This window comes from Coptis chinensis, chromosome 9, assembly GCF_015680905.1.
Source record: "Coptis chinensis isolate HL-2020 chromosome 9, ASM1568090v1, whole genome shotgun sequence".
Classification (NCBI taxonomy): domain Eukaryota; kingdom Viridiplantae; phylum Streptophyta; class Magnoliopsida; order Ranunculales; family Ranunculaceae; genus Coptis; species Coptis chinensis.
In genome coordinates this window covers 78,351,805-78,495,591 of record NC_141464.1, presented here as the reverse complement: position 1 = coordinate 78,495,591, position 143,787 = coordinate 78,351,805, and the positions used below count along the sequence as shown (strand labels likewise).

General features: G+C 38.0%; 12 protein-coding genes, 1 long non-coding RNA gene and 1 pseudogene across 15 annotated transcripts in view; 6 read left to right on the top strand and 8 right to left on the bottom strand.

The window, feature by feature from the left end:
- LOC147478345 (1-aminocyclopropane-1-carboxylate oxidase homolog 1-like) overlaps nucleotides 1–4,720 on the bottom strand; it is a 7,029-nt gene extending 2,309 nt beyond the window's left edge. Inside the window, exon 1 of the mRNA XM_086584815.1 lies at nucleotides 4,017–4,720. Within this exon, the coding sequence (XP_086440941.1) occupies nucleotides 4,017–4,549 (533 nt within the window). The 5' untranslated portion in view covers nucleotides 4,550–4,720. The remainder of the gene's footprint in view (nucleotides 1–4,016) is intronic.
- Nucleotides 4,721–14,423: 9,703 nt separating this feature from the next.
- Nucleotides 14,424–33,219, bottom strand: LOC147478343 (1-aminocyclopropane-1-carboxylate oxidase homolog 1-like). The gene is made up of 3 exons (XM_086584814.1): nucleotides 32,574–33,219; nucleotides 15,270–15,591; nucleotides 14,424–15,058 (listed from the first exon to the last, which is right to left on the bottom strand). The coding sequence occupies exons 1-3, from the start codon at nucleotides 33,107–33,109 to the stop codon at nucleotides 14,810–14,812; spliced, it is 1,107 nt and encodes a 368-aa protein (XP_086440940.1). The 5' UTR covers nucleotides 33,110–33,219; the 3' UTR covers nucleotides 14,424–14,809.
- Nucleotides 17,892–18,317, top strand: LOC147478344 (uncharacterized). The gene is made up of 2 exons (XR_015209377.1): nucleotides 17,892–18,017; nucleotides 18,254–18,317. It is a non-coding gene; the product is annotated as an uncharacterized LOC147478344 (long non-coding RNA).
- Nucleotides 33,220–57,334: 24,115 nt separating the features above from the next.
- LOC147478342 (1-aminocyclopropane-1-carboxylate oxidase homolog 1-like) lies at nucleotides 57,335–60,038 on the bottom strand. Its single transcript, XM_086584812.1, has 3 exons — nucleotides 59,387–60,038; nucleotides 57,943–58,264; nucleotides 57,335–57,736 (listed from the first exon to the last, which is right to left on the bottom strand). Exons 1-3 carry the CDS (start codon nucleotides 59,917–59,919, stop codon nucleotides 57,488–57,490), a joined length of 1,104 nt encoding a protein of 367 aa, XP_086440938.1. The 5' UTR covers nucleotides 59,920–60,038; the 3' UTR covers nucleotides 57,335–57,487.
- Nucleotides 60,039–60,813: 775 nt separating this feature from the next.
- On the bottom strand, nucleotides 60,814–70,191 carry LOC147478341 (1-aminocyclopropane-1-carboxylate oxidase homolog 1-like). The gene is made up of 3 exons (XM_086584813.1): nucleotides 69,411–70,191; nucleotides 61,611–61,932; nucleotides 60,814–61,399 (listed from the first exon to the last, which is right to left on the bottom strand). Exons 1-3 carry the CDS (start codon nucleotides 69,941–69,943, stop codon nucleotides 61,151–61,153), a joined length of 1,104 nt encoding a protein of 367 aa, XP_086440939.1. The 5' UTR covers nucleotides 69,944–70,191; the 3' UTR covers nucleotides 60,814–61,150.
- Nucleotides 70,192–71,299: 1,108 nt separating this feature from the next.
- Nucleotides 71,300–76,244, bottom strand: MEE12 (maternal effect embryo arrest 12). The gene is made up of 5 exons (XM_086582478.1): nucleotides 76,012–76,244; nucleotides 75,252–75,861; nucleotides 74,154–75,089; nucleotides 73,873–74,006; nucleotides 71,300–71,837 (listed from the first exon to the last, which is right to left on the bottom strand). The coding sequence occupies exons 2-5, from the start codon at nucleotides 75,799–75,801 to the stop codon at nucleotides 71,310–71,312; spliced, it is 2,148 nt and encodes a 715-aa protein (XP_086438604.1). The 5' UTR covers nucleotides 75,802–75,861; nucleotides 76,012–76,244; the 3' UTR covers nucleotides 71,300–71,309.
- A 1,078-nt stretch (nucleotides 76,245–77,322) lies between these two features.
- LOC147478339 (protein DETOXIFICATION 25-like) lies at nucleotides 77,323–81,991 on the top strand. The gene is made up of 9 exons (XM_086582666.1): nucleotides 77,323–77,482; nucleotides 78,689–78,964; nucleotides 79,133–79,674; nucleotides 79,849–79,935; nucleotides 80,009–80,065; nucleotides 80,188–80,426; nucleotides 80,699–80,817; nucleotides 81,486–81,572; nucleotides 81,747–81,991. Exons 2-9 carry the CDS (start codon nucleotides 78,719–78,721, stop codon nucleotides 81,825–81,827), a joined length of 1,458 nt encoding a protein of 485 aa, XP_086438792.1. The 5' UTR covers nucleotides 77,323–77,482; nucleotides 78,689–78,718; the 3' UTR covers nucleotides 81,828–81,991.
- Nucleotides 81,992–84,943: 2,952 nt separating this feature from the next.
- On the top strand, nucleotides 84,944–86,233 carry LOC147478338 (uncharacterized). The gene is made up of 3 exons (XM_086586221.1): nucleotides 84,944–85,392; nucleotides 85,444–85,777; nucleotides 85,880–86,233. The coding sequence occupies exons 1-3, from the start codon at nucleotides 84,944–84,946 to the stop codon at nucleotides 86,231–86,233; spliced, it is 1,137 nt and encodes a 378-aa protein (XP_086442347.1).
- An 8,818-nt stretch (nucleotides 86,234–95,051) lies between these two features.
- LOC147478337 (uncharacterized) lies at nucleotides 95,052–97,813 on the top strand. Its single transcript, XM_086583268.1, has 2 exons — nucleotides 95,052–97,093; nucleotides 97,696–97,813. Exon 1 carries the CDS (start codon nucleotides 95,126–95,128, stop codon nucleotides 97,055–97,057), a length of 1,932 nt encoding a protein of 643 aa, XP_086439394.1. The 5' UTR covers nucleotides 95,052–95,125; the 3' UTR covers nucleotides 97,058–97,093; nucleotides 97,696–97,813.
- LOC147478336 (cysteine desulfurase 1, chloroplastic-like) lies at nucleotides 97,596–102,698 on the top strand (annotated as a pseudogene). The gene is made up of 10 exons (XR_015209860.1): nucleotides 97,596–97,647; nucleotides 97,926–98,083; nucleotides 98,188–98,374; nucleotides 99,392–99,541; nucleotides 99,661–99,733; nucleotides 99,837–99,900; nucleotides 101,035–101,134; nucleotides 101,392–101,536; nucleotides 102,046–102,167; nucleotides 102,298–102,698. The product of XR_015209860.1 is annotated as a cysteine desulfurase 1, chloroplastic-like (transcript).
- Nucleotides 102,699–111,636: 8,938 nt separating this feature from the next.
- Nucleotides 111,637–113,937, top strand: LOC147478335 (uncharacterized). 2 transcript variants are annotated; one of them, XM_086583394.1, is made up of 5 exons: nucleotides 111,637–111,734; nucleotides 111,996–112,116; nucleotides 112,188–112,970; nucleotides 113,225–113,495; nucleotides 113,662–113,937. In XM_086583394.1, the coding sequence occupies exons 3-5, from the start codon at nucleotides 112,647–112,649 to the stop codon at nucleotides 113,679–113,681; spliced, it is 615 nt and encodes a 204-aa protein (XP_086439520.1). In that variant the 5' UTR covers nucleotides 111,637–111,734; nucleotides 111,996–112,116; nucleotides 112,188–112,646; the 3' UTR covers nucleotides 113,682–113,937. The 2 variants fall into 2 exon arrangements, with proteins under 2 accessions (XP_086439520.1, XP_086439519.1); XM_086583393.1 differs by having other exon boundaries at nucleotides 111,996–112,970.
- A 755-nt stretch (nucleotides 113,938–114,692) lies between these two features.
- Nucleotides 114,693–121,156, bottom strand: LOC147478334 (actin-related protein 2/3 complex subunit 1A-like). Its single transcript, XM_086584305.1, is given in 16 exon segments — nucleotides 114,693–115,019; nucleotides 115,122–115,135; nucleotides 115,137–115,175; nucleotides 115,264–115,370; nucleotides 116,643–116,706; nucleotides 117,052–117,137; nucleotides 117,261–117,349; nucleotides 117,618–117,699; nucleotides 117,863–117,905; nucleotides 117,988–118,061; nucleotides 118,852–118,921; nucleotides 120,319–120,388; nucleotides 120,486–120,580; nucleotides 120,667–120,743; nucleotides 120,820–120,908; nucleotides 120,989–121,156. Coding segments are annotated over 16 exon segments (1,128 nt in total). The 5' UTR covers nucleotides 121,059–121,156; the 3' UTR covers nucleotides 114,693–114,960.
- Nucleotides 121,157–121,642: 486 nt separating this feature from the next.
- On the bottom strand, nucleotides 121,643–123,345 carry LOC147478333 (protein trichome birefringence-like 37). Its single transcript, XM_086586220.1, has 5 exons — nucleotides 123,065–123,345; nucleotides 122,548–122,725; nucleotides 122,268–122,443; nucleotides 122,025–122,183; nucleotides 121,643–121,937 (listed from the first exon to the last, which is right to left on the bottom strand). The coding sequence occupies exons 1-5, from the start codon at nucleotides 123,343–123,345 to the stop codon at nucleotides 121,643–121,645; spliced, it is 1,089 nt and encodes a 362-aa protein (XP_086442346.1).
- Nucleotides 123,346–143,207: 19,862 nt separating this feature from the next.
- LOC147478332 (F-box protein At3g07870-like) overlaps nucleotides 143,208–143,787 on the bottom strand; it is a 1,137-nt gene continuing 557 nt past the window's right edge. Inside the window, exon 1 of the mRNA XM_086586217.1 lies at nucleotides 143,208–143,787. This exon is cut by the window's right edge and continues 557 nt beyond it. Coding sequence (XP_086442343.1) covers nucleotides 143,208–143,787 — 580 coding nt within the window.

Sequence of the window (143,787 nt, the reverse complement as noted above, 5' to 3'; positions counted from 1 at the left end):
TTTTTTTTTTTTTTTTTTTTTTTTTTAACCAATCACGAGATGCGATACGTGTTGATCTAAATCTTAGATCTGTTTATTATTTTTGAGATAATTATTTAATCGATATGACTAATAGTGATGAGTCTACTATCTCGACTGCTTCTTCGGTTAGAACGGGTGAAGATGTTCAGTCCTTCTACCCTGTTCATGATAATCCGAATTTGAAAGTTACCTCATAGCTACTAGATGGTTTGAACTATGTTCGATGGGCACAGTCTGTAAAATTGTTTGTTGGAGGCCGTGGAAAGATAGGATTTCTTCTGGGTGCAGAAAAGGCACCTACAGAAACTGATCCGAAGTACGCTAAGTGGTTCTCAGATGATTCTATGGTGAGGACTTGGTTGATTAATTCTATGCAACCAACGATTTCTGCTGGCTATTTGTTTACAGACACTGCATATCTTATTTGGGAATCTCTTCGTACAGTATATTCTTAATGACAAAATAATGCAAGGAGTTTCCAACTTTCCAATGAGATTGGAAATTTCAAACAAGGAACTCGATCTCTTGGGGCGTACTATGCCAGACTTCGATCTGGTTGGGAAGAACTATATCATTATGATAGTTTTATTGAATGGCTAGTTAATGCAGCAGAGATTTATGCAAAAATTGTGGAGAAGAATCGAGTATTTCAGTTTCTTGCTGGGCTCAATCCTGAGTTTGAGTATGTTGTTGTTCATCTGCTTGACAAGCATCCGTTCCCAACTCTCGAGGAAGCACATGCCTATTGTCTCTCTGATCGAGTCGCCGAAGCCAGTGCTCAGACTCTCGGCCTTCATGCGAGACTTACGCTTTGGCGATCCGTTATGCTTATCCGCCACCACCGTCAGTTCCTCCACAAACTTTCCGGGCACCATTACCTGGGCTTTTGCCATTGCCAACGGCCTTTGGTAGTTCTCGTCCTCCAAACAAGAAGTGTGATCATTGTGGTAGATTTGGGCATGTAAAGGCAACATGTTATTAATTACACGGTCGTCCTCCTGGTTTTCAACCACCACGATCAACATCTCAGTCCTCAGCACACCTATCTGCTGACTCTAGTACATTAGAGACTTATGCTTCTAGTGCTTTTTCTCCAAAAGAGATCAGCAGGTTCTGGCAATTTCTCTTTATGTCTTCTCAACCGGGACCTTCTCATGCAGGTAATTTTGCATCTGCCAATAATGCTTCTGCATCCCGGACTTCACCCTGGATTGTTGATTTGGGTGCCACTGATAATATGACTGGTATGTCTTCTCTTTTTCGGAATTATGCATCTAGTTCTTGGAAACGGACAGTTCGTCTTGCCAATGGGGCTGAAACACCTATTGTAGGGCAGGGTTGTATCCCAATTACTGATTCATTTTTGTTACCTGATGTTCTTCATGTCCCCAAGTTGATCACCATTCTTATTTCTGTTAGTAAACTTACCAAAGATGTAAACTGCAGTGTAACCTTTTATCCATCTTCTTGTGTTTTCCAAGATCCGGTGTCGCAGAAGGTGATTGGCGATGGACGTGAAGAGGGTGGCTTATATGTACGGGATAGACCTATTTCTTGATCTCTCCCATGCCCTCCGGTTAGAGTCTTCGATGCGGTGGTGAAAATGTAAAAGCGTGTTACGTTGGCATCACCGCTTAGGTTATATTTCTTTTGAGTATCTACGTTATTTGTTTCCATCTTTCTTTTCCAAAGTATCCATGTCAAGTCTATCTTGTGAGACATGTGAACTGGATAAACATCATTGTAGCCCTTATCCATTAAGTAGTAATAAAACTTCGTCTTTGTTTGATATTGTGCACTCTGATGTTTGGGGTCCCCCGGTCGGGGCTTGCTTTTAGGATTTCGTTATTTTGTGTTATTCATTGACGAATTCTCTAGGTGTACTTGGGTTTATTTAATGAAATCCAAAAATAAAGTCTCCTCCATTTTCCAGAGTTTTACTGCAATGGTTCGTACACAGTTTGGTACAACAGTTAAAGTCTTTCGTTCCAATCAGGGTGGGGAATTTCTATCTCATGGTCTTCGACAGTTCTATGAGGCCAATGGTATTTTGCATCAAACCTCTAGCACTCAGACTCCACAGCAAAATGGTAAGTCAGAAAGAAAAAACCGTCATATTCTTGATCTTGCTCGTGCTATGTCTATTGGCATGAATGTTCCTTCACGTTTATGGTCTGATGCTGTCCTTATGGCGGTGTATCTCATTAACCGTTCTCTATCTTGAGCTCTTGGCTTTCGCACTCCGTATTCCATTATTCATCCTGATCGTTCTGTTTTTCAAATCCCACCTCGTGTTTATAGGTGTGTTTGTTTCGTCCAAGTCACTAGGTCTATCTCTAAACTAGATCCACGTGCCTTGAAATGTGTGTTCCTTGGTTACTCTCATACTCATAAGGGTTATCGGTGTTATCACCCCTCATCGCGTCGTTGTTTCATCTCCATGGACGTTACTTTCTTCGAACATGCTCCATTCTTTTCAGGTGATGTTCTATCTCAGGAGGAGTGGTTTCCGGTATTCCCTTTTCCTCATGAGGATTCACATTCGGTTCCTATTTCTTTTCCACTTCCGATGAGTGTTCAGCCAGAGCCTATAGTCTCCCCTCCAGTTCCACATTTGGTTTCACCTCCTTTACAGCTCAATACTCGTCGATATCCAGGGGGCCAACCTTCTCCACCAGACTGCCCGACATCTTCTGCTTCTCCAAGTTCACCACTTGCCACTGATTCACTTTTATCAGGTATTGAGCCATCTCTTATCCCTCCTGTACTAGTTACTATTGATGTTGATTTACCGGTTGTTGATAGAACTGATACTCCACCTATTGTTTGTTGGAAAGAAAGCATACTTGCGCAGAATGCCGACTAGATATGCTAATATTGTAGCTTATTCTATCACCGATTATACTTCGGATCATCGTTTGTCTCCTAGTTACTGATCTTTTTTCGTGCTTCTCTCTCATTGGTTGATATACCACGTCACGATTAAGCGGAGGTGTTGGCCCAAAATTTCATTGGAAGGTCTTTGCAATGTTGGAGGAATTACATGCATTAGAGGTCAATAATACTTAGGTCTTGGTTTCTCTTCCGCCATATAGAGCGCCGGTGTAAATGGGTTTTCACGGTGAAACAAAACCGAGATGGAACAGTTAGTAGGTACAAGGCTCGGTTGGTTGCTAAGGGGTATGCACAGATTCATGGGGTTGATTATCAGGAGACCTTTGCTTTTGTGGCCAAGATGAATACGATTCGAGTTATTTTTTCTCTTGCTGCGTCCAAGTCATGGCCCCTTTTTCAGATGGATGTGAAAAATGCCTCTCTCAATGGGGCTTTACAAGAAGAGGTGTATATGTCTTCACCACCTGGTTTCCGTTTTTTCTTCTACTTCGGGCTTAGTGTGCCGGTTGAAAAAGTCTATCTATGGGCTTAAATAGTCTCCTCGCACTTGGACTGAAACATTTGCTGCAACCATGACTGCATATGGATATGTTCAGAGTCAAGCTGACCACACCTTGTTTCTTCGACACTCTGGTACGAAGATTGTTGTATTGCTTGTTTATGTGAACTTGAACTAATGGAGAAGTCAAGTTTGAATCTTGAGGAGGAACATTACTAGCTAGCAACGGTTGGAGATGTTGCTGGTAAGGGGGGAAAATCATTGACTGAAGCTAGTGGGTTTTCCATGGTAGTATATGTTAGATCAGTTCTTAGAGAAGAAAAATCTTCAAAAAGAGTCTGGTCAGAGAAGAAGAAGTTGTCAGTCAATGATGGTCATTCTCCTCTCAGGGAGATCATGCTCCACTCTTTTGAGGGAAAACGGAAAGATAAAAAATAACCAATTGATCTGAACGCTCATGTATTCTAAAAATTGAAAATTAATTTCTCTATCACTAGATATTACCAGTTTTTGCTACAATTCCTTATATCTAATCAAGCTGCTCTTAAACATAAGTTAATTAATAACATCAACCAACAAAACCAAGGGGGAACATATATACCTGCACACCAAAGGCAACTCTTCAGGACTGGGAGGTTCAGGAGCCATAGTACAACTCATTGAGTCCCTCCAATTAGCAGCAGGAGATTGGTACAACTCGAAGTTACTGCTATATCTCACTTTTACACTAAGATCACGAGTATAGTACTTGGACTTCACTTCCTTTGGTTGTTCATGAAACTTTCGTACACTTCCAATCATTTCATCCAATACACGTACGTCTATTCCATGGTTCACCAACTGAAAAAAGCCGCCTGTCTCAGATGCACGACGGACTTCTTCAACTATGCTACTACGTCGAGTAGTATCATTTTGGACACCTGTGAAGTCTATCACTGGAATCCTGTAGTTACCACCCAGAGATAATTTCATATCTGATGATGGTGGGTGGATGAATATTTGTGGGATTTTCGTGACACCTTCATCAACTAGTCCTTTCACACCGGCTTTAGTATCATCAAATGATTTTAGTTCTTGAATTCGATCATAATCTGATCCAGTTTTTATTGTATTATCAATCATGGCGGAGAACATTTTTTAGCTCTAGGGAGGTTTCTGGCTTAGATCACTGTGTCTGCATTGCATTTGATGACAACTAAGAAACAAGTGATAGGACAAACTTTTATGACCACACATGTCAATCAGCGAATTTCTTGACTCCTGGTGCGAAATGGTCCACCGTCCACATGATACAAATAGAAAAGTGTTGGAGTTATCTCCCACATGAGTAGAGAAACAGAGCTGGAGAGAAACGGAGCAAATTCGGCTTCGGATTCGTCAGAGCGCACCAAGCGCTCGAAGAGGCACTGCCAGCTCCGAGTTCCAAGATATTAGGCGACCGACAGCCAAAGGGGCAACCGGACTCCGCGACGTTGGTGCGACCAGCTCTCGAAGGCCGCGACCATCTCGGACTCGATTCGCGTTAAAGCGCGCGTTCGAAGAGCGACTCAAGATAGTTACCCCGCCAGCCAAGCCAGGTCTAATTTCGGCCTCACCACAAGAACTGAGATATAACCCTCAGAAAGAGATAAGAGTGATCTAGTAAGCTGGTAGACCGAAAAGAGAGATTGTAATCTTCCTTCCCACTTTATAAAGAACTGGCTCTTGTGGAAGTAGACATCATTGGCCGAACCACGGTAAATCTTTATGTTGTGGTTTGCTTTTACTGCTTTACATTATTATCTGTTGTTAATAGTTGCTTAGCGAGTTGGGCATGTTAATATAGGTTGTAGTTGATATTTAGATTTTGTCCAGAGTTGAATTGTGTTCAAATACAAGTTATCTGTGTAGTGGGGAATCGATTGGTATTGGTATAATCCCCAACGAGTGGTATAAGAGCCTTGGTTAGAATAGCCTAGGGTGTTATCCGAATCTTGGTCGGAAAGGTGTTTGTGAAAATTCCCCGAGAAAGATTTGAGGTTAAATAACTTGTAGAGATGGACCATTTCGTGAATACTCGCATGATGAGTCTGAATAGGAAGAACTACACCATCTGGAAAGCCAAGATGGAAGACTTGCTATTGTCACACCCCGAATTTCGACAGAATTCGGAAAAACATTATTTGTCCCCGACTCTTCGATCTCTGAGGTGTGACGCACTCTCCACTCCCAAAAACCCATAAACAGTTTTAAAATATGCGGATAATTAAAAACCAATAAAAATTTCAATTATACATAAGTCCTCTTCATTACAAAAATTCCTAATTAAGATTAGATTACAAATCTCTTTTCAATAACTCTTTAATTAAAATATACAAATGAGAATACAAAAACATTGTCTAGACCGAAAAGCTATATCACCTCGCGGAAAACAAAACGTGATCCGAGATGAACGCTTAACGCAAAACCACAAGCAAAGAACCAATCTTCTTCAACACTAAACCTCATCAAAACTTATCAACTATGTTCATTGAATGAACACACCCGATAAGCAAACATGCAAATCGGGTCGACAAGATTATAAAATGCCGGTGTGAGTAGCCCTAAAATACAACATATAATTATACATATACATACACAATCCATACTACGCAGCTTAGTTCCTCCATCGAGCCTTTAACTTTTAACGACTAATACAACATCCTTAAGTTCAATAATCTAGGCGGTGGAGTTCCTCCAATCGAGGCTTTTAACTTCCCACTAACCACACAACAAACTATACACATCATAAATAAGGCATGTAGTTCCTCCATCGAGGCGCTTTTAGGTTCTAACTAAACAAATAACCAACCAAACATATTACCATAATTAGATTATTTCGGGCTTTTCTTTGTGTATCCCTAAAATCACGCCAGATCTATGTCTTACCTAGTTTCCCTGGCTACCACAATCGCAACCCCACCACAACATGTACATCCACATGCCTCCCTTACATAATGAGCCACTCGGCGTAACTCCACTGAAATGGATGCCGCGACACCGTAAATCCTCACACCTGGAAGCCAAATCTATGTAAGACCGCCACTATTCTAAGATAAAATATATGCATCATCGTTTATTTTGCGAACTAATAATCAAGCCACTATTCTATTTCGCCAGGGAGGCCATTCGAAATTTTCTTGAACGCCGTAGGAAGAGGCCGAAGGCCATTCGGATTAATCAAACGCCGGAGGGCCAATCACACGAGTTGTGGTAGTCGTTCTTAGGATTTTCGTTTCGTAATTTATTCGTGTCATACATTAACGACTCATAAACATTTCTACTATATCACGCTAGGTGTCAATTACCTTATTGCACTAAGCCATAATATCTAAACATCTCAATTATATCTCATAGTCACTTTCATTCTTTCACGCGTCTTGCAATATATTATCAGACTACCCCACACTCCCGCAAACATTCACCAATACTATATTAGCATCTCACATATAAAATAATGGAGTGTATATACATTTCTCCAAGATATTGCATTAATATAAATATCCCAAAGATATTATATCACGTCACAATGCTTCAACGATCGTGATACATCTTTATTATAACGTATTAGGAATATAATGTCTCCTAACACCTCAATATCGCCACGCGTCAAAAATACACAACATCAATGTCCAAATCTTTCTTAGATAATGACAACCAAATATATACCAAAACTTCCACAAGATTTTATTACTATATGTGTCCATATAATATACACATAAAACGTAGCACAAATAAACGGTCCATCCACAATCAAAGCCCAATATATATATCTTTTACACACTACTCCACGCCAAATCTAAATTAGATAATGACAAACCAAGTTATACAATCTCAACAATATTTTATTATTATATTTATCCGTATAATCAAATATGTGAAAAATTAGAAAAGTCAACATTCCCAGTCAACGGTCAACAGTCAAAGTCAACGGTCAAAGTCAACGGTCAAAGGTCAACACATCATGGTCAAGGTCAAACTCAACATGTCATAGTCAAAGTCAAATTGTCCTGGTCAAAGTCAAACTGTCCTGGTCAAAGTCAATTCATCATTGTCAAAGTCAAACCGGTTTTTCCGTTCGACAGGTTCAGAAAGTAAGAATGGTTATACATTTAAGGTCAAAAGTCGTATTTCTCGTAGGCTCGACCAAGGTCATAGTCCGGACCCAACCAAACTAAACCAAAGTGGTCCAATCTTAATTGAACTGGTCCATACAAAACAAAGGCTAAAAAGAATTGGTCCACACAAAACTAAAAAGAGCTGGCCCAACCAAAACTGATGTGGTCCGGCCCAAACTAAAACTTAATCAAACTGATCCAAAATAGTTTAACCTAACATGGACCGGCCCAAGCAAACCACATAACCTCGGGCCCAAATACACCAACCCAGGCCCAAATTCGGATTACTGTTCATCTTCTTCCCTTCTCTCCTCCTCCAGCCACCAATCTCCGGCCACCACCATCTCCCATTCCATTAAATCGGTTAGACTCCCAAACAAAAACCCTCTAACATTAATGAATGCGAAAACCGAAAATCATACACTCAAAAATCTTCCTAAATCTAGATCTGAAAATCGCGACCCCATTGATGGAGCTTCGAGCTTCAATCGACAGCCCTTATCACTCAACCAACCTTCCCACATACCAACATACATCAACCACCCACAACCTCAACCAAAAACAGTTCAAACACGAAAATAAATACAAAAACCAAATCCTTCAGTAACACAGTAATGGCAGTAACGCCATTGACGCCGGATTCGAAGCTCCATTCCGCCCACTGTCAAGCCCCCACTCAACAGCCCCACACACACAACCAATACACCACAACAATTAAACCACCCATCCGAAACTGTATAACAGTTCAACCAATATCATAACCGGCGACGCCATTGATGAACAGTGCGAGCTTTACAGCCACACCCAATATCCATCCTAACATTCTAACCACCGATTTCAACCAACCCATCCCCATCACAGTTTAACAGACACGCAAACGGACAGAGGAGCCGCCATTGCCGCTCCTCGAAGCTTTGCTCTTCAAAGCTTTGACAGTTCGAATCAATAATATAAAAAACAACACTATGCTAACCTTAGCCCATTTAACACTTGGACATTATAGAGAATAACTACAGAAAATCAACGAAACCTTAGACAGTAAAAAATCTCGTTTGTATAGCCGAAAAATTATAAATCCGGTGAAATAGCAAAAATAGCTACTCACCTGTATGAACAGCTCCAACGAATTTCTCCGAACCCGAAATCGCCGCTCCCACCCTCTCCGTAAATCCAAACTTTAAGCTCGCCTCCATTTTCATTATTTTTTATTCTTTTTATGAACCCTATTTTCTAGAAAAAGTGTTTATATACTTGGTCCGAAACCAAGCCCAACAATCACTCGGCCCAAAACCAGGCCCACATATCTCGAAGTCCCATCCGATTTAATTTTGAAAATAAATAATTAAATTAATTAATTAAATAGAAAAATACGATTTTAAAAATACTCGGCGCTATAGCTTATATCGCAGGACTTGGCACTTCCCATTGAGAATGAGGAGTAAAACCGAAAAATCGATGAGGTTTGAGTAGAAAAAGCTCGACGTAAAAAGCGATTGGATACATTCGACAATGGATTGACGATGTAATGTTTTTCACCATGTGTCCCAAGAGACTACGCCCGATCACCGTGGGAAGAAACTTCGAAGACTGTGTGAGAGGAAGTCCGGTGGAAACAAAGTGCTAGTCGTTAAGAAGTTTGCAACCACGGCACCAAAAAGGTTCTTCAATGTCCGAAAGCATCTTAATGAAGTACGAAATATCATCAATCGATGCATTTGATGAAGATCAATTTGGGAGACGAAGTTGAAGCTTTGTTTCTATTAGGCTCTACCCGAAAGTTGGGAGACATTAGCGGTTTCCACATGGAGCGACCAAGGATGGAATTGTTACCATGGAAATGGCTACCATGTCTTTGTTGAATGAGGAGACTAGAAGGAGTGGAAGAAGCGGCTCCTCTCCTCGAGAGATCCTTTTCACGAGAAACGGGGAGAGGTCGAAACGTAAAACCATCTCGCTCTAGAGGTGATGATGTATAAATCTAGGGGTGAAGCTAGAACTCCTAAGGCGAGGGCAATGTTACTATTGTGCCACCAAAGGCCACTTCGGATATGAGTCTGAGAACACGAAGAGGGATGAGAAGAATAACCGCGGTACATGAAGACATGGTGCGGAGGGAACGGAAACACAAAGTGCGAGATACTACCGCGACTAGTCGGCGACTGAATGGGGAATCAGGTCGATTGTGGTGTGTCTTTGTCTTAGTACCTCATGTCGAGGATACGAGAGTGGGTGATAGATACGGGAGGAGCATCCTATCACGTCACACAAGACGCGGGATTCTTCACTACCTACGGCTATGGTGAATATGGTGAAGTAAGGATGGGTAACAAATGGAGTCTCAAGATTATAGGCATTGGAGATGTTCATGTAGAAACCAATGTCGGCTATACCTTGACACTCGAAGGATGTAAGACATGTCCCCGACATACGGTTAAGCCTAATTTCGGCCGGGAAATTAGATGACGATGGCTTTGTAAACTCGTTTGGTAACGGGTATGGAAACCGAAAGCGAGGTTCCATTGAGCGAGGAAAGAAAACTTGCTCTTTTACAAAACACAGCTAGTTTGTGTAAAGCGAAACGCGCGTAGTGAAGAAGCTTCATCCGAATCGTGGCACAAGAGACCGTGGTCACATGGGCATAAAAGGGATGGAAGTTCTTGCTAAGCAAAAGGTCGTGCGGACATTAAAGGTACACATTTAAATACATGTACTCATCGCTTTGGTAGGAAAGCAACACGGGTGTCTTTCCAAAGATTCCCGTCTCACGTAAAGGACACCGCCCTGAACTAGTGCAACAACTTATGTGGTCCTATGAGAGTGAAGTCCCACCAGGGGAGCCGTGACTTTTGACATTCATTGATGATCGTCAAGAAAGATATGGGCCTATAGTCCGAAGACCAAGGATGAAGTACTTGGCGTGTTTGAGAAATTCCACAAAGATGGTGGAAAGAGAGACCGGAAGTTGTTGAAGTGTATTAAGCGCCGGATAATGGGGGTGTGAGTACATTGGGCCATTTGAAGAGTATTGCCGAGTCATGGGATTCGTTATGAGCGCGCATCGCTCCCAAGACACACGCGCAAATGAATGGAATAACAGAGAGAAATGAACCGCACCATTGTAGAGGATGAGATGCATGCTATCTCACTCTAAGCTACCTATAAGCTACTTTGGGTAGAAGCAATGCGTCTGGTAGTGCATGTGATCAACTTGTCGCCGCAAAAGCCTCAATAGTGATCATCCGGAGAGAGTATGGTCAGCAGATATGTTGATTATAGATACTTGAGGGTATTTGGGTGCGGGGCATTTGTGCATATTCCGGGATGAGAGATCCAAGCTTGATGACAAAGCCAAGCAAAGGCATTTTTCCTGGGTTATGGAGATGAAAAGTTTGGTTACAAACTCTATGATCCAATTAACAAGAAGGTAATCCGGTCGAGATGTTGGTTCTTAGAAGACCAAACCATAGCAGGACTTTTGAGAGGAGGGTGAGAAGCTGCGGCTTTCACCAATGATCTTGTTGATTCGAACCGGAAGTTCCTACCGTGGAACGTCTGAGTAGGCATTGAGAATGCAGAGAACCATGAGTTTGAAGCTCATGACGAGAATCCTATTGCTCATGATGGGATAGAACCTATTGGTATAGAAGATGCGGATGAGATGCATGAACCACCACCGAGAGCAAGCGGTAGTGCAACCTCCCGAGGCACCGGCCAGATGGGGCAAGGAGGTCCGACAGAGGGAGACTAGCTTCAACTGTATCCACCACATACGTGACGTCGCTACTATCGGATGGTAGAGAACCTATGTACTATCAAGAGGCACTTGAAGGCGTACGCACAAAGAAAAGTGGTTGAAGGCCATGATGACGAGATGGATTCTTTGCATAAGAATCACACTTACGAAGTTAGTTGAGAAACCCACGGGAGAAAAGTTCTCAAGAATAAGTGAATATACAAAGTCAAGCATGAGGAGAACAATCCTCACCCAAGGCACAAAGCTCGCCTTGTTGTGAAGGGATTGGTCAAAGGAAAGGGATTGACTTTGATGAGATTTTCTCTCTGTAGTGAAGATGACTTCTCCCGGTGGTATTGGGTATGGCCGCAAAGTATGAACCTAGAGGTTGAAAGCAGCCTAGATGTTAAGACAGCCTTTTCTTCATGGAGACCTTGAAGAAGATGTCTACATGGACCACCCGTAGGGTTTGAGGTCAAAGGCAAGGAACACCTAGTATGCAAGGTGATAAAGAGCTTGTATGGGTTGAAGCAAGCAATCAAACAAAGGGTACATAAAGTTTGACTCCTTTATGGCGAAGCAAGGATACAAGAAGTCTGGTTCCGATCATTGTGCATTTGTTCAGAGATTTCCAGATGGGAATTTCATAGTGCTATTGCTGTATGTGGATGATATGTTGATAGTTGGCCCAAACATCAACAAAATATCCAAGCTGAAGAAAGACTTGAGTAAGTCCTTTGAGATGAAGGATTTGGGTCAAGCAAAGCAGATACTTGGGATGCGGATCACTCGTGACAGAAAGAGTGGAAAGTTATGGCTTTCTCAAGAAAGCTACATTGAGAAGGTGTTGAAGAGATTCAACATGGATCAAGCGAAGCCCGGTCGGTTAATCCGCTTGGTGGCGGCCCGCATGACCAAAGAGATGTGTCCTAAGGGTGAGCATGAGCAGAGTCAGATGGAAAAGATTCCTTATGCATCCGCAGTGGGCAGTTTGATGTATGCATGCCATGGTGTGTACTAGACCGGATATTGCTTTCGCCGTTAGTGTTGTAAATAGATTTCTGTCAAATCCGGGTCAGGAGCATTGGGAAGGTGTTAAGTGGATATTGAGATATCTCAAAGGCACTTCTAAATCATGTTTGTGCTTTGGTGGAAGTAAGCCCTTACTTGAAGCCTACACTGATGCAGACATGGCAGGTGATGTTGACTCGATGAAGTCCACCTCCGGTTATCCGGTTACTTTTGCGGGGGAGCGGTTTCTTGGCAATCTAAGTTGCAAAAGTGTGTTGCCCTCTCCACTACGAAGCCGAAAGTATATTGCGACCACCGAGTGTTGCAAAGAGATGCTATGGATGAAGAGGTTCTTCGACGAACTAGGGCTAAAGCGTAAACAGTTTGTAGTTCTATGTGGCGGGCGCCATCCACTCCAAAGAGCAAGAATCCGAAGTTTTCATTCTAGATCCAAGCACATATATCGTGCGTTATCATTGATTAGATAAGTACTTTCGAAGACAAGCATTTGTGTATCGAGAAGATCCATACCGACAAGAACGGGTTGGATATGATGACCAAAGTCTTACCGAAAAGGTAAGTTTGATATTTGTTGTGCTACCGCCCGGAATGGTAGCGGACTCCTCCTGCGATTTGGCAATTGCATGGAGGTATCCCCCTCACCGCTCGAGGGGGAGATTGTCGAGTTATCCCTCACATGAGGAGAGAAACAGAGTCGAGAGAAACGGAGCAAATTCGCCGGATTCGCCGAAGAGCTGGCCAAAAAGGGCACACCCGCTCCGAGTTCCAAGATATTGGCGCGACCAGCATCGAAGACTCGATCGTTAGAATCGCCAGACCAGCAAAGGAAAGCGACCAGCCCGGACTCGAGACGTTGGGCGACCCGCTTTCAAAGCGGCGCCAGCGCCAGTGTCTAATTTCGTGGGCCTCGCCACAAAGAATCACCATGAAATTTGGTTTTTGGAGATAAAAACCAAAAATCAAGGTTTTGGAAAACCTAACTAACCAAGTCAGAAGGATTGGAATCCAGACCAAAAACAAAGAGAGAGAGAAACCCAATCTTGAAAGCTATCAAGATTGAGAGATAACCTTTACAGAGATACAACCCTGTAAAGAGATAAGAGTGATCTAGTAAGGTGAGAGACTGAAAGGAGAGATTGTAATCTTTCTTCTCACTTTATAAAGAACTGGCTCTTGTGGAAGTAGGCATCATTGGCCGAACCACGGTAAATCTTTGTGTTTTGGTTTGCTTTTACTGCTTTACATTATTATCTGTTGTTAATAGTTGTTTAGCGAGTTGGGCATGTTAGTATAGGTTGTAGTTGATATTTAGATTTTGTCCGGAGTTGAATTGTGTTCAAATACAAGTTATCTGTGTAGTGGGGAATCGATTGGTATTGGTATAATCCCCATCAAAAAGTACATCACAAGGATCGACATAAAAAAAAAATATAGTAGAGAAATCAATGTTGACAGTGTAGTTTGAAAGTTGATTTAACGACGTACTTCTTCAACGATGCTACGACCGAGTTGTAACATTTTTGACACCTTTGAGTCTATCGCTGGAATTCTGTAGTTACCCAGAGATGTATTTTTGTTGAGATCAACTGATGATGGTGGGTGGATGAATATTTGAGGGGTTTTCGTGACACCTTCATCAACCAGTCCTTTCACATCGGCTTTAGTATCATCAAATGATTCCAGTTCTTGTTTTCGATCATAATCTGATTGAGTTTTGATTGGATTTTCAATCATGGTGGACAACATTTTTTGTCTAGGGAGATTTCCGGCTTTGATCTCTGTCTGTATTGTACTTAACTAATAAGAAACAAGGATAGGACAAGCTTGTATGAATCCCACAACAAAACAATCATGTGAGTTTGAACATGTCTATCACCGACAAAATCCCCACGTTAATCAGTTCTGCATTTTATAATAGATTCACTTCAGTATAGTCAAGCACTCAAGCATGCTTTTTCTAAAGAGATTAGGGGGAAGAGACTACTCTTCACTAGATTAAGTGGTTATGGAATTATGGATGCTCTCAGTCAAAGCAATAAAAGAAATGCAGAAATAGAGAGTGGTCCCTTGATTCCATCAAGAAGTTTTAGTCACGCATGCAACCTCATTAAAATTTAAATGCACACTATGAATTATGAACCAGAGACAGACAGATAGACACGTTCTAAAACAATATTAAAGATGACATTATCAATGTCATCGTTCATATATATCTGTTACGGATTCAATACCAACAGTGGACTGTGAAGAAGGTTTTTGGGACCTAAAATGCAAACTTTCATCTATACTTCGTTTTTAATCCAAGAAAGTCTCCTCTCTAACTTCAGTGCCCCTGCATGCATATATCTAGGCCCAACTTCGGCAACAGGAGCACAACCACCAAAATCACTACCATGACATGCATCTGTCTCTAAATACAAATGTAAACAAGGTACCCTTCCATGAAATAACCATTTGTAGTAGCTATAAAGTCTTCCAAGGACCAATCCAAAGTCACAAGAGAAAATGTGTAAGAGCAGACTCCCCATCCAATCCTTTGCTAGAGTAGTAAGCAAGGTAATCACGTACAGTAGTTTCCCTGAATAGGGGAAGATTTTGTTCTGACAGCAACTCTTTGATGGGACCATATACCTTGGTCGACTGCAAACCTGGCCTGAAGAAGCATGCCACAGAAATTCTTGGCCCTTCTCTTTTGGCAAGCACTCTGTGCTCACTGCTCTTAAGTTTATTATTCGAGACAAGCTGCATTAGGACAGGACGTCCACAACCAAAATTAAACGTACTCGAAATAAATTTAAAATCAAATAAACTTATATACTGTGGGAAATTGTAAGTGTGTCTTAATTCTTTCAAGGGGTTCCTTAGAGCAACATGTCTCAACACGCTAAATAATGGGAAAATGTGATTTTTGTAGAACAAGTTAGAGAAAAAAAACAATGCTTAATTAATTTACCTGAAGAATGTCACCTATATTTATTATTAAACCTCCACGCAGGGGAGAGACGTCAACCCATTGGTTTTCGTGATGAACTTGTAAACCTCCTAGGTGATCTTGTAGTAGGACAGTGAAGAAATCAGGATCAGAATGCTTGGTGGTTCCCATGGTCAGTTCTGGTTCTGGACATGCTGGATAATAGTGACATGCAGCAGAAAGACCCTCCACAAAACCCATGTCTTTAAGATGGTTCGAGTTGAGTCCGAGAGCCTCTGATATAACTTCAGACAAAGTATCCCCTAATACTTGAACATGCTTAGAAAACTCCAGCAGTATATCCCTTTAAATCAAAGAAAGCAAGATAAGACCCACTTATGTCTTTATTTAGAAATGGTCAATATTATATATTAGTGCTTGTTGCGAAGATGTTCAGCAAAACTACCGGTAAGTCATGGTAATAATTACATGTAGTTACCTGTTACAGTAAAAGAAGATCTTCATACTTAATCTAAGTTTGATACTTCACACTTTCACAGTTCACCCAGATGTTTGGATGCAGCAGTGTTTTTTTATCTTAATTAGGAGATAGATGGTTGTATATACTTGTACTAGTACCGAGTCCCAGAAATTTACCAGGCTTTGCAGCAAGAAACTTTTAGTTAGTTTGTACTACTGAAGTACTAAACACTGGTACTGCTATCTCCTTACTTGCACAAGTCCAAAAACTGAGCTCAGGGAGATCATTTAAAAAAAAAATTAAGTTGGGGTTACGGCAGACGGCCGTTTTATTGCCAAAGATAGAACCTTACAAAAACCCCCTTAGAATTAGATCATTAAAGGGAGTAACACAATAAACTTACAAGTTCAACGGGCATCAAGCCATACACAAGCTAATCGCTATTTCAATTCAAGCCTAACATAAAAGAGATGATACACTAGACATGCATCAATCTAACCTACGAAAGTAGGGATATCAAAATCCTACTTTCTCATCATGATTTCCTTCACTATCTTAGGTTGATCCTTCCTGAGATGAGTCTGCATTTTCTCCTAGCTACAAAAGAAACCTTCACAAGCACAACACACATAAGTGAGTCCAAGAATAAGGTCTTTGGTGTAGTCTTCAAGACATCTCATCTATTTTGTTTTTGATTAGTGACTTTACATTCTTCATCATTGCAAGTGTATGCTCTATTTCTCCTGAAGAATGCACTTGGATCCTCTTTCTTCCTTTGGTTTCACAGTAGTCCATTGATGTTGATTCACCGAAGGCATTGCATACCTTGATGTGCTCTTAGGCTATGCAAGTGTTGGGGCCACTCTGTTAGCAGGGCTATTATAGTATTTTTCCTATATTACCTCTGTAATTATTTTATTACCCTTTCTAGGGTTCTATTATGATTCTATAAATATAAATGATGAGCTCTCTCATTCACTTAACTTTTCCCTAAATTACTTTCTACATGATATCAGAACTATTAAAGCAAATTGTTCTGATTGCAACCTAAGCTTCTGCGTTTTTTTTTTTTTTTTTTTTAACCAATCGTGAGATGCGATAGGTGTTGATCTGAATCTCAGATCTGTTTATTATTTTTGAGGTAATTATTTAATCGATATGACTAATAGTGATGAGTCTACTATCTCGACGGTTTCTTCGGTTAGAACAGGTGAAGATGTTCAGTCCTTTTACCCTGTTCATGATAATTCGAATTTGAAAGTTACCTCATAGCTACTAGATGGTTTGAACTATGTTCGATGGGCACAGTCTGTAAAATTGTTTGTTGGAGGCCGTGGAAAGATAGGATTTCTTAAGGCACGAGAAAAGGCACCTACGTAAACCGATCCGGCATGCTAAGTGGTTCTCAGATGATTCTATGGTGAGGACTTGGTTGATTAATTCTATGCAACCAACGATTTCTGCTGGCTATTTTACAGACACTGCATATCTTATTTGTATATTCTCAAAGACAAAATAATGCAAGGAATTTCCAACTTTCCAATGAGATTGGAAATTTCAAACAGGGAACTCGATCTCTTGGGGCGTACTATGCGAGACTTTGATCTGGTTGGGAAAAACTATCTCATTATGATAGTTTTATTGAATGGCCCGACTAATCAAAGGCCGAGATTTATGCAAAATTGTGGAGAAAGAATCGAGTATTTCAATTTCTTGGCGGGCTCAATCCCGAAGTTTGAGTATGCTTTGTTCATCCGCTTGACAAGCATCCGCTCCCAACTCTCGAAGAAGCACATGCCTATTGTCTCTCGATCGAGTCGCCGTCGAGCGTCGCCCTCGTACTCGGCGCCTTCATGCGAGACTTACGCTATGGCGGCAAACCGTTATGCTTATCCGCCACCACCGTCAGTTCCTCCACAAACTTTCCGGGCACCATTACCTGGGCTTTTGCCATTGCCAACGGCCTCTAGTAGTTCTCGTCCTCCAAACAAGAAGTGTGATCATTGTGGTAGATTTGGGCATGTAAAGGCAACATGTTATCAATTACACGATCGTCCTCCTGGTTTTCAACCACCACAATCAACATCTCAGTCCTCAGCACACCTATCTGCTGACTCTAGTACATTAGATCGAGTCTTCTGCTTCTAGTGCTCTTTCTCCAAAAGAGATCAGCAGGTTCCGGCAATTTCTCTTTATGTCTTCTCAACCGGGACCTTCTCATGCAGGTAATTTTGCATCTGCCAATAGTGCTTCTGCATCCCGGACTTCACCCTGGATTGTTGATTTGGGTGCCACTGATAATATGACTGGTATGTCTTCTCTTTTTCGGAATTATGCATCTAGTTCTTGGAAACGGACAGTTTGTCTTGCCAATGGGGCTGAAACACCTATTGTAGGGCAGGGTTGTATCCCAATTACTGATTCATTTTTGTTACATGATGTTCTTCATGTCCCCAAGTTGATCACCATTCTTATTTCTGTTAGTAAACTTACCAAAGATGTAAACTACAGTGTAACCTTTTATCCATCTTACTGTGTTTTCCAGGATTTGGTGTCGCAGAAGGTGATTGGCAGTGGACGTGAAGAGGGTGGCTTATATGTACAGGATAGACCTATTTCTTCAATCTCTCCCCATGCCCTCCAGTTAGAGTCTTCGTCTGGTAGTGAAAATGTAAAGCGGGTGTTACGTTGGCATTACCGCTTAGGTTATATTTCTTTTGAGTATCTACGTTATTTGTTTCCATCTTTCTTTTCCAAAGTATCCATGTCAAGTCTATCTTGTGAGACATGTGAACTGGATAAACATCATTGTAGCCCTTATCCATTAAGTAGTAATAAAATTTCGTCTTTGTTTGATATTGTGCACTCGATGTTTGGGGTCCCGCCCCGTGGCCACTTCGCTTTTAGGATTTCGTTATTTTGTGTTATTCATTGACAATTTCTCTAGGTGTACTTGGGTTTATTTAATGAAATCCAAAGATGAAGTCTCCTCCATTTTCCGAGTTTTATCGCAATGGTTCGCATACCGCTTTGGTACAACAGCTTAAAATCTTTCGTCCGATCGAGGCGGGGAATTTACGTCTCATGGTCTTCGATTCTTCTATGAGGCCAATGGTATTTTGCATCAAACCTCTAACACTCGGACTCCACAAAAAATGGTAAGTCGAAAAGAAAAACCGTCATATTCTTGATCTTGCTTTCGTGCTATGTCTATTGGCATGAATGTTCCTTCACGCTTTACGGTGCGATCTTTGTCCTTATGGCGGTGTATCGCATTAACCGTTCTCCATCTTGAGCACTTGGCTTTCGCACTCCGTATTCCATTATTCATCCTGATCGTTCTGTTTTTCAAATCCCACCTCGTGTTTATAGGTGTGTTTGTTTCGTCCAAGTCACCAGGTCTATCTCTAAACTAGATCCACGTGCCTTGAAATGTGTGTTCCTTGGTTACTCTCATACTCAGAAGGGTTATCGGTGTTATCACCCCTCATCGCGTCATTGTTTCATCTCCATGGACGTTACTTTCTTCGAACATGCTCCATTCTTTTCAGGTGATGTTCTATCTCAGGGGGAGTGGTTTCCGATACTCCCTTTTCCTCATGAGGATTCACATTCGGTTCCTATTTATTTTCCACTTCCGATGAGTGTTCAGCCAGAGCCTATAGTCTCCCCTCCAGTTCCACATTTGGTTTCACCTCCTTTACAGGTCTATACTCGTCGATATCCAGGGCTCCAACCTTCTCCACCAAACTACCCGACATCTTCTGCTTCTCCAGGTTCACCACTTGCCACTGATTCACTTTTATCAGGTATTGAGCCATCTCCTATCCCTCCTGTACTAGTTACTATTGATGTTGATTTACCGGTTGTTGATAGAACTGATACTCCACCTATTAACCGTTCGAAAGAGAAGCATACCGCAGAATGCCGCCTAGATATGCTAATATCAGAGCTTATTCTATCATCGATTATGCTTCGATCATCGTTTGTCTCCTAGTTCTGATCTTTTCGTGCTTCTCTCTCATTGGTTGATATACCACGCATCTGATGAGCGCTGGCCCAAATTTCCTCATGGAAGGTCTGCAATGTTGGAGAATTACATGCATTAGAGGTCAATAATACTTGGGTCTTGGTTTTCTTCCGCCGGCAGTAGAAGCGGTCGGGTGTAAAATGGGTTTTCACGGTGAAATAAAACCCGATGGAAATGATTAGTAGGTACAAGGCTCGGTTGGTTGCTAAGGGGTATGCATGATTCATGGGGTTGATTATCGTGGAGACCTTTGCTTTTGTGGCCAAGATGAATCACGATTCGAGTTATTTTTTCTCTTCTTTGCGTCAAGTCATGGCCCCTTTTTCGGATGGATATGAAAAATGTCTCTCTAATGGGGCTTTACAAGAAGAGGTGTATATGTCTTCACCACCGGTTTCCGCTTCTTCTTCTACTTTGGGCTTGGTGTGCGGTTGAAAAAAGTCTATCTATGGGCTTAAATAGTCTCCTCGCGACTTGACTTCAAAACATTTGTTTTAACCATGACTGCATATGGATATGTTCGTGAGTCAAGTGACCACACCTTGTTTCTTCAACACTCGTACGAAGATTGTTGTATTGCTTGTTTATGTGGACGATATTGTTATTATTGGCGATGATGTTCGTGGTATTAGTGACCTGAAATTCTATCTCGATGCCGCCAGTGAAAGATCTCGCCCCACTAGCGTTACTTCCTTGGGATTGAGGTTGCTTCGTCTAGTTCTGGTATTTTTATCTCTCAGAGAAAGTATATTCTTGATCTTCTCTCTGCTTCAGGGCAACTTGCGTGTCGTCCTGTTGTTCATCACCTAGCCGACTATGATGGGGAGTTGTTGGACGATATTGGTCAGTATCAGCGGCTTCTTGGGAAGCTCCTCTATCTTTCTCTTACTCGTCCTGATATTACATATGTGGTTGGAGTTCTCAGTCAGTTTATGCACAAGCCGCGCCTTCCTCATCTTCAGGCAGCTATTTGTGTGCTTCGTTATCTCAAAGGATGTCCTGGACGTGGCATTTTGTTTCGAGATAATGGTCATTCTCAGGTCGAGGCGTGGACTGATGCTGACTATGCAGGTTGTAGATCTGATCGTCGATCTACTTCTGGGTATTGTACCACTATTGGTGGTAATTTGGTTACATGGCGGAGTAAGAAACAAGATGTTGTTCCTAGGTTCAGTGCCGAAGCAGAGTACAGGGCGATGGCTCAAGGTGTATGTGAGCTAATATGGCTAAAATGTCTTCTACGAGACCTTCATCTACATGTCTCTCTTCTTATTACGCTTTACTGTGACAACAAGTCTGCTCTTAGCATTTTGGCTAATCCTGTGCAACATGATCGTACCAGACATATAGAGGTTGATCGAGACTTTCTACGATGAAAGTGACTTACGGACGATTTGTGCTTTATATGCTCCGGACGCCCTCAAGAGTAACTGCGGGACTTTCTTACGAAGGCAATTAGTAGTAGACTATTTTCAGAGGTTTTGTCTAAGCTGGGTATGTGTGATATCTATAGTCCAGCTTGAGGGGGAGTGTTAGCAGGGCTATTATAGTATTTTTCCTATATTACCCCTGTAATTATTTTATTACCCTTTCTAGGGTTTCTATTATGATTCTATAAATATAAGTGATGAGCTCTCTCATTCACTAAATTTTTCTCTAAATTACTTTCTACACACTCTATCCCCAAACAACTCGAATTCATTCTCGGAGAGAACATCATCTACCTCCTCATTTCCGGCAACTAACCCTTCATACATGTTTATTTCTCTACTATTCGGCAGTTGGTTCAAGGGAGTATAGATTGGTGTATAACCATATTACTCGCTTCTCTTTGGTTACTAAGAGCACCACCTTGCACTAATGCAGTTACTGTTTCCACATGTGTATGGTGTAGTACACCAGATGAGATCAATTGAATGTTACTTGAAATTCATCTGTGCGAATGTGGAGGTGTACCTAATTCCTCCTCTCTTTCTTCTTGTTCAATTATTTGGAAGGGATTTACAGTTATCGGGGCAAAACGTTAACCCGACACTCCCGATGTGATGGTGCTTCCGTAGGCTCGAAAGAGATAAGGGATTGGGATTTTTGAGAAAGAGAGACTGCACCAACGTTCTGGTTGCCTACGTACCCAGTGAGGAATCCGGGATCAAGTCTCTTAAAAACGTAGTTCTTGAGGATGCATAAGCCTCCGTATATATAGCAATCTCCTGCCTTGGCGGCCAAGAAAGTGATTCTCGAAGATTGCATTCTTTCATGAATCCTATCATGACTCTATCTAAAATAGGATCATTCTCTAAGATTCCATTCTATCCTTGTGCAAGATCTTATCGGATTGCATTAGGATCTTATCGGGTGACTAGATCAGAATGATCCGGACGGATTGGGTCCACGAACTTGGGCCACCCGGATGGGCCCTAAACCCGTTGTGAACTCTAACGGATTAGAGGGACGGATTATCCAAAGTGTTTGCCCCAAACCGTCCGGCCATTGGTCTTACACCCGGTTCATAGTCCGAGTATACTTTGGACCGGAAATATGACGTAGGGTACACACATTGCCCCCTCTTCAACAAATGATCAAAACGAAGATGAAGATAATGTGTTGAATAATTAAAGTACCGAAAAAACCAAAATGAAGTAAGAAGGAACGTGTAATGGAGAGAGGCCAGAAAGTTTGAAAATCTTAAACACTTGAGTGGGTAAAATAAGTGGCCAATTAAATGATATGACCATGGAAGAGGATAATCTGGTCGAAAAAAGACTAATATTGGCTAGAAAACCGGTTGATCCGGCAAGCACACTGCTGACCCAGGAAGAAAAAATGATGACCCGGCTTGAAAATGTAGGAAATTCATCAGACCCAGAGTTAAGTAGGCCTGAACCGGCCTGGCAACTGTTGGAACCGGCATGTATACCGACTAAATCGGCTGGGAAGTGCTGGACCTAACAGAAAAACCGCCTAGACAAGTTGGAAAACGCCTGAACCGGCTGGAAAAAGAGTGAACCGGCTGAAAAAATGTCGAAACCGGATGGAAACCACCTGAACCGGTTGGAAAAATGCTTGAACCGGCCGGTGCCGGTGGTAGAGGGTCAAGAGTTGAAGTGCACTGTTCAAGAAATAGAACTGACCCGGCTAGCAAACTGCTGACCCGACAAGAAAATATATTGAACCGGCCTGAAAACTAGTGACCCGGCAAGGAAACAGTCTGACCCGGTGCGAAAATAGAGAAAAATTGCCAGATCCATATATAAGTAGGCCTGAATCGGCCTGAATACCGCTGGAACCAGCTTGTAGACCACTGACCCGGCAGGAAAAAGCCAAAATCAGCAAGGAAAACGCCTGGACAAGCTGAAAAATATGTGACCCGGCTGTAAAAACCCCAAACCAGCTGAAACCGGCTGAAAAATACAGGAACCAGTGGTAAAAATGCTGAAACCGGTTGAAAAATTGTAGAACCGGTGGAAATAACACCTGAACCGGCTGGAATATGCCCGAACCGGATGGGAAACTGCTGAACCGGTGGTGAAACGCATGAATCGGCCGGTTGCCGGTCACCGGTGGGAGAGGGTCAAGAGTTGAAGTGCACTATCAAAGATCGCGTGAGCGATCTTTGCGTAGTCTCTTGATCAATATCGCAATTACTGTTCACTTACTTTTATTTTTTTTTTTTTTTTTGGAATGGGCCCTTTGGATGAGGCTTTGTTGAATACATGGGAGGCTATTCGAATAATGAATTTCGGATGTCTTGAACGACTGGGCTTGTGGCTGATCAATTATTTGATAGTCAAGCCTTAAACTATATATGCTCTATGCGGCAAATCTAGCCGACATGGTCGACTTCAAAAAAGTCATCAACTAAGATGCCCCCGCTTGTGTTACACGGCCCGGTATATAGCTCATCATTAGAAATAACATGGGGTTTGTGACGCGGAATAACACCAAAATAACATAGTAACTAATGAACACGCTGCATCCGTGTCGTGTGAAGAACAAAGTCAGTAGCAGATGAAAGTATGGAAGCCAAATCAGGAGAAATAGAAGTGGAATCTTTGGAATTGGGACAACATCTCCAACCGATTCGACACTAATCCGTAAGATTCTCTTCATAGAACCTGCGAAAGTTGACGTAACACGGAAAGAATATGTGTAATATCTTTATAAAATATTATACGGTGGTCTACCGTTGCCGCGACGATAACAATGCCACTAAGTCACTTGACGAACAAGCATAGTTACACTGCAAAGATTCTCCCATAGGCGATCCTTGAGGAGACCAACAGGCAACCCAGAAGTGCCTCAGTAGTTGGGTTTAAATCAGAGTGTAGCTTAGACTCCGCCACCAAGGGTATACGCTTGATGTACTCTAAACAATCGCACCCAGACCAAAAGCGAGACATTATCGTTCTTGGATTTTTATTGTCGAACCATGATGCCAGCGAGGGCACACCGCACTAACCACGCAGTTTAAATCGGCGCGTGCGATTGCCTTCGCCACCCGGGTAAATTTAAAACTAAATGACCAATTTGAAATTAAAACACAACATAAATGGAAAAGAATTTTATTGATGAAAAATGGAAGGAAAGTACAATGTATGTGAAATTTATTGGTGGAACTAATGATAAGTAAATTACTTGTGAAATAAGCGCAAATGGTACACGTTCCATGGTTTGGTTAAGACATCACCAGCCAAGTTCTTGAGAAAATAAGAACCTTTGGATGCGAGCCTTTCAATGATAAAAGGCCCCTCCCAGTTCTCACCGAGTTTCCCGCTGTTGGGTTCTTCGTTGCTCCTTTGCCTTGTATGTAAGACCCAATCACCTGGTTTGAATGCTCGTGCGCGTAACTTCTTGTCATAACTGCGCTTCATAGAATCCTGGTAAGTCATGAGATTCTGCAGGGCTTCATCTCTAAGGTCCTCCACCATGGCTCTGTCGCGAGCCAAGATGTCAGCATTGACCTCTGTGGAGATGGCTTGTGAGCGCACTGTTGGGGCGATTATTTCAGTTGGGAGTACTGCTTCCATTCCATATGCCAATGAAAAGGGTGACATTCCTGTTGAACGACGGGGGGTTGTCCTATAAGCCCAAAGCACCCCTGGTAACTGTTTAACCCAGTTTTCTTTAGCTGATTCAAGCCTTTTCTTCAACGTGTCCAGAATAACCCGGTTCGTTGCTTCCGCCTGTCCATTTCCCTGGGGATAATAGGGTGCGGAGAAGTTATGCCGTATCTTCAGGGATTTGCAGAAGATGTGGATCTCAGCAGAATCAAACTGGCATCCGTTGTCCGATACCATTTCAGCTGGGACACCGAATCGGCACACAATATCGCGCCCGGATGAACCGCTTTGACATCCAAGACCGAATCCGACTCAAGGAGACAACTTCAACCCACTTAGTGAAGTAATCGGTTATACCAAGAGAAACCTCACATTACCCGGGCCGTAGGTAAAGGACCCACAATGTCGAGTCCCCACTTAGCAAATGGCCAAGGGCTAAGTATGGGATGAAGCTCATTCGCAGGAAGCTTAATGATCCGAGAATGTTTCGCATGGTACACATATTTGACAAACCGTTTGGCATCTTTTTGCATATATGGCCACCAATATCCTTGGGTGAGAGCTTTGTGAGCGAGGTTCACCACCGTAATGATTACCACAAATGCCTTCATGAATTTCTTTTAAAATCATTGTCCCTGTTCAGAGTAAGGCACCGGAGGAGCTGGGCCTCGAACCCATGGGTTTTCTCAGAAGGCGGGGACCCCCTCCGGGGTGGTAACAACACAAACCGCCATGCATCCCGCTTTGACTTTGTCGATAAAGCCCCGCCTAAGGGGGAGTTCTCCAGTTAAGTAAGAATTCAACCATATTCGACGCCAATCGGAAGTAGAAGTTCCATTAACTCAATATGGAAAAACCGATCATCCGGTATTTCGAGCATTGTCGGCCAAGATCCGCTTTGAATCGATTCGCAGAGTCTTCCTTCAGACAACCTCGTTTTCCGCCATTGCAGAGTCGGTATCCACCGTGGGAGATGTCGATCCTCCTCATGGCTGTGAGGAGAATCCCGAGTGGGATGCTCTTGGTGCTTGTCCCGCTTTTGTTTGCTGGCGTAGAGGATCGTGATAAATCTGCGTGAATGCCGCGCGATTCGGCGGGCGAGACGTCGACCATATCGGGCAATGGGAGGTCAATGCTAGGCAAGAATCGGACCTCTACCCGATATTGCGAGGTTCAATGGAATCAATCTGGCCGAAGGTAGGCCAATGCATCGGGCCGCGTCTTAGAACATCATTCCTTGGTCTTTGCAAAATTGAGATGCGCTCAAATTTTGCGTGAGATCGCGATCACATCTAAATAAGCCGCCATTCGCCATCTCGAGCTTGATATGACCCTCCAAACCGACAAGCAACTAGCTTAGAATCCGTTACCATATTGATTTCCTTTGCCCCCATTTCGAAAATGCTCTCATTCCAAATATTGTTTGCTTCATATTCGGCTTCATTGTTGGAAGCAGGAAAGCAAAGTCGGACGGGACCTCTCGATTCGGCAACCATTTGGGTCGACTATCACACAACCGATCCCCGACCCTTCCTATTACTTGAACCATCTCAGATACACAACCCGCCCACCTCCGTGAAATTCTCTTCAACGGAGTCGCTTGGTGGTTGGAAAAATCTGGCATTGTTCCTCCTCGAATAACTCGGGTGAAACCATGATATCATCTACCGAAATCTGCCATCAAAGAAGCTTAATGCATGACCTTTTTCTGCGGTCATGAGGCTCATATAAGATGTGGTAAGCACTTAGGTAGCTAGACCAATCAAATAGCGGCGGACTCTTCGGCTCGTCCGAAAGTGCCTTCGGGCGGGATATTCTCAGATACACTTTCACCACACGCCCCTAAAAAATAAGGCTTAAGTCTACGTGTTGCATGCACAAGGGCAAGCGATTTTCTCAATTTTAGAATATCTACTCTCGATCCAAATCAACATTTTGCTAATGAAGTAGATTGGGCGCCCTCCGGTTTTCCATAAACAATATCACTGCTCTTTACTGCGATCTCGAAAAGCGCCAAATAAATTCCAATGTCTTGGCGGTTTGGCGGACTAACCAGATCGGGGGGTGATACCAAGTATGCTTTAATTTCTTTAAAAGCCCTATCACAGTCCTCGTTCCAAACGGAGGCACCTTTCAACGTTTGAAAAATGGCCCGCATCGATCCGAATACTTTGATATAAATCTATTCGTGGTCGCTAAACGACCGGGCGAGCACTGAATTTTTTTTTTATTCGAGGGTGGGGCATTTTGAGAATGGCCCGAATCTGTTCAGGGTTTGCCTCGATACCCCGTCGAGTCATCAGAAATCCTAAGAACTTTCCAGATGCTAACCCAAAAGAACACTTCGAAGGGTTCAACTTCAATTTATATCTTACGAGCCTATCGAATACCTCTTGTAAATGCCGGAAGGTGGTCAGGTGTTTCTTTGGATTTGACCACCATGTCATCGATGTAAACTTCCATGATACGCCCAATCAGATCGGCAAACATTGTATTCATCATCCTCTAATAGGTGGTGTCTGCATTTTTCAGACCAAATGGCATGACTCTAAAGCAATACAGTCCATGGTCCGCTACTTAACGCCGTGTGCTCCTCGGTCCTCCTCAAGCGAGGTATCCGGTTATAACCGGAGGAAGCGCCCATGAACGATGAGGGCTCAAAACCGAGGTCGCGATCGACTAGATCCGAGATGCGAGGTAATGGGTATGGATGCACCGGGGCAAGCTTTGTTTAGGTTGGTGAAGTCAATGCAAACCCCGAAGCTTCCCATTTTTCTTTGGAACCGCTGACGATATTGATACCCAAGTCGGTATTCGACGGGTTTGATGAACCCCGCTCCAAGCAGTTTACCAATTTCATCATTGACCTTTAGTTTTCGCCGAGCCATCCGCCTTTGGTCTTTGTCGAACCGGTTTGAATCTCGTGTCAATATCGAACTGTGGGTGTTTACATCCGTGGTCGACTCGCATTTGGTTGATATCCCAGCAAATATTTCTTGATAATCCCATAACAGGTGAATTAGAGCCCTTTTTTCGGTTGGGGGTAAGCCGGCAACGATGAAAGTAGTTTCGTGGCTCTCGCCCCCTATCTGAACTTCCTCCAACTGATCGATCGAGGGACCCTTTTCAGAGCATCGGGCTTCGTGACTGATAAGCCCAACGTTTCAGTAATTGCTATTTGGCATGATCAACCCGAGAATCGTGTTGCCCGGACTTCGATTTTCAGATCTTCTAGTGCCAAATCATGACACCGATGTGACATCATCCGTCATCTGCGGATCTTACATACTCCTCGTGGCGGGGAATTTCAACGCCTGGTGGAAGGTGGATACAACAACCCGATTTGCATGGATCCAATCCCTACCGAAAATTGCATTGTAACAAGAACCACAATCTATCGGAAGGAAATTTATCCCGACAGTTGATGCCCAACCGCGGATGGGAGATGAACCTTTCCAATGGCATGGGGGTTCGCCGTTGAATCCAATGATTGGGTTACGGTCTTCTATGATCAGTCCTCCGATAGTTTCATTCGAGAGTAAGCCGGTGAATAACACGCTTAGCCGAAGCTTCTCGTGTCGATAAGAATCTTCTCGCGACCCTAAAGATTCATATCCATGCAAGAATGACAACAAATATCATTGTGAGGGTAATACACCCTTTTCGTCATTCTCGAACTTCAACTCGCGGACCTTCATAGGTTTCGTGATCGATACCTTGGTCAAAATTGAAACCGCTGACCGGTAATGATCTTGTATATGATGACGGTTTCAAAGCGTGTTTCTATCTTGTGCCGACGACGTGAGACGATATCGACACGCCGCATGGCATACATCGATAACGTTGTGTTCAAATTAAGTTGAGATGGGTCGACCGAGGTTTGTTTTGAACAAACTCGAGAAAAATTCCTCGTCAACGAGGCGCCAACTTCTTTCTTCAAAGCTCTGCAGTTGATCTGTTTCATGCCCAATATCATCGTGATATTTGCATTTTCGATTTTTATCCCGCCACCACCGTAGGATCTTCCTCGTAGCGCCGAAATGGGCAAAGAACATTTTTAGTTCCGATTTTTTCGCATGCAGTCGCAGAAAAGGCTAAGAGTTAAAGGGGTGAATACCTTTTCCTCTATATTTGGGGCCTTTGTATTATTCGAAAGTACTCCTCTTGTTACCTTGACTGGCGATCTTATCCTTTGTGGAGTCCTTGGAAGCTGGATCTGCGCCATCCTTTCTCTGTCGAGACTTTTGATCATCTTCCACTCGAACGTACCCTTCCACTCGGGCGAATAAATCAGAAAGGGTGGTAGGTGGCTTTCGAGTGAGAGAGTTGTAAAGTCCATCTTTGTCGAAATGCAACGCTTGATGGAAGGCTTGTATTGCGAAAACATCACTCACATCCTGAACTTCGGTGTGAAGCTTCCTGAACCGTCGTACCAAACTCTTAATTGTTTCGCTTTTCTCCATAGCGAGATTGAACAGGTGTGCTCGACTCTTCTTCGCCTTCGTGTTGATCGAAAACGCTCAATGAACATATCAACCGAGCTTGGTAAATGAATCAATTGAACGCTGAGGCAACTTGTTGAACCGTGATAGTGCGTATCCTTTCAACGTCACCCTTGAAAAATATCGACACATTAACGACTCATGAAATTCCCATAAGGTCATAGCCGCTGGTAGCTCATGACGTGCTCGCTCGACAGACCATCCACGCCATCGTAAGTCGGAAGAGGGGGTCTGTTTGAATGCCTCGGATGAAACCAAATCCCGAATGTCATTTACAAAGGGTGAAAATTTCGGACCTCGCATTGACCCTTTCCAAGAGTGGATCGCCTCTCGATGGTTTGCCCGGTCACGGCTTGGTTAATCAATTCCTTAACCCTTTGTTCATTCATATTCTCACAAATTGTCCTCATCTTGATTCTCTTCTCTCCGATCCGCTCATCGCGGGCTAAGATTCGAAGGGATTCGGTCGTTGCCGATGTTCGATTCTACCCACCTACGCACTTTTCGCCACTCTGTTAGCGGTAGCGGACTCTCATTCCGATTTGTGTGTTGGGATTCATATCTTGATCCTGACACATCCACGGATGTTTGGTGTTTCTCAACCGAACTCAATGCATTTGTTTGGCGCTCCAGTTTGTTGTGGATCGGGTGTCCGAGGATTTGTGCCCAAACGATCCCGCACATTGTTTGACCGCGGAATGAGTGTGGGCGGACACGATAGGGTGGATAGTCCGGCTTTGGCTTGGATCTCTAGCTTGACCATTATTGTGAATAAGGTTTTGGCCATTATTAGGATCTTCGCTGTCGTTCCTGCTCGTTGCCTTTGCCTACGCAAGCGCACAAAGGGGACTCGACCGATTGGTGCTCCGCGGTCTCTAGGCCGCTTTGCCTAGTTGATTTCTCAAATTTTCGTTTTTCCGCAACTACTCTTTGTCAAAAGAGATATTAAAGTCGGATCCGATTGGTATTGCAAGTTCGGATGGAGGCGCTGGGTTAGCACGTCGGCCTCCCCGCCCCTTATTGACGTCGCTAAAGTAGCATCACGGGTGGGTTCAGCAGACCATCCCCGACGTGGATTCTCGGCAGCTCGTGACTCCGACAAAGATTGCGGCGAGGACACGGGATTAGATTCCCCGAGTCCCTAATGGCTCCAGAGTGTGTGGAACTACTTCGGGCATACCGTTTCCTCCGCTCGAGAAAGATCTCTACGACGGCTCAACCGCCCCACCTCCGTAGTGGTGCCCGGAATAGTCTCCATGTTTTGCGAGTTGCTACATGCCGACCGGCAGCGGCAGATACTCATCGCAATTTGTTCACCATAGTAACAAGGGACGATGAAAAATAAGGCCGATGATATCAAACTCCAACGGAATTCCACGCGGTCGGGGTTCGGTCCCCACAGACGGCGCCAAAGAATGTCGGGGCAAAACGTTAACCCGACACTCCCGATGTGATGGTGCTTCCGTAGGCTCGAAAGAGATGGGGGATTGGGATTTTTGAGGAAGAGAGACTGCACCAACATTCTGGTTGCCTACGTACCCAGTGAGGAATCCGGGATCAAGTCTCTTAAAAACGTAGTTCTAGAAGATGCAGAAGCCTCAGTATATATAGCAATCTCCTGCCTTGGCGGCCAAGAAAGTGATTCTCGAAGATTGCATTCTTTCATGAATCCTATCATGACTCTATCTAAAATAGGATCATTCTCTAAGATTCCATTCTATCCTTGTGCAAGATCTTATCGGATTGCATTAGGATCTTATCGGGTGACTGGATCAGAATGATCCGGACGGATTGGGTCCACGAACTTGGGCCACCCGGATAGGCCCTAAACCCGTTGTGAACTCTAACGGATTAGAGGACCGGATTATCCAAAGTGTTTGCCCCCAAACTGGTCCGCCGTTGGTCTTACACCCGGTTCATAGTCCGAGTATACTTTGGACCGGAAATATGACGTAGGGTACACACAATAGTATGCACAATTGGTTCACTAGGTTGCTCTATAGCTGGGGATATAAAACTTACATCAAAGTCCTGATTTTCATTACAATTGTCCACCACATTAATATCTTCAATTACTTCAGCTGGTACATTATTCACCTCTCGCTCTTTTTGCTTGTCATTAGTCTCTTTTGCTGCCCATACAGTTTTAACCTTGGATGCACAGCTGACTGCCTTTGTGCCCAAACTTTTTACAAGCTAGGCAGACTACTGGAATCCATGGGTATTCAAGCTCTTCATCTCCTTTCCATTTATCTTGATCCTCACTGATTTCTTATACTCATGGTCAGGTGGAACCTCAACACAAAACTTTGCAAAGTCGAGTCTCTGTCATAGCTTAGTGGCTTGGTCCATACAAATAGGATTTCCTATTAGACTAGCTATATAGTCGAGTCCATCATCTGTCCATAAATGTTTGGGTAAGTTCATCAGTTTTACCCAAACTGCCAATGTTTTAATTGAAGATTTCTGAGCTTCCACCTCGGTGTCCACTGCCGAACCACAAAAAGCTTCCCAGTGATATAGATTGGGTTTGCGTCTAAGATTTGCCTCATATCTTCATCTAAAGTAACTGAATTTGAAGTAGAATAAATCTTTGTCAGTAGAGATGGAGTACTCGCCCTTGATTTTCCAGTTCTTTTACAAAAAATCCCGCACTAAGGGGTAAGGCAGCCTCCTTCCGATGAAAAAGACCACCACATAGTCACTCCACTCGGTTATACCCTTGTTAATAATATCAGATGGGATTATTGCGACACCATCAACTATGTTGACATTCACCTTCTTTAACGCAGCAGAGCTACTTGTTTTGAAGAGAGAGCTCCATGGATTAGGAGTGTGAACTTGAACTAATGGAGAAGTCAAGTTTGAATCTTGAGGAGCAACATTACTAGCTAGCAACAGTTGGAGATGTTGCTGGTAAGGGGGGAAAATCATTGACTGAAGCTAGTGGGTTTTCCATGGTAGTATATGTTAGATCAGTTCTTAGAGAAGAAAAATCTTCAAAAAGAGTCTGGTCAGAGAAGAAGAAGTTGTCAGTCAATGATGGTCACTCTCCTCTCTGGGAGATCATGCTCCACTCTTTTGAGGGAAAACGGAAAGATCGAAAATAACCAATTGATCTGAGCGCTCATGTATTCTAAAAATTGAAAATTAATTTCTCTATCACTAGATATTACCAGTTTTTGCTACAATTCCTTATATCTAATCAAGCTGCTCTTAAACATAAGTTAATTAATAACATCAACCAACAAAACCAAGGGGGAACATATATACCTGCACACCAAAGGCAACTCTTCAGGACTGGGAGGTTCAGGAGCCATAGTACAACTCATTGAGTCCCTCCAATTAGCAGCAGGAGATTGGTACAAATCGAAGTTACTGTTATATCTCACTTTTAAACTAAAATCACGAGTATAGTACTTGGACTTCACTTCCTTTGGTTGTTCATAAAACTTTCGTACACTTCCAATCATTTCATCCAATACACGTACGTCTATTCCATGGTTCACCAACTGAAAAAAGCCGCCTGTCTCAGATGCACGACGGACTTCTTCAACTATACTACTACGTCGAGTTGTATCATTTTGGACACCTGTGAAGTCTATCACTGGAATTCTGTAGTTACTACCCAGTACAGATGATTTCATATCTGATGATGGTGGGTGGATGAATATTCGTGGGATTTTCGTGACACCTTCATCAACTAGTCCTTTCACACCGGCTTTAGTATCATCAAATGATTTTAGTTCTTGAATTCGATCATAATCTGATCCAGTTTTCATTGGATTATCAATCATGATGGAGAACATTTTTTAGCTCTAGGGAGATTTCTGGCTTTGATCACTGTGTATTGTACTACTAGAGAAACAAGGACTGCGTGGGACAAACTTTTATGACGCCCACTACAAAACTATCACGTGACTTTAACTATGTCAATGTCAATAACCGATATACTTGACTGTGGTGCCTGAGTAGTCCACACATGTGACAGAGAAAAGTTCATCGTATCGTGAATTAAAATATTAAAATCTTACATACCTCTTCAAGCCTAAAAACAGGCAATTACAACTAATACAAATATATTATAGACAATAGATGATTGCAAAAGCCTAAAATACAAATACACTATAAATTTTTTTGAAGTACACTAGTACTTAAACCTGATGATTACAATAAAAATTCCACCCCATGGAAAACATCTGTTTACAGTCGTTTCAGGTACGTCTTCGATTACCCTGTCGATTGACAAACCATTTTAGAGAGTTGCTTTTACGTCAAATTTAGGAAGAACATGTAAAAAACATGACAAGGGTCTTCGACATATTGAATGAGTATTAGGTAATAAAAAATTAAGAATTTACCAAAAAACTAAGTAAAACTTAAAGTATGTAGCGAAATAGAATAGAAAAAATTTGTTCCTTATTTAAATCAATGTTGACACTCGACAGTGTAGTTGAAAATATTTATAATAGATAAATTTCAGTATAGTCTAGCTCAAGCATGTTTTTTCTAAAGAGATTGGGTAGAAGAGACTACTATTCACTAGATTAGGTGGATATGGATGCTCCAACAGTATATCCATTGAAATCAAAGAAAGCAAGAGAAGACTCACTTATTTCTCTATTTAGAAATTGTCAATATTATTATTATGTACTACTGTACTAGTACTCTCGCGAGGAAAATGTTGATCAGTACAAGTAGGTCACAGTATTAATTACATATTTACATGTAGTTAATTGTTAGAAAAATGATTTGCTCAAATCCATTTAAATATGAATGAGTAGTTTGTCTCCCAAGTTACCCCACTTAAGATGAAATGGGTTTTTTATTGAAACAGTACGTAATGTGAGAAAAACCTTTTCAAAATGATGCGATTTGTTTGAAAACAATCGATTATGCCGAAAAGTCGTGCGACGACTTCGAAATGTGCATTTGGTTTGAAAAGTCAAGATCATGCCGAAAAGGTGCAACCTTCGAAATAGGCATTGGTTCAAATCTTTATATATGCCGAAATGGTGTGTCCTTTTGAAACATGTGACTTTTCAAAGAGTTTGCTTACTTTTCCCCAAGAGTCACCGTGTTGTTTCGAAAAGGCACAATTCACCTATAAATAATGGATGAATTTGGAGAGAAAAGACACCGTGATCACACGTAGTTCGATCTTTCTCTTCTCCCTCGTTCTTAGTCAAATACTATGTTGTGTTCGTTGAGTCTATATAATTGAAGTCTTAGCTTTATGTAGAAGGAAATCCGTTATCTTGGGAGATAGTTTCCCATCAACCTTCAAGCACCGTGAGGGGGAAAATCTGTCTTAAGGACATAGTGTATCTACACTAGGCTCGGATTTAATTAAGAAGTACAAGACACTTACAAGACAAAAGGTTTGTATAGTTTGGTAATTGGTAAAGAGTAAGTACAATTAAGTTGTATATTCCTAACAACGTAAGACAGATTTTCATATAGTTTGTATTAGCATGGGAAAACCATTTAGATATATGTTTTTCAAGTGAGGCTTCTTCTTAAAGAATGTCACATATCATTCATATAGTGTCGAAAACACTTCTAAGACCTCAATTTTGCTTACAAGTATGTTTATAAAACAATATCTTAAGCAATCTTCTTTATTGACGCTCTTTGGCGCAATAGAAAAATAATTTGCTCAAATCCATTTAAATATGAATGAGTAGTTTGTCTCCCAAGTTACCCCAGTTAAGATGAAATGGGTTTTTTCTTGAAACAGTACGTAATGTGAGAAAAACCTTTTCAAAATGATGCATTTGTTTGAAACAACAGGTCATTATGCCGAAAAAGGTGCGACCTTCGAAATGTGCACCGGTTTGAAACAAAGGCATCATCATGCGAAAATGTGCAACCTTTTCGAAATAGGCCTCGGTTCAAAAGCGGTCTTATATGCCGAAATGGTGTGTCCTTTCAAACATGTGACTTTTCAAAGAGTTGCTTACTTTTTTTCCAAGAGTCACCGTGTTGTTTTGAAAAGGCACCACTCACCTATAAATAGTGGATGAATTTGGAGAGAAAAATACACCGTGATCACACGAGTTCGATCTTTCTCTTCTCCCTATTCTTAGTCAAATACTATGTTTGTGTTCACCGAGTCATAGAATTGAAGTCTTAGCTTTCTATAGAAGAAAATCGTTCTATCTTGGGAGATAGTTTCCCATCAACCTTCAAGCACCGTGTGGGGAAAAATCTGTCTTAAGGACATAGTGAATCTTCACTAGGCCTCGGATTTAATCATTGGTAAATTAAGTTCATTAGTTGAACTAAAAGGTTTGTTTGTTTGTTGAAATTAAAGGTTTGTTCATATCAATTTGATTTTCTTGTTTTACTTAACAATAAGTATATTTTTGGAATAAGTTTCTTACAAACTTAAGACATATTCTTATTGCCTTGTATTAATTTGGTTTAATTAATTTTGGCTATACTTATTGTTAATGAACTAACATTTTTAAAAGTGTTTTGTTCACGTTTCGTTGAGAAGCGTGGTCAAAATATTGATATGTCACAAACACGTTTTTTTAATCAAGGCAGGTATGTATTATTGTATTTCTAGTTAATTGCATGCCCTTTGTTCAAATATTAACGGAAAGGTATTGGTCATCAGGTATGATTTTATTAAATTGGGACTTTATTCAAATATTAATTTCTCTGGAATGATGATGTCATCATATCAAACGTTGTGAGTGCAAGATAAGTTGGTGCTTGACGCCACTTTTATCTGGACTTTGAACCAGAGAGGCAACAAATGAGATGGATACACTATTCCATTCACTATTTGTGTTTTCTATTTAAAATACGGAAGAGAGCCACCTGTTAGTAAGGTCTGATTCAAGACTTTAAGTCTTTTTGACCGTGTCAAACGAACCAATAACTAACAGTGAATTTAGTCACTGAAGTCGTATGGTTTCGAAAGGAGGCATGTTCTAAAAGTAAAAAGGATTAAGTTTGAACAGCCACAACTCTTGGAAGTGGTCCCACAGAAACGGTTTAAACTTTTACGGGGCAACTGTCGTGAATAAGACGATTCACAATACAAATTTGGAGAGTCTAATGTCCAAACCGCTAGACTTACTCAATGAATGACATGTGTCATAACAAAAAATCAGAAAGTACAAAGTGCATATGTTAAATTGACGATTTCAAATACTAAAAGGTTTTGTACCTATTAGAGAATTGTTTTCTCCTGACTTTCAAACCAAATAGTTTCTAAAGGTACGAAACAATATTCAAAGGGTTTGTCCTGTTGGAATTTGGTTCTGTCTCTTACGGAAAAGGTACTTTCGACACCAATTCTTTCTCAAACAGTAGCAAGTTCACATATTATTTTGTGAGTGAATTTTTTATTTCAGAATTTGTTTCTGTTTTAAAGAATAACAAGGTGTGTTTCTATTTCAGAATAGAAATGACAACACCACCAGGTTCTCCTATTAATGCTATTCCTATTTCATTTCCTTTACCAACTAGTTCGTTGAATGGTATGAACATTTTGGTCCCCGATGATGACCTTATGTTCGTAGAAGTGGAACTCAACAACTACGGGTGTCTACTAGCAATGGTGGATACTGGTTCAACTCATACGTTAATCTCCTCGAAAGTATGTATCCGAGGCTATTGGATTGAAACTTCGCAGAATGTCAGGAGGCTCGATCTATGAGAGGCTTGAACCAAGAAGCCAAACCGGTGAAAGGACTCGCTTTGGAAGTTTGCATTAAGATGCACAACTGGCGAGGAAAGGTGGACCTGATGGTAGCTCGCTTAGACCATTTTCAAGTCATTCTTGGAATGGACTTCTTGAAAACAAACAAGGTGGTGGTAATGCCACACTTGGAGGGAATTATGATCCAAGATTCTGAGAATCCTTGCTTCATTCCGGATGTTATGAATGGTCAAAAAAAAGGGTTCTAAAAATATTGTATTATTTGTAAGATATATGTGTTTTACTATTATACCAAAAGAGTGTCAATAAAGAAGATTGCTTAAGATATTGTTTTATAAGCATACTTGTAAGCAAAATTGAGGTCTTAGAAGTGTTTTCGACACTATATGAATGATATGTGACATTCTTTAAGAAGAAGCCTCACTTGAAAAACATATATCTAAATGGTTTTCCAATTTATTGACTTTGTCATGAGAAATTGGAAAAATGTGGGGGATTATGTATCTTCTTGAATTAATCAATTCAAAATTGGAAATTTGTTGAAGCATTACTCAAAAGACATCAAATGTGGTGTTTTGCTCTAGGAGAGATGCATAAATTTCAAAGAAATCCTTATAGCAAACGTGCATAGCAAGGTCCACTATATATGGAATCATAATTCATAGCGTTGGACGAGGGTAGACGAAGCTGCGAAGCTGAGTGACTTCGAAATTTCTTAGAGGATATTTCAAACCGAGCTAAACCCGTGCTAGCAGTGTGTATACATTGTGATGACCAATCTGCTATTGGTGGAGCACAAAGTAGCATGTATAATAGGAAGTCTCGACACATACGTCGTAAACATAACACCGTTAGACAATTGCTCTCAAATGGAGTTATCTCAATCGACTATGTAAGGTCAAAAGATAACATTGCGGATCTGCTTACAAAAGGTTTAACAAGAGAGCAAGTTGAAAGATTATCAAGGGTAATGGACTTAAAGCCTTTGAGATAATCAACCAAGAGTCCTCATAATGGAAAAACCAACCTAGTTGACTGGAGATCCCAAGATCTAGGTTCAAAGGGCTAACTGAATTATGTCTGTGACTCAGTCAGCACTTGGAGAGTAATAATATACTCTAACCCATTCCTATATAAGACAGTGCATATCTGCCGCGAGAACCAGGATAAGTCAAGCTTTTAATGACTTACTATATCTTGGAAAGTTATGTTATCCAAGTGGAGTATTGCAGGATACTCTTTATAGAAATCACCTATGTTAGTGCGAAGTGGGGCCGCTTCTATGAGAATTTTAAAGACAAATGTCTCAAAAAGCACTATCTGAAACCAAGAAGTGTTCAAGGCCAAAATGAACACAAACGTGAGAACCAACAAGATTTCGAGGCGATCTTTGCGTGAAGATGATTGTTTAGGTTTATACAAACGGTGGACAGGTTCAAGGACATTAATTGAAGTCTATTGATCGTCCAATTAAATCCGATCGTCTTTCACTAAGGCAAGTTCAAGGCCTCCCATGCTACTTGACGTCGCGGTATCTTTTCATTTGTAAAAGAACGTAAACCGATGTTTATGATAGAAGAAGCCAAATTTTTCATTCATGTGGGGATTGTTAGAAAAATGATTTGCTCAAATCCATTTAAATATGAATGAGTAGTTTGTCTCCCAAGTTACCCCCACTTAAGATGAAATGGGTTTTTCTTGAAACAAGACGTAATGTGAGAAAAACCTTTTCAAAATGATGCATTTGTTTGAAACGATTGCATTATCTTTGAAAAGGTGCGACCTTTTCAAATGTGTCTTGGTTTGAAACAGTGCATCATGCCGAAAAGGTGCAACCTTTCGAAATAGGCACTGGTTCGAAACAGTGCTATATGTCGAAATGGTGTGTCCTTTCGAAACATGTGACTTTTCAAAGAGTTGCTTACTTTTTCCCAAGAGTCACTGTGTTGTTTCGAAAAGGCACCACTCACCTATAAATAGTGGATGAATTTGGAGAGAAAAATACACCAGATCACACAGAGTTCTGATCTTTCTCTTCTCCCCCTGTTCTTAGTCAAATACTATGTTGTGTTCGCTGAGTCTATAGAATTGAAGTGCTAGCTTTCTATAGAAGGAAATCCGTTCTATCTTGGGAGATAGTTTCCCATCAACCTTCAAGCACCGTGAGGGGAAAAATCTGTCTTAAGGACATAGTGAATCTTCACTAGGCTCGGATTTAATCATTGGTAAATTAAGTTCATTAGTTGAACTAAAAGGTTTGTTTGTTTGTTGAAATTAAAGGTTTGTTCATATCAATTTGATTTTCTTGTTTACTTAACAATAAGTATATTTTTGGAATAAGTTTCTTACAAACTTAAGACATATTCTTATTGCCTTGTATTAATTTGGTTTAATTAATTTTGGCTATACTTATTGTTAATGAACTAACATTTTTAAAAGTGTTTTGTTCACGTTTCGTTGAGAAGCGGTGGTCAAAATATTGATATGTCACAAACACGTTTTTTTTAACTGGGGCAGGTATGTATTATTGTATTTCTAGTTAATTGCATGCCCTTTGTTCAAATATTAACGGAAAGGTATTGGTCATCAGGTATGATTTTATTAAATTGGGACTTTATTCAAATATTAATTTCTCTGGAATGATGATGTCATCATATCAAACGTTGTGAGTGCAAGATAAGTTGGTGCTTGACGCCACTTTTATCTGGACTTTGAACCAGAGAGGCAACAAATGAGATGGATACACTATTCCATTCACTATTTGTGTTTTCTATTTAAAATACGGAAGAGAGCCACCTGTTAGTAAGGTCTGATTCAAGACTTTAAGTCTTTTTGACCGTGTCAAACGAACCAATAACTAACAGTGAATTTAGTCACTGAAGTCGTATGGTTTCGAAAGGAGGCATGTTCTAAAAGTAAAAAGGATTAAGTTTGAACAGCCACAACTCTTGGAAGTGGTCCCACAGAAACGGTTTAAACTTTTACGGGGCAACTGTCGTGAATAAGACGATTCACAATACAAATTTGGAGAGTCTAATGTCCAAACCGCTAGACTTACTCAATGAATGACATGTGTCATAACAAAAAATCAGAAAGTACAAAGTGCATATGTTAAATTGACGATTTCAAATACTAAAAGGTTTTGTACCTATTAGAGAATTGTTTTCTCCTGACTTTCAAACCAAATAGTTTCTAAAGGTACGAAACAATATTCAAAGGGTTTGTCCTGTTGGAATTTGGTTCTGTCTCTTACGGAAAAGGTACTTTCGACACCAATTCTTTCTCAAACAGTAGCAAGTTCACATATTATTTTGTGAGTGAATTTTTTATTTCAGAATTTGTTTCTGTTTTAAAGAATAACAAGGTGTGTTTCTATTTCAGAATAGAAATGACAACACCACCAGGTTCTCCTATTAATGCTATTCCTATTTCATTTCCTTTACCAACTAGTTCGTTGAATGGTATGAACATTTTGGTCCCCGATGATGACCTTATGTTCGTAGAAGTGGAACTCAACAACTACGGGTGTGTCTAAAGATGGTGGATACTGGTTCAACTCATACGTTAATCTCTGAGTATGTATCCGAGGCTATTGGATTGAAACTCGCAGAATGTACAGGCTCGATCTATGAGAGGCTTGAACCAAGAAGCCAAACCGGTGAAAGGACTCGCTTTGGAAGTTTGCATTAAGATGCACAACTGGCGAGGAAAGGTGGACCTGATGGTAGCTCGCTTAGACCATTTTCAAGTCATTCTTGGAATGGACTTCTTGAAAACAAACAAGGTGGTGGTAATGCCACACTTGGAGGGAATTATGATCCAAGATTCTGAGAATCCTTGCTTCATTCCAGATGTTATGAATGGCTGGTGCTAAAAGGGTTCTAAAAATATTGTATTATTTGTAAGATATATGTGTTTTACTATTGCGCCAAAGAGTGTCAATAAAGAAGATTGCTTAAGATATTGTTTTATAAGCATACTTGTAAGCAAAATTGAGGTCTTAGAAGTGTTTTTCGACACTATATGAATGATATGTGACATTCTTTAAGAAGAAGCCTCACTTGAAAACATATATCTAAATGGTTTTCCAATTTATTGACTTTGTCATGAGAAATTGGAAAAATGTGGGGATTATGTATCTTCTTGAATTAATCAATTCAAAATTGGAAATTTGTTGAAGCATTACTCAAAAGACATCAAATGTGGTGTTTTGCTCTAGGAGAGATGCATAAATTTCAAAGAAATCCTTATAGCAAACGTCATAGCAAGGTCCACTATATATGGAATCGGAATTCATAGCTGACGTTGGGCCGAGGTACGGTGAAGGTTTGAGTGACTTCAAATTTCTTAGAGGATATTTCAAACCGAGCTAAACCCGTGCTAGCGGTGTGTATACATTGTGATGACCAATCTGCTATTGGTGGAGCACAAAGTAGCATGTATAATAGGAAGTCTCGACACATCGTACGTCGTAGACATAACACCGTTAGACAATTGCTCTCAAATGGAGTTATCTCAATCGACTATGTAAGGTCAAAAGATAACATTCATGGATCCGCTTACAAAAGGTTTAACAAGAGAGCAAGTTGAAAGATTATCAAGGGTAATGGACTTAAAGCCTTTGAGATAATCAACCAAGAGTCCCTCATAATGGAAAAACCAACCTAGTTATTTGGAGATCCCAAGATCTAGGTTCAAAGGGCTAAGCGAATTATGTGCGTGACTCGAGACCGAGAGTAATAATATACTCTAACCCATTCCTATATAAAGGCGGTGCATATCCGCCATGAGAACCGGATAAGTCAAGCTTTTAATGACTTACTATATCTTGAAAGTTATGTTATCCAAGTGGAGTATTGCAGGATACTCTTTATAGAAATCACCTATGTTAGTATGGAAGTGGGGCGGCTTCTATGAGAATTTTAAAGACAAATGTCTCAAAAGCACTATCTCGAAACCAAGAAGTGTTCAAGGCCAAAATGAACACAAACGTGAGAACCAACAAGATTCGAGGCGATCATCAAAGGAAGATGATTGTTTAGGTTTATACAAACGGTGGACAGTTCAAGGACATTAATTGAAGTCTATTGATCGTCCAATTAAATCCGATCGTCTTTCACTAAAGGCAAGTTCAAGGCCTCCCATGCTACTTGACCGATCGCGGTATCTTTTCATTTGTAAAAGAACGAAATCCGATGTTTATGATAGAAGAAGCCAAATTTTCATTCATGTGGGGATTGTTAGAAAAATGATTTGCTCAAATCCATTTAAATATGAATGAGTAGTTTGTCTCCCAAGTTACCCCACTTAAGATGAAATGGGTTTTTCTTGAAACAAAGATGCGTAATGTGAGAAAAACCTTTTCAAAATGATGCATTTGTTTGAAACAAGGCATTATGCGAAAAGGTCGCGACCTTCGAAATGTGCACCGGGTTTGAAACAAAGGCATCATGCCGAAAAGGTGCAACCTTTTCGAATAGGCAATCGGTTCAAACATTGATATATGTCGAAATGGTGGTGTCCTTTCAAACATGTGACTTTTCAAAGAGTTGCTTACTTTTTCCCAAGAGTCACCGTGTTGTTTTGAAAAGGCACCACTCACCTATAAATAGTGGATGAATTTGGAGAGAAAAATACACCGGATCACACAGAAGTTCGATCTTTCTCTTCCCCCCGTTCTTAGTCAAATACTATGTTGTGTTTCAGTCTCTATAGAATTGAAGTGCTAGCTTTCTATAGAAGGAAATCCGTTCTATCTTGGGAGATAGTTTCCCATCAACCTTCAAGCACCGTGAGGGGGAAAATCTGTCTTAAGGACATAGTGAATCTTCACTAGGCTCGGATTTAATCATTGGTAAATTAAGTTCATTAGTTGAACTAAAAGGTTTGTTTGTTTGTTGAAATTAAAGGTTTGTTCATATCAATTTGATTTTCTTGTTTACTTAACAATAAGTATATTTTTGAAATAAGTTTCTTACAGTTACTTATATCACTGCTACATAAATTAAAAACTAGCGGACCACACTTTTTAACTGTGGGATAGCCGGATAGGGCACGTTTTTCAATCCAATTTGAGAGGGTGTTCTTACGTGATGTGATCTATTACATAGGCAAAAGACCATTATTTTAAGACTGGAAAATAATCTAAGAGCATCTCTAAGTGGTGGTAGCATACTCTTTATATTTGAAGAAAAAATTTGAAAAAATTGGTCCCAAATTTCGACCAACTCTAGGTGGTCGCAAATTTCGCCCGCAAAATTCATTGTAGGGGCCACCATGCGCGCCATTAGTACTGTCGCGCGCCAGTACTAATGGCGCATGCTATCGAATACAAAGTCTGGAATTTAAAAAAATTGCTTCATTCTCACCCAACACTCTAAAACTATCTCTATGGCTTCTTCTTCATCATTGCAAAAAACTAGCCAACATGCCGACGTTGCCGAATTAACTCAACAATCCTGTTATTTTGATACACTCGATCAAGAGAGGTGCCAAATTTACACCTCAAGAAAACACCTTGCGTTGTTATGCAAGTATATGAACAAAAGGTGTCCTAAAGCACCACATTGTCAAGGTTATATGCTCATACATAGAAGTTGTAACGAAGATGGTGGCAAGATTTTTGAAATGCATGTATGATATATGTTCTAGTATGAAATATATATATATATATATATATATATAGAGAGAGAGAGAGAGAGAGAGAGAGAGAGAGAGAGAGAGAGAGAGAGAGAGAGAGAGAGAGGTAAATCATTGGTATAGGTATTGCCCTTATGCACAGGTATTATACCCAAATGGTTGTGATGGTGTTAGAGAGCTGAAAAAGTTTGCGAACCTTGAAGGAAAAGGTCTTGATTTATTGAAGTGTTTAGTGTGTGGAAAATGTGAGTGGTTAGGTATTGTAATGGAAAATGTTAAGAGTGGTTATTTTATTGTAATGTGAGTGGTTAATGTTAATTATTTTATTTTCTATGACTATGTAACTTTTTTTTAATATGAATAAACTTTAATTGATGATTAAAAATAAAAATGCATCTACGAAATTAAATTACAACAATCAATGTCGGTCACCCCTAATGCTCCATAGATGTTCGACAAGGTCGCTTTTAAGTCTATCATGCATAGTCTTTGATTGAACTCGTAGAGTCCCCTCAATGTAGTGTTCCCAAGTAGGTGGATCTGTGGTTGCCCTTCTAGATCAGGAATGTACCTCCTCATTTCATAGTTTTTATTCTTAACTCCAATTATCATATTATGCAATATGATACATGCTCTCGTAACAGTACCCATTGTCTCCACATGCCATAATTTGTAAGCTTTTGCCAAAATTCCAAATTTAGCTTGCAAAACCCCAAAAGCTCTTTCAATATATTTTCTTGTATAGTTACGAACCACTTCGTCTTTAGAGCATTAGGGTTTGAAATTGTTTGTATAAATGTCGCACAATCATGGTAGATACTATCAGCTAAATAATAACCCATATTATAGCTATGCTGATTTACATCAAAATAAACAGGTGGAGAAGTACTATTGATCATGTGCTCAAATACTGGCGAGTTGTCCAACATGTTGATGTCATTGTGTGACATCCCAAAGAAAGAATGTCATATCCACAGGTTTTCGGTTGCAACCACTACGAGAATAACAGATGGTTTTCCAGAACGATCACTGTAAGCACCTTGCCATCCAGTTGGACAATTATGTCATTCCCAATGCATACAATCAATGTTTCCAAACATACCCGCCCATCCACGTATGACAGAATGTGCACGCAAGTGTTCTGTATCTGCAATATTTGGCCTTCGCAAGTAGACTGAACCGTACAATTTGATAATTGCATCACAGAAATGTCTTAGCACCTGGTTTCCAGTTTGCTCGGAAATGTATAATTAATCGTCAAGTTGATCAGCCACCGGACCATAACCAAGAATACGCAAAGATGCAGTCACCTTGATTAGAGGATCTATACCAAGTTTACCAGCATTGTTAAATTTAGGCTGAAAGTACTTAAAATGAGTCTGAATATCGTTGAAGATGTTAAGAAATAAAGATTTTTTCATACAAAAGCGCCGTTTGAAATCCTCTTTCGAAAAGACAGGACGATCGACAAAGTAGTTGGCCTTCAAGATTTCCAAAGTCAGAGCATAGTTTATATGTTTCACTTTTTGACCCTTCTTTGAACCACCATGTGGTGCCTTCGGAACATGTACTTGTGCTTGTGCAAGTACAGCCAAATGGTGCTTCATAAGGAGAATGGCGTTAACAAATTCTTCATCAAGACTATCTACCGAGTCTTCCGCTGGAGAAGATAAAGAAGAAGTCGATGATGAAGATGAAGATGAAGATGAAGATTGAAGGGGAAACATCTCATACACTTCATGATCCATTTTTTGGCAATGTGTGTGTGTTGTTTGTTAAAGATTGATGTGAAATGGTTAAGTTGTTTGATAAAAATGTTTGAGTTGAATGTATGTAAAATGAAGAAGGAGATGAGTGTAGATATAGGAGGTAGAAAATTGGCCGTTTTTTGTCCGTTTTTTTCCTGTTGGAGCACGCGCCATTGGCAATGGCGCGCGCCAGTAGTAGTGGCGTGCAGTAGTAGTGGTCCAAGTAAAAAAAAAGTCAAGTGACATTTGCAATGGCGCGCGACATTACTATTGTCGCTCCGCATCCGCATCCAAATTGCCAAATTTGCGAACAAAAATGCGAACAAACAGGTGATGCGACCATGAATGAGGCCACCTAGAGATGGAATTTCGAGATATTCCGAAGTTTTTCTTCAAATATGAATAAAAATGCAGGTTATACTACCACCTAAAGACGCTCTAACTACTTTAAAGATGATGATTCAATAAAGAGTGGCCTTTCACCATAATACCCTTGTGCAGTTTCAATTATTACAGTTATAGTTAAAAGAAAGGTATGTAATCAGATATGTTATGGAAGGGTAAAATTGGCATTTGATGGATAAAATTTAGACACTCTCTTTTGATTTAGCACATTGTCCCTATATTATCAACGAATTACAAAACTATCATATAACTATTTTAATTTATAAAACAGCCCCTATGTTTTACCTAAATTACAAAATAGTCTATATTATTTATATTAATTACTGAACAGTCTCTATACTTTGCGATAAACTATATAACAGTCTCTATATTTTGCTTAAATTATGAATATGCCCTTATATAGTAAGTTTGGAACTTTTATTTTTTATTTTTTTTTACAATGCGCACCAAATAAAGAATGTAATGCATCCGACCGTGTGGGAATGCTAGTTATTATAGCGAAAAAAGATCTTCATACTTTATCAAAGTTTGCTGCAGTGTTTTTGTTCTTAATTAGCAGATAGATGGTTGTATTAGCAGATAGATTTGTCCTGTTTTTACATTCTACAATTCCTAGCTTATACCTAATGAAGCTGCCCTTAAACATAAGTTAATAACATCAACCAACAAAACCAAGGGGGAACATATATCTGCACCCCAAAGGCAACTCGTCAGGGCTAGGAGGTTCAGGAGCCATAGTAAAATTAATGGAGTCCCTCCGATTAGCAACAGGTGACTGATACAAATCGAAGTTACTAGTATGTCTCACTTTTTTACAAAGATCACGAGTATAGTACTTGGACTTCACTTCCTTTGGTTGTTCACTTGTTCATTAAACTTGCGTACACTTTCAATCATTTCATCCAATACATGTACAGATATCCCATGCAGTGACAGAGCCAGAAAATTGGGTGAGGGTGAGCCACAACTAGTCACTATAAAAAAAAAAAATAAAAATAAGATAACACCTAATTTGTAGAATTTTTGTTTTCCCTTGCATATTTTTTAAAAGTAAAAAAAAAAAAAAAAAAAAAAAAAAATACAATTCGAATCTCATCACAAAAGACATGTAAATTTTGGAATTACAAAAGACTAGATTGCTTAATGAAATGATTTATGAGAAAATAAATAAATACACAGACATTTAGCTTTGGAAAATTAAGAACTTGGGAAAAAAGTGCCTACAAATATATGCTTCTTACAAATATATATGCTTATGGAAACCACTTTAAAATTCCACAAATGAAAAAAAGTAATGAATTCTTTGGAATTGTAAGGAAAATAGTCCAAAAGGCATTAGGAAAAAACATAAGCACTTAGGGCACAATAAGAATATTGTACAATGTTTAGACATTTTTTTTGGCTAAAAAGTAATTAATATTAATAGCAAAAAATGGTGTTACAGATTTACAAAGCGTTTACAAATTCTAGATTGGGAATATAATTCCCATGTTTCCGCTTTGTCAAAAATCTATAGTGGGTAAACAAAATTTGGATTTTCAAGCTAGCTTGTTGCGCCAACATGGTTTATGATCCCACCATTGTTTTAAACTGTACATGTTTAGACACTACTAGTACATTTTTTTTGTCGTCACTTTAGCGTTTATTTTAATTGTTTTCATTTTCATTCAATCCCGAAATTCCAATCACTGCCTTAAGTAGATTCAAAAGTAATAAATTCACTACAATTGACAATCAAAAAATTTTATGCAACAAATTAAAATTGTAATGGACTTGAGTAACCGCTCGATAGATCGAATTCATTACATACAAAATTGAATTATAATTAACAAAATTCATTAACAAAAAACTAAAAAAATAAGAGATTGGGGAATTAAGGTTTAGAAAACATACCAATAAATATACATATCAGTTATTGGGACGGAGACTTGAGAGTTGAGAGTGTTATTACTCTTTTTTTCTCTTTCATCTCTTTTGTTTTTCCAAACAAAGAAAAACACTTGCCAAAAGTGTTGTTTCTCAAAATACATAAAATTAGAGATCATGAGCTTTCTCACCTAGTTAGGGGAAATGGATTTTTATCTTGGTCAGTTACGGTGAGGTTTTAGTAACAAAACCGTATTCATATATATGGTAGTTTTTTTAGCATTAAAAAAAAAAAAAAAAAAAAAAAAAAAAAAAAAACTTTTTTTAAGAAGTTGAGGGTGAGCCAGGGTGTACCCTGGGCCCCCCTGGCTCCGCCACTGATCCCATGGTCAACCAACTGAAAAAACCCGCCTGTCAGCAACACGACGTACTTCTTCAACGATGCTACGACGTCGAGTTGTAACATTTTTGACACCTTTGAAGTCTATCACTGGAATTCAGTAGTTACCCAGAGATGTATTTCTGTTGGAGTCCGGTTCCTCTATAACCGGGTACAGAGATGAATCTCTGTAACCGTGTTATTTTACTATCGGATCTGTGCCAAGATACACAACACAGGAATGTCGAGGTTGAGGTATGTATTTCAAACAAATGGGTGTATTCCGAGACGATCCAACGGTGAAATAACACGGTTACAGAGATTCATCTCTGTACCCGCTTATAGAGGAACCGGTGAGATCAACTGATGATGGTGGGTGGATGAATATTTGAGGGATTTTCGTGACACCTTCATCAACCAGTCCTTTCACATCGGCTTTAGTATCATCAAATGATTCCAGTTCTTGTTTTCGATAATAATCTGATTGAGTTTTGATTGGATTTTCAATCATGGTGGACAACATTTTTTGTCTAGGGAGGTTTCCGGCTTTGATCTCTGTCTGTATTGTACTTAACTAATAAGAAACAAGGATAGGACAAGCTTGTATGAATCCCACAACAAAACAATCATGTGAGTTTGAACATGTCTATCACCGACAAAATCCCCACGTTAATCAGTTCTGCATTTTATAATAGATTCACTTCAGTATAGTCAAGCACTCAAGCATGCTTTTTCTAAAGAGATTAGGGGGAAGAGACTACTCTTCACTATGAATTATGAACCAGAGACAGACAGATAGACACGTTGTAAAACAATATTAAAGATCATATTATCAATGTCATCGTTCATATATATCTGTTACGGATTCAATATCAACCGTGGACTGTGAAGAAGGTTTTTGGGACCTAAAATGCAAACTTTCATCTATACTTTGTTTTTAATCCAAGAAAGTCTCCTCTCTAACTTCAGTGCCCCTGCATGCATATATGTAGGCCCAACTTCGGCAACAGGAGCACAACCACCAAAATCACTACCATGACATGCATCTGTCTCTAAATACAAATGTAAACAAGGTACCCTGGCATGAAATAACCATTTGTAGTAGCTATAAAGTCTTCCAAGGACCAATCCAAAGTCACAAGAGGAAATGTGTAAGAGCAGGCTCCCCATCCAATCCTTTGGCAAAGAAATAAGCAGCATAATCACGTACAGTAGTTTCCCTATAGAGGGGAGGATTTTGTTCTGACTGCAACTCTTTGATGGGACCAATTAGCATCGTCGACTGCAAGTCTGGCCTGAAGAAGCATGCCACAGAAATTCTTGGCCCTTCTTTTTTAGCAAGAACTCTGTGCTCACTGCTCTTAAGTTTATTATTCGAGACAAGCTGCATTAGGACAGGACGTCCACAACCTAAATTAAACGTACTCAAAATAAATTTAAAATCAAATAAAATTATATACTTAAGCCAAGTGTAAGAAAATATAGCAAGCCAAGAAAACTTGATTAAATCGTGCAATTAAAGCAAGTTCAAGCATTTATTAAGTGAAATCACTTTTCATTTTAGAAACTTTCAGCTGCTGATGGCAGATGCCTAAACTTATTAATTTATTGGTTCAGTATATCAATACTGTAGAGAAAATTTCTGTTTCTCACGATCGAGGCCGCCAGAGTGGGTGCGACTTCGCTCATGACTCCGATGATTTAGCGACCAGCTCAAAGAAGGGCGACCAGCCATGGCTTTAACATATACCCAGCTTTCCGGGCTTTTTCTCCGTGGGCTTCGCTTTCTGAAGAATCAGCGAAATTTTGGTTTTGGTATAAAACAAAATCGCCTTTTGAAAAACTTAACTTTTCCAAAACCAAGAAAGAGAGTGATTACAAGAGAACAATTCTTTGTGAGTTGAGTGTTCATTCTTTGTGAGTGAATTGAGAGAGACTTGTAATCGCCATCTCGGACATCTAGTAAAGCTTGGAACTCGCGGTGTGGGACGTAGGCAAATTCGTCGAACCACGATATATCTCGCCTTGTGGTTTGTTCTTCTTTTACATTGATTGTTTTATTTCATATGCTTGTTATTTGATATTGAGAAGTGTTGGGATATTGCTTGGAGGGTGTTGAAGTTTTGTCTAGTTTGAAGGATCGATCTTTGTGTAGGATTGATCCGTTTGTTGTGGGTAACGTTGTTTCCGCACTGTTATATTCACAACAATTGGTATCAGAGCTTAGGTATACGACCTAGGATTTTGAGTTTAGTACTTTCAAATCAAAGTAAACAAGGTGTTCGATTAAATTCCGAGGTGAAATTTTTTTTTTTTGTTATTGTGTGTAACTTGAAAGATGGCTCCCAAGATGTCAAACGCAAGGTTTGAAGTAGAGAAGTTTAATGGGAAGAATAACTTTGGGATTTGGCAAGTCCAAGTAAAGGACATCCTTATCCAACAAGGTTTGCACAAGGCTTTAAAGGGGATTAAATCTAAGGCGGCGAGTATGAGTAATGATGATTGGGAAGAGTTCGATCTTCAGGCCTGTTCATCAATCCGGTTATGTCTTGCTAATGAGGTCATGTATAGTGTGATGGGAGAAAATACCGCTGCCGGTATTTGGCTCAAACTAGAGTCTATGTATATGACCAAGAGCATGATTTTAACAAGATGTACCTTAAGAAGCGTCTTTATCGGTACATGATGGTCGATGGTTCAACGATGCAAAAGCACGTTAATGAGTTCCGACGCGTCTAGCGGATTATTTGAATGTTGGTATGAAGATGGATGATGAGGATCAAGCGGCATGTTTAATATTCTCCTTGCCGTAAAGCTATGAGCATCTAATGACTACATTCATGAACGAGAAGTCGCCGATCTTGACGGTTCAGAGTGCACTTCTTTCTTATGAGTTGATGAAGAAGACACGTGTGAGAATAGCATTGATGCAAGTCGGGGGCTAGTGGCAAGAGGAAATTCGTATGAAACGTAATTATTCAAGTAATGAGAATTCTAGGTCCAAGTCAAAGAAGCCTTTAAAACATGTACAGTGCTACAATTGCAATGAAAAGGGACATTACGCAAGTAATTGTCCTCACCCGAAGAAAGAGAACAAGAGAGATGGTCAGAAGAAAGGTAAGGCAAAAATTGAGGCAAATTATGCTTCAGGCTCTGAAGAGGATGAGTTCAGTCTCTGTGTGTCCACACAAGACTATATGACCGAAAGGTGGATTCTTGATTCCGGATGTTCCTATCATATGTGCCCGAATAGAAAGTGGTTTACTTCTTATGAGAGCATTGATGGTGGTTCCGTTTTAATGGGTAATGACGTTGCTTGTAAGATGGTAGGAATTGGAACTATAACGGGTCAAGATGTATGATGGTGTAGTGAGGACTTTAACCGATGTGAGACATGTTCTTGAGCTAAAAAAAGTCTTATTTCTCTTGGTACCTTGATTCCAAAGGCCACAAGTTTGTAAGGTGGAGTCCTAAATATTGTTAATGGCTCTTTAGTTGTTATGAAGGGTCAAAAATATGGAACCTTGTATACTCGATAGGTAGTACGGTGATAGGCGATGTAGCGAAGGGTGCATGTAGTAATGATTCCGAAAGTGCACTAAGATATGGCATATCGTTTAGGGCATATGAGTGAAAAGCGGTTTGTCCGAGTTGTGGTAAGCGAGGATTCTTGAAGAACTTGAAGAAGCCAAGTATGGGGTTCTGTGAGCAGCATCAATGGGAAGCGGGAAGCAGCAGGCAAGTTCAAGTCAAGTAAACACATCGACAACGGGCATCCTTGACTATGTGCATACGGATGTTTGGGGACCCTCCGAGTGGCTTCCAAGGGAGGTAACCGCTATTATGTCTCATTCATTGATGATCATACTTTCGCTATGTGTGGGTGTATATGATGAAATCGAAAAGATGAAGTGTTTGAGACATTTAAGAAGTGGAAGGCAAGGGTTGAGAATCGCACGATAGGAAGGTAAAGATTACGGTCCGACAATGGTAATCGAGTATACCTATGGACCTTTCAAGAGTTCTATCTTGCAAACAAGGAATTGCCGCATTAATCGGATACCAAAGGGCACGCCACAATGAGAATGGAATGGCGAGAGGATGAATAGAACTTTGCTTGAAAGAGCAAGATGTTTATTGTCTAATGCCGCCCTAGGCAAAGAGTATTGAGGCGATGCGGTGTCCATGGCGTGTTACCCGCCTAATAGGTCACCAAGCATTCTACCCAGCTATAGATTGCGGGACACCTTATGAGGTGTGGTCGTAACCCACCGATTATAGTATTTTTCGCGAGTGTTTGGATCGACAACTTACTACCATGTAAGGGGACGTTAAGCTAGATCCTGTGAGCTAAGAAGGTCATATTCTTAGTTTCGCGAAATGGGGTAAAGGGATATAGATTGTGGTGTCTAGAAGACCACAAGTTCCTAGTCGCCAGAGATGTTACCTTTGATGAGACTTCCGTGTTATCTTTCGATGAAGTTCGGGAAGTAGGCGGGCGTAATGGTGAGTCTATAGAAGGTCAAAATCCGAGCTTGAGTTGTCTGATGCAGCAGATGACCGGTTAGATCATGATGAGGTACCAAATCATGGAACCACACAAAGAACAGAAGAAGAGCAAGAGCATCCGCGAACTTGTAGTGGGCTGACCCAGCCACGAGACAAGTTAAAAAGTGCACAAGTATGGGCACGGAAGCCCGTGAAACACTATGGTCGGGTGGATTTAGTGGCATATGCACTGAATATCGAAAATGATGAGCCAGATAGCTTCAAGGAAGCTGTTAGAGATGCTCATTACAGAGATTGGTTGGTAGCTATATATGCAAGCAGAGATGGAATCTCTTGCTAAAAATCATACATGGGACCTAGTTTTATTGCCAAAGGGCAAAAGGACTATCGGCAGTAAATGGGTGTTCAGAAAGAAAGAGGTCCTTCCCCGAGTCCGACAATCTCGGGTACAAGGCAAGAGTGGTAGCAAAGGGTTTTTCACAGAAGGAAGGAGTCGACTACAATGAGGTATTTTCCCCGGTGGTCAAACATACGTCCATTAGGTGTGTTATTGAGTCTAGTTGCTCACTTCAACTTGGAGTTAGAGCAACTTGATGTGAAAACCGCTCTTGCATGGGGACTTGGAAGAAAAGATCTATATGAGACAACCCGGGGGTTTGTCGTTCTTGAAAAGAAGATTATGTATGCAAATTGAATCGGTCAATCGTGACGGGTTAAAGCAATCGCCCGGGCAATGGTACAAGTGCTTTGACACATTCATGATGCAACATGAGTACACCCGGCGTAAGTATGATCACGTGTCTACTTTAGAAGGCTTCGTGGTAATGACTTCATCTATCTCCCCGCTTTATGTGGATGACATGCTTATTGCTTCCAAAAGCATGGTGGAGATAGACAAGTTGAAATCTCAACTTAGCTCGAGTTTGAGATGAAAGACTTAGGTGGAGCCAAGAAGATAATCGGGCATGGAGATTGACAGAGATAGGAAGAAGCGACGGATAGTTGTATCTCGGAAGAAATACATTCGAAAGTAATTTCTCGATTTGGTATGGAGAATGCAAAGTCGGTTTCTACTCCTTTAGCCGAGCATTTTAGGCTTTCACTAAGTTCTCTCCTAGTTGATTGGAGGAACAAAAGCATATGGCTAATGTTCCTTATGCAAGTGCCGCGGGTAGTTTGATGTATGCTATGGTGTGCACACCCGGACATTTCCGCACAGGCATTAGTGTTGTGGCGCGGTATATGGCAAATCTCGGGAAGCGGCATTGGGAGCGCGAAAATGGGTACTAAGGTACTTGAAGGGTACTTTGGATGTGGGATTAGCTTATGGTGGAGGCACTTGTTATGTCGGTGGGTTTGTGGATTCTGATTATGCAGTGATCTAGATAGACGACGATCGACTCATCGGTTATGTGTTTATGATGCATGGTGCACCGTTAGTTGGAGGTCTATGCTACAGCTACAGCTTGCTCTATCTACTACCGAGGCGAGTATATGGCGCTGGCGAGGCAAAGTGAAAGAGGCACTATGGCTTCGAGGTCTTCTAGATGATTTGGGTATTGAAAGCGTAAACGGTGTTGTTGTGTATTGTGATAGTCGAGTGCTATTCATTTGGCGAAGAACCAAGTTCATCATGGTCGGACCAAGCATATCGATGTCCGATATCACTTTATACCGGGATGTCGTTGAGGATGGTGATGTAGCACTTGAGAAAGTAGACACCCATGACAACCTCGGCCGATATCTTGTGAAAGTTGTCACCGAGAGTTAAGTTCCAACACCGTTTGGACTTGCTCCAAATCCTACATGTTTGAAAAGAGCCACGTGTGGGCACAACTCGCCGAGGCGGATTATTTCGAAGTCTTCCTTGGCCGGAGGTGTACTTACCGGATGTGATCTTCTTTGGATGTGTTCGGCTTGGTTTTATGTGTTAAAACCTCACCGAGGTGGAGAATGTAGAAAAAATCTGTTTCTCACGATCGAAGCGGGCCCGCTTCCAGAGTGGCGCGACTTCGCTTCATGACTCCAGTTGATTTAGCGACCAGCTCAAAGAAGGCGACCAGCGCCATGGCTTTAACACATAGCTCTCCCCGCCGGAAGGAGGAGCGCCAGCGCCTTCGAGCTTTTTCTCCGTGGGCTTCGCTATAGTAACCGCGAAATTTTGGTTTTTGGTATAAAAACAAAATCAGTCTTTTGGAAAACTTAACTTTTTCCAAAACCAAGAAAGAGAGTGATTACAAGAGAACAATTCTTTGTGAATTGAGTGTTCATTCTTTGTGAGTGAATTGAGAGAGACTTGTAATCTGTTACTCCGGACATCTAGTAAAGCTTGGAACTCGCATGTGGTGGGATCGGGCAAATTGCCGAACCACGATATATCTCGTCTTGTGGTTTGTTCTTCTTTTACATTGATTGTTTTATTTCATATGCTTGTTATTTGATATTGAGAAGTGTTGGGATATTGCTTGGAGGGTGTTGAAGTCTTGTCTAGTTTGAAGGATCGATCTTTGTGTAGGATTGATCCGTTTGTTGTGGGTAACGTTGTTTCCGCACTGTTATATTCACAACAAATACACTGATAAAACAATGTCTGCAAGGGCTCACATTGCAAAATAAATAAATTACATTATAGTCACCATGCTGAAATATCTCTGGCTCACATTAGCAGTGTATTTCTCGCTTACCTGTTGAGTGGTGTATTTCTAAAGATGACCAAGTTAGCGGTATATTTCTAGCTTACCCGCTGAAATGCAATGCGACCCAATATGTTATCGGTGGGAATATACCCTTTCATTTCATTGAAAACTACACCTAAAATTGACAAAAGAAAAGAGTTTAAAAAGTAAGAAAATGATGAAAGAATAACCGCTTTAATCATTCAAAACTCGTGTCACCCGAAAAGACAAAATACAAAGTTTTTTTTTTTCTTCTAAATCAGTATAAGATTGAAACCTTTAAAAGATATATCTTCTGAAGGATTGTTAAGCTCGTAATGCCAACCCTCTTGCTGAAATGTCTGAAAGTCCTCCACACATTTGGGGAAGAAAATAGCATCAAGGTACACATCGACTAAATTGTAGAAATTCTAAAGTAGAAACACAAAATCCTTGAGTTAATACGAATATACATTTAAGACTGGGTAGCAAGTCCTATCGGGATACGTAAATGCATTCAAAAATGTGTTTAGACTCCCTTTCAATAACTCAATGAACGGTTCCTTCAAAGGATATTTCCTTGACCCACACAACACACTATGTTCTAGTATGTGAGGAATTCCAGTTGAGTCATTTCTGCATTTAAATTGCTATCACCATTTAATTGGGCCTAATGCACTTACAAAAAAACCAAAGAGATGAATAATTAAATTAAAAACTTACGAAGGAGTGCGAAAAACGATACCAAAGACTTTATTCTCATCATCATTAGAAACGGACATGACTTCACAACCAGTCTTCTTATGTCTAAAGAGAATGACTTTAGATTTACATTCATTAATAACTTGTTCAGACACTTTCTCAAAACCCAACTTCTCAGCTGCCTCATCTTCAACCCCACCACCAATATCTAAAAAAAAAACAAACAAATTAGTTTTTTAATATATATAATAAAGAAAAAGAAAATGAGGGTTGATATATAAAAGAAAATGAACTTGGAGAGATGTTAGGAGAAGTGGAGACAGCATTAACTGAAAGAGAAGAGAAGTTGTGTTTTTTAAAGTGGAAAGAAGGTGACGTGGAGGAGAGAAAAGCGAGTTGCAGCCGCTGTAGTGGTGGTCATGGCTTGAGGCTAATGTGTACCAAGTGTGGTGGTAATGGCGGTGAATAAAAAGTGGTAGGTTTTGTTTTGTTTTTTTTTTTTTTTTTTCTGTCTGGTGAAGAGTTTTGTTTTTTTATCTTTGTTTGGGTTACGAACAATTGAAATCTGCAAAGGAGTAGCTTTACTTTTTTTAAGCCGAATTATGGTAAAATCTGATGTGTCAGTCTCAGAGAAAAAAGAGGGGCTTACCTGGGTCACTGGGAGCATTTTCCACTACTCAATATTAATGGTCTTTGATTACGAGAACTCTTCATAACAGTCTCTAACAGAAAAATGATATACATAGCTAAAGAAAATGTTAAACACCTAGATGGGTCACAAGAAAAAGGTAGAAAAAATATTCAAATCTACGTAATCGTCGCAGAGAATTTATTAATTGAAATAAGTTTTTACTGTGACAAACTTTTTTTTTTTTAATTGGATAAAATTGGCCACTATAGTCAATCTAGGCAACACTCCATGAACGATCAAAAGATTTCATTCTCGTTCTGGTTGCTCATTGAACCTACGCACACGGCACACCATCAATCATCTCATCCAAAACATATGTTGGTTTACTAATTGAAAGAGAAGTCAGTTGCTGCACGAGATCTACGTATTCCTTGCAGAGAATTTATTAAATGAAATTAGTTCTACTATGACAAACTTGATTTTTAATTGGATGAAATAGCCAATATAATCTAGGCAACTTTTTATGAACCAAAACATTTCATTCTCAGTTCTGCGTCACTCATCATTGATCCATCAAACTAAGCTCCTGCTTCCCGGCCACTTAGCTAAACTCTCTTTACAAAAGCGATATTCTCACTCCCTTTTCTTCATGGTTCGATTTCATCTGAGCTGATCAAGCCGCAGTAAGCTTACTCTGAATAACAAATTATCATTTAAATTCAAACACATTTGAGCTGCTGAAATAGAGGGATGGATCTACTTTTAGGTGCTGCGGGGACTACGTGTCGAACTTATTTGATTGCCTTTAAGTATCCTTCAGAAATGTACTAAGCGTTCTTCGTTGTGCATCTTTTATAAAGAAAGTTCATATATAACAATCTAAAGCACTAGCTGTCATGACTTGCATCAGTATCGAAATGCAAATGTAATTAACAAAGTGCCCTGGCTATGAAGTCTTCCAAGCACCAATATAAACTCACAAGCGGAAATGTGGAAGAGCAGACTCCCCATCCAATCCTTTGCTAAAGTAGTAAGCAAGGTAATCACGTACAGTAGTTTCCCTGAATAGGGGAGGATTTTCTTCTGACTGCAACTCTTTGATGGGACCAATTAGCATCGTCGACTGCAAGTCTGGCCTGAAGAAGCATGCCACAGAAATTCTTGGCCCTTCTTTTTTAGCAAGAACTCTGTGCTCACTGCTCTTAAGTTTATTATTCGAGACAAGCTGCATTAGGACAGGACGTCCACAACCTAAATTAAACGTACTCAAAATAAATTTAAAATCAAATAAAATTATATACTGTGGGAAATTGTAAGTGTGTCTTAATTCTTTCAAGGGGTTCCTTAGAGCAACAAGTATCAACACACTAAATAATGGGAAAATGTGATTTTTGTAGAGCAAGTTAGAGAAAAAAACAATGCTTAAATTACCTGAAGAAAGTCTCCTAAATTTACTATTAAACCACCACACAGGGGAGAGACGTCGACCCATTGGTTTTCGTGGAGAACTTGTAAACCGCCTAGGTGATCTTGAAGAAGGACAGTGAAGAAATCAGGATCAGAATGCTTGGTGGTTCCCATAGTCAGTTCTGGTTCTGGACACGCTGGATAATAGTGGCATATAGCAGCAAGACCCTCCACAATACCCATGTCTTTAAGATGGTTCGAGTTGAGTCCGAGAGCTTCTGATATAACTTCAGACAAAGTAACCCCTAATACTTGAACATGCTTAGAAAACTCCAACAGTATATCCCTTGAAATCAAAGAAAGCAACAGAAGACCCACTTATGTCTTTATTTAGGAATCGTCAATATTCTATAGTAGTACTGGTAAGTCATAGTAATAATGTTAAGCAAAAAGATAGGTACTACTGGTAAGTCATAGTAATAATTACATGTAGTTACTTGTTAGAGTAAAAGAAGATCTTCACACTTTTTCTGAGTTTGATACTTCACAGTTCACCCAGATGTTTGGATGCAGCAGTATTTTTGTTCTTATTGAGCATATAGACGGTTGTATACACTGATATTAGTAACTTGTGCCAGAAATTTACCAGGATTTGCAGCAAGAAAACTTTTAGTTAGTTTGTAGTACTGAAGTACTAAATACCAGTACTGCTATCTCCCTAATTTACAAGGAACTCTTTTACGAGTCCAAAAACAGAGCTCAGGGAGATCATACTCCACAAAAATCTGTCGTATAAGGCAGTCAAAGCAGTAAGTTTCATGGCATAGACTGATATGGCTTACCAATAAGATTCCAAGCCTCTCATTCATTAGTTGGTTAGCATTGAGAGATGGATTGAAGACTTTGCAGAGACTAAAACAATGGAACTTTATTGCATCGGATGTGTGTGTTCTGTGTAATCGAGGAGTAGAGACACAAGAACATTTGTTCTTTAGCTGTATATATGGTAGAGAAATCTGGACATGCCTTTTACATAGAGCTCGGTACAATAGAGTGCTACAACAAACTTGGCAGCAAGAATTGGAATGGTTATTGGATAAAAGTAAAGGAAAGGGTGGGTATCAAGATGTGTTAAGGCTTCTATTTACAAGGTTTTGTTTACTGGACATGGAGAGAGGAATTTCAGAAAATTTCAGCACAAGTTCTCTACTGCAGCACAAATTCTGAAATGAAACTTTTCCTATCACTAGAAATTATCACCTTTTGCTACGGTGATAAAAATAAAATCAAAACACCAAAATCATTAATACACTAATACAGTAATACAGTAAACCCCTTACGAATGAAATCCAGATTATATATAGCAGATCAGTTCTGTTTTTACATTCTACAATTCCTTGTATCTAATCAAGCTGCTCTTAACATAAGTTAAAAACATTAACCAACAAACCCAAGGGTGAACATATACCTGCACTCCAAAGGCAACTCTTCAGGACTGGGAGGTTCAGGAGCCAAAGTACAATAAATTGAGTCCCTCCAATTAGCAGCAGGAGATTGGTACAAATCGAAGTTACTGCTATATCTCACTTTTACACTAAGATCACGAGTATAGTACTTGGACTTCACTTCCTTTGGTTGTTCATGAAACTTTCGTACACTTCCAATCATTTCATCCAATACACGTACGTCTATTCCATGGTTCACCAACTGAAAAAAGCCGCCTGTCTCAGATGCACGACGGACTTCTTCAACTATGCTACTACGTCGAGTTGTATCATTTTGGACACCTGTGAAGTCTATCACTGGGATCCTGTAGTTACCACCCAGAGATGATTTCATATCTGATGATGGTGGGTGGATGAATATTTGTGGTATTTTCGTGACACCTTCATCAACTAGTCCTTTCACACCGGCTTTAGTATCATCAAATGATTTTAGTTCTTGAATTCGATCATAATCTGATCCAGTTTTCATTGGATTATCAATCATGGCGGAGAACATTTTTTAGCTCTAGGGAGGTTTCTGGCTTAGATCACTGTCTGTATTGCACTTGATGACCACTAAGAAACAGTGATAGGACAAACTCTTATGACCCCTCGTGCGAAATGGTCCACAGTCCACATGATACAAAGAGAAAAGTTCATCACAAGCGACGACATAAAAAAAATATAGTAGAGAAATCAATGTTGACAGTGTAGTTTGAAAGTTGATTTAACGACGTACTTCTTCAACGATGCTACGACCGAGTTGTAACATTTTTGACACCTTTGAAGTCTATCGCTGGAATTCTGTAGTTACCCAGAGATGTATTTTTGTTGAGATCAACTGATGATGGTGGGTGGATGAATATTTGAGGGATTTTCGTGACACCTTCATCACCCAGTCCTTTCACATCGGCTTTAGTATCATCAAATTATTCCAGTTCTTGTTTTCGATCATAATCTGATTGAGTTTTGATTGGATTTTCAATCATGGTGGACAACATTTTTTGTCTAGGGAGGTTTCCGGCTTTGATCTCTGTCTGTATTGTACTTAACTAATAAGAAACAAGGATAGGACAAGCTTGTATGAATCCCACAACAAAACAATCATGTGAGTTTGAACATGTCTATCACCGACAAAATCCCCACGTTAATCAGTTCTGCATTTTATAATAGATTCACTTCAGTATAGTCAAGCACTGAAGCATGCTTTTTCTAAAGAGATTAGGGGGAAGAGACTACTCTTCACTAGATTAAGTGGTTATGGAATTATGGATGCTCTCAGTCAAAGCAATAAAAGAAATGCAGAAATAGAGAGTGGTCCCTTGATTCCATCAAGAAGTTTTAGTCACGCATGCAACCTCATTAAAATTTAAATGCACACTATGAATTATGAACCAGAGACTAACAGATAGACACGTTCAAAAACAATTTTAAAGATCACATTATCAATGTCATCGTTCATATATATCTGTTACGGATTCAATATCAACAGTGGACTGTGAAGAAGGTTTTTGGGACCTAAAATGCAAACTTTCATCTATACTTTGTTTTTAATCCAAGAAAGTCTCCTCTCTAACTTCAGTGCCCCTGCATGCATATATCTAGGCCCAACTTCGGCAACAGGAGCACAACCACCAAAATCACTACCATGACATGCATCTGTCTCTAAATACAAATGTAAACAAGGTACCCTGGCATGAAATAACCATTTGTAGTAGCTATAAAGTCTTCCAAGGACCAATCCAAAGTCACAAGAGGAAATGTGTAAGAGCAGGCTCCCCATCCAATCCTTTGGCAAAGAAATAAGCAGCATAATCACGTACAGTAGTTTCCCTATAGAGGGGAGGATTTTGTTCTGACAGCAACTCTTTGATGGGACCATATACCTTCGTCGACTGCATACCTGGCCTGAAGAAGCATGCCACAGAAATTCTTGGCCCTTCTCTTTTGGCAAGCACTCTGTGCTCACTGCTCTTAAGTTTATTATTCGAGACAAGCTGCATTAGGACAGGACGTCCACAACCAAAATTAAACGTACTCGAAATAAATTTAAAATCAAATAAACTTATATACTGTGGGAAATTGTAAGTGTGTCTTAATTCTTTCAAGGGGTTCCTTAGAGCAACATGTATCAACACGCTAAATAATGGGTAAATGTGATTTTTGTAGAACAAGTTAGAGAAAAAAAACAATGCTTAATTAAGTTACCTGAAGAATGTCACCTATATTTATTATTAAACCTCCACGCAGGGGAGAGACGTCAACCCATTGGTTTTCGTGATGAACTTGTAAACCTCCTACGTGATCTTGTAGTAGGACAGTGAAGAAATCAGGATCAGAATGATTGGTGGTTCCCATGGTCAGTTCTGGTTCTGGACATGCTGGATAATAGTGACATGCAGCAGAAAGACCCTCCACAGAACCCATGTCTTTAAGATGGTTCGAGTTGAGTCCGAGAGCCTCTGATATAACTTCAGACAAAGTATCCCCTAATACTTGAACATGCTTAGAAAACTCCAGCAGTATATCCCTTAAAATCAAAGAAAGCAAGAGAAGACCCACTTATGTCTTTATTTAGAAATGGTCAATATTATATATTAGTGCTCGTTACGAAGATGTTCAGCAAAATGATAGGTACTACTGGTAAGTCATAGTAATAATTACATGTAGTTACCTGTTACAGTAAAAGAAGATCTTCATACTTAATCAAAGTTTGATACTTCACACTTTCACAGTTCACCCAGATGTTTGGATGCAGCAGTGTTTTTTATCTTAATTAGCAGATAGATGGTTGTATATACTTGTACTAGTACCTAGTCCCAGAAATTTACCAGGCTTTGCAGCAAGAAACTTTTAGTTAGTTTGTACTACTGAAGTACTAAACACTGGTACTGCTATCTCCTTACTTGCACAAGTCCAAAAACTGAGCTCAGGGAGATCATTTAAAAAAAAAATTAAGCTGGGGTTACGGCAGACGGCCGTTTTATTGCCAAAGATAGAACCTTACAAAAACCCCCTTAGAGTTAGATCATTAAAGGGAGTAACACAATAAACTTACAAGTTCAACGGGCATCAAGCCATACACAAGCTAATCGCTATTTCAATTCAAGCCTAACATAAAAGAGATGATACACTAGACATGCATCAATCTAACCTACGAAAGTAGTGATATCAAAATCCTACTTTCTCATCATGATTTCCTTCACTATCTTAGGTTGATCCTTCCTGAGATGAGTCTGCACTTTCTCCTAGCTACAAAAGAAACCTTCACAAGTACAACACACATAAGTGAGTCCAAGAGTAAGGTCTTTGGTGTAGTCTTCAAGACATCTCATCTATTTTGTTTTTTATTAGTGACTTTACATTCTTCATCATTGCAAGTGTATGCTCTATTTCTCCTGAAGAATGCACTTGGATCCACTTTCTTCCTTTGGTTTCACAGTAGTCCATTGATGTTGATTCACTGAAGGCATTGCATACCTTGATGTGCTCTTAGGCAATGCAAGTGTTGGGGCCACTCTGTTAGCAGGGCTATTATAGTATTTTTCCTATATTACCTCTGTAATTATTTTATTACCCTTTCTAGGGTTTCTATTATGATTCTATAAATATAAATGATGAGCTCTCTCATTCACTTAACTTTTCCCTAAATTACTTTCTACATGATATCAGAACTATTCAAGCAAATTGTTCTGATTGCAACCTAAGCTTCTGCGTTTTTTTTTTTTTTATAACCAATCGCGAGATGTGATAGGTGTTGATCTGAATCTCAGATCTGTTTATTATTTTTGAGGTAATTATTTAATCGATATGACTAATAGTGATGAGTCTACTATCTCGACTGTTTCTTCGGTTAGAACGGGTGAAGATGTTCAGTCCTTTTACCCTGTTCATGATAATCCGAATTTGAAAGTTACCTCATAGCTACTAGATGGTTTGAACTATGTTCGATGGGCACAGTCTGTAAAATTGTTTGTTGGAGGCCGTGGAAAGATAGGATTTCTTCTGGGCACAGAAAAGGCACCTACAGAAACTGATCCGAAGTATGCTAAGTGGTTCTCAGATGATTCTATGGTGAGGACTTGGTTGATTAATTCTATGCAACCAACGATTTCTGCTGGCTATTTGTTTACAGACACTGCATATCTTATTTGGGAATCTCTTCGTACAGTATATTCTCAAAGACAAAATAATGCAAGGAGTTTCCAACTTTCCAATGAGATTGGAAATTTCAAACAGGGAACTCGATCTCTTGGGGGCATTTTATCGCGAGACTTCGATCCGGTTGGGAAGAACTATCTCATTATGATAGTTTTATTGAATGGCCGACTAATGCGCCAGAGAGATTTATGCAAAAATTGTGGAGAAGAATCGAGTATTTCGCTTCTTTGGGGGCTCAATCCGAAGTTTGAGTATCTTTGTTGTTCATCCGCTTGACAAGCATCCGTTCCCAACTCTCGAGGAAGCACATGCCTATTGTCTCTTTCGATCGAGAGTCGCCGAAATGCCTTGTGCCTCGTACTCGGGCCTTCATGCGAGACTTCTGCTATGGCAGTCCGTTATGCTTATCCGCCACCATCGTCAGTTCCTCCACAAACTTTCCGGGCACCATTGCCTGGGCTTTTGCCATTGCCAACGGCCTCTGGTAGTTCTCGTCCTCCAAACAAGAAGTGTGATCATTGTGGTAGATTTGGGCATGTAAAGGCAACATGTTATCAATTACACGATCGTCCTCCTGGTTTTCAACCACCACGATCAACATCTCAGTCCTCAGCACACCTATCTATTGACTCTAGTACATTAGAGTCTTCTGCTTCTAGTGCTCTTTCTCCAAAAGAGATCAACAGGTTCCGACAATTTCTCTTTATGTCTTCTCAACCGGGACCTTCTCATGCAGGTAATTTTGCATCTGCCAATAGTGCTTCTGCATCCCAAACTTCACCCTGGATTGTTGATTTGGGTGCCACTGATAATATGACTGGTATGTCTTCTCTTTTTCGGAATTATGCATCTAGTTCTTGGAAACGGACAGTTCGTCTTGCCAATGGGGCAAAACACCTATTGTAGAGGGCGGGGTTGTATCCCACCATCGATTCATTTTGTTACCTGATGTTCTTCATGTCCCCAAGTTGATCACCATTCTTATTTCTGTTAGTAAACTTACCAAAGATGTAAACTGCAGTGTAACCTTTTATCCATCTTACTGTGTTTTCCAAGATCTGGTGTCGCAGAAGGTGATTGGCAGTGGACGTGAAGAGGGTGGCTTATATGTACAGGATAGACCTATTTCTTCAATCTCTCCCCATGCCCTCCAGTTAGAGTCTTCGTCTGGTAGTGAAAATGTAAAGCGGGTGTTACGTTGGCATCACCGCTTAGGTTATATTTCTTTTGAGTATCTACGTTATTTGTTTCCATCTTTCTTTTCCAAAGTATCCATGTCAAGTCTATCTTGTGAGACATGTGAACTAGATAAACATCATTGTAGCCCTTATCCATTAAGTAGTAATAAAACTTCGTCTTTGTTTGATATTGTGCACTCTGATGTTTGGGGTCCTGCCCCGGTCACTTCTGTTTTAGGATTTCGTTATTTTGTGTTATTCATTGACGATTTCTCTAGGTGTACTTGGGTTTATTTAATGAAATCCAAAGATGAAGTCTCCTCCATTTTCCAGAGTTTTACTGCAATGGTTCGTACACAGTTTGGTACAACAGTTAAAGTCTTTCGTTCCGATCAGGGTGGGGAATTTCTATCTCATGGTCTTCGACAGTTCTATAAGGCCAATGGTATTTTGCATCAAACCTCTAACACTCAGACTCCACAACAAAATGGTAAGTCAGAAATAAAAAACCGTCATATTCTTGATCTTGCTCGTGCTATGTCTATTGGCATGAATGTTCCTTCACGTTTATGGTCTGATGCTGTCCTTATGGCGGTGTATCTCATTAACCGTTCTCCATCTTGAGCTCTTGGCTTTCGCACTCCGTATTCCATTATTCATTCTGATCGTTCTGTTTTTCAAATCCCACCTCGTGTTTATAGGTGTGTTTGTTTCGTCCAAGTCACCAGGTCTATCTCTAAACTAGATCCACGTGCCTTGAAATGTGTGTTCCTTGGTTACTCTCATACTCAGAAGGGTTATCGGTGTTATCACCCCTCATCGCGTCGTTGTTTCATCTCCATGGACGTTACTTTCTTCAAACATGCTCTATTCTTTTCAGGTGATGTTCTATCTCAGGGGGAGTGGTTTCCAGTACTCCCTTTTCCTCATGAGGATTCACATTCGGTTCTTATTTCTTTTCCACTTCCGATGAGTGTTCAGCCAGAGCCTATAGTCTCCCCTCCAGTTCCACATTTGGTTTCACCTCCTTTACAGGTCTATACTCGTCGATATCCAGGGCACCAACCTTCTCCACCAGACTGCCCGACATCTTCTGCTTCTCCAGGTTCACCACTTGCCACTGATTCACTTTTATCAGGTATTGAGTCATCTCCTATCCCTCCTGTACTAGTTACTATTGATGTTGATTTACCGGTTATTGATAGAACTGATACTCCACCTATTCTTTGTTTCGGAAGAGAAGCATACCGCAGAATGCCGACTAGATATGCTAATATCAGTAGCTTATTCTATCACCGATTATGCTTCGGATCATCGTTTGTCTCCTAGTTACGATCTTTTCGGGCTTCTCTCTCATTGGTTGATATACCACGCATGATGGCAGAGGCGTTGGCCCAGCCTCATTGGAAGGCTGCAATGTTGGAGGAATTACATGCATTAGAGGTCAATAATACTTGGGTCTTGGTTTCTCTTCCGCCTGGCCGTAGAGCAGTCGGGTGTAAATGGGTTTTCAGGGTGAAACAAAACCCAGATGGAACAGTTAGTAGGTACACGGCTCGGTTGGTTGCTAAGGGGTATGCACAAATTCATGGGGTTGATTATCAGGAGACCTTTGCTTTTGTGGCCAAGATGAATACGATTCAAGTTATTTTTTCTCTTGCTGCGTCCAAGTCATGGCCCCTTTTTCAGATGGATGTGAAAAATGCCTCTCTCAATGGGGCTTTACAAGAAGAGGTGTATATGTCTTCACCACCTGGTTTCCGTTCTTCTTCTACTTCGGGCTTGGTGTGCCGGTTGAAAAAGTCTATCTATGGGCTTAAATTGTCTCCTCGCACTTGGGCTGAAACATTTGCTGCAACCATGACTGCATATGGATATGTTCAGAGTCAAACTGACCACACCTTGTTTCTTCGACACTCTGGTACGAAGATTGTTGTATTGCTTGTTTATGTGGATGATATTGTTATTACTGGCGATGATGTTCAGGGTATTAGTGACCTAAAATCCTATCTTACAGCATCTTCCAGTGAAAGATCTCGGCCCCTTGCGTTACTTCCTTGGGATTGAGGTTGCTCGTTCTAGTTCTGGTATTTTTATCTCTCAGAGAAAGTATATTCTTGATCTTCTCTCTGCTTCAGGGCAACTTGCATGTCGTCCTGCTGTTCATCACCTAGCCGACTATGATGGGGAGTTGTTGGACGACATTGGTCAGTATCAGCGGCTTCTTGGGAAGCTCCTCTATCTTTCTCTTACCCGTCCTGATATTACATATGTGGTTGGAGTTCTCAGTCAGTTTACGCACAAGCCGCGCCTTCCTCATCTTCAGGCAGCTATTTGTGTGCTTCGTTATCTCAAAGGATGTCCTGGACGTAGCATTTTGTTTCGAGATAATGGTCATTCTCGTGTCGAAGCGTGGGTGATCGACTATCGCGGGTTGTAGATCCGATCGTCGATCTACTGTATTATTACCACTATTGGTGGTAATTTGGTTACATGGCGGAGTAAGAAACAAGATGTTGTTTCTAGGTCCAGTGCCGAAGCAGAGTACAGGGCGATGGCTCAAGGTGTATGTGAGCTAATATGGCTAAAATGTCTTCTACGACACCTTCATCTACATGTCTCTCTTCTGATTAAGCTTTATTGTGACAACAAGTCTGCTCTTAGCATTTTGGCTAATCCTGTGCAACATGATCGTACCAGACATATAGAGGTTGATCGGTACTTTCTACGTGAGAAAGTGACTTCTGGACAGATTTGTGCTTTATATGTTCCGGCGTCCTCGGCCATTTCATGGACTTTCTTCTGAAGGCGCGTTAGTAGTAGACTATTTTCAGAGGTTTTGCCTAAGCTGGGTATGTGTGATATCCATAGTCCAGCTTGAAGGGGAGTGTTAGCAGGGCTATTATAGTATTTTTCCTATATTACCACTGTAATTACTTTATTACCCTTTCTAGGGTTTCTATTATGATTCTATAAATATAAGTGATGAGCTCTCTCATTCACTAAATTTTTCTCTAAATTACTTTCTACACACTCTATCCCCAAACAACTCGAATTCATTCTCGGAGAGAACATCATCTACCTCCTCATTTCCGGCAACTAACCCTTCATACATGTTTATTTCTCTACTATTCGGCAGTTGGTTCAAGGGAGTATGGATTGGTGTATATCCATATTACTCGCTTCTCTTTGGTTACTAAAAGCACCACCTTGCACTAATGCAGTTACTGTTTCCACATGTGTATGGTGTAGTACACCAAATGAGATCAATTGAATGTTACTTGAAGTTCATCTGTGCGAATGTGGAGGTGTACCTAATTCCTCCTCTCTTTCTTCTTGTTCAATCATTTGGAAGGAATTTACAGTCTGCACAATTGGTTCACTAGGTTGCTCTATAACTGGGGATATAAAACTTACATCAAAGTCCTGATTTTCATTACAATTGTCCACCACATTAATATCTTCAATTACTTCAGCTGGTACATTATTCACCTCTCGCTCTTTCTGTTTGTCATTAGTCTCTTTTGCTGCCCATACAGTTTTAACCTTGGATGCACAGCTGACTGCCTTTGTGCCCAAACTTTTCACAAGCTAGGCAGACTACTGGAATCCATGGGTATTCAAGCTCTTCATCTCCTTTCCATTTATCTTGATCCTCACTGATTTCTTATACTCATGGTCAGGTGGAACCTCAACACAAAACTTTGCAAAGTCGAGTCTCTGTCATAGCTTAGTGGCTTGGTCCATACAAATCGGATTTCCTATTAGACTAGCTATATAGTCGAGTCCATCATATGTCCATAAATGTTTGGGTAAGTTCATCAGTTTTACCCAAACTGGCAATGTTTTAATTGAAGATTTCTGAGCTTCCACCTCGGGTGTCCACTGCCGAACCACAAAAAGCTTCCCAGTGATATAGATTGGGTTTGCTTCTAAGATTTGCCTCATATCTTCATCTAAAGTAACTGAATTTGAAGTAGAATAAATCTTTGTCAGTAGAGATGGAGTACTCGCCCTTGATTTTCCAGTTCTTTTACAAAAAATCCCGCACTAAGGGGTAAGGCAGCCTCCTTCCCATGAAAAAGGCCACCACATAGTCACTCCACTCGGTTATACCCTTGTTAATAATATCATATGGGATTATTGCAACACCATCAACTATGTTGACATTCACCTTCTTTAACGCAGCAGAGCTACTTGTTTTGAAGAGAGAGCTCCATGGATTAGGAGTGTGAACTTGAACTAATGGAGAAGTCAAGTTTGAATCTTGAGGAGGAACATTACTAGTTAGCAACAGTTGGAGATGTTGCTGGTAAGGGGGGAAAATCATTGACTGAAGCTAGTGGGTTTTCCATGGTAGTATATGTTAGATCAGTTCTTAGAGAAGAAAAATCTTCAAAAAGAGTCTGGTCAGAGAAGAAGAAGTTGTCAGTCAATGATGGTCACTCTCCTCTCTGGGAGATCATGCTCCACTCTTTTGTGGGAAAACGGAAAGATCGAAAATAACCAATTGATCTGAACGTCCATGTATTCTAAAAATTGAACATTAATTTCTCTATCACTAGATATTATCAGTTTTTGCTACAATTCCTTATATCTAATCAAGCTGCTCTTAAACATACATTAATTAATAACATCAACCAACAAAACCAAGGGGGAACATATATACCTGCACACCAAAGGCAACTCTTCAGGACTGGGAGGTTCAGGAGCCATAGTACAACTCATTGAGTCCCTCCAATTAGCAGCAGGAGATTGGTACAAATCGAAGTTACTGTTATATCTCACTTTTAAACTAAAATCACGAGTATAGTACTTGGACTTCACTTCCTTTGGTTGTTCATAAAATTTTCGTACACTTCCAATCATTTCATCCAATACACTTACGTCTATTCCATGGTTCACCAACTGAAAAAAGCCGCCTGTCTCAGATGCACGACGGACTTCTTCAACTATGCTACTACGTCGAGTTGTATCATTTTGGACACCTGCGAAGTCTATCACTGGAATCCTGTAGTTACCACCCAGAGATGATTTCATATCTGATGATGGTGGGTGGATGAATATTTGTGGGATTTTCGTGACACCATCATCAACTAGTCCTTTCACACCGGCTTTAGTATCATCAAATGATTTTAGTTCTTGAATTCGATCATAATCTGATCCAGTTTTTATTGTATTATCAATCATGGCGGAAAACATTTTTTAGCTCTAGGGAGGTTTCTGGCTTAGATCACTGTCTGTATTGCACTTGATGGCTTAGATCTAGTGATAGGACAAACTCTTGTGACCCCTGGTGCGAAATGGTCCACAGTCCACATGATACAAAGAGAAAAGTTCATCACAAGCGACGACATAAAAAAAATATAGTAGAGAAATCAATGTTGACAGTGTAGTCTGAAAGTTGATTTATAATAGATGTAGAGAAAAAAGGTGTTTTTTTTTTGTCTATGGTGTGAAGGCGCCACTTGCGCTATAGTTATGCCTGGACAAGGCGCGACCCGCGCTTTACCGTTTTTCATCATGAATTTGACTTATTTTGGAAGTTTTCTGAAATAGTATAAATATAGGTTTTTTATGTAGAAACTTAAATTTTTCAAAACCAAGAAAGAGATTATAATTATAAGAGATTAAATTTTTCAGAAATGAGTGTTCATTCTTTGTGAGTGAATTGAGAGACTTGTAATCTGTTATTCTGGACATTAAGGAAAACTTTGGAACTCTCAGTGTGGACATAGACAAATTGCCGAACCACGATATATTTTTGTCTTGTGGTTTGTTCTTCTTTTACATTAATTATTTTACTTTAGATACTTGTTTATTTGATATTGAGAAGTGTTGGAATATGAGTTGGAAGGTGTTGAAATCTTATTTATTGAGTATGATCAATCTTTGTGTAGAATTAATCTATTTGTTGTGGATAATGTTATAACCGCATTATTTTATTCACAACAATAGATTAACTTCAATATTATAGTCAAGCACTCGAGCATGCTTTTTCAAACGAGATTAGGGGGAAGAGACTACTGTTCACTAGATAAGTGGGTATGGCCGTATGGGTGGTCTCAAATTCTCAGAAAAGGCGATAGCAGTCCCTTGATTCCATCATATCGAGATGTTTCAGAAGAGCGTTTGCAGAAGCATGGGGCACACGTTTTTTTGGTACCATGGCGCATGGGGACTTACTTGAGAGGGGGAGACTTGACAGTAGTAAACATGGTTCACGTGGTTTATTATCGGGGAATAAAAATACATGGTTAACGTGTTCTCTGAGTTGTATTTGATTTATTTGCTAGCAAGACCGATATGATATATTCGGGCATTTGTCCCTTGATATCTATCACCAATATATTAAGATCATGAAAACAGGAAAATAATGAAGTTCATAAAAACTGATGATATACGACTGGAATATCGTATGTGACAGTTGATGTTTTGACTTTTGATACATATATTGGCAGTTTTTCTTTTATAGAAGAACACTTACTTCGACTTTCGTAAAATGAAGAATGCAAGCAGGTGTGAGTTACACGCACGCAGACTTATGTACCAGAGATAGACAGACAGGTTATAAAACAATATTAAAGTTCAAATTATTAATGTCATCGTTCGTATCTTTTACGGAATCAATATCAACAGTGGACTGTGAAGAAGGTTTTTGGAACCTAAAATGCAAACTTTCATCAACTCGATTTTCAATCCAACAGAGTCTCTTCTCTAACTTCAACGCCCCAGAATGCATATATCGAGCACCAACTTCGGCAACACGAGCACAAGCACGAAGCAATATGTAGTAATCTGCATGGGCAACATAACTCCTAGTCCCGTTATCATTCTTCCTGATATAATGGAGATGATCTAATCTCTTGAGCTTTACCCTCGGAGGGATGTAACAGAACCCATTTTCCTCCATGTTCATCTTCAATCTTTTTACAGCAGTGCCTCTAAGAATTTGATCATTTTTCTGAATTGAAGAGTCACTATCTTCGTCTTGACTGCACTGCATGCTGCTGCTGCAAGTGCCATCGTACGCAGGAGTTCTGCAAGTACGGCCTCCATCTCCAATGCTGGTTGATCTATCTCGCCTTGGGGTATCCTGAAAGTGGACAGAACGACTTAATTTAACATGAAATGAAAACTGAAAGCAGATTCTCAAGCATCTAAAACATGTATAAGCTGTCCCTTGGGTGTTTATGCAAGTGTAAGCATGCACAGCTGTAGCATATGAAAGGAGACTCTGCTTGCAATGGGATAATTTCCTTCACCCAGTCAAAGCCAAGTACACTCAGACTGGGACAGATACAAAGACACAAAGAGCATAAGAAAAACAACCAGCAATGATCACTTACAGATATTGACATCATACCTGCATGTACACATGAAAAGTACAAACCCTCGAGGCCTCACCCCATAAGCCGCAGTGATGTAGATCAGATATAGCTAAGTGCTTATTGATTAGAAGATACATGCACTAGCTGGTACCATCAGCCCCCACATCCCAACAAGAGGTGGCAAATCTAAGCTTTCATTTGACTAGTACAAACACTCAGGCCTCACCTCATAAGCTTCAGTCAGTGACAATGAGCCATTACATAAATTACATTAACACAGATACATGTGTCCGTATCCGACACGGATACGAAGTGTCTGCCACGGCAAGATATCCAAAATTGAGTTATTTCACATACAATATGTGTGACACCGACACCAACACATGGATACGTATCCAGCACGGATTATTTTTAAAATATGGTGTGTACATGTAACATAAGACATAACAGAGCAGATATACTAAGTACTTTTTTATTAGAAGATATATCTGCTATCTAACATTATCACACACCACATCCCAGCAAGAAGCAGAAGATCTGAGCTTTCACTTGTGAACAAGACACAACATCCCGGTCACAAAATAACTAACTGTACAGGCATGGAAAAACTAAGAGATTGTTTATTGGTTAATATATACATAGTGTTAAAGGTTGAATAGATCAAACCTGTAAAGCCTCTAGGACTTGACTGCCTAAATAATAATAATAATAATAATTAATATATATATTGTTGGACAGACCAGTCATAATGAATTTTTTAAACCAGGTTGAACATTAGCCAAAACTAAGCCATTTCGATTTATTCATCCTTAAGAGAGTGGGAATGAAGTTGGAGTGGGTCATTACTCGTTACAACTTGCACAAACTTCAGTACTTCACCAACTATATGCTATGCTAAAACAAGGAAAAAATAAATAACTTAATTAATCCCAGAAAAAAAAATCCTAGTGGAAATCAATCAGTCTATATCGGGATATGTCGGAGATATCAATCTTTTTGGTAAAACAGTCAAAATATCTATATATATCAAAAATATCACCAATATATATAACGATATATGTCGGAAATATCAGTCAACAGTAATAAAAAAAAATCGGTCAAACAATAAAAAAAGTCAAGCCAAGTCAATCAATATCTATCACACATATCAGATATATCGCTGACATATATTGATATATCGGAAAATCTGATATGTATATATATATCAGCTTAAAAAAGGTTGAATAATATTTGGCTTCGAAATATCTAACATATCTATATTGGGTACCTCAAAAACCAATATATATCTATTGATATTTCAACCGATATTTTTAGCCTTGGTGGAAATTAGTTAACAGTTACATCTAAATCAATTCGTCATTATTACATGAATTCTTAAATCAATAGTTTGATTCAACTGAAAATGCAAAGAAAGTAAAGGTGGACTCCGGTATATAAATTTTTACACAAAAACAATCTAACTTGAAAATCCCATGGGGGAATACTGAATACATCAACTACACCCCATGATTGGGCATTCCAAAGAAAATGATATCCATCCACTGTTTAGTCAATAATTATGAATAAAGCAGAAACGCAAATGACTTGTGGAAAGTTATAGAGGTCCTATAGTGTTGAAATTCAAAGATGCAGACAATCATTCATACAAGGTTACAAGCACATCAACTACAAAATAAGCATGCCTCGTGAAACAAAAAATACATTAAATAGGGATACAGGATCATCCAATAAGCACATCAAGCTGCAAATAGAAGCACGGCTCATGAAACAAAAAACACATTTAATGGGAATATCAATTACCTCTTGACGTTCATAAAAATTCCATAGCTTCTCTATAATTCTCTCCTCTTCATTGATTTCGAGCAATGGTTTCAGTCCAGCAAAGACTACATCCTGGCAATACTTCAGATATGTTGGTAGGTCCTTCAGATATTCTGGAAGCAAAACAAAACTATTCACCAACCTTACCAATTAATCAAATCCAGTTCACAGTTGCGCTATGGTACACGAATATAATTGATAACAAAAAATTTCCAAGGAAATTAAGAGAAATTAATATGAAAGTATGATGCAAGTGGTACCTTCTTTGTCATCAATATTAGCAAGCAATGCCTCAAGGTTATGTAGAAGCTCTGCAGTATCAAAGCCATAATTATGATTATTTAACAATCCTCTGATTTTGTTTGGATTCCTCTTTCCGGGCAAACTGCTCGAACGAGAGGACCAGACTGTGTTCTTTCTCTTCTTAGGCTTTCCATTGGGGTCAAACGACCGAGAACGCTCACGAGAAACATTTTTTCTTTTCTTGGACTTGCATGTTGAAATTTTTTTCTCTGGAATGTCAGAAGACAGGGAACATACTTCAATATTTCCATCCCTTCCCTGGTTACTTTGAGATATGGTAGGCCCAGCAAAACTTTCTTCCCACTTCCCAAATCCATTTATATTGTACAAAAGCCTTATTGCTAACAAGATAATTGACATTACACAAACACGAGATGGAAGCCTCTTCTGGTTTGCAGATAACCATAAATCTGGAGGCATCGACCATTCATAAATACGAGCAGCAAGTGGAAGAATCTTATCTGGTGGTAGGGATAGTTCATTGAGATAGCGGTTAGCTATTGCAAAAAAGTTCACAGGAGGAAGTTCCAAGCCTATAGTCTGAGCAACAAAGCCTGACATGAATTCTAGTTCCCTTGGTCCAACAACTTTATATGGCTTGAACATAACACTAGGACTATAGGGGCACGCACTTGAAGGGCGACCAAACTGCCTTTCAATATCAAGAAAGGCTTTCAGATAAGGAAGCTTTTCCTCAAGTGCCCACTTATATATGTCTGTTGGTAAGATCGGTTCCCTGGCAAGATGACAAGCTAGGAAAGAAACTGCCAAAGAAGACGATATCGGTATTCTCTTTCTTAGAGATTTAAACCAAATCATTGCTCCACTCTGTCCATAAATATTATAAGTTCCACCACTCCGCTGAGATTGGCTTATGCGCTCTTCTGAAACTTCTGCAGTAAATAAAAAATAACACTTCATGGCTGCCAAAACAACATGGAAAACTCCAAACATAACCTATACACTCCCTCAAGATCCTACCATATTTTAAAGAAAACAAAACACAAATTTATTTGCATTCTATCCTAGAAGATGAATAAAGTAAGGATGCTTGCCTTTGTCCTGAAGCTCTGAATCCTCAAATGTCTTATCAGCCCAATGTTCATCAAAAACTTTAGATGCAACCACAAACCGCATCCAAATTACCGGAGCGAACCCATAAATCAACTGACTCACACCAAACTTTTCCACCAAAGCCTTACATTGAAACTTAATCATAAACTGAATTCCCATGAGGTACCTAATCCTAACTTCGGACGACACATTCTCCGGGCTTAATTGCAACTCATCAACACCACTACCAAAATCATCTGGAACATACGGTTCATCTTTTGGAATTCTGTTGTCGAAACAAGATTGTGGTTGTTGTTGTGTTTCGTGCGGAGATAAAAAAGATATAGGCTCTGCTTTGATCGGTGGAGCCTTTAAGCGATGAGTAGTAAGAAGTAACATAGTTTCCTTTTGACTAGTCCTTAAATCTTCCATGAGAAATTCCGTTTCCATCATGTCCTCTACCTTTTCACCACAACTACGACAATAATAAAACCCATCCTCGCAATCATAGCCCTGGGTACTTAGACACTTTGTACACTCTCGTTCATCCATTCTTCTAGGTGAAAAAAAATGCTTGATGCCCAACTAAACCACTCACATGTATCTGTAATTCTGTAACGTTGCAAAAATAATGAAGAACAGTTCTATAAATATATATACTATCTGGGCCAATACTCTTATCATACTTATTAATTGCTTCACTAATGTTTTTTGTCAATTATTACGAACAGAAAGGGAGAAAAAATAGAAAACAAAAGCTACCTGTGCAGTAGCCTGACGCATCTTTGTCAAGTCATCGTTCATTTCGAGTACACTTTGTTCTAAAATCTTCTCAGGGTCTTCAAAGTTGCTTATGATTGCATTGGCATATGACTGCATATTATGACAAAAAGTGTAGGGGTGATCAAATAATTGATTTATGTCAATAATATTACTGTTGAAAACGAGATAATGTCTGAAACTTGACCTTGGCAACTCTAGCAAAAACATATCTCATCATAAACCCTAAAGGCTAAACCCCTAAACTTCACTTTTTTGGACCCAAAGCCCATTAAGGGAAGCCCAAATAGCCCATTCTATACATTGATACTTGTTTTGGTTTGTCGTATGGGCTGGCAATGAAATGTTTGGCATGGTGTAGAATGAGTCAATGAGGTACACAGATTTTTATATTTCTTTATAGGCCACAGAAGTCCAATATTTTGACTGTTTTAGGTTAGTTAATATAAAAAAGTACATTGAATGAGACAAGTACACTTTCATGTACATCATAAATTTTGTAATTTCATTCACCCACTAGCCAAGTAGATAAGGATAATCCTTGAGAATATCACATGTATCCTCACCATCTATTAGTGACTTTTGTTGGAGCTCCTTTGTTGAACTTAAATGCTCTGCGTTTATACAGGAACTTCGGAAAGTAGGTATTCATTTATTTGATTCTGGAGGCTGTTATGGCCAAGGGCTCAGGACAAACTACCACCTACACGTCTGAACACACACCAACATGGCAACATGTGCCTGTAAGGGTGCACCCATGACCCATGCAATCCACGTTTCAAAGAGCTTCGGTCTAAAATATGGTTGTTGGTTTGTTCATTTCTCCACTGTTTATAGTCCACTATATTTTGGGAGGTCTGAATAATGAATTTAAGACATCAAAATACCAATGTCGAAAGAGTAAATTTCTGATTCGGCCATGATAATATCAATGTGTTTTCAATTCAGTTACAAATTGTAATTCAGCGCATTTTGTCAATAACTAGTGTCAATAACTAGTGGGTAATGTTAGTAATTTTTTATATTGAGTTGCTGACAATGGCCAGATTAGGAACAAAATGATTAGAAATCTCTCAGACTTGAATCTTGATAAGACTTCATAGTCTAAAACTCTAAATGCAAGTCTGCAACTAGACTGCTGGTTGCCTCTACTCCGCTAGTACAATCTGATAATAATAAACTAATCTGTGAGTGAAAAGAAAGCAATACTTTAGGTAGCAGTTGGCACAGTGGACTAGTGCTAGGTCACAATCTACCAGTCAATACATGACAAGTTTTAAAAGCTGCGTGCCCATTTTTAAAAGGTGATACAAAACTGTGTCACTCTAAAGGCCACATGCATAGTAAGCAAAAGGTCTTCCTCTCTCCATTTCTAGCTTTACTGATGACTTCCTCCTGCACATAATCAAATACGTTGGAAGTTCTGTCTTCAGAAGTAGCACTGGGAGATCAAGTGAGTTCTTATTACTACTTTTGTAACAAACTGTACTTCAAGCAAATGATTGTGTACTTAAAATGATGGTTATTTATGCTAGATCATTGGTTTCTTGTTGTTTGTTGTCTGAAACTTTCCTACTAAATGAGAGCATGATGGGGACAAATCTTACATAAATATTAGCTGCCACCAACTAGAAAAGAACCTAGCCTCCCCAATGGGATTATTTTGGTGATGGATACTTGTACCAAGACCTAACCAGAACCCCTCAGTTCTGTTTTCATGCCTATGTAACAAGATTTTTCTATGCAGTCTTTTGCACTATATATAGCAATGTATGCTGCCCTTTTGTTAAGGTATTTCTTGTATCTTGGCAGAGAGGTCAATAGGCAAAATGGACTCAAAATTCCAACATTTTGTTTGCAGCTACTAAACTAGCTACAAAATTTGAAAAGATTTGCACCTTTATCACTTGTGTTTATCCTTGTTTTAGTGTTGGGAAGTCTGTTTTTCTGTAACTGCAATTTTCTTCAGACACCAATAGAATATTATTTTTCCCCTTCTTGTTGTGGTTTCTTGAGGCATTTGATGAGCAGTCGTAAAGCATATATCTCTGCATGAGGTGGATTCTGGAAAACTTATTGGAATATGATTTCTAGAATTATTTGCTCCAGTTGATTTCAAATACACTAGTAGTTGTTTTTATGTGTCATTAAGAAGGCCTAGATGTGATTCTCGCCATCATATGTAAATTGGTGCGGGTGCTGGAATAGCAAACACCGATTACTCCACCCCGGGTCATTTCTCCCTTGCACTCTGTATTCTGTAATTATTGAAATAGAAACATGCTGATCATTTCTTAGCATTGTATTGATCTTGTGAACACACAATTTTCTTAAACTTCAAGAACCCGTCGTCATATAAGACCAATGCATCATATGGAAGATTTTTGTTTTTTTTTAAAAACATGAATAGTTAAAACTGAAAAGTTCAATAATTTCTAAATTGTTCCGTTTAAACCAACATGGTAAGTGAAACATTCACACATCTTGTTCAGAGAACCCCCATTTCATTTAAGTTCTTTCTAAGGGTTTCTCTTCTTTTAGTTTGATAAGATGGCCTTGTATGCATCATATAGTTTGTGGGGACTCAAGATGAAACTGACTTTAAAAAACTTTAACTTGTAGCACTTACCTGTGTTTCTTCTATTTGTTGATGTGTTAGGCCACCAGGTGAAGAAGAACAGAGGAAAATATGGATCATACTATCAAAGACAAGCTACTTGGGTCAGATACTGAAGATACAAAAGACTTGAAACTAAGAGTTTGGGTTGAATCTAAAAAGTTCTGGACGGTTGCATTTCCTGCTATAATCACAAGAATAACCCAATTTGGAATCCTTGTGGTGACTCAGTCATTTATGGGACACATTGGTGCAACAGAGCTGGCAGCATATGCTCTCACTCAGATCTTTCTCGTACGTTTTGCAAATGGAATATTGGTATGCTATCTATCTATACATTCAATCTTTTATATTGGTAAAGTGTGAAACTCTTGAGAGCATGGAAATAAAAGCTTAGTATGGAAAAGAAATGCATTTTTCTTTGGGACAACAATTCAACAATCAGTCACTGTTTTTTTATCTAGTTTTTCACAATGATCATTGCAGTTGGGAATGTCGAGCGCTCTTGAAACTCTTTGTGGTCAAGCATACGGAGCGAAGCAGTACCACATGATGGGAATCTACTTGCAGCGATCATGGGTTGTTGTTCTTACAACCGCAACCCTTATGACTCCTCTCTTCATATTTGCAACTCCTATTTTCAGACTTCTAGGGGAGGAAGAGGAGTTAGCAGTAGTAGGTGGGAGAATCGCTCTGTGGTTCATTCCTATTATCTACTATTTTGTCTTCAACTTTACCATGCAAATGTACTTACAAAGCCAACTCAAGAATGCAATCATTGGATGGCTATCCACCATGGCTTTTGTACTTCACTTGATTTTGTCCTGGCTCTTTGTCCTCAAACTGAACTTAGGGATTCACGGTGCAATGGGTGCAATGATCATCTCAACTTGGTCAGTGACAATCGGGCAATTGGTTTATGTTATTGGAGGTTGGTGTCCTGGTACATGGACAGGATTCTCCAAAAGTGCCTTTTCTGAGCTCATTCCAGTTGTGAAGCTCTCTTTAACATCCGGTGTAATGCTTTGGTAAATACTTTACGTCCTATTAACCTATGGCTTCTCTTTTATAACCTTTAGACTTCTCTTTTTATCTTTTTATCAGTTTCTTGATATATCCACTACTCTGTTTCATGACATATTGATCCATTATATGGTTACAACATTCTCATATTTGAGTTTTGTGCTTTCTTCCTTGTGTAGCTTAGAATTGTGGTACAATGCAGCTCTAGTATTATTGGCCGGTTATATGAAAAATGCCACAGTTTCAATTGCTGCCTTCTCGATCTGGTACAAACTCGTTTTCTCCCCTATTTCTTTCTCTGTCTAAAGTCTTGTACTTACTGAAGCCTTTATCTTGCAGCCTCAACATAGTGGCTTGGCAATTAATGATATTCTTTGGTTTCTTAACTGCATCGTGGTATGTCTTGTCACTATCACTGGTTTCTCTTTTTAAGGAGTTTGGAGACTTAATGAATACTAGCACTAAGCATTATTATGTTCTGATTAAACGCTCACGAGAATTATTTCAATTTGTTGTAGTGTGAGGGTGTCAAATGAATTGGGGAAAGGGGATGCAAAAGCTGCAAAATTTTCTGTTATAGTCATCATGACAACTTCGTTAGTGCTTGGAGTGATCTTTACAATTCTGTCTTTGTCTTTTGGCCACGTCTTATCCTATCTATTTACAAGTAGCACAGAGGTGGCGGATGCAGTGTCAAGCCTTTCATTCCTACTGGCTATGTCTGTCTTCCTGAATAGTATTCAACCAGTACTTACAGGTAAATGTTACTTCTCTTGATGTGGAAGTGGTATTTCATGACCTGTTTCTCTGTCGTGGAAGTCCTCAATGTTGCCTCATCTATTGTGCACTTCAATGGATCAAGTTGACTGTCAATCTAAGCCTACATTTCTTTAGGTTACTGCAAGATTTAAAATATAAAATTGCACTATTAAAGATGCATATAGTTGATATTGGCTATTTTGGTTTTACCTTTTTTTTTTTTTTCTGTCTAACTTTCTACCTATTGTTTGTTTTTCATATTGTGATCAGGAGTGGCTATTGGTGCTGGTTGGCAAGCTCCGGTTGCCTATGTTAACATTGCGTGTTACTATGCAATAGGAATCCCTCTAGGAATCTTGCTTGCCTATGTGGCCCATCTTGAAGTTAGGGTAAGAAGCCCCATTATCTTGCTTAACAAACTGTTCCAACTTAGTTGCTTGGTTCAAGTGTTTTGAGGGAGTGTTTTTTGTGTCTTCCTGGGCGGTCCACTCTGAAACCCAGTTACAGTATGTGAACTTTTTCCATACTTTGCATCTACGTGGTGGCTGCAAACTTTGTTGCCACAATTCTACGATCTCTTTGTGGCGCCTCCTGCAAAAAACAGGAAGATCTTCAAATACTAATATCTGACATACCTACATTTCTCTCCGCAACTTCTTGATTTATACTGAGCTGGGCCTTGGATCAACAATTCCTTGCAATAGAAACCCACTCCAGCATAGCTGGTTATGAGCTGAAAACCTTACGAAATCAAAATTGATTATTAGAGTTTCTTCATCATCGTCATCATCACCAGAAATTTATTATCACAAGTTAACACCAATGTCGATTAGTGATAGCACATAGCAGTTTGATGCAGCGATTCTACTGCCCTTCATTTCTACCTTGTTATCTGCTAATATACATCTTCATTTCTAATCTCCCTTCGTCAATGATTCTTGCGTCCAGCCTTCTTTTAGACATGCTCTCAAGTCTCAGCAATAGTCTGTATTTTAACAGGAGAAACTAAATGTGGAAAAGTAAGTCCTTACGCAACTTTTCATCCATGAATTTTCAGGGTATCTGGATTGGAATGATAAGTGGTGTTGCTATCCAAACACTAGTTCTTGTTTTCATGACCTGGAGAACAGATTGGGAGTCACAGGTAATCCAATAATATTAGGGTCAACATATACTGAACATTAATGTTACCAATGTTAAGGAATGTATGCTGGCATTTTATTCATAGGTGAATTATCCAATAAAGAAATGAGAGAATATTTGAAGTATAATTTTGTTATCTCAAATAAATGATTGATTACTTCTCTGCTTTTTACAGGTGGAAAAGGCGAGTGCACGCCTCAACAGATGGCTCTTGCCAACTTCGCTAGAGTCAGATGAGACCACTAATCATGAATAAACAAAAACGAGGCTTCATTTTTTTATTTATTTGGTTAGTCCAAATTGAGTGAAAAAGGGAATTTTGGTGTGATTTTTTGAAAAGAAATAGAGTGTTGTGTCACAATGTAAGTCATCTCACATCAATATGGTTTACGTATTGATAAATCAAAGTAGATCATGGAACTGATAAGTGCAAACCCATTATAATTACATTACCAAGAAAGATACATACGTAGTTACGTGCGTAGGAACAAAAGGGACTCGGATGTATCGTAACTAATGTTTCGGCAGATGCAATTTCTTCAAATGCAAAAAACATTTTATTACTTCAAACTAGGGGTGTAAAACGGGTTGGCCAACCCGGCCCTCAAACCATGAAGTCTGTATGATTTGAGGGCGGGCTAGCCCCAGCCTTTTTATGTAGTGAGGGGTGGGCCTATGAGGGCCAATGTTAAATTGTGAAGCCCTAGCCCTCACCTCAGCCCACTCTTTAGAGAATTGAGGGTCGGGCTAGAGGGCTAGGTGTGAGGGCCGGGTTTGATTACTCTCTTAAACTATTTGTTTACAATATAATCTTGTTAAATTGATACGCGATAAATTAATTATCACGTTTAAATATTAGGTTTTCTCAGGGTCGATAATCGATTTTCTCCGCAATATTGTGCGGAGAATGGGATCCCCTCTTCCCAAAATCATCTCTTGATTTTGGTTGATGTATTTAATTAATAATTTGGTTAAAATTTGTAAAATAATAAAATTTAAAAGTTCCGTTCTTAGGTTTTCAGTGTCAATGTATTTCATGAATCAATAAGAAATGCATATGAGACCAAAACTATGATGTGGTGTTGTAGGTTGTAGAATAACTTGTGCTTGATTAGTTGAAATTGATTAAAAACTTTATTACTATATACTAAGGATCATATCACATTACTCTAATTTATATTTTATTTTTGCTTATGCATTGAGAAGTAACCCGAGTTCATATCCTAATAATGGAATAATTTGTTATTTTGAACTATATTTTTCATGTAACGTTGGAAGAGCCTACACAAAGTAGTAACTTATATAAAACATACTTTTTTCATTTTGCTATTTATACAATTACGTATTTTTTAACAAAATATAAATAAAATTACATAGAAAAGTTGTGAGGACTTTAATACGGGCCTTTGAGGCTCAGGCTGAGGGCCGCCCTCATACTTTCATATCTAGGCCTTTACCCTCCCCTCAAAACGTGATGGCCAGGCCGGGCCGGGCTAAAAGCCTTTTTTACACCCCTACTTCAAACTATTCAAAGAGAATGATTCGGTGAACAATGATGTTTTCCAATTACACTCCTATATACACTTATTTATATATTTACTATTTTAGATGATTTGGTGAACAGTGGCATTTTCCAATTATACCCTATATGGTTTTAATTATTACAATAATGGTCAAAATGGTATTATATAATAACATAGTTGATGGAGAGGTAAAACCATCCATTTGTACAGTGAAATTCAGACATTTCTCTCCTAATTTATCACAATACTTTCTATTTTACAAACAATTGCGAGATTATTACTGACCAAAAGTTGGATTTTTGTGCTGCTCGGCCCAAACCAACTAACCGCACCTGTGCCAGTGAACTAGTTTCAATAAGAAATACCAAAATATCACATAATACCAGCAATTTGATAGCGTTTATTGTTATATTCGCGTACATTCTCCCCTTACGTTAACAAAACGTCATAATGTTACTTATTAAAACGTATTGATGACGTTCTTTTAGGGAATTGTTATATACAGACCTCATATATCTCAAGGCAGACCCCATTTTAAAAAAAAATTAATACCGGATATGTCCCCAAATAATCTCTTAGGGCAGACTCCACTTAAAAAGTGAAAACACATAAATTTCAACTTTTGTCTTTTTACTCAAGTTTTGTCTTTTTACTCTCTCAAGAAACTTTCTTTAAACCTACACTTTTTTTTTTTTTTTCACTCCTCTCATTTTCCAATCCAAATAAACTTAACCCACACATATTTTCTTTCTCTACACATATTCATCTTCTTTTTCAAATTCTTTTGTTCTATTTCTATTTACAACCCATCTTTTTGTTTTTCAATTTTTTTGTTTTTTTTATGACATTGAGTGAAATGGAATGGGCATATAATGTTTTTAATGTGGAAAATGAACTATTTAATGAAGAGAAATTTCAATCAAGTGTGACCAAGATAGCGACCAAGACGAGGTAACTCCATACACAACTATTGTTCATAATGATTCCAATATCAATTTATTATGAAATCATTATGAGGACGACTTGTAATTACAAAGTATTTATGCAAACTCAATCTATGAGGACGATCTCTTCCGTTTAATGGTTGATTTTAATAGTGAGTGTTGAGAAATGGGAATAGTCTTACGTTCGAGATGTCTCAGGCCAATTAACTTTCTAAGACTCTGGCGCCCCAACTGGAGCGACTTATGAAGCATTAGACAGTCTACTTTGGCCGTCTTTTAGTTACTTTAATAGATATTTTTCTTGTGACAAATTTTTAGCTAACATTATAATTCACTGTAAATGTTATAAGATCCTCTATACAGTCACAATGAGGTACCAATTGATGCACTTAGGACTTCACAAAATTCAAATGCATCTTCGGAGGAGCACTACATAGATCAAACAGAACATTTTAACACCAACATGGTATGCGTGGATGAATATACATTTTGAAACTTACTTCTTTGATTTAATACCTTCTTACCTATGGATTAATGAATACTTAAATTGATTTATAGGTATTTGATAGTCGTCAAGATTTAATTGATTGGACACAACATAAAGGAAGTGAAGTGGGAGCTATTATCGTCACTGGGAAATCTCAAAATGCAATTGGTAGGAAGGTTCCTAGACTTATTTTGATATGTGAGCGTGGTGGTAAATTTCGATCTCATAAAAAGGTAGAAGCAAAACGAAAGGCAAAGGAAAAAAGACGAACAAAAAGATGAATTGTCCTTTTAAATTAAAAGCGTGTTTTGAACGTGGTAGTTTAGATAGATGGACACTAAGAGTTGATTGTGGTCGTCATAATCATGGGATGGCAAAAATTATGGAAGGTCACTCTTATATGAGAAGGTTTAATAAGATGGAAATGATTTTTGTATCTGAGATGAGTAGAGTTGGAGTCAAACCAAAAGAGGTCATGAATGCTGTCAATTCAAGAGATATATTAAACTCGTCCTCCATGAGACAAATGTATAACGCAAGACATAGAATTAGACTTGATGAAATGGAAAATATAACACAGTTGCAAGAGTTGGGTAGATTGTTAACGGAAAATGGATATGTGGAGTACAGTAAACGTCGAGAAGGTAGCAATGAGGTTTGCGAATTGTTTTGGGCCCATCCGGGTTCGATCCAAATGGCTAAGACTTTTAACCAAAATTTTCTCATGGATTGCACATATAGGACAAACAAGTATCATTTCAAGTTGTTAGAGATTGCAGGAGTGACATCGACCAATATGACTTTCACTGCATGTCATGTGTTGATGGAAAAGGAAAAAGAGTATGAGTACACTTGGGCATTGGAAAGGTTTTGAGAGATACTCATGCCTGAAGTTCCAGTGTTGATTGTGACTGATAGGGAGCTAGATTTGAAGAATGCGGTCGATGTAGTCTTTCCAAATGCAAAAAAGCACTTGTGTCGATGGCATATTTCCCAATGTGTCTTGAAAACGGGAAAAAATATTCTCAGTGACGAGCAAAACATAAATAAACTTTGTGCCATGTGGACTAATGTGGTAAAGTCAAAGACACAGGAGGGTTTTTTGAGAAAGTTTGCTTCTATAGAATTAGCTTTTAAAGACTATCCTGTGCTCATCCAATATTTGCGTAGAACATGGTTGCCTTACAAAGAAGCATTTGTTGCTTACTGGATAGACCAACAAAAGCACTATGAAAACACTACGACGAATAGGGTGGAAGGATTGCATGCTCGACTGAAGTCGAGCTTGAAGGGAACATGCAAACATGATTTTCTTGGAATGTGGAAATTGATCCATCCAGTTATCAATATTTAGATGAGTGAAATTAGAGCCTCTTTTGAGAGGAGTTTAATTAGATTTCAGCACGAGCACAATGACGAGTTTTTTAGTGAGCTCGGAGGATTTATTTCAAAGAGAGCTTTAGATTTGATTTTGGAAAAGATGAGACGTATAGATGTCATTGGGGTAGATGATAGTGTTTGCGACCACACTTTGCGTACTTCACACGGTTTGCCGTGTGCGCATGAGCTAGTGATACTCAAACAAAAAGGGTGCAGAATACCTCTTTCTGAAATTGATGAATTTTGGAAAAAGTTGTTTATTGAACCGAGAGCCAATGATCCCATTGATGTTGATTACAAACCAGCTATGGATTTATTTATTCAATGACTAGGATCGACTTATGAAGACCAACAGAGATCTATGATAAAGATGCTCATGGAACTTGCAACGCCTAAAAGTTCATCATTGGAGCCACCAAAGGAGGATGCTACACCAAAAGGCCGTCCTAAGGGCAATACTAAGAAGAGGCCAGCAAAAGAAGAGTGGTCAACTACCCGAGATCCGTCATGGTTTGAGTACCCTCCAGATGCTTCACCCGTGACTTTACAATCCATAACGAAGCCCAAGGCCAAACCATTTGTTCCAAAAAGGAAGAAACCAAATTTTGATGTTGGTTGCTCACTACAAGAAAAAAGGCTTTATATCACTGTTAAAAACAGTGACACAAAGTCTTTTGTCACTGTTTTTTTTTTTTCCAAAACCGTGACGGAGTGGGAGTCATTTTTTTTTCCCAAAACCGTCACAAATATTCCTTCAATAGTAGCCTTCTAACAACACTTAACACCGTGACAAATAGTAAAAAACAGTCACTAAAAAACATGGTTTCCGTGACTGTTTTGGTGAAACAGTTACAAATTGAATTGTAAACTGTCATAAAAGAGCTGTTATTTACATCAGTTTTCTTAATATCGTCATAAAATCATTCTATTTTATTAAAAAAAAAAAAAAAAAATTCTACACTAATTCCACACTCATAAGCAGCTAAATACATACCCTTCATATAACTTCATAAACTCATATAATTCGTTTACATTCCAAAAATATTTCATTACAAACACTATTTCCACTTGAACATCTCAATCTCTGTACATAGACAAAAAAATAAAAGAAACATTTAAATTCAATAGCAAAAAGATGTGTGAGATATAGCCACATGCATTTCCTGCATGATGATGAATCTTGGTGGTAGTTCGACAAAATTCATAGTTGTACAATCTCAATTCAAAAGATTCTTCCTGGCATTGTACAAAAACAACATAGTTAATATTCGCCAATCAAATTTATTAAAAGTAAAATCGTTCTATTACATAGTTGCTTTTCTAAACTGTGTCATACTTTCGTTTTACTAATGGAGTGTCATACCCTTCTTTTTAGAAAAAGTGTCGGCCCTTTCATGGTGCAGCTTAATGGAATGCCCTGTCACTAACTGAATTCCTTAAAGCATGCATTCAGATATGCTGCAAAGTAATCAATATGCACAAGAAGACTATTCATCTTACTTAAGTTTAATTATTACATGGTACAGTGCAGATCCTAGCAAGCTAATCAAACAAGTTCCCTGTATTAGCAAAACTAGATTAACAGGTAACACTTTAACTTTGCTTGATGTAGCCCAAGTTTATGAACTTGTGCATCAGCAGGAGCTGAGTGGTTGCAGGTCAATACTTTAACTATGGATGCACGCAATTAACTACCTATGAAGAGAATGGATATAGCAGTTCCATATAATTGCACCCTCCATACTGCTTAACCCCTAACTCTTGCAATTTCTGACAAAAACCCCTTACAAATTACTAAGTACACCTCCAATACCCAGTGGTGAGTGAACAAATATCCATACTGTACAATCCCCAATTCATCGCAAGGCAAAAGTTTCAACACCAAAATCGTGCATAAAAACAACCAATTAATCACAAACAACCCCATTGAAGATTATCCAAAAATAACTAAAAATACAGAAACTTGAATATATAAATGAAAAAAAAAATTTAATAAGAGGTACATTAAAATGTATTTATATGTTGCTTTAGAGCAGAAGGAAGAGAGAGCTGAAATTTCTTCAGGTGACTCTTAAAGTAATATGTGCACAACAAACAGAGTGAACATATGCGCCAAAAGCAAATCTATCCTTGCCGAAAGCAAGTTAAAAACCAAATTTCAAAAAAATGAAACCCTCAAACCCAATACAGTGTCTTACCTTGCCAAAAGAACAACCTTCTTGAGTAGATCGAGCAAATATTGTGCTAAATTAAGTACCAAACAACTTCTCAAAACACCCTAAATAGTCGAAACAAAAATCAAACATTGTTACGAATTGAAAGGAGGAAGGAAGGAGAAATGGGAGGAAGAAGAAAATAGAAAAATAAAGTTGATGAGCGGCAGCAACAAAGTTTATCATTTTCCCTCTGTTTGATTTTTTCTTCGTTCTGTTAAGGGTTTGCGTGAGATGCGCACGACAATAAAAATAGTCCCCTTATAATTTCATGGTTTTTAATTTTTCACATGTTCATTTTACCATTGGTAAATGTTTCTGTAAGCGTCACCTAATATCTAAATATACGTTACAAAGAAATTCTATTACTGTACAAAAATTAAGTGGCAGTTACAATCGTTTCTAACGGAATACAACTGTTCAAAATATCCTAACGGCTGTATAAGTTACTAATGAAAATTGTGAAATGTTGCAAAATCACCCGAATGGTGTAGTGCTAATCCTTATACCAGCAAGAAGTTGCATAAGTATTTGACCAAGCAGATGGCTTCAAAGCGGGAACAAAATCCACATTTATTGAACTAGTTGTATTTTGCAACTTGGATAAGGACCACAAGGTAAATGTGTCTTAATCAATAGAATCCTACGCTCTATGGTCGAATCTTGTTTGAACTATCACATTATGGGAGAGAGTCCAAAAGCTAACGAAGTATATGTATATACATGTCTCCGCACAAAACGGACCAAACAATCAAATTTCTTGCTCATAACACATATAAATAGTGCATACATTCTATAGATCATTGGAGGTTCCATCTATCTCAACCATCAATGTATAGGGGTAGTGTAGATTCTATTCTTAACGAGCCACTGGATAGTGGAAACTCAAATATTACATATGTAATAAGCTAATTCATCATTTAAGGAGTCTAATTGGGTTACTTATCAGCTTGGACCAAGTCAATTCTAGTCCATCTCATTCCCACAACCCCATTTCATCAATAATTGGAAAGCCCTTAAACAATTAATGTTTTATCTACTCTACTAATTAATGTGAGAAAAAAAAAATTACCAGCTGTAAGGCTGGTTCTCTTCAATCCTTGTGGCTAGTGCTAGACAAGCTATCCAAAGACTCACTCCTTGCATGCATTTGATTCCTACTTGCAATCAAACACCAAATCACCAATAAGTATTTTGATCACAGAAGAAACCTCAAAGTAACAAGCCCATTAATGCCTACTCATTGATAAAAAAAAAAAAAAAAAAAAGACTAAATGTGAACAACTGAGTAAATAAATTTGAAGTGTATTTTCAGTAGGGAATCTTTAGTTCAACCCAATATCAAAGATTAAGACAAACAGTCAGTTTGGATTTTACTATGCAATGGGACATCAATGAAAGAGACCCCTTGAGTTCCTTAAAGTCAAAGCAATAACTTTATAACTTTGCTTCTAAAACAAACAGTCAGACTATCCAATGGCGGAAAATTAAAGCACAATTATGTGTTCCTTATTTGTTGAAAACAAAGACATTTTTTCTAATGTTCATCTCAGGGAAAATTAGGATCAAACTAACTTGTGACAAGGCCATGACGAAGAAACAAAACACCAAGCCCATACTAACAGTAAAAACTCTTTAATTATATAGGAGAAAGGAAAACAATAGTACCTAAACAAAACGAATAAAAATTGCTGGCCATGACTGTCGGAGGCAGTTGAGCTTTCCAAACATCCACGCAAACAATTGCTCACCAAGATAGATGACAAGCAAAACTATTACCTAGCAAATGCAATAAAAAATAACTAATTAAGCCAGTTTTCATTCTTGTAAGGATTCAGTTTTTTATTTTATTACCTCGCAAATGCAAACAATTTCACAAGTTTTCATTCTTGTACGGATCGAGTGAGCAATTCTAGTTACACGCAGTACTCACTTCTAACGATGCAATATAGACCTGGGATAAATACTCCATCTGACAATGATGAGCCAATACTTGAACGGGTTCTGGAGAAAAAAGCTCATGTTCAAGTGATAATGCCCAAAGCAAGAGTAGAGGATGAAAACTTCTTGTTTTCCATGAAACTCCATGTAGGGGGCAAGCCTTCTAGATCAGCAATCATTCTCTCTGGTGATGGAACTGCAACAGTTTCTTACTATAGGGGAAATGCCACACGACTTTATCAGTTTGATATACCTTGGGATGCAGCGAAAGTTCTAGATGATTCGGTTTTCCCTTCTAAAGAAGATGTCGAGGAAAGTGCATGGGTTGTAGTAACTGAGAAAGTAGGAGTCTGGGCAATACCCGAGAAGGTAGTTCTACTTGGTGGAGTTGAGCCTCCTGAACGAAGCTTGTCACGTAAAGGAAGCTCAAATGAAGGAGCTGCTGAAGAAGAAAAACTGAACCTTGCATTTGGAGGCAGCCTTGCTCCTAGAAGGGCTAGTTCTGAAGCATGGGATGCTGGGGATAGATGAAGAGTGTTGTCAACTGGGATACCTTTTCATTCTTGTGCAATTGAACGAAGGATTAGAAACGAAATCCGGCCAAAAGCAAAAGCTCAATATAAAGGGGGAAAAAACTTTAATTAAAGCTAGCAAATTAAAAGGGTAAAAAAAAAAGAAACCCTATAATAACTAACTTGGTTCGATTGGCCGAAGCAAAGAAATCGACTTGACAGTTCTCTTACCCTTCTCTCATCGTCCACCTCGAAGTTAGAGCAGTAACGCCGTAAAGGTTTCACTTTCAAATCAGATACTTCTCTTATCCCTTTCTCGTTCTCCATCTTTATCATCTTCTCAACTATTTCGTAACCGAGATCGGAACACCGTTTGTAATCCACTTTCTTCCTGGTCTCGATTTGGTGGATTTGAATAAAAACACATAACTTATAGAGGGATAAGAGAGAGAAGACCAGGTGCAGATGTGTAGAGGTGGAAATTTAGTGCGTGGACAGTTTCTTTTGAGTCGTGGCCAGAGTTGCTTCGGTGCAACTTAGGCACCCAAACTCTAACATATATGACTTGTTCAATTATCTGCGAAATGAAGTGGATTTATAGTATGAAGTATGAACTGAATTCGGGGTTGATTTCGAGTGAAATAAGTCTTCACATAAATTAAAAGTTGTTTTGATATTAAAAAAATTGGACCATACTGTTAAATAAAATCACAACATTCTAAACAATTTTTTATGAGGACTGACAATTTGCCAATCTGACTCTGAAATGTTCTTATCGAAACAACTTGAAGATTATAGAAAATGCAATAGTCGCTTCAGCTTGTTCCACTATGTCTGCTCTTATTCTTTTCTGACTAAATAGTGAAACCAAGGACGTGAAGACACCTTCATGGGGTCCATCTTTTGGTACAACCCCTGCGAGTTACGTATAGGTGTATCAACAATCCTCCAAAACACAAGACAAATTGAGAAAAAATAACAAATTTTGAGCAGGTACTTAGAGTTTGAAGGAAGTGGAGACAAAGGGAGGTGAGAGTGAGCGTTGGTGTGTCGTGTTTCGAATTTAGTTGTTTTTTAGTGGAGTTGTAGGCGTGCTGGACTAAAAACTAGTTGGATCAAATAATAGGTCAAACGGTCACTTAAAGTCTGATAATATGTAACTATTTTAGTAAAATAGTCACAAATAGTTCTCCACACATATACACCTTTTTTAGGGGAAAAAAAAACATTTGTGACCGTTTCGGAAACGCACGTCACCAAAAACTTTTTAAAACAGTCACAAAAACCATTTTCTGCCATTTGTGACCGTTTTGAATAGAACAGTCACAAATAACATTTTAAAACAGTCACAAAAAGCCTTTTTTCTACTAGTGGCTCCATTAATGAAATTGAACATCCTCCAGATGCTCCACCCGTGACGCCACAATCTATAACGAAGCCCAATGCCAAACCATATGTTTCAAAGAGGAAGAAACAAAATGTTGATGTTGGTTGCTCCATTAATGAAATTTCGCATCCTCCAGATGCTCCACCTATGACTCCACAATCTATAACGAAGCCCAAGGCCAAACCATATGTTTTAAAAGGGAAGAAGAAACTAAGTTTTGATGTCAGTTGCTCTATTGCTCAATCTAGATATAAAATGTGTTTTCCGCGTGCATTGCTACAGTTTATTGTTGGTTTTGAAGACCCCATCGACGATGGAAATTGTGGTTTAAGGGCTCTCTCCTTGGCTTTGGGCGATGGAAACGTGGAAGCCTCTGAGATCTCTACTTGTTACAAGAAGGTAGTATGAAATCTTCCAAGTGTGTATCACTGTATCTAATAAGCGAAAAACAGATATGGAAGTACATTGTAAGTAATTCTACTATGTAATTGTCATTAGAATGAAAAGGAAACTCAAGTATATAATTGATTATTTCAACTGTATTGGTTAAAGTGATTGTGCAGTTTCTTAATTTTAGTGGTCATTGGAGTACTGAACTATATTTTGTGTCACAAGAATGAAGTGAGAGACAAGACTCAGACTCGCTGTAGAATTCTTTTTAGTTTTTTTTTGCAAAGAAAAGAGTCTCACTGTCTCACTGCCTGTGCCATAGGTAAAACTCATCAAGGATCATTCGGATTTTGTGTGAGTGTGTCTTCTTTTTTTTATTAGAGCATTTCTAATGCAGGTGAAAAAGAGGGGGATGTGAAAATTTTCACTTCCTTTTAGTGCAAAACCAGTGCCCCAGTGTGTAAGTAAAAAAGATGGCGACTATTTTTCCAAGTCATTCCCAGAGTGAAACTTTCAACCGAAATAGTGACTGACTTGTGAACTTCGGACGGGATGTTGGATTCCGTCTCGTGTGTTTTTTTTTTAAAAAATAGGTTTTTTTTTCGGACGGAATGTTTTATTCCATCTCGCATGATTTTTCAATTTTTTTTCGGTTTTTTTTAAAATTTCAGACGGGATGTTTCATTCCGTCTGGAGCGTTTTTTCAATTTTTACGTCCAGACCGAATGTAACATCCCGTCTGAGATTATTTTTCACTTTTGCATTGCCCAGTTTCACCTTATTTTTCACCAAAACGGTGATAAGAGAGGAAAAAACTGCCTACATGGAGGTGATAAGAGGGGAAAAAAATTCACTTGCATTGGAACCAATGCTGTTAGGAGAAAATTTTCTTTTCAATAATTTTGTACGGTAGAAATTAAAAATTATGGGTCCCCCCTTCTCTGAAACTCCTATGGAAGTATCACGGAAAATTTCCCTGAAGAGCCGCTAATGTTATGTTTTCTTGCTTTATAAGTTTATACTAAAGAATGGGCCAAAGAGGGGGGAAAAATGTATGATCAGCTTTCTCTTAACAAAATGAAAATTTGTCCATGAAGTAGTTCAGTGCCGATGTGCGACGAGCAGTGTATTGTTTTTTTCCATTGGGATATGTGTTTGTGGTGTAAATTTGAGGCCATTGACAACTCTGCTGCAGAGTCTCACTTTCACTTCAAGTCCAACTGACACTTACATTATTGCTCAGGTAACCACACGGTATTTAAAGTGTTTTATACTGAGAATGCCTATCTTAAACTGACCAAAATTGGTGCACCATCTGACCATCATACCTAGTCAATTTACTCTGTAATCTTCATTGCCACAATCTCAAACTATCACTTCTTTCATTTCAACACCAACTCCAATATTGGTAGTTTGATGCTGGCACAAGATAACACCTCTATTTTCCAGAAACACCCTTGGATAAAAGGCTAAACTCAAAAATTCAAAAGGGTACATCGAGTAGCATTTGTTGGAGAGTGCAAGTGTGCAACTGTGAGTTTTAAAAGGTTGCTGTAAGTTGAGAGTTTGTGACAAATGAGGAGTAAACAACGGTAGGAATTAAGGTTCTGATAGATCAGCTGCATCAGTCAATAGAACTTGGGTAAATCACTGTACTGTAGCGGGAACTCACCAAAGGTTTAGAACATGCACCAAGAAGGAAACAGACGCGGGGTTTTTTCTCTTGAAGGGTAAGTTATTGTCCTGTTATTGCTACTTAAAGCAGAGGTACATTCCCTTGGTATAAAACTATAAATAAGTAGGCATTTCTAAGAGCAAGAGCATGGGTAACTCCAAGAAGAATGAACAACAAAATGTTAGCTCTGAGGGAGATCTATGCACCAAGACATTTTCTTCTCAATGGAAAAAAAATGGAAGAGTATCTCAGCCAAGGTATCATTCGAGCATAGTGGTTTTGATAAATTTCTTTTGAACGATGTTTTGTCATATCTTCTCTCAGGTGCAGTGGAGAAGTAGACTATGCTTACTAACAACCGTGATTTTTTATATGTAGGATATTATAAAAGGAAATTATAGAGAAATAATTATTCTGAATGATTAACAAGATTAGTTGTTTTTTCGTTATCTCTAATAATTTTTAATTTCTAATCTTGCGGATGGGGACTGAAGCCAAAGTGCCAATGAAATGGGATTTTAGTTGTTAGTTTGTTTCCTCTCTTTCACAACGGCAAGTCAGTGCCTTTACCACTACCATTTTGTTGGGTTTTAAAATTTGAAGGGCCCTTGGACTGCAATGACTTCATAAGCTAGCTAGAAATGACGAGATATTCAGAAAGCCGAAATGCAAGAATAGATAGAGTCTTGCTTGATGTTAAAGCTTTGTTGTGGTATTGGTTCTCAAGGTTCTCCGCAAGAAAGAATTATTTGTTTGAAATGATGATAAGAATTAAGTAGTAATGGGATTTAATTAGGATACTAGGGACAGTATGAGGATATGTTATACCTTGCTTCATAAATCAATAAAAGTTATGCTTATGTATCTTTCGTATGAGAATCTCCCTCATATGTGCAGTGTGCATTATGTTATACCTTGCTTCATACATCAATTCAATAAAAGTAATGCTTATCTAAAAAAAGGAAAAAGAAAAAGCACATCAATAAAAGTAATGCTTATCTAAAAAAAAGGAAAAAGAAAAAAAACTTGTTCCAATTGCCATTATGAAAGGAGAGCTAGGTCCATGTTTCACTCCTTCAGACTGTGAGACAACAGAGAAACAATGGCAAACCATGGTTGCATCAATGGAACTGTAGATGGTTCTAAGTTCCCTTCACCTGTGCCTGTTATTGGTTTATACATAGCTGCAGCTTCTTCGGTGTGCATGCTATTGATGCTTTGTGATATCGTAGCTGGAATTCGTGCTAAAAAGCGATGGCTACCCTGCAAGCTATTCACACTCAATTCTGTTTCTCTAACCCTTCTTTCCATAGCAACTAAACTCCCCGTCGATCTGACGACCTCAATGCCGAGTGCCCAGGATCAGTTTTCTAAACTATGTGGGACTACCTTTATATGTGTCTGTATGGGTTTTCTCATGCCTTCTTTTGGAAATAATAGAGATGCCGATATTTTTTCAAATTTGATATCCTTGAGCATTTTCGTCATATCTACCGTCGTAAACATCTGTATACAAATACATACTGGAGTTATTGTTCTGTTCATCATAGAACATATCATAGTCTTGTGCTTTATGGTGCTATTGCTCTCAATGTTCTGGCAGATTTATCCGTCCATTAAAAAGAATAATAGCTTCACCACTAGGAGCTATAATAAGGTTCTTAGAAAAGGGAGCAGTAGCATGTTTGGTCGATTGAGGGGATGTTACTTGTGCGCTTATTGCTATGATCCACAATTTACAATAAGCAAAAACCTGGTGTCTGCCGGTGTTGGCACAATCTGCCTATTGTGTTTAGTCATCTTAATACAAGCTTTAATAAGATCTCTCATTTTGAAGCGAGTGAAGTTTTGTTTTGGGATGTCTGATTATGATTGGTCGATGCCAATAATAGTTGTCACCCAGATTCTCACTGTCATAGTTGGAACTTTCCCAGTTGTCTTTAGATGGCTAGCATTGTTTAGGCGCATGGAATACAAATCGAATTTTCATACTGTCCAAATTTTTTGGAATTCAACTCGAAATCGAACCTTGAAAAAGGGGGTGACTATCTATAGATTATACACGTTCTGTGCATGTTTATTCAATAGAATAGTCTGGATAGTGTCGTTGTTGATGGTGTGCCCAATATCGCTAGTGCGTCACTTATTTATTGGTCCGGACAAAGAGGATACACACCTCTATTATCTCGGTCGGTGGGCTAGTGAGTATATTGTGCGAAAAAGTGTGGATGATATAATCAGATTAAGGGAGGTTTGCTGTAGTGAGCCCCTTACTAATCTACTGCAACTCTTTCAAAAATACCCATACCGCTCTGATTTTGATCTTAGAACGGAGTTTGAAATGGGATTTGGAATGGAATATACTCCCATGACTCTTCCAGTGGTAGCCCTCGTGAAAATTGCACAAGTTTCCTTACCAGGTAATCTTGTTGGATCTCTAGTACACGCATTCAAACAAGCCCAAGAAATCATTCTCTTCATTGACCAAACACTAATGCCACCGGTCGCAAAAGATTTCTTTTCATATGCAAAAGATTTGTGCAGAGATGGCGACTTTAGTGGTCTGCTCCCTGAGGAGTATCGTCCCCAACGTCAATCCGGTTTGCATCTGGATCTGAATCGTGCTCGTCAGATCCTTTTTAAATTGAAGGAATCACTGGTCTACAATATTAATAGAATTCTTCATGCCATTATTGGTCGCATCCTTGCTGAAACCCCCTCAACGCTTGAAGATCTATATACATCTATAGAGAAAGTGTTTGTCGAGATGTTGCATTGGGTTTTTAGACAACTACCGATTGCTATATTCAAATGCTTGAGTGAGAGCCCAACTGAGGAGTTCGAAGAAAGAGCACGACTTGCCATGAAATTCCTCTTTCAAATCGAATCTTTGGACGATCATATTGAATGGTCACTTCCCGGAGGATCTGGTATCTCAGAGTTTCTAACGGAAACGGATGAAGCTTCTACAGAGTTTGGAGGTGCACTGGCACGGCTGAATGAGATTGTTCGGAGGCGGGAAATGGCAGTTTAAGGGGTGGAAACGAGACATACAGCCGCCAAAATAAGGGTATATATTTTTGTTTTTGTTCATTTTGAAGAATCTATATTCACTATTTTATCTCTGAAGATTAGATTCATATTATGTTTGGTCGTATTATTCTTCTGTAAAATTTTATTCTTGTTTAAAATGGAAGGAGTAGTATTAAAACTCATAACCCCTTTTACCCTTTCAAACACTACTAATACTACTGTAAAATTATCAAAATTTCCGAAGCTTTTATTCTTTTTCTTGTGCTGCAACTGCTTGCTTCTTCAAATGTTTTTGCTGTTGAAAAACAGTCAATTTCACTTGGGTATATTACTAAACCTGATTTTCCTATTCCCCACTAGGTATTACCAACTTTTTTAATGTTTTACAGCTCATTGGGTCAAATAATTCATCTTGGGTAGTGGGATATTGGTTTTAGACTTGTTTTAGTATTGAACATAATAACCTAAGGACATTTGAAAAGAGTTATGGATAAATAAAGTGTCTTTTTGTTGGACAATGTTACCGTTTTCATTAAAAAATGCTAATATTTAAACAGAAGATTAGTACTACTTTAATTGTTGATGGAGCTTGTATGTAGTTTTTTTTTTTTATTAATATGGTTGTTTTGGGTGTTGTAGAATGTGAACAAGTCAAAACTGGTCTACTTGGATAAAGCCTACTGCTGTTTTGGACTCTCTACAAAACTATTACTCAACCTGTAATTCCAATGTGCATCGTGGTATTCATTTCTTGAGGTACTTATGTAATCTAATATGTTTTTAGATCCCTTTTAACACAGTTGATGCAAGAGGTTTTACTGAAAATAATCTTCATCATGAATTCTAACTAATTTCTCCCTGCACTTTAGTGCAAGAGCATGATGAATATGAATCAGCGCGGATAAAGGTGTCTCGTTTCATTAATGCATCAGAGTCTACTGAGATTGTTTTTACACGAAATGCGACAAAGGATATGAATCTTGTAGCCTACTCTTGGGGCCTATTGAATTTAAGACCAGGGGATGAGGTAAATCCTTGTACTTGGTTCTTCATTTTTCACTGGTTACCCAAGCATTTCAGCTTATGGCAGTTTGCTTGTCTCCTTTAAAATCTTCTTTTGCTTTCATGCAGATCATACTTACGATTGCCGAACATCACAGTGCCATTGTTCCTTTTCAAATTGTGGCTCAAAAGACTAGTGTGACACTCAAATTTGTTAGTTTAACAGAAGAAGAAGTTCTTGATATCGACAAGTTGAAAGAAATGTTGTCAGAGAAGACGAAACTTGTGGTCACTCATCATGTCTCCAACACTCTTGGTAGGCGTGTTCTTTTTATTTTTTAAAGTTTTCTGTTCACCTTTCTCATGCCTTGTCTCTGTTAAAGCTTTTATTCTACCTGGTGTGATGGCTTGATGGGTATTTTCACCCTTCATAGATGTTCACATGACCCTTTTCGAAAGAGTGTGTGGGCTTAAAATAGAAGAGCGATGAGGGAATGTTTATGTTTAGTTGGTTTCAGTTATATTTAATTCAAGGTAAGTGATAATCCAAGGTTAGAATGAAGGTGGTTATTGGACAGAAATATTTTTTTGAAAAATTAATGGAAAGTAGGATAGTGTGGGTCGTAGTTCACTATAACTTGGTGTGGCATGGGAGTTGATTGAAAGCTCATGAGCTCAGGTTGTCAGTTGTCACACTGTTAAACTGTGCAAGGAGAAAAGACGAGAGTTTTCTAGGTAATTACAAGAGGAATAGACTTAGGAGACAAGAGTTGATTAGGTGTATGCAATGAGTCGACACAAAAAAGACTGACCACAGGACAACAAAATGTGATTGGTCCAGACAAGCAACTTAAACCACCTCAGAAAATGGGGGCTGTTTTGAAGGGGGTACCTCCAAGAGGAAATGGTCGTTTATATCCATCTTCTTCTTATACTCTAAATAGCTCCAGTACAAATTTATTCACTGCTTTAGAATCACCAGTATATTACAAACTAAGTTACTTTGTCACGGATACAAAGTGACTGATATCCCTGATTTCTTTTGATTTTTGTTAATTCATTCTTATCGAGTTATCATTGTCATGGTCAACATTTTATAGGCAATACTGAGGTTGACAATGTATAATTCATTATTTTGTGCTGTATACTCTATTTTCTTCGTTGATTTACATCTGTTGTGTGACATTGTAATTATAACTAGGCTTTTTCCAGTGTTTATTATTTTGTTGAATAGAACAGAACTGGTTCTATTCTTTGTTGCATTTGACCGAAGTTCTTAGTTCGATATGTTGTTTGAACATTTTTCCATAATGGATTATCTTTGTGTTTTTAGGTTCTGTTCTTCCAATTAAGGATATTACAAGTTGGTCTCACAATGTTGGGGCAAAAGTACTTGTAGATGCATGCTTGTCAAAGTGTTCCACATATGGTGGTTGATGTGCAAAGTCTAGATGCCGATTTCCTTGTTGCATCATCGCACAAGGTTCGTATAGTCTAAAATGAGGCTTTTGACACCTATTTCTACATGTATTTTAATTGTTGTTACTATGTTTCATCCCAATGATAATCCATACATGAAATTAAGTAATAAACATGTCTCAGATGTGTGGGCCTACAGGCGCTGGATTCCTATATGGCAAAAGTAAGGTCTTGTCTGGCATGCCTCCTTTCCTAGGTAATCTTGGACTGAAAGGGTTTTCTTAGTAAGAAATTTTAGTTGATATTCAAGTTTAAAGGCTGGTTCTACCACAATGTGTAACTTGCTTTTTATGTTTCAGGTGGTGGCGAAATGATTTCTGATGTATTCTTAGATCATTCCACTTATGCAGAACCTCTTTCCAAGTTAGTGAATTTGTTTGGAGCCTAACATACACTAAACTACAAATTGAACGGCTAGAATTGTGCACTACAAATTGAATGACTAAAATTGTGTATGAAGTTAGAACCCATTATTTGATGAGTCACATAATTTAATTTGTAAAAGAGCACTGATATATATCTCTGAGAAGATTGATATGGCCTAGGTTTCTGTCTAGAAAGTTCATTTGCCTGGTCATTTAATCGCTTGTTAACTATTCCTTTTCCCTTTTGCTTCCACACACCTATTATATTTCATTTTGGGTTAGGTTATTGACAGGGTCTATGGTTTAATCACCTGCAGACTGTTGTTGCTCATCTGCCTACCCCATATTGGACAAATGGTCTGTTTGTATGCATATTCGTGCATTTATTTGATTGCTTGAATTCCTGAAGTGAACTGGTTTTTAACAGTAGCTTAGAAACTCTAATTGCTAAATCAAGACTTTATGATCTGATCTTTTGTTTATAACAGGAACATAACCTTTTTCCTTTTTTTGTTGGCAATATCACGTGCTTCTATCTTTCTACTACTTTGAAGACACACTTCCAGAGTTTAACTATTCTTTCCCTATATCTGCTAGTTTCTTGTTCTCTATTACCCTAAAATGAGTATTTATTTTCTACAAAGTTTGAAAATCTACTGAAAACCTTATGATATACAATTTAAAGTTTCTGTAAATAGTTTTGGTTTATCTAGAACAAGATGAAATCAGTGATGTAACATAAATCTAATGCATGTAATAACACGGTTGGCGGTCCTATACAACTTTTTTTTTCCCTTTTCCTTTGTTTTTTTTTTGAAAATGAAACAAATTATAAGGTACTGCGTACATAATAAATTAGTATATAAGACCTTCATTTTGAAAAGGTCCTCATTCACTAGATCTTAAAAAGTTTTTGTCACTAATAACTATAAAAAAAAGTGACAATCTAGTTTCTAAGTAATTTAGATATTAGCTAGCTAGCTTAGTAAGAACCTTGTGTGTAACAAAACTCGCTTTCACCTACTTATGACTTATATACGTAATGAATCCCAGGAAAGAAAATAGAAACTAGAAAATGTTTGATCTTACTATCAATCTCTGACGTGGATCTTTATTTGCTCAATTGTACCAGATTTGAGGCTAGAACTCCTGCAATTGGGGAGGTTATAGGGCTTGGAGCGGCAATTGATTATTTGTCGGGGATTGGCATGCAAAAGATCCATGATTATGAGGTGAGCAAATCCTTCCCCACCCCCTCTTCTCTCTTTCATCTCTATATGTTTCTAGTGATGTCACCTTGTTGGTATCTTGATTATTTACGAATTTTAGAACAGCTAATTGGAAAGTATTGGCCAAATCATCTCTTTGCTGTAGCTGGCTGTCTTTTCAGTACTTAGTTATTGTTAAAATCGTTAGGTTTATCTATACTTTTAAGGTTAGAGACTTTAGAGAACGTTGTTAAACTACTCCTTGTTCTGTGTCCATGCAGACAGAGTTGGCTACATATCTTCATGAAAGCTTGCATCCGCATATATGGCCCTGTTCCTTCAGAACACGTCAGTCGTGCTGCTCTTTGTTTGTTTAATGTTGAGAATATACATCCAACAGACATTGCAACTTTTCTTGATCGAGAGGTAAGATTGTGAAACTTTTTCAAATTTAGTGAGAGACTTGTTTATTGTGTGTTACCTTCCTCTTTAGTCAAAATTGTTTATTATGTCTCTAAATATCTATTCTATTATATCATTTGAGGAGACTGGAGAGCACTCGTATCTTCATATTTTTACTGTATCTATCATTTTATCATATTCTCCTGAGAGGACACATTTTTATTAGGGTGAACTAGTGTTACCCCCCTACTAGATGAGCCAATTAGGATTCCCCAAACTAGATGGGAAATTAGGGTCTCCCCCCAAAATACACACACAAAAAATTTGGTCAACCCAATTTGACTGTTTTTTGTGTGTATTTAGGGGGGAGATCCTAGTGGGGGGTAAAATTGGTTAACCCTTCTTATTATGGATATATATACACGTAACACATGTTAGCTACCTACAAGTTTCTGGCTTTCTATGTTTTATTGTTTCAGTATCAGGTCATCATTGCGCTCAACCTCTCCATCGATACTTGGGAATTAATGCAGGTGCGCGTGCTAGTCTCCACTTCTACAACACAAAAGAAGACGTTGATGCATTCATTAGAGCCTTGAAGGGAACAATTGACTTTTTCATTTCCTCTTCATAACGGGTCTCCCATCTGAGTTTTGTACGTCGTTTGTGTTCAATTTATTCCTTACACTAGTGTTCTTTCATATATATTATGTTAAAATAATTTGTAGTGTCATCTTTCTTGTGATCTTATGACACTGGCTTCATTTTATAATTGTTTCAAGCAGTAGTCACTTCCCAGAGGATCTGGTATCTCAGAGTTTCTAACGGATGAAGCTGCTGCTTCGACAGTGTTTGGAGGTCCACTGGCACGGCTCAATGAGATTGTTCGGAGGCCTGCAGGGGAAAGGAGAGTTTAAGGGGTGGAAACGAGACATAAGCTGAAGACACAGCCGCCAAAATAAGGGTTTTTATTTTTTTTTATATATCTAAAGTGTAAAAGCTAAAGTTTAATTAACTATTCGATTTCATTTGTTTGGAATTGTCATGTATATTTTTGTTTTTGTTCATTTGGAAGAATCTATATTCACGTGGTCTAGTGGAGTAATCTGGTGTCGTATGCTGCATTTCTAAGCTGGAAACGGTTCCTCGATGTTTTGATTGAAAATATTGTCTCTGATTGTTCTAAGTTTTTAATTTTTTCTTTTGGCCTTCGCATTTTTCTTTTGTAGCCAAGAGATGTATTTCGAGTGGCATTTTGGCGACGATTGTTTGTGCAGAACTACCCTGCATTCTAAAAGCTAAAAGCTCTTCTCTTCATTTTTGTTTGGCACTTAAATAGTAATTAAAATGTCAGTTAGACATTTGTATACAAATATTTACAGGAGTGATCGTTCTGTTCAACACAGAACATATTATTGTTTTGTGCCTGCTGGTGCGCTATTGCTCCTAATGTTCTGGCAGATTTATCCGTCTACTAAAGAATACAAGAGCATTATCCCTAGTCATTTCAATGATCTAATTGCAAAAGGGAGCAGCACCATGTTCGATCGATTGGAGTTGTGTTACCGGTACGTTTACTGCAATGATACACAATTTTCATAAACCCGATGTATGGAGCTGTCGCGTAATCACCCCATTGTGTTCAGTCGTCCTAATACAAGCTTCAATAAGATCTCTTATTCTAAAGCAGCTGCAATTTTGTTCAGGAAATTCTGATTACGAATGGTCAATGCAAACAATTGTTGTCAACCAGATTCTCACAGTCATAGTAGGAACTTTCACAATTGTCATTAGATGGCTAGCCTTGTTTTTAGCCGCATGAAATTCGAAACGGTAGTTGTATCACTCTTGAATGATATATGATGGTGTGATTCAAAGGAATCGGACCTTGAAAAAGAGGTCAATATTGCCTAGGTTATACAAGTGCTTTGCATCTACAATCACGAGAACTCTATCGGTAGCTCCTTTGTTGGTCGTGGCCGTGCTGGTGCACTACCTTGTTCGTGGGTACAAACTAGATAAACTTGATTATTTCCAGGATCTCCCTCATGAAAGTGTACTTGCGGCTAGTGAGTATTTAGTATGAAAAAGTTGGGAGGACATAGTTAAATTTCGAGACGTTTGCATTAGTCAATACCCCAATCATCTATTGCAATTCCTTTTTCATAAATCCCCCTCTCAGCATTTGTGTGCCATGGAAGCTAGAGATCAATCTTATCCTCGTCGAGAAGGTATGTTCTCTTTCAATCGCATTCCTTGTGAAAATTACCCAACAAGTAACCTTCTTGAACCTTTACTACAAGCATTCTGGGAAGCCAAAGAATCATTTATTTTATTGAGCAAACAACACAATCTAAGAGTGCGATGAATAAGGATAAAGCATCATATGCAAAAGGAACTGTGGCCGATAGGAGTGACTTCAGTTTTTTGCCGCCTCATGACATTATTGGTACATTGACACCTGATGACCCTGAATCCGACTCTGATCTGGTTCGTGCAATGGCCATCAATAGAAGATATGAGCAATCCGTTCAAACTATAGTACATTGTCTATTGTCTGAATTAAATTACATGAATTAAATTACACGTGGAAAATTAAATTATACAAAAAATAACATCACAAAATATATAATAGAAAATGAAAAATAAAATAAAATAAAGGTAAAACAATAATGACAAATATTTTAATATATATATAATACTGAATGAAGCTAACACGCGTCAAATCACAATTAATGGGGAACCGAAAACTAGATGCAAATGCATCGAACTAATTTCAAATAATATTTAACGAAAAATCGAAAACTGGATGCAAGTGCAAGCATTAAACTAATCTTAAAAGGTAATTAATAGAAAATTGAAATATGGATACAACTGCATTAAACTAACCTAAAAAAATAATTAACGGGAAATCAAAACTTGGATGCAAATACATCAAACTAACATCAAAAAATAATTGTTGAGAAATCGGAAACTAGATGCAAATGCAAACAATAAACTAATCTTAAAAAGTAATTAATAGAAAATTGGAATATTGATACAACTGCATTAAACTAACCTCAAAGAATAATTAATGGAAAATCAAAACTTAGATGCAAATACATCAAACTAACATAAAAAAATAATTGTCGGGAAATCATAAATTGGATACAAATGTATTGAACTAACTCTCAAAGATTTAATTAACGGGAAATCGGAAACTGGATGCAACTGCATTGAACTAACTTTAAAGAAAAATTAATTATAAATTGAAAACATTATGCAAATGCGTAAAATTAATTAATCTTAAAGAATAATTACCGAAAAATTGGAAACTGGATGCAACTGCACTGAACTAATCTTAAAAAATAAACTGGATGCAAATGCATTGAACCACTAATATCAAGAAATAATTAATGGGAAATCTGAAACTGGATGCAAATTCATTGAACTGACCTCAAACAATAATTAACAGGAAATCGAAAACTATATGCAAATGCAACCTTATCAAAAAATAAACGAGAAATCGAAAACTGGATGCAAATACATTAAACTAATTTCACATAATAATTAACGGGAAATCAAAAACTGGATGTAAATGCATTGATCGAACTGACTTCAAAGAACAATTAACATGAAATTGGAAATTGGATGCAAATATATTGAACTAACCGCAAATAATAATTAACGAGAAATCGGAAACTGGATGCAACTGCATTGAACTAACCTCAAAAAATAAATAACGGGAATCGAAAATTGGATGATGCAAATGTATTAAACTAATTTCACTGAATAATTAACAGAAAATCAAAAATTGGATGCAAATGCATTGAATTGACCTCAAAGAACAATTAACAGGAAATTGGAAATTGGATGCAAATGTATTGAACTAACCGCAAATAATAATTAACAAGAAATCGGAAGCTGGATGCATCTGCATTGAACTAACCTCAAAAAATAAATAACTGGAATCGGAAATTGGATGCAACTGCATTGAACTAATCTCAAAATATAAATAACAGAAAATAAAAAAATTAGATGCAAATGCATTGAACTAACCTCAAAACATAGTTGGGTTATATGTTGTGGGAATGTCTCGATAAGTATAACTTTGCATTTAAAATGGTGTTTATCTTATCTCTTTCCGTATGATTGGGAACTCCTTGTAGTCAAGTAGCTTCAATATATATGAACTTTGTTTTATTAGGCAATCTCACAAAACTTCAATCAAACTTCTATTATTAAACAACAAAATGAAGTTAAAGGGTTTTATCAAAGGTGAGTTTTTTTTTTTTTTTTTTTTTTTTTTTTCATGGAGAGTGAGGCTTTCACGTTATAAGAAATTTGGATGAGTGATCAATATAATAATAATATATAATAGGTCTGTATATTTTCAAATATTTTTCAGAATAATTAATATAACAACACTCGTTCGTAGATAATCTTTAAAGATTCCACATAGTAAGTCATGCATAATTTAAAGAATAATTAACGGAAAATCAGGAACTAGATAATCTTCGATGATCCCACATTGTAAATCAAATACAATTTATTTTTTATGTCATGTTTGTAAGGACATTACAGATGGATCAGTAGGAGTTGGTATTACACACCACATTGGATAATTAAAAGGAAATCGAAAACTTAATTCAAATACATAACTGAGTTCAAAGAGTAATTATCGGGAAATCAGAAGCTTTATACAAATGCAATAAACTAAACTCAAAAAGTAATTAATTAGAAATCGAAAACTGGATGCAATTGTATTAAACTAACGTAAGAGAATAACTAACGGGAAATTAGAAATTAGATGCAAATCCTTGAAATATATTTAACGGGAAATCAGAAATGGTATGCAAATACATCAAACAAATATAAAATAATAATTAATGGGAAACCGGAAACTGGATGCAAATACATTGAACTAAACTCAAAAATAATTAACAGAAAATAAAAAAAACGAATGCAACTGCATTGAACTAACCTCAAAAAATAATTGGTGGAAATCGGAAACTAAATACAAATGTATTGAAATAACCTCAAAAAATAGTTAACGGGAAATCAGAAACCGGATGTAATTGCATCGAACTAATTACTTCAAAGCATAAATAATGAGAAACTAGATGTAGATATATTGAACTAACCTTAAAGAGTTATTAACGGAAATTGGAAACCTGGATGCAAATGCAATGAATTAATCTCAAAGACTAATTAACAAAACATTGAAAAATAGATGAAACTGCACTTAACTAACCTAAATGAATAATTAACGGGAAATTATAAATTTGATATAACTTCATTGAACTAACCTCAAAATATAATTAACGGAAAATTGAAAATTTGATGCAAATGCATTGAACTAACCTCGAAGAACAATTAACATAAAATCGGAAATTGGATGCAACTGTATTGAACAAACCTCAAAGAATAATTAACGGAAAATCAGAAACTGGATGCAATTGCATTAAACTAAAATAAGATATTAACTAAAAGGAAATCAAAATTTAGATGCAAATGCATTGAAATAACCTCAAATAATAGTTAACTGGAAATCGAAAGCCGGATGTAACTGCATCGCACTGACCTCAAAGCATTGAAACACCCCGTTTATTTTATTTATATTTTTCCCTATTTATTAGGGTTTAAAAAAGTAATAATAATATTTCAAAAAAAAAATAAAGATAAAGAAAAAAGAAAAGAAAAGATAAAAATAAAGATAAAATATGATAAGATAAAAAAATGTGGGAGAGAAAGACTAGGGATGCAGCAACGAAAGATTTGTCTATTATTTGTGGTCAAAGGCCAGTGAAGGCTCGGGCGAGGGTGTCTATTGCTACATTTAAGCTTAGAGAAGGTCAGCCAATTGGACTTGCAGTCACACTCAGGGGAAAGGTGAGTCCAATTATTTATGCACATTGACATGATTTCTTGAAATTAATAGCACAATGGATATTTTTGTGAATACCAAAGCATAACAACAAAACAATTACTTAGATTCAATGTAAACTATATATAAGGTTTCTGAAAGGCGAAGGCCTAGTGAATCATAATGTGACAAAAGTTGACTATCTACCTAATATTAAAGGCCTGACGACCTGTCCTAGTATACTTACTAATTTATCATAATGGTGTGCAAGTCTGCTAAAAAGAATATTCAAGCCTAGATGAGGTTCAAACGCACAAATTCCATGAATAACCCTAAAACATGACACTAAAAGCGACCAAGTGATAAACCTGTCTTAATCAAGATATAGTAAGAGCTGCGACCACCAAGTGATCAAACCTGTCAAGTTTGGTTTACTGAAAACAGTGCATCAGAATTTTGTTTTGGTGCACTGTGTTCGAGTCCAGTTTTCATATAGTTAGAGTGAGAGGTAATATTTTCGTAAAACATAAAAGAGTAAGTTCCAAGAGTTTTCTTTTCAACGCAAAAAGCCTTGTAGCGTTTGGACACTTGTGGAAAGAGTTGTGGTCTTCGGAAGAAAGTTCGTCAGAAATCTAGTTTGCTGAAAATTAGAATTTTTACCGTGTTCAACCTAAGTTTTCTTCTAGATGGGATGAGGTTGGGACTTCGAGTTCTACATGGAAAATATATATATATATACCCTAGTTTCTAAATAATTAAGTTACATGTCATTTAGATGAATGTAAGAAAAACTACAACATTGACTATGTGGCTGATAAGAACTACGAAGGCTTGATTCCAATCTTGAAAGATTTGGATAGGTAGGCAGCTTTGAGCAAAAGTGCAGCCACTACACTATACTATATATATTATATATTATATATTAGTTATTAGTTATTGTGATAACTATATGTGAAAAATGTTAGTACTTAATTGTGTATGTGATTGTAGTTGTTTAAAATGTATTCACGAGACATTTAACTAATGCGATATTCCTGATTGAACTTTTTGATATATAAGAGTTATATAATTAATAATGAGATGAGTTGATTAGTTATTGTGTTTGGAATATTTAGTAATGAATTATTGTTTGAGACGATGTTTGTTTTATAATGAAAATATTATAATAAATGATAACTCTTGAGTGTTAAAATCCGGTGTAAAAGTGTCCGGTAAAAATTTAATGTGTCGCCCACATCTTTAGATCTCTCCACGCCTCTTTGATGAAAAGAAATGAAAGGAAATGTTTACGACTATTGATGTCATGTGAAAAGTCGCCTTAGAGAGAATAACTAAGGCATTCGCCTTGCGGGTTTGCTGTATTCCTTGAATGTGACGGGAATGTAGGTCTAAATCTACTTGAATGTGGTTGGAATGACCTAAGATATTTATTGAATGTGCCATGAATGACCTATTAGTATTATGATGGGTATTCCTTGAATGTGGCGGGAATGACCCAAGGTATTCATTGAATGTGCCATGAATGACCTGTTAGTATTATGATGGGTATTCCTTGAATGTGGTGAGAATGACCCAAGGTATTCATTGAATGTGCCATGAATGACCTGTTAGTATTATGATGGGTATTCTTTGAATGTGGCGGAAATGACCCAAGGTATTCATTGAATGTGCCATGAATGACCTGATATTTTGTTATGCCCAAAAGAGGCTTTGTGTATGTGTATGGAAAGCCTAGAGATGGCGGTGACTCACAAATTACGAGTTTACAAGATGAAAATATGTTTCCTGGAGATAATATTCCCGCTTGGAACATATATCTTGTAGTGGTACTCGGTGTGAGTGAGGCACACAGATATGTGTGATTTGGCAAATGTGTGAAGTGCAAATCGTGGAGTAGGAACTAAAGGTTGGGATGTGTCTTTTAATAAATGAGTCAACGAGATAAATAATAAGCAAAGTAAAATATTGATTTTACGTGTGACTGAGTTATTGCATATGAATATTTATGTATTATAATGTACATGATTTTTTATGAGAAATATATGCGTGGTTTGTGTGAGTTAATACTTACGAGGGAAGAATGTACTCCCTAGTTGGGATATATTTCCTCGCTCTCATAAGAAGGCAAGTGGTTTTAAGAAAAATATTGGCTTTAAGTATGAAATGAAGTTGGACATGATTGGTGATATATTATGATATGACGCATATAATTTCTTACGAAAGAATGTGAATATGGTTAATGTGATATGATGGATATGGTGGTGTGATATGAATGTTAGTTAATATTTGTGATATATTGTGATATGATGGATATGGTGGTGTGATATGAATGTTAGCTAATATTGGTGACATATTATGATATAATGGATATGGTGGTGTGACATGAATGTTAATATTAGTGATATATTATGCCAGATTATATATACCCATAATGGTTGCAGTGAGAGTGAAATAGATATTTATTATAAATAATTACGTTTGGGAAATCTAACTTTGTTTTGCAGGAGAGTAAGATTTATTGACTTTTTATCTTGAGATTTGTCCTCCACCCTTATATACGTGGATATCGGTAAGATTTAATTAAATTACTAAGTTATTAAAATGAGTTATCATAATGAGTTAATAGAATGTATGTCTTGCTTGAGAAGAAACTATGTCGGTTGAAATGACGGAACTACCTGTCTTCCAAGCTGATAATGGTTAAATTATAGGTACATATAAAATGTTTGTTTGGATAATTAAAGTATGAAATTGTTTTTATGTTGTTAGTCTACTCATACTAGCAAATTCAATTTATTGACCCATGTTTGCTTTCTTTTGCAACGTGGGTGTGTTTCTTGGAAACATAGATGGTAGAATGCAGTGGATGAAGACGCTTGATTTGGATTCGCTCTTGGAGTCTTACTGGCATGGTATAAATTTTATGAGGTATAAAGTCTTGATTTGAAATAGATGTAATAGAGTTGTTTAGAAATTCTTGAATTCGTACATTAAGAGTTGTTCTTTTGGTTTTCTTTTGATTTCCCGTTTTTTTTATCGTGTTTGATAACGGTATTATTTTTTTTGTTTCACCCGGGTTTCCGATGATTGAATATCATTGTTTTAAATATTGTCTTCTAAATTTGGGGTGTGACAACATAAATAACTTGAAATTGTAAACTATTGAACTAATTAACCTAGAAAAAAAATAATTAACGGAAATAAAAAACCTGGATGTAGATGTATTGAACTAACCTCAAAGAATAATTAACATGAGATTGGAACATGGATGCAAATGCAATGAACTAATCTCAAAGACTAATTAATGAAACATTGAAAACTGAATATAATTGTACTGAATTAACCTTAATGAATAACTAACAGGAAATTATAAAGTGGATGCAATTGCTCTGAACTAACCTCAAATAATAATTAACGGAAAATCGAAAACTTGATCGAATTTGCATTGAACTAACCCCAAAGAATAATTAAAGAGAAATTAGAACCTGATACAACGTCTACATTGAACTAACCTCAAAGAATAATTAATGAAAAATCGAACTTAATGCAAATGTATTGAACTAATAACCCTAAAACATGTTTGTATTTTATGTAGGAGGAATAAATGTCTCGACAAATATAGTTTTGCATTTTAAGTAGTGTTTATCATAGTTCTTTTATTATGATTAGAAATGTCTTGCTATTCAAGTAGCTTCAATATTATCTTCGCCACATTGGACATTCTCACAAAACTTCAATCAAACTTCTATTATTAAACCTAACAAAAAAAAAAAAAAAATCGATGGGTTTTTTCAAGGTTTGGTGTTTACTTTTAATAGAGAGTGGTGCAAGAAATTTAAATGAGTGATTAATATAACTTTCATATCTCATAGCTATGCATATTTGATAATATTTTTTAGAATAATTTAATATAACGGCATCCGTTCGTAGGACGGGTTCGAAAGCTAGTATATATTTATTTATATATTTACTATTTTAAAGAGAACGATTCGGTAAACAATGACGTTTTCCAATTATACCCCTATATAGTTTTAATTATTACGATCACGGTCAAAATGGTATTATGTAATAACATAGTTGATGGAGGGGTAAAACCGTCCATTTGTACAGTGAAATTCAGACATTTCTCTCCTAATTTATCACAATACTCTATTTTTGTGCTGCCGGCCCCAAACCAGCTTACCGCACCGTAGCGTAGACACGTGCCAGTTAAGTAGTTCCAATAAGATAACAAAACGTCATATATTCGCGTACATTTTCCCCTTTCGTTAACAAAACGTCATAATGTTACTTATTAAAACGTATTGATGACGTTCTTTTAATTAATTAGCCGCAACGTTTCTCTCTTTCTTCCGCCTTCTTCGCGAACACCGGGTGGTAATCTCTCTCTCTCGATTACGCCGTTGATATGTTATATATGTTTCAGAGCTTTCAAAAAAGTTTCTAAGAAATTATGTTATGAAAAAGCATGACATTTTGTTAGACCAAGTGACAAATAAATGTTGAAATGATGAATAGTGTTTTACTGAACAGTTACATGCTTGAATATTGAGGACACACACAATGGCTGATTCTGATATTTAAAATATAAAGTGAGATGGGAGTAGTAGTCATAATGTTTCCTTTCTGCTCATGCAGAGCTCAAAGAGAGGGAGAAAGAGAGCCAAGAAAGATAGAGAAGCTATTTATGCTGCTATGACTACAGATATCCCCTGGGGACTCCAGATTTTGGATCATCAGGACGACTATCAAATTCCAGGTGTACATATATCAATAACATTGTCATTGTTGTTAATGAAATATTGAAGTAATGCAAGATGTTACACTCAGGTATAATAGACCGAAGAAGAAGACGACAAGCTGTTGGAGAGAATTCTGAAGTATGTGAAGAAGAAGCAGCAGGACAAAGTTTGGAACCTGTTTGTGATGAAAGTGTCCCACTTGTATATTATTCCACACCAGAAAATGAATCTAGTGATACCACTTACAATGAAAGCCTCCCCAACACAGATTCTTCACCAGAAAGAAGATCCAATGATCCCACTAATGATGAAAGCTTCCCAAATACACATTCAACTAAAAAGATGCTGAGCTCCTCAACCAAAGATTCTTCCAAGAAGCGTAGGAGGGGACCTGCTAAATGCAGTGATTGTAGAATTGGTGCAACTGAAAGCATTGATAGGTTGGAGGTTACTTTCAATGAGAGAGGGCAACCTATTAATGAAGAATCAGTTAAAATGGTCTCTTTATTGGGCTCTTTGGCACGAGAGAAGGGTGACATAACCATTAATGATGGGATTTTTCAGTTTGAATTGTACTCAGAAAAAGATACAAGAGCTGAAAGCTTCTACTCCGAACTCGTCTTCTCTCAAAGATGATGCTCTTTCACAAGTGCTTGGACCTGAACGTCGTAGCCGTGTGCGAGAGGTTGGATTTGGAGTGACTCCATCTAAACTAGGGCTAGCTCCAAAAAGAAATGAAAAGATAGATCAACTAGAACAAGAAGTGAAGGAACTAAAAGAAAAGGTATCTAGCATGGAAAGATTACAGCAAGAAACACAAGAACAGTTGAAAGCAATGCAAATTTTAGTGAATCAGCTAGTGCAAACTCAGGCAAGTAACTGATGTGGAAAACCTTTATTAGTTTTTGTAAGTCTGAAAAATGCAAAGTTTTCTTCTTTGATTAGTTTTCCATGTCCAGTTAGTGTTATTTCTGTACAAGACAAGCATTTGTACTTCAGTGACTCTGTAGCTACTCCCAGTAAAAAGCTGTCCAACTCTGCAGTTTCTGTGGACCTATCTATGTATCCTGTAACAAACATTTAAGGGAAGTAAGCCGTTTTCTTTTTTCCATTTGCTTATGATAGGCACAGTATGGAAGCAACAAACCTGAAGGTGTCAAGTGCAAGTTATTTAGGATGGTGAAAGAGGATATAGTAGCTGAGGGCCGTTGGGTAACGGATGACCCTAGCACAGTTGTGCATGACATTTCTCTTGGACAAGGCGCCTCCAAGGTTTGGGTAGATGCTGCTGTAGAACCTACTGCAAGATTATGGAGGTCAACAAGTGACATGGAAAGAATGAAGGATGCTGTAGGAAGTGTTATTGCCTGGCCTACCGACTTTATAATAAAAGAGGGTAAGCCCACAGACAACATAAAAAGTAGTATTCGTTTTGTTATCAATATATTTATGAGGTTATGTCGTATCATAGGCTCATGGTAATCTGGAATTGTATCATTTTGTTTTGTTCTCCTAGAGGTTGTGAGTGGTGACTGACTGATAAATTTCCATTCCCTTTGCAGAGGCTAGCAGTCTCAGTTGATGTGGCATACTCTTCACAGAATGTAACATTGGTTTGGTACTTTGGTTAGCTTAAAGTTATCCTTTAATGTTTTATGGGGCTAAGATGACTGTAATTTCTTCATTGTTTATGTATATCAGGAGAATCAGTCAAGTTTTTTCTTGTATCGAGCTCAACCACATTACCTTTTGGGGGTCTAAGATGACTGTAATTTCTTGATTGGTTATATACATCTGGAGAATCAGTCAAGTTTTTTCTTGTATCGAGTTCAACCACATCTTTTGGTGTAATCTAATGTGTATTCTTAATGATTCTATGGTTTCAGTTGTAACTAAAATTTGATTAGCATTTCTGGAAGCACGAGGTATGACGAGTAATGGTGGTTGCATTGCATCTGTTATGCATTGGTAGTGTGGAAGAAGAGGCTAGCATGCTCTGTATTTCGTATCGATATAGGATGTAGAGCAAAAAATTCCTGTTGTTTAGATGACATGCTCTGTACTGGCTCTGGCGCTCTGCGTTTCCAGCCTTCTAAAGATAAGTTCACGGGAATTATTAGAGCAGTTATTTACAAACTAAATTGAGTTGAGCCTTATCATGCAATTATCATATGCTGATTTTTCCGAATGTATAACCATCAATTTCATTTTCATTTTTTAGTTGAACAAAATTGGCATTGACCATGACACCATGTAGATGACATTTTCTAAGATGTATATGTATTTACTTTTGTTTAGATAGAATGCATTTGCTTATATTTTCATGTTCAAATGTTCGGCAATTGTCATCAAAGTTTTCATTAGAGCCGTTGAATTCCATTCTACCCATTTTCCAGTGACTTCAAATAACTTTTTTCCTTTAACTCCGCCCTTCCGAAACAAAATAACAAATTTACTATGCTATTTCACTTGCTCTACTCAAATGCACCAAATTAAACAAAATTTGAAATCTTCAACAGAAATGAACGGAAAGAAAATGATCTCAATTCCTTTTGCACAAGAAGGGAGATAAAGACAATAAAGAAATATAACATAGACCCAAGGACGCCAATGCAATTTATTGTCCCAAATACCGTTTACTAAATACAAAATCAATAATTCTTTACAACAGAATACCGTGGATACAAAGTGAGAAAGAATCTTAGGTAACGACCATCCACAATTTAAAGGAAAATTTTGAAGCTACAACTTTAAGAATATACTGGTGTAAATGACCTGAGGGACATGACTAAATACACCCCTTCTGTATATAAGCTGGTGTTAATGGAGATCTGGAACAATCTTGCCTACACATCCTAAGATCATAAAGAAAATTCTGGTTGGTTTTCCAAATCCCAAACTACCACTTTTCCACAAAGTCCTGTGCCAAATAACAGGGCAGAGGATGAACAGAAATGAGATCATGATTGAGCAAACTATTTATAACTCATGGAGGTCTGAATCAATTGAAGTTTTAACCAACCTGAAGAGCTGAAGCTTCACACCACCATCTACTATCTTTAGAGGCACGATAGAACTAGAAATTCAAGTGAAAACAAATTAAGGAAATTGCCACAAAAGAAGAATCGGGTTAGGTAGAGCAAAAATCAGTTTCAATTACATACTTTATACAATTTTCGTGGACGCCACCATGAGATCTTGAAGGCTCAACTGCGTCGTTGCTAACTGTACTTTTTGATTGACCATAGAATTTTCCAAATGCTTCAGAAATCTAAAAGAGGAGAACAGTCAACTTTATGCTCGTATAGAAGAGCCTAGAAAGAACTAAAAATAAAACATCAGAGGAACAAACATGACATAAGTTTTTTACTACAGTTTGCGCTTGCAAATACCAATTGATTGTTGATTGTGTCCCTATTGATGTCTACACCTTCCTCTGTAATGAACTAATGTGGTTCTATGACCTATGAGGACGAGCTATGTACTGGAAGAGACGGCGCATATGCACAACTGACTAAAGTGATTTTCCCCAGTGGCCTCATTCTGTTTAAAGCAATAACAATCAAGTATATTTCAAGTGTTCTACAAGCTGACTAAAAGGTTTTCAAAAGGTCCCATCCAAATAAGTTCCAGTATTTGAAGCAAACCTTAGTGTAGATACTAAGCTAATTCTGGATTAAGATAAACCAATAAACAGAAATGGCCACAGCCATTCTGGAAAAGCATGATTCTGACTACATAATAGGGATAATACGAGATTATGGAAGGCATGAACATACTACCATCATAATATGATAAGTATAACAAAGCCACGGCCAATATTTTACACATGACGCACCTAATGACATGGTTAGTAACAATTACACAACGATCTTACAGAAGTTCATCCTTCAAAAAGATATCACCATGGAGACTAATCAGACTACCACATTATACATGAAGTTTTACTTTTCCATAAAATGGACGCGCTGAGCATGCGACTCTTCTCACAAATTTACACAGATGATCTTCCTGTTAAGATTATTTTTTGCCTAACGTTAGACCTTTAAACAATTCCTTGTGATCCATGAGCATGTGCCATTTTCCATCAACTCTTGAATCCAAATATATTTTTGTTAAAAAACAAGTTGAGGAAAGAGAAAAATCTGTACAACATTGCTAAAGGACTATGGACCCCTCTCAGAAGAAAATTCATTTGATTGTTCATGTAGACCACTTTATGCATCCCAAGACTCCTACGAATATGTTCAACTACCATAAGAGACACCAATAGAATCTTAAAAGAGAATACGTAAGAGCAAGGGAATAGTTCAGGAACTGGGAGAATACAAACCACTTAAAACTGAGATGCACCTCACAATTCTGTAGAAGCAAACATGACAATGAATATGCATGAAAAAAAACTGCATATGACAACTATGCTCTTACCGACTATCTAAGAGCAAACACTAATTTCAAATGCTGAAAACTCTTCGTTACACAGGAATAACAAGCATTAACCAAATAAACGTTTCATGTAAAGAATACTTAAATTTGGGGTTACCTGTGAACCATATTTTGTGCCTGAAGGCGCTAGTTTCCTCTGATCAAGGAGTCGGACAAAGTTCCTATGGTACAGGACATCAAAACCAAATGTCACTTATTAAGAATTTTTCTTTGCTAGGTTAAAGTCTTTTGTAACTGCCAATACCAAAATGGGACAATCCATTTCTAAGACAGCTATGATAATTGAAGTCTATGTTACCCTAGTAAATAACTAATTAAACTGCTAAGAACTTTTACTGAAATATTTAATGACAACTAGCTTGTAACTTGGGTGGTGAACAACGGAAACATATAGACCAGAATCAATTACCTAAGGGATTGACAAAAAATAACTACGAGAAACTTTTTTCTATATAAATAACACAGTTCACTTGAGAAAGCTTATCAATCCAAGGGAAAACACATACCATATGCCTCTTTCATCTGCAGCAAAAACCATTGGTTTGCAATCAAATCCCACTCCTACAAGCATTCTTTCAGAAACAAATAATACCTGGAAGAAGATCATCCAATTCTTAAGCAATCATCATCATTCGACTTTTAAAAGATACATAACTAAAAAAGAATGAATGCAAAGTCAGATATGTAAAGAAAACAAGAGAGGATGCTGACCCACATCACGGAGAGGCAAACCATTAAAAGCTACACTTTGGGCAGAAGGGGAAGGCCCGACGTCATCAACAAAGTATATCATGGAATTATGACCTGAAAATCAATGGTAGTTCTTTATTGATATATGATTTCACACAATTTTCCAAACATTTTGCATATGAGAGTAACATAATGATAAAAAAAAAAATTATAACATATTTTACTGTAAAGATATTTCACTTCTAACCGCAGGTAAAGCATAACAACCACATTCATGTACACCAATTATTTTCAATGTTACAGTTCAGTTTCTTGCATTTCCAAGTTCAGCACTAGTGGGCAAAATAAAACTACAGCAAGTCTGCAATGAGAAATATCTGACCTACATAGGCTAAGGTATTGCCACTTGGGGACCACTTTACACCAAATGCCCAGCTAAAGGAGAGATCAAGTTGCACAATTTGCTGTTTCAAAAAAAAACAAAACCCCATTTTAATAAGCCCCAAACTGAAAGTATATGCAAACAAAGACCTAAAAGGGAAGTAAGAGAAAGGCGCGCACACACAGAGGCAGAACATTGATCTCAAAAATAAGGGAAGTAGGAGAAAGGCGCACACACATATTTACCTCTCCAAATTTCATATCCAAAGAAGAGCTTGATAGAGATTCCCTATCAAGAACCAAATAGATGACTTAAGGATATTCAAAGAGGTGATAGAAAATTTTCAAACCTCTAATCTATTTAAATGTACCTAGAGTCGACACCTTTGATAAAAGTAGAGAAGATTCTGCATTTCCCATCAGTAGATGTTGTTGCAAGAAGTATCTGAAATATAATGCACACATTTGAACATCATAAAGAAATTGTTAATTCTCACGCACTTAGCTGAAATAGTTGCAAAGTAAGCTGCTCCACCACTCAAAAAAAAAAGAAAAAAAGAAAAAAACATTGGGATGCAAATGCAATGGACACTGACTACTCAACGTCTTGACAAAATAATTCAATTTGTAACCAGGCCAAAAATTAAATAGAAACGTGAAGCAAACATCAAGGCTTACTTATCAAAAGGGTTGAAGCAACAGTTTGAGGAGGTGAGAACCATAATTAACCAAAAACTACCTAAACATTGTAGAATTGAATTAAAAAGACATGACTAAGAACTTCATATCATTCTCTCGTTTGTCTTTTAATCCAATAAGCATTACAACATATGTAATCGAAAACCCCTTGCTCAAAAAAACCATGTATAGAAACATGTGATTTAGATCACAAATCGCTAGGAAGGAGTGATTTCTGGTAACAGTGCCCTTGCTCGGACACCTTGATACCAACTATCTGGTTCCAGTAATCCAATTATAATATCTTATGGGCCAAAATTGCACAACCATGTCCATCAAGAGCTTTTAGGACATCAGATTATTTATAGGATAGTACTATCACTAATTTTTGTGTTCACGACCAAAATGGTTAGGTCTTAATATCCCTTTGCTACATGTCCCTTCAGTTGTGTTAAATAATCATCCATATGATGCAAACACTGATACATCGTTAATGCTTACATGTTAATAACAAAAGGAGTGTAATAAGGTGAACACTGATACATGTTAATGCTTACATTGTTAGGATGCCATGCAACACTTGTCACAGAAGAACTATGCTTTTTCCTGATAAGCTTGCTGACCCACCTGGAGAAGTTTACAAGAGAGATCATAAAAATCATTAACCATCTAGAGTTCATATCAAATATTAAACCAAAATAGAAGAACTACTGAATTGGAGAAAGAACCTAGAAAACCTTATGTGCACGCAACATACATAGAACAATACACCATGATAAGTATTTTTGCAGCTTGCCTTTCAAATGAGAATTATGCATTGCTAAAAGTCACTTCTTAAAGATTATTAGTTGCATGGCTATAACAAAGATCCTTATACTAGGTTTGAGACATCAGCTGATTAAAGGATCTTAGCAATCCTAATGCAATGTTTCGGAGAGTGGTACTGGTCATCATACTGAACCAGACAAATACTAAAGTCCGGTTAGAACAGTTATTTAATCACTCCCATCAACATCCTACATAACTTTGGTGTTTATTCAAGTTATAAAAAGTTACTATGTACCATATAATCATGTAGGACCTCAAGCACCTTATAGTGGCTAAGTTGAGATATTCGTAATTAAATTGATGAATTGAGGACCAATTGCTTTGGATTCCCCACCGTAAATTTGTTATCGCAAATGACCAAGTGGCATACTATATTTCCAGTAACCTGGTTTTTCATGAGCGGAGTAATCATCTTAAACATTGACTGTCGGCTCATTTCAGAGAAACTTCTAGATAAAGGAACTTGCCTGTCACTATGTTTTACTTGAAAGCATCCAGGCGGAAATACCAAGGACTTCTTTCAAACATATTTGTGTCGGGCTGGGAGTCAATGACATCTGCTCCTAAGCTCAGGGAGGCATAGATATATAAAGATTTTAATTAATAGTTATTTTTTCCTTATTATGTTTTTTGAATCTGTTCACTGTGGAAGCCAAATGTAATTTTACCTTTCTATTAATGAGAAAAGCCATAATCATCTTATATTTAGTTGTCCTTTTTTTTTTCTCGGTAAAGGTGTATATATTAAAAAAAAAAAATGATGAGATATCCTTATGCATACAAACAAGAACGGTGAAAAGAACCAAAGGGGAAAGAAACCAGAGAAAAAGAAACAAAACGAAAAACCTCTATGGGAGTCCTCATAGCATAATGGACTCCCATCTACAGACATAACTCTCAAAAGGTATCGTCCGGACTCCCATCTACAGACATAACTCTCAAAAGGTATCGTCCGGAAATCATCATATTTAGTTATCCTTTCCTTTCTTATGAAAAGAAAGATAAGTGTTATAGGAGAGTTTGTCAGACCATGTAAAAACTTTAAATTTAATTTGTAAGGGTATTTAGGAAAATGCTCAGATATTAGATGCTGAACCTTGAAACTAAGTACTAACATATCTAGTAAAATTTAAGGATGTGATTCACGAGACGCACAAGTATAAGCAGTAACTATTGCAACTTGAAAAGGTCATTACCAGTTATTATCTTGCTCATAGTAGCATATACACACAGTTTTAGCTCCACTTCCAACGGCAAACTTGTTTTCTGAAAAATTAAAAAACATCCCAATAATATATACACCACTAACACCAGTTACAAGACTAGAAAACCAAAGTCTTATGTATTAAAATTGCATGTTTACCTTTTGGACTCCATTTAACACAAAGAGCGGCACGGTTAAGTCTAAGAATGACAAGTGTAGGTACCCATTCAGACGCTTCTTGATTCCAAACATACCTTAAAATAAAAACAATTAACCACCCCTAGTCAAATAACTTAATCAAATAACTAAATGACCAAGTATTAAAAAAAAAAAATCTTACGAGTTACGATCATGTGAAACAGTAACAATTTTATTCGACCTTGCACTCCAATCTATCCCAGAAACAATCTGATCATGCTGTAATAAAACAACATAATATTAATAATATATATAAATGACGTCAGATACATAATTATTAAAGTTATATATATACCTTTTGTAAAATATGTACCCGCTCCCATTTTCCTTGTGAGGATTTGTTATAAATATGTACTTCAGTATTGTTCGGACAAAATGCAACCACTGGAAAATTATAATAAGATATATATATTAAATAAAAAAAAAATGTACGTGTTGTTTAAAAAATAAAGTTCCGGGTTTACTTGTTTGATCTGGACTCCAAGCGTGGCATGTGATGCATTGAGCAAATTGATGAACTTCGATTGCTGACATTTTTTTTGTTTTTCTAGATCTCAAAATAGTGTGTCAACAATGAAATGTGTTCTCACTTTTGTTGTCTTGAGTAATTTATGACTCATCTGGCCGATGGGCTTTTCTCAGTTGTTACAACACTGCTAGTTAACTGGCACGTGTCTACGCCACGTTGCGGTCAGTTTATTTGGTTCGGGCAGCACAAAAATCTAACTTTCGGTCAGTGACAATCTCGTAATTGTTTGTAAAATTGAGGGTTATATCATAAATTAAGACAGACGTGTCTGAATTTCACTGTACAAATGGACGGTTTTACCCTCTCTTACGTATATTACTAGTATAGTGCATAGTAGTAGGGGCATGAGCCGAGAATCAGAGAACTGGAGTCAAAGAGTTGGAGATGGAGAATTAGAGAGAGAGTGAGAGTGGAGAGAGAGAGAGAAGAAGGAGAAATAAGAGAACTGGAGACAAAGAATTGGAAATAATAGAGAATTGGAGAGGGAGAGAGAGGAGGGTGTGGAGAGTGAACTGTTCACAAAACCATTCTCTTTAAAGTAATTAGATATTGCAAATCACAGACTAATTTAACATTTTATTACAACAATTTATAAGGTTGCATAAAGGAGTTGATTCCAAGTATCAGGAACACCAGCGAGACACCAATGGCTGCAGTCAATTCCCTTCTTTCGATAGGAACCATAAGTAGATGGATGGCCATCTATTCTTTGTTGTGAGAGTCTAGTTATATCTAGCAGAGTTACTGGCGTTGACATTTTCTGTAACACTGTTTTCACTATAATTTCTGTTGGGTCTGGACCTCCAGGATATGTTGTTGGTGACCCTTTCAGTGGCTCTTTTTGGTGATAGCAGGTTTCATTTGGCTTATTCCAAGCAGCTCCACTGATTTCACAAGAATAATTAACAATACAGAAAAGTTAATGAGTCAACAAATTTTTATTGATTATTAGCAAACAATTATAAACTTACTTGCTATGTTCTGGAGAAGTGCTTGTATAATATATTTTGGTTTTGTTTGGATCAACTTTTGAATCCACCCATTTGCCCCATGTAGTTAATCCTTTCTGAAAAGCAACCAAACGATTCTTATCTTTATATAATTTGCCTCCTTCTTCGATGAAATCCCATCTGCAATCAACATGAGTACTACTGATGAACACATATTAAAAACCCATTGATTAAGGAGAAAAATGAGATACTAAGAATTCCTACGATTGGGCGTCGCCTGTATGATGCCACCAATGCCATGTGTTGACGACCAACATGTCCATTCCTTCCCATAATTTGCCACCCTTGATCGAGTCAAGTTTTAGGATGGTGCCAATATTTTCACTTACTATATCCACTAAAAATGTATTGCGGTTGAACATTAGTGAAACATTGTACTCCTGCACAAAACATCAACAGCGAATAGCCTCCTATATGAGCACGAAAATAAGGTGATCGACCATTGTTCTTTGCGTGAAATCATTTTCTAGGTAATTTGACAAACCTGGAATATAAATGAGGAGACCCGGCCATCGTTTACTTTTACTATGTTATATTCGGCTTGTGGTACTGCAGCGTGAAGCATGCATGTGATGGACTGCCATTGATCGAAAGTTAAAGAGTCTCCTACAAACATGATGCGTTTGCCTTTGAATTTCTTGAGGAAACTCAAGCCGTCGAACCTAACATTGCCCATGATCCAAAAAAGGAAATATATATTAAAAATCAGGAACCACCACGGTTATATGGACTATAGGCAAAACGTTTTCAACAAATTTTTGCTCATGAAGTGTATAGAAATTCAAATTATGTGTTAAGTTCCATATTTTCAAATCCACAATCACATAATTTTCAACATAATGATAAATTTTCAATGTCTTTATGTTATGGTATCAGAATTCAAAATCACAATTGGCCTGGGGCCTGGCCCTGGCCTAACAACAAAAACCCAAGTAAGACAGTAAGTACATGCTTATCACTTTATCAGGGAAAAAAACGAAAAAAATAAAACGAGCAAACACCTTGGTATTTCACAGCCGCTGGGATTCCACCTGTATTTGAGATATTTTTTGTCAGACCTACCATTCTTAAGACAATCAAATTGTTGACTGATAAATGGACATGCAGCAGAATCATATAGCGGATACGAGTGATCATAGACCCAGCTCCCACTGAATAAATCACAGTCATTGACTTCCATTCTGCCTATGCTATTAAAATATTCTCCATTCACTGGACGTACAATACTAGTTAGAGAAAGAAGAGCAACAAGAGCATAATAGCAATGGACCCAAAGACCCATTTCTACAGAGAAGAGATTGAGAGTACATCCAAAAAAATAGTTCATAATAGATTGGCATTTTAGTGGTGCATAATATATAGTTACGTTGTATACCTTCCCTGAAGGAATATCACGGAAAAGAAATAGTTAGTGACTATTTAATGTAATCTTTGCCAAGGTCATCACACCATTACCTTTTTTTTTCCTCTTTATTTCTTCTTCTTTAGTAAATTTTACCTTACATTGAAGATGTTGCAGGATACCTGAGATGCATTCTACTTTTAAATGTTTGATAGAACCTAATGAGACCATACATCGGTTGTAGCCATTTGGTTTCTGTTCCTAAGATAGAAAAATGTGTTTTCTGGAATCTTTTTTATTGGATATTTGGATTCCTATTAAGCTAGGTCGATATACTGTCATATTAAGCTCCGTTGTCATAAGCTAGTAATGTCATTATTTTTGGACCATTATCCAGGTTGCTCAATCAGTCAATCGTTTGCCAATAATGAGAAGCTTGCCACACTTTTAGAAGGTTGTCCAAATCTTAAGCGTTTGGAACACTGTAAAACGAAACCTATCTAATGCAATTATTCCTAACATATGAATTGAGTGTTTTTTTAAGGATTAACTAGTATTATTCTTCATTAGATGAGCTAATTAGGATTTTTTCTCACTAGATAGGGAAATTAGGATTTCCCTTCTAAGTACAAAAACAAAAATCAATTTGAATTGACCATATTACCCCCACTAGACCGAGCTGAGTCAAAGGTGTGCGGTGTGCCTATGCTAATATGCATAATTATATTCAAGCGGGAGGCCAATGCACACACTAGTAGTACTAGCAAAAGGTTATAAATGACTGAATTTTAGAGAATGGGGCAAATTCGTAAATACAAAAAACAAACAAGGGCTAAACAATCAATAGAAAAAGTGACCAAAAGGCCAGAGCCAAGTGCCCAAGAGCGAGAGATACATAAAAATATTTATTAATCTACTATTGCAGAACTATAAATGAGCTCGCAATTTTGTAAAGTAGTAAAGATATGTAAGTACAAAAGAATCTAATCTAAAGAGTTAAGGCTCCGTGATCCCATTCTCTTTCACATTTGAGATCGACATTTTACTTTCGGTAATTGCTTGATTCGGCCATGATAAAAGTACATTGTGCTCCAACCGGCTATGTTTTTTAATTTTGACCTTTTCAACAGGTTTTTGACTCTTTTGCCCTTTCTTACAACACTCTTTTTTCTCCTGCCACACTCTTTCTCCTATGCAACACACACTCTCTCTCCTTTTGTACTTCTGATGTGAGATGCACAATAATGTTTATCTGTTAGATTCTCTTAGTGATACGTACTAACGATTAATGACCGATAGATTTCAACCGAGCAAAAATAAAAATGGACTTTAGCTATTGTGGGAATTAGGAAGCAGCAATTTATAGATCTACTATCAGCAACTTTTTTGTTGTTTTTGTAATTCAAAGACGAGACAATATTTACCTCATTTTTTGTGCCAACTTCAAATGTTTTTTACAAAGCTCCAAAGCTACACTTTTTTCTCTGGGTTCTTCTTTTTTGTTCCTCTATTTTGTTTTCTCCTTTTAGATTTTTCTAAAGATTTTGATGGATGAAAACAACACAAACCTCGATAATGGTCAGTTTTGATATTTGTTTTGTTGTCTTTAGTGTTGGTTTGTTTCTACGTAGGTTTATATTTCAGTTTGCTTCTTTGTGGTTTTACGTAGAAGTGTAAGTGTTTTTTTTATAAGGTTTCTATGGTTGTTTACTATTTTCATGTTGATTTTATTGTCATAGTTATGGTATTTATACAATGTCATAAATGTAGAACAATAAATAAAAGAACTTTATAGTTGTTTCATTAAAAACGCCTACTTTTTATTGTGCTAACTTTGTATTTTGGTATTTTTGCAAGTTCATTCAATATGCTTATTTATTATGATGGTGAGATGAAATCTGACAAGCATGGTGTGATGAAGTATCTAGGGGGTGAGGTGGAATTGAGAGTGTTTGATGTGGATACTCCATTTGAAGGATTCATGCATGTGTCTTGTTGAAGCTATGTCATCACGCATGAGATTGGATTTTTCTGTTAGGTATTTGATGAACAAGTCCCTTGTAGGATGAAGAAACCGATTACTTGAACATAATTAAAAAGCAGAAGAAAACTCCAACGAAAGCAATGAAAGTTTGGGTTATCAATGAAGCAATCGTCATTACACCATATGGTATGGGAGCAGGACAAGTTAGAAGATCAAGTCCTAGACAACCTAGTGTGAAGAACAAAAAAGTTCGCACTGAGCTGTTTAAAGAAGATAGTGTTACTCCTGGAAAAGGTGGTAGACAACCTAATGTGAAGAATAAACCAGTTGGTAGTGAGCTATTTAAACAAGAAATAGTTAGAAGTGCAAGTCCTGGATCAAGTTATGGAGTTCCTAGTATGAAGAAGAAACAAGTTTGTAGTGAGCTGTTTAAACCTTTTCTGCCAAAGAGTGCATGTCCTGGATCAACTGGTGGAGAACATTGTATGAAGAAGAAACTCAATGAAGAAATTTTAATAATTGATTCTCCTAGGAAACAATTTTTTTTAAAAAGAAAAAGTGCTAGCTCGACAGAAATATTCTTTCAATCAAGGGTCCTTCAATCAATTTAAACTTGTGGACGAACCATAAGGTAAATGACTAATTTTATTTTAGTTATGCTTAGTTTTAGTACATGGTTTGGTTGCTGATGGTTATAAACGTTGTGTTCTCTAGGCAGTCCGCTAGAACAACCTTCAACTGGGACTCGCCAATTGTAAGATGTGGAAAATGAAAAGGTCCCACACAGCTTGGAGACGTTCGAAAAGGTCATGGCAGGTGAGGGATGGCGAACATGTTGTATGCTTGTAAATGCGTTAGTTATTGATATATCCCTGTTAAAGTACTGACATTTAGTAACCATTTTAGATTTGTTCCTAAAGGGAAGCTCAAGTGCAGTTGGTAGTTGCGAATCAAAAGACGGAAGGATACCTCTTGCAATTGTCATTGAAGGTGAGCAGTATAAATATTACAAGGGATAATATAGTTTAAGTTGCTGATAGTCCGAGCACTAATGGTTGAGCTATTATAATGCAGAGGATGATCTCACTGGTGTTGAAGATGTTGATCAACCCGACTATGAAGAGTTTGATTTGCAAAATTCATATGGAGATACAACTGACATTCTTGAAGAATACATAATTGCCAGTTCCTCAAGTAATGAGGAGGGTGAATTCAAAATGAAGATGATGATGAAGTTCAAATACTAAATGATTTAGTTGATACAACTGACATTCCTCAAGAAAACATAATCAGCAGTTCTCGAAGTAATGAGGAGGTTGAATTTCAAAATGAATATGAAAATGTTGTTGCGGGTGAAGTTGTGGTAGTTGATGATGATGATGATGATGAAGATGATGATCAAGTTGAAAAATACAATCGTGATGATGGTGATATATGGTCGACTCCGAACCGAAGTCAAGAGTATTTGTGGGGGGATACACCTATAACAGTTGTGAATGATGGCAATGGGGAAGTGAGATTGATTTTGAATTGGAAGGAGTGGTTGATGCTATGGTTTTTGGTGCTAAATATCTGAATTTTGAAGACCTACGTCAAGGATATGATCCTTTGTGTGGTTCTCATAGTCCAAAAACCCCAACAAACCAAAGTGAGGTTGTAAATTCTTGTAATGAAGGGTTGAAGTTTGTACCCTAAAGTAGGTCAGCATTATGCCACTCGAGATGATCTCATGAAAGACATTAAATCTTATGCAATTGCACACATGTTTGATTTACGTCATTGCAATACTACCTCCTAAAAGGTGGTAATGAAGTGTAAGACAACTAACTGTCCATTTCATTTGTATGCAAAACCTGAAACTGGGCCTGATATGTGGGTGGTAATAACTTTTAGAGATGCACACACTTGTGCACAAGATAAGGTCAAGTTTCAAAAAATTCACAAGCAGATGCAAAGTAGGTTTCAAAAATTGTTATGTCCAAGCTTAGGGACAATGAAGAATTGACTGCAAAGAACCTCAGAGTTGGAGGTGAAATAGGCATAACTAATCATGTAACTTATAAAGTTGCATGGAAAGTCGGAGAAATTGCATTAGAAAAGGTCAAAGTACTATTGTAACTCACAAAGAACTATGAGGAGAACTAGTAGAAATATGTAAAGTCTTAGTACTATTTTTTTTAGGGTATACTATGATGAACATCAATTTGTACACCAAATTATTCTTTAGAATATACTATGAAGAACATGTATCATCTTTTCGATTAACTTGTAACTAACTTGTATCTATCATGGTGTTAGGAAAGCTAAATTAAATGACTTGTAACTATCAGCAACTAATTAAATAACTGTTAAACATATGTAACCTTAGCTGGTCTATTTTGTTTCGATGTAGATAAGGGGAAGCTTCAGTCAATCATACAATGCTACCAATTTATTTGAAAGAACTGAAGAAAATTTATCCAGATTGCCACACTGATATAATAACAACAAGCGAGCACAGGTTTGATCGTTTGTTTGTGAGCTATGGCGTAACTGTTCATGCTTACAGAAAGTGCCTTTGTCTATTGATTATGATCGATATAACTTTCATGAAAGGTAGATACAAGTCTGTCATCCTAACTGCTATTTCTATTGATGGAGATAGTCATTATTTTCCAATTGCAGTTGGTGTAGTCCCAAATGAGAACAATGAATATTAGGATTGGTTTATTCAGAAACTCAGAGATGTTGTAGTTGGTCCTACAGATAAGTTTGTTCTATTATCAGATAGACATGCAAGCATTCTCCAGGTCGTGTCGAAAATCCTTCCAAATGTGTATCATTGCTTTTGTGCACAACATATCTCTAACAATGTCAATAAAGAAGACACCAAAACGAGAGTTAAGGTTGTAGCAAAAACTTATGATAAAGCTGACTTTGTGAGAATCATGTGTCTCATTTGGTGTAGCGATAGTAAAGGTTACAGAAAAGTAATAAAGATTCCTACGAAACAGTACGTGGTCATTTGCCTATGCTGAAATGAGAAGGTATGGAATTTGTTATACAAATCATATCGAAAGCTGAAATAAGATGATTATGTCGGAGCGAGCTATGCCAATTACATCTCTGCTAAATGGTATTCGAATGAACATTATGAGGCATTTTATGACTATCGGGTTATGGCTTTGAAGCTGAAGACAAAGCTGACGATCGAAATCAGCTAAGGATGTAATCAATTCCTCTCGTTATGTTAGTCGGTCGTTCACTACAATAAGGGCAAGTGAGTGCGTGTACTCGGTTACTAGCGTAGGTTGCACGGATACAATTGACCTACTAAATAAATGTTGTACATGTGGTTTCTTTCAACAAGTTGGTATTCCTTGCAGCCATGCGATGAAGGCCATTGACGATGGTCGATTTTGTGTGTATAACTTCTGCCTGCCGTGCTACTCAAAGGAAATGATGATGAATACCTATCGAGAGAATTGGACACCTTTGAAAGGCAAAAAATAGTGGTATTGGGGAAGTTACAACATCATGGTTCGTCCTCCCACAGATGAGGTAATGCCTGGCAGTCCCCAAAAGAAGATGAAACGTTCTAAAGGGGAGGGTGTGTCAGTGTAAAGGAGAAGGTGCAGCCGTTGTGGTGCCCTTGGACACAACATGGCAACCTACCCTACTTCAACAGATGATGCTTCTTAGATTGATTTTTCAGCTGGGGTTCCACCAGATTTTACCAACGAAGACTTCATTTGAGTCAACCATCCGCTACCTATAGAAGTAATGTCAACAACTATGCTTGTAAAGTTTTTTGGATTTTCATTAGCCTTTTTGTGACTATGTAAGTTATTTGGGAATCAATATAATGGTATTTTGTTGTTTATAAAGTGGCAGGTGTTTTGTCTATTGAAGTTATCAATATGTAAGGTAGCAAAGAAAAGAAATACTATAAAATTAACGCCACAATTGAAACACTTAGGATTGTAACTTGAAAATGAGAGACGATATCAAAACAAACCACTGACATCAAAATATTTCGTTTATCAAAATGAAGCATTGCGAAATGATAACAGACATCTTCAATGGCACCATATATCAGCATTTCGAAGTCCCCTAGTTCTTGCCTTTAGCTATGTTCTCCTGCTGGTCAGCAGACCCATCTTCACCATTTTCAACAGTGTTCCCATCCTTATCTTTGTTGTTTTTTGCATCCTTCGGCTATACCTGACTTCTAGCTGCATCATGATGACTCTCTTCATCTTGGTCAATGTGGAGTTGTTTCTCAGTAGTAGCTTCAACATCCTTGTTCACTTGGTCACTTCCAGCTGCATCTGCTTGACTCTCTTGGCATTGGTCAATGTTCACTTGGTTCTCAGTAGCAACTTCAGCATCCTTGGGCTCTTTGTCAATTCCAGCTGAATTTGTTTCACTCTGTAGCTCTATGCCAATGTCAACTTGCGTTAGTGCCTCTTTCTTAGTAGCAGCTGCATCCTTAGCCACTTGGTTCTTAGCACCCTTCTCCTCTTGCTCATACTGAAGGGTGTTATTGGTCCTCATTGCTTGCGGACTTCCTTCTATTAACCTCTTTTCGAATTCTTTTCTCTTATTAGCTACTTAATCTGGATTTAATCCACATGATATAATATCCATTCCAATCCTCAATTGCATTCTAAATGGTTGCATGTCAATTTGGTTTACCTTCTCAGGAACACCTCTAAGAAGACTATCTATAACGGCAAGGTAATACAACTCACAACTGTTGGAATTTGGTTGTTGTGTGACACTAAGAAATTCACGAGCCCATGATGTGTTCAAATCAACAGTGGAGCTTGGATCAACACATCTGAGCACATAAGGAATCATTATCTCTAAAGCAAGTTGTTCATAAGAAATTTGGTTTCCACCAAGAGAATCATAGGTGCACATTTTCATCTCTTTAAGGTTAAAGACATCAACAATCTAATGACTACTATGAACTTGAAGAGGTACATTTACTCCCTTACCCTTTACTGGGTGCGGTTGATTTCTAATCCTTCCTTCAAAGGAGTCCAAATACTCTTTAACAATTTCATCTATATGGTACAAACTGTTACCCACTCTCTCATCTGGGCTTGCAGCTCTAAAACTTGGGTCCTATTGTTTTTCTTGAATATCCCATACTCTCTTACCAAACTTAAGGAAGAATAGTGAGTAAGCTTCAAAAGAAACTTAGTATTAAAGTATAGAAAACTCACAACAAAGTAAACATCCTCCACAACAGTATACACTTCCTCTTCTGGAATGGCAAGTTCCTTAAAGTACTGGTTATACCACCTAATCAATAGCTTGGCATATAAGCAGAGAACCTAAAAAAGAATCATATAGTAATTAGTAACAATTAACTTTCTATAGTAGTTTACTTTGCATATTAATACCAAGTTGCTGATAGTTGTAGAGCAAATTACTAATGGTAGATTCATTACCTCACCATCCACCCACTGTCGTCCATGTAATGAATAAAAATTATGTACTGAAATGACTTGATTGTATCCAAAAACTCTCATATTTGGAGAGCTCTGTTGATTCTTCTTCCTACTTAACTTTTTTCAGTAATAATTAACAATATTTACCTTACCTGTGGTAGTTGTTTTCTTATAAAAGGTTGATGACAGAGCAACCTTGATCAATGAGTCACATTCCTTTCCCATTTTCTCTTCCCATAAACTAGTACTTTCTTTTCCAAGTTTTTTTCCCTCTTCCTCCTTCTATGACCACTCTCTTCAGTTTTCTTATCCATTTCCATCTCCATTTCAGTGTGAATGAGTACCATATCAGGGGCCTCCAGATCAGCAGCATCATGCTGACCCACATTATTCTGATCATCATCTACATATGTCACAACATTTTCAGTGCTTGCTCCTTCTGATGGTGATAGGGCTAGAAATTCCAGCCAATGCTCCTTCTACGACCACTCTCTTCAGTTTTCTTATCCATTTCCATCTCCATTTCAGTGTGAATGAGTACCACATCAGGGGCCTCCAGATCAACAGCATCATGCTGACCCACATTATTCTGATCATCATCTACATATGTCACAACATTTTCAGTGCTTGCTCCTTCTGATGGTGATAGGGATAGCAATTCCAGCCAATAGTGAAGCAAAATTGATTTTTTCCATTTCTCTATTCAGGACTGCTTCCCCATCAAGATCACCAGGAGGAAGGACTAAAGCATAAGCCAAAGGAGAGTAAAAGGGTACATGGTCAAGCATTGTAGATTTAACATAAGGTATTATATCAGTCTGTACCCCCACCAGGTCCTCCTCCATCTCCACAATATGTCCTTGGTATGTCCCCTTTGGTATGTCCTCACTAATCTGTTGCAAAGCACTTGCAACAACTAACTCCGAATCATTTTGCCCTCTTTGTTATTGTCCAACATCTTCATCTTCATCTAACTCAACCTTGATCAACTTTCTTCTTTGTTTGGGTGTCTCTGCTTCTTTAAGCTTCATCTCTCGTTCCCTTGTTCTCTCACTGATTTGATATTTTTTTCTTCAAGGTTTACCTCTCACTAGCCTTTATAGCCTCATCTTTGCTTGCCCTTGATGGTTGAACTCGGGTACCACAACCTTTGACCACTTTCCTTTAATTTCTTTATTTCATACTGAGCAGGTATTGAAGTATCTCTCAGAACTTCAAGGCTTTGATCCTTGTCCAATGCTTTTTTTCTTTGATATGAGGAATTAGGAGAAACCTCAAAGGTAACTTTCTTAGAAGCAGATGAACTCCCTTTCTTAGGTTATGAATGAACCTTCTGCTGAGAAGATTTTGTTGGTGTTTTCAGTATAGCATCTACGCTTATATTGCTTGCCTTATTTGGCCTTCTGGTTCTAGCTCCTTTCATAACCTCAACCTCTAAACTTCTACTCCTTGTTCTAGGCCCTTTCACAACCTCAATATCTAAACTTTCCATATATACCACCTTTCAACCCACCATGAACAATCTCTTGAATTATTGTTTCCATGTCAGTCCTTATTTCACTCTGGAGTATATCCCTAACAACCCTAACCTCCTTAGTAACCTGTTTTAGATTAATCAGAGCACATAACAAAGAATATAATTAAGATCCCACTTCACTATTTGTACACCACAACAGAAAAACAATATATGCATAGTTGCTAACATATATTGTTCAACAATATATCAATCATGGTACCGTAACATATTAGTGCTTCATATATGAAGAAATGCCGAGACATGCAGTTCTACAACAACACATTATCAGTGCTTCATATAACAACTAATTTCTAAGATTTGCAATTCCAATTCAAGACTATATAATAGGGTACCCATATCATATTACAACTTCTATAACATTATAAAATTATATGAATACTTCAAATGTAAAAACTGGTTACCCATATATTATTAGTACTTCTTATAAGTATTGCTGACATATTCGGGGAAACAACATGCAACATTGTTGAAAACAGTAAAGAAAACAAGTTACTTACAAGGTCTTTAATTACTTTTGTCTGTCTTTGAAACAGTTCCTCATTATTGTATTTTTCTGAAACTGCTACACCACTTTGCATGGGCTGTTCTGCCAAAGCATCCTTTATCACTTCTTCATTCAGTTCTCCTTCAGACAGATCTAGACTTTCCAACACCACTGCCTTCCCCTTAAGAGGTTGAATCTTTTTCTTATAAGTATGTAGATGTATGTTTCTAGAAGGCAAGTCTATCTAATCTAGTATTATTGGGAACCTACCATCAACTTGTCTCCGAGCCCCAAGAGATGGGATGTGAAGATATACCCAAATAACAAAACAAATTAAGCAACCATAAACTACAAAAGAATCCTTTTCGACACTCACATGATTAGATATGTCTTCCAAAGACTCTTCCAACATTTCAAACAAAGGTGTGCCCCAAGGAAAGTTGTCAAATGCATTTAAATTCTTGGCAAGATCAATATACCTCCCATCAACCATCCTAGCAGATCCTGGAAGCACAACCTGCAACAGTACATACAACCTATTCAGCCTAAACACATCATTCTGACTTTCTTCACCAACACTTGATTTTGCCAAGTTTCTAGCTTCTAATATTTTTGTTTCAGAAATCGTGGTTCCTTTAAAAAACCTTGCACGAAATTGGGATGGGATCTTCATGTCTGCCGTGTAGATTAGAATGAATTAGAAACCAGCTTCACACTAAGACCCATTATAAGAGCAATATCACTTTTTTTAAATACCAAATCCTTCTTACCGATTCGGTAGCAAAGTTTACCCACTTGGTGTCCCAATACAGCATAGACTAGCGTAGTAGTGGTGTGCATTCTCTCGTTAATGCTTAAGAACTTCCCGAAGCAAGACTTCTCAAAATCTTCCTTCTCTGTAGTAGTGAATGTCTTGAACAATTTATGCATTTTATTGAGTGACATACGAACAATCAAATTAAGATTTCTCATTTTTGAAAGATTGGAAATGGTCAGAAAATTAGGGCTTCAAGGATTTCAATTTGGGCGGTTTTTTTGGTCTAAAAATGAACATTGAACAGTTCTTATAGCACACATATATTACTACCGACACGTGCCAGTTAAAGATTAAAAAACCATTATTTATTCAACTGTTTGGCAAATAATTAATGCTATCGTATCGTTCCTATCACGTGGCAAAAAATCCGCCCCCCCCCCTCCCAAACTAGATTCTTTATCTCTTTATCTACGTACAGACATATTCCGAGGTATTAACCATTAGCAACTTCTAATTCTGGTCAATTTTACAAAGGGTGGGACTTCGAAAATTTTTGGCAATTTAAATTTGTATAAGATTTTTTTTTAAATATTGAACAATGGACAAGCTGTAACTGAGTTGGATGGAAACAATGGTGAAATATGACACTGAGATGCTAGTTACTACTTCTTAACTTCAGTATGTGTTATTAAATGCTACACTTTTGCTTTATTTGATATTGGATAAATTTATCAAAGTTAACTTTTGTCTAACTTGTTATTGGATAATACTATTTTGTACATAAGTTATAGGTATATATTAAAGTCAACCTGATAGTCTTAATTGTGTTATTGTTTATGGCTTCAGTTGCTGATGTATCATACATTATAGGTTGCCAGTTATCTTAGTTTAGAATGGCACGTCCAGCCCAGTTTTGTGAATGATAAACACATCTTTTCTTATTGAGTTTCTATACAAATTTCTCTCTCATTTATCTCCTTATAAACAACAACACTGATATAAGGGTACCCCTAATATAATCACAAAAAAAATATGTGAACATTAACAGTTACTGTGCTGACACTCAAGTACACTGAACCAGCCGTTCACAAACCATAAAATACCATTACATCAATTCATTCCCAAACTTATATAGTGAAACGTACTTCCAAAACTCCATAAGGTGATTTATGAAGTGGAAATGGGATTTCCATAAAAACCAAGTTGCTGACTGATAAATATTAAATTGGACGTTACTCCAACTCACACTTATATCAATTACCTTACTCTTGATTCATGTTGAAATATAGTTCGAGTAAAGGAATCGTCCCATGCCTACCATTGAAGCACTTTTGGTTCACAACTTAGCTAGCTAGAGTACTCAAGAGAAACCTTAAATGAGAGAAGGCTTTAGGTGGAAGTTTTTACAAGACTATACTTTTATTTCTTTTTTAATTATAAGTTACAAAAGTTACTAATAACAAATTTATTCTAAAATGACTAAAGAAGATAGAAGAGAGAGAAGTGTGGAGGATTAATTTACCGCATGTGATTCAAACTATTATTATTAAAAGACATATTTCAATTGTTAGTTTTCATATTCACTTTGATTCATAGACAAATCAAAGTGAATAATTAAACTTTGATCCCTAGTAGAATTTCAAAATCTCTAAAGAGATTCTACTAGCATGAGAGATTAAATTAGCACTCTATCTTTAGAGCACTTCTTCAACCTCTAGTTTGTTTTCCACTTCTAATTATTTTGTAATTGAAGTAAAAATTAAACTTGTTAAATTTTAAGCAATTGAGTTACGTCTTCATTAGTAGAGTTATCCTCACATGGGTTTATCTAACCCTCCACAAGGGATGAGTTAGCTCATGGTGAGATAACTACAACTAATGAAAATAAAGAAGAAGAAGAAGAAGAAGAGAGTGAAGGGCTACAAGGCCACAAATCACAAGTAAATTGGCAAGTTTATTTAGAGCACCACCTCTCCTATTTATAGTTTCAAAGGAGTGAAATGGGGGGCCGAAATTACATCTTACATTTTCAATCCAAAGGCTACAAATTAATCTACTTTTATAATGGAATTTATTTAATCTAAGTGGAGAAAGTGGGTGAATAGTAATTCTCATTACAAGATAAATAATTAGAAGTGGTTTGTGCAAGTGTTAAGTGGAGAAAGAGGGTGATTACATAAGCTTCCACTTAATGACATCATGATGAATAGTAATTAGATTTTTACTTTGTCTTGGTTCGGACCTATTTTAATTCCCAACCCAGTAAATTGATAGAACCTATATACCATTGTGTAGAGCTTGTCGCGCTGATCGTTCTGACAGGTCACACGTCCAAAACGGAGTTCGGAGTCAAAAGATATGATTTTCTGAAGTTTCGTTGATTTTTCTGCAAGACTTGACCAGGGTTGACCCGGAATTGACTATTTTGACCAGGCTTCATTGGCTTGCTTTAAGGTTCCAATGGGCTTCTTTTGGACTTAATAAAAAAGCTTTGTTTCCAATTAGCATATTCATCTTATTTCCATGCTAAATGCCAATTTTGTTGAAATTTCATCGTTTACATTTCAAAACCTACAAAAGTATGAAAATACAGTATGAGCGATTTGATAAGTTAATACTACTTGCAGCTTACAGCTTATAGGTGTGAGAATGGATATTGTATACAGAGTACGTCAAAATTTTAAGCTAGAGAGAGAGGACATACATTCGTAATGAAAAAGTCAGGTATGTTTCTTTTCCAGTTCGTAAACTCAAGGATACACCAGCTTTCAAATGATGTGGTCCTCAGCCTAAATTACAGGAATATCTGGTTGAACAATTCATACGTTAAAAATTATGGCTTACTTGCTTGGAGACAAAAATTACCTGTTGTTGAAAAAGTACCTGTTCTGGGGTTTCAATCTTGTCCCTTCCACTATAGATCATATCAAATCTACCCTGTCATAAAACACAAATTAAAACATGCATATGCTGATATGATAGTACAAAGTTGAATGCTTGAATAGGTAACTGCTAATTTACAAACTCTACCACATGTACTACCATTCCGTGTTGCAATAGCCAGAGATACATACTACCATTCCATGTTGTAATAGTCAGTCAGTCTGGATTAGATTTATATAGCGTTGGATCAATCAGTATCTTTGAGTAGTAGTTTCCTAATTGGAATCAACTTAGATTAGATTTATATAGATATCAAATATAATTTAATATATATATCTATGAGGATTAATATCAATGGAATCAAGACGTACTAAAAGATAAAAGATAAAATTGTTTTTATCCTTTATAATAGCTTATTCCTCTTTAGTTTAGTTTATAGTAAGTAGGACTCTTAAAATAAATTGATTTATGACCGTAGGATCATCCTAAAACTGCTTTCTCCCCGACCGCTCAATATAACAGCATAAAAAACCAAGCCGCTTTATTAGATAGATTTGGTGATCATGAAACTCTTAAAGAGACTCTATTTCACTCAAGGGATATGATATGAGTAGTACAATATGGCTGTTGGCATTTGATTTCACAAAAAGGAAGACTCGGGTATCAGGACTAGAGGCAAGGTGCTATGCCCATGAGTGTACTAGTATTATAAGAAATGTGAGAGCATGACACAAATATGGTATGTTGTATGTACTTTATATATGTAGATTATAAGTAATCCCACATCCTAAACATGTTAGAGAGAAACTGTGAATTTCAAGATCAAATTACATTTATCTAACTTTCATTCTCATTGCCAAGCATAAACTGATTTTGGAAATTATGAAGCTCTTCCTTAATACAGGAATGTCACAGTACTCAATGGAAGTATCGTTATCAATGACCATTTTGCAACTGAAACAGACCATATAACAAACCTTGGACATTCCACTTTCTCAGTGTCAGTACCCTCCACTCTCAACCACTCGTGGCAGACCACGTGTCCAGACTACAAGCAAGTCGTGCATACGACCTAAGGTCAGGTCGTCCAAACGACCTAGGAAACGTAACCGCTGCAAGCTAGTCAACAACATCATTAATGACAGATCATTACTTCGTAACGGAAGGAGTAAAAACAATCATCAAGACAGCACAAAAGGGGGATCTACACCTATAAAAGGAGGCGTCTTCTCCATTCTCAGGGGAGGCTCACATTCTCTCCATCTCCAACTCAATCACTCAAAATGAACTACGTCTTACTTGATTCCAGTTCATCAGAGAACTGGATACATAGGCAACTCAGAACACCGACTTGAGTTCAGTTAAACATCTTATACAAACCCTATTCTCCAAGATTGTAAGGTCCTGCCTAAACTGTACCTCTACATTTGCGTCATCTGCCAGTTCGTCTTCTTGAGAAAAAGTATTCACACCATTTTCTCAAGCCCACGAAACTTGGTAAAACAACCATGGAAGAATAGTCAACATTCTTCCATTCAACTATCAATGGTAGCAAACGAAAAGTCAGCGTTCTAAGAGATAAGTCTACATTCAACTATCTTTCATTTATACTAATCTTTAATCTTTGGATCAATTCAGATAATCTGTGCACACTTCTATGTTGCAAGATATACTTCATATTTATAGATCACTTGCAGTCGATCCAGTACCAACCCGAGGGCTGCAACTACCACCATTTCACATGCTTCCTTTACGGCGAATCGGTTACAATACAGATCCAGGAATCCAACTTACAGGTTGCTCCTTACTAGGTCCACTAAGGTGTTCGTTCAACCAATCTCAAATAGAAATTTCATAGCATGCCAATCTATGGACCTATATCAATAAGGAAAAGCGCACACCAGCATAGAGAGCTATATCAAAACCTCAGCCAGATCTCATGCAAAGACTTCCTCCAAGTCGTCCTCAGCCTGGTCGTCCTCCTCCAGGCCATTTTCAGCCAGGTCGTTCAAAGCTAGGTTGTCCATCAAGTACCACCTAAGAGCATGTGCGCCGCCGAGATCTTTCCGAATTAGGGTCGCACACGTGATTCTGACAACTGTAGCCAAAGTTATGGCCAAAATACCAAAACGCATCCAGCCAGGTCGTCCATCAAATCTAATGACAACGTGCGTGCCACCGAGATCTTTCCAAATTAGGATCACACGTGTGATTCTGACAACTGTAGCCAAAGTTATGGCCAAAATACCAAAGCGATCCAACCAAGTCGTCCATCTCCGTGTCATCCATCGATCCAAATGACAACGCATGCCACCGAGATCTTTTCGAATTGGGTCGACGCTGCGATTCTAACAACTGTAGCCAAAGTTATGGCCAAAATACCAAAACGTATCCAAACTTATTCCAATTCCTCCGCCAGGTCGTCCTCAGATCAACACAACCAACATGGAAGCACAACTACAAGCTCTGGTAGATCAAGTCAAGTTCCTCCAAGAATCATTCACCATGCTCCAGCAAGAGAACCAAGCTATGCGCGAGCAAACCACTTCCAACACCAACAACGTGACTCCAAACGCCATCGACAACAACGCGGTCACAACCCTCACTACAACCACTAATCAACGCCTTGACAATCTCACCCAACGACTGGACAAAACAGGCGAAAAAGCCAGTGCAGCCCAGACCATTCAGAAGATGCTCCACTCATACAAGGCCTCACAAGAACAAGCAGCCTCCTACTGACAACCATAGTATCATCAATGTGCAATTGGACAACTCAGCATCATCTGACTTAGATCCTCCTGCATCACTCAGCTCAGGTCGTTTTCAAGTCAGCTCATCCTCAGATTAGGTCGTCCTCAAGTTAGCTTATCCTCGAATGACTATCATCAAGTCACTCATCCTCGGATCGGTTTATCCTCACCAGTCGCCCCTCAAGTCAAATTTCATCCTCCTCATAATCATTCATTATCAAGTCACCATCCCTCGGATCACCATCCTCAAGACAGGTCATCAGTCATCCTCAAGTCACCTCATCCTCAGATCAAGTCAGCCTCAAGTTAGGTTAGAGTAGGTCTACAACCTGAAAGAAGCAACCAATATTCCAACTATCATTTCAACTCGAACACAATCAGTGTCAGTTCAGCTTGTACACAACAAGTTGTCATCAGTTCACTGGAGCTTGAACGAACATCACTGGGGCTAAACAATATTAACACCCACAGCGGTCGCTTTACTACTTAACCGGGTCTAGTGATAAGCACGCCAGCTAAAGGATAACAATCAATCATAGTAATGCCCCCAAAAAGCTTACTATCAGCCAACCAAATTGGCATCTACGATCATAGTAACGCCCCTAATAGGCTTACTATCAGCCAACTCAAATGGCATCTACGACAACAATAGCACCCCCAAAAGGCTGGCTATCAACCAATCAGCTTGACGCCCTGCTAAGGATCAAGTTCAAACCACGCACTATGGGAATCAACCATAGTGACGCCCTCAAAAAGCTAACTATCAACAAAAACACCCCCAAAAGGCGTACAATCAACTTAACACCAACACTAGGGTTAAGCTTGATTCAACCATAGTGACGCCCCCAAAAGGCTAGCTATCAACTATAGTGATGCCCCAAAAAGGCTAACTATCAACAAAAACGCCCCCAAAAGGCATACAATCAACTTAACACCAACGCCAGGGTTAAGCTTGATTCAACCATAGTGACGCCCCCAAAAGGCTAGCTATCAATCATAGTGACGCCCCCAAAAGACTATCTATTAACCATAGTGACACCCTCAAAAGGCTAACTATCAACAAAAACGCCCCCAAAAGGCGTACAATCAACTTAACACCAACGCCAGGGTTAAGTTTGATTCAATTGTAATTACCACTCAAAGGCTAATTATCAGATAAAATCAATCTACGAACTACGATCTACGATTTACGATCTACGCACTACAAGCTACAATCTGCGCACTACCACATCAACTCCAAACAAAGCTCTAAGCAACAAACAACATCCAGCCTACAAACACAGAAAATTCAATTCGCATCAATCTCCATTTTCAACCAAGTAAGACACGCGGTCTCCTTTATTAACTTTCTTTACAATACTATTCTACAAACAGTGATATAAAGAAAGGGAGCTATGTCAGTACCCTCCACTCTCAACCACTCGTGGCAGACCACGTGTCCAGACTACAAGCAAGTCGTGCATATGATCTAAGGTCAGGTCGTCCAAACGACCTAGGAAACGTAACCACTGCAAGCTGGTCAACAACATCAATAATAACAGATCATTACTTCGTAATGAAAGGAGTAAAAACAATCATCAAGACATCACAAAAGGGGGATCTACGCCTATAAAAGGAGGCGTCTTCTCTATTCTCAGGAGAGGCTCACATTCTCTCTATCTCTAACTTAATCACTCAAAATGAACTACGTCTGACTTGATTCCAGTTCATCAGAGAACTGGATACATAGACAACTCAGAGCACCGACCTGAGTTCAGTCAAACATCTTATACAAACTCTATTCTCTGAGATTGTAAGGTCCTATCTAAACTGTACCTCTACACTCAGCAAAAACTCTATTACAATTTATTGGAGGTTTAGGGTTTAACGATATTCAATCGTACAAATTTGTTGAAGGGATATCAATCAGTCTAGAATCTGATGCCGGTGGAAAATATAACATTGCAGCTAAGACGTCTACAAGAATTCAATGTAGAGGTTGAACTTACTACTATATGAGAAAGTTTAAACAGCAAATAGGAATGAGTAAATGTTGAATTTCCTGCTGATGAACGGATGAATCTATTTTACTTCAGTCTACAATTCGAGTTAGTAATTATATGAATCTCTAAATCATCAAACTTCAAGAGGATATTACTAAAAAGAAGAGTAAGTGGTATACAGAATAGCTCAATCATTAGCCGTACGTTTCATGAATTTATATTACATGTTCAATGTGAAATTCAACTGCTTAACAGAAGCTGCTACTATACCACATTGAAAATAACTAGTAACAGCATGCCCCTAACGCTTTGGTATGCCTAATAGAAAGAATTGGTACGTTAAACTTTGTTTAAGCATCATGAAAACAGTGGGTGTTTGGTTCTCATTTTTTCAAAAAAATCATTTTTTCTTAAAAAATATTTTTATGAAAAAGTATTTATTTTAAAAACAGTTTTTTAATAAACATGTTTGGTTGTGATTTTTCTTAAAAACTATTTTATCAAATCAGATTTCGCACTATGTTTCTCGATATATTTTGGCATATCGTGACATAAATTACTAAAGTCTAAAACATTCGGAGAGTTCATTTTCCTTTAGCACCCAAAGTGTTTCCTTCAAAGAAAAATAGTTTTTTAACTTGAAAAACAAGTTTTACCTAATTATCATAAAACAAGTTTTTGGGACCAAAAAATATTTTTTGGATGAAAAACTATATATTTTTTTTAAATAGAAACCAAACACATTTAATTTTTCAAAAAATATTTTTTCACTAATAAACACTTTTTGACAATAAATAACTAGGATCCAAACACCCTCTAAACTTTGTCCAAATAGTAAAGTTAAGTTCAACTATCTAGAAGAATGTATATATATGAAGAGTTCAGCAGGGTAGACTCTTTTATTCTCACAACAAAAACATATTGCCACACACACACACACGGAAAGAGGGGGAGGGGGGAGAGGGACTAGATAGTAGGGGCTATTTGTTTTTTTGTGTTAAGTTATAAGAGGGTCTTATAAGACCATGTGTTATAAGAGGGTCTTATAAGATGGTCTTATAAAGTGGTTTGTTTTTTATTTTAAGTTCCTCTTATAAGCACTTGTAAAAATAGAAAAAACAAATACATGACATCTTATAGATGGTTATTTGACAAATATAACCCTACTTTACATCACATTTAACTTGAATATATTAATTTGAAACAAACGTATAGTTTGATTTTTGGTTTCAAATCAATTTTAATAATTAGAATATCGATTTTAGGAAACTACCTTAATCGCGCAAAAATTGTGGTAGTGGGAGGTGATGATATTTGTTTTAATAAAGACTGATGGTGGTGGTAGTAGAAGTGGTGAATGTCTTAATAGCACGGTGGTGGTGGTGGTGGTGGTGGTGATAGTCTTAATAGTACGGTGGTAGTGGTAGTAGAGGTGATGATATTGGTCTTAATAGTACGGTGGTGGTGGTGGTGATAGTCTTAATAATATGGTGATAGTGGTGGTGGAGGTAATGATGGTGGTGGTGATTGTGATGGTAGTGGTGGTGGTGATGGTGGTGGTGGTGGTGGTAGTCGGTGGTGGTTAGGGTAATGGAGTTATTTGGAAAATAAGATAATGAAAAAGGAAGAAGAAGAGAAATGAAATTAGGGGGGTATATATGGACCGGGTGTTTGTGTCATTTTTCAGTTATAAGACTTATATAATTGAAGTAGATCTAATTTTGGTACTTATAGAATTGGAGCCTCTTATAAGACATTTCTAATAGAATGCCTCTTATAAGAGGCAAAAAACAAACCAAAAAAATGTCCAAAATCACTGGGCCACATCTTATAAGAGGTTATAAGACCTCAAGGTCTTATAAGTTTTGCATTTGAGAAACGATCAAAATTTTGAATCACAAGTCTCGTTATTTCATTCAAGTTATCCTCCACCATAGAGCCAATCTCAACTAAATCAAATGAATCTTACAAGTAAATCTAGCTAGGTATAGTAGTCAAATATCTGGCTACTGGATTTGATTCTCACTGGGCTTTCAATGTATGTTGTAAATGCTTGAGAACGTCCTGGAATGCCTTCAATCTTGAGAGATACTAACTTTCCATCTTTCGGGTCATACAAAACTAAAGTACGAACTTTAATTAGTATAAGCGCACCACTGGTTGTGAAACATAGTGGAATCAATAAATTTCTGGTATGAAATTCACCAATAGGTTTTTTGATGCTGAACATCTTGGTCCAAGACTCCTTCACACTGTAATCCTTCATCAACCATAGAGTAACCGAGCTTTTAAAATCACAAAATAAACAAAGTTCCCCTCCTAACTCTGTGATGTCCATAGAGAATGTGCGCATATCCCCAAAGTAAGGCAATAGTACCTCTTGAAATTTTCTGCCCTTGATGACGAATGCAATAACTAAATCGTAACTAGTGCCAGTGCAAGAAGCCCCCAGCCAATGAAGAGCACCATTAACTAGTGCTCCTTGCTTTGGTGGAATTTTATAACAAATTTCTTGGACATGCCACCATGACCCATAGGCTAAATAGAAAATATAAACGTGT

Coding starts and splice junctions, on each gene's coding strand:
- LOC147478343 (XM_086584814.1), bottom strand. CDS start 33,109: ATGTTCTCCATCATGATTGATAATCCAATGAAAACTGGATCAGATTAT. Junction 15,592..32,573: donor GAGTTGCCTTTGGTGTGCAG/GTATATATGTTC, acceptor TTTGATTTAAAG/GGATATACTGCTGGAGTTTT. Junction 15,059..15,269: donor ATATAGGTGACATTCTTCAG/GTAAATTAATTA, acceptor GTCCTAATGCAG/CTTGTCTCGAATAATAAACT.
- LOC147478342 (XM_086584812.1), bottom strand. CDS start 59,919: ATGTTCTCCGCCATGATTGATAATCCAATGAAAACTGGATCAGATTAT. Junction 58,265..59,386: donor GAGTTGCCTTTGGAGTGCAG/GTATATGTTCAC, acceptor TTTGATTTCAAG/GGATATACTGTTGGAGTTTT. Junction 57,737..57,942: donor ATTTAGGAGACTTTCTTCAG/GTAATTTAAGCA, acceptor GTCCTAATGCAG/CTTGTCTCGAATAATAAACT.
- LOC147478341 (XM_086584813.1), bottom strand. CDS start 69,943: ATGTTTTCCGCCATGATTGATAATACAATAAAAACTGGATCAGATTAT. Junction 61,933..69,410: donor GAGTTGCCTTTGGTGTGCAG/GTATATATGTTC, acceptor TTTGATTTTAAG/GGATATACTGCTGGAGTTTT. Junction 61,400..61,610: donor ATATAGGTGACATTCTTCAG/GTAACTTAATTA, acceptor GTCCTAATGCAG/CTTGTCTCGAATAATAAACT.
- MEE12 (XM_086582478.1), bottom strand. CDS start 75,801: ATGGATGAACGAGAGTGTACAAAGTGTCTAAGTACCCAGGGCTATGAT. Junction 75,090..75,251: donor TTCAGAGCTTCAGGACAAAG/GCAAGCATCCTT, acceptor TATTTACTGCAG/AAGTTTCAGAAGAGCGCATA. Junction 71,838..73,872: donor ATTTTTATGAACGTCAAGAG/GTAATTGATATT, acceptor GTCCACTTTCAG/GATACCCCAAGGCGAGATAG.
- LOC147478339 (XM_086582666.1), top strand. CDS start 78,719: ATGGATCATACTATCAAAGACAAGCTACTTGGGTCAGATACTGAAGAT. Junction 78,965..79,132: donor GTTTTGCAAATGGAATATTG/GTATGCTATCTA, acceptor TGATCATTGCAG/TTGGGAATGTCGAGCGCTCT. Junction 81,573..81,746: donor GAACAGATTGGGAGTCACAG/GTAATCCAATAA, acceptor TGCTTTTTACAG/GTGGAAAAGGCGAGTGCACG.
- LOC147478338 (XM_086586221.1), top strand. CDS start 84,944: ATGGAAATGATTTTTGTATCTGAGATGAGTAGAGTTGGAGTCAAACCA. Junction 85,393..85,443: donor TACACTTGGGCATTGGAAAG/GTTTTGAGAGAT, acceptor TGTGACTGATAG/GGAGCTAGATTTGAAGAATG. Junction 85,778..85,879: donor AAAACACTACGACGAATAGG/GTGGAAGGATTG, acceptor ATCAATATTTAG/ATGAGTGAAATTAGAGCCTC.
- LOC147478337 (XM_086583268.1), top strand. CDS start 95,126: ATGGCAAACCATGGTTGCATCAATGGAACTGTAGATGGTTCTAAGTTC.
- LOC147478335 (XM_086583394.1), top strand. CDS start 112,647: ATGATGGGATTTTTCAGTTTGAATTGTACTCAGAAAAAGATACAAGAG. Junction 112,971..113,224: donor ATCAGCTAGTGCAAACTCAG/GCAAGTAACTGA, acceptor TGCTTATGATAG/GCACAGTATGGAAGCAACAA. Junction 113,496..113,661: donor CGACTTTATAATAAAAGAGG/GTAAGCCCACAG, acceptor TTCCCTTTGCAG/AGGCTAGCAGTCTCAGTTGA.
- LOC147478333 (XM_086586220.1), bottom strand. CDS start 123,345: ATGGGTCTTTGGGTCCATTGCTATTATGCTCTTGTTGCTCTTCTTTCT. Junction 122,726..123,064: donor AGCGGCTGTGAAATACCAAG/GTGTTTGCTCGT, acceptor GGGCAATGTTAG/GTTCGACGGCTTGAGTTTCC. Junction 121,938..122,024: donor ACTTCTCCAGAACATAGCAA/GTAAGTTTATAA, acceptor TTGTGAAATCAG/TGGAGCTGCTTGGAATAAGC.